This window comes from Meles meles, chromosome 1 (genome assembly GCF_922984935.1).
Source record: "Meles meles chromosome 1, mMelMel3.1 paternal haplotype, whole genome shotgun sequence".
Taxonomy (NCBI): Eukaryota; Metazoa; Chordata; class Mammalia; order Carnivora; family Mustelidae; genus Meles; species Meles meles.
The window spans coordinates 127,704,973-127,849,151 of record NC_060066.1 but is presented as its reverse complement, the minus strand read 5'-3'; the positions used below and the strand labels follow the sequence as shown (position 1 = coordinate 127,849,151).

The 144,179-nt window shown below is 36.2% G+C and overlaps 3 protein-coding genes and 1 pseudogene across 7 annotated transcripts; 3 read left to right on the top strand and 1 right to left on the bottom strand.

Annotated features, from left to right (window-relative positions):
- Positions 1–25,983: 25,983 nt before the first annotated feature.
- Positions 25,984–38,080, bottom strand: LOC123941129 (annotated as a pseudogene).
- Positions 38,081–38,084: 4 nt separating this feature from the next.
- On the top strand, positions 38,085–63,624 carry RNPC3 (RNA binding region (RNP1, RRM) containing 3). 4 transcript variants are annotated; one of them, XM_046004046.1, is made up of 15 exons: positions 38,085–38,419; positions 39,899–39,946; positions 44,223–44,341; positions 44,929–45,012; positions 45,611–45,722; positions 46,771–46,839; positions 48,376–48,518; positions 52,056–52,181; positions 53,192–53,340; positions 56,100–56,261; positions 57,624–57,718; positions 57,810–57,868; positions 59,804–59,936; positions 60,826–60,897; positions 61,926–63,624. In XM_046004046.1, exons 1-14 carry the CDS (start codon positions 38,225–38,227, stop codon positions 60,883–60,885), a joined length of 1,554 nt encoding a protein of 517 aa, XP_045860002.1. In that variant the 5' UTR covers positions 38,085–38,224; the 3' UTR covers positions 60,886–60,897; positions 61,926–63,624. The 4 variants fall into 4 exon arrangements, with proteins under 4 accessions (XP_045860002.1, XP_045860001.1, XP_045860000.1 ...); XM_046004045.1 differs by having other exon boundaries at positions 53,189–53,340; XM_046004044.1 differs by having other exon boundaries at positions 53,156–53,340; positions 63,420–63,624.
- On the top strand, positions 63,365–104,285 carry LOC123941103 (pancreatic alpha-amylase). 2 transcript variants are annotated; one of them, XM_046004047.1, is made up of 11 exons: positions 63,365–63,494; positions 95,449–95,662; positions 95,985–96,131; positions 96,958–97,155; positions 97,569–97,799; positions 99,165–99,298; positions 100,075–100,197; positions 100,293–100,392; positions 102,370–102,488; positions 102,598–102,723; positions 104,065–104,285. In XM_046004047.1, the coding sequence occupies exons 2-11, from the start codon at positions 95,495–95,497 to the stop codon at positions 104,252–104,254; spliced, it is 1,536 nt and encodes a 511-aa protein (XP_045860003.1). In that variant the 5' UTR covers positions 63,365–63,494; positions 95,449–95,494; the 3' UTR covers positions 104,255–104,285. The 2 variants fall into 2 exon arrangements, with proteins under 2 accessions (XP_045860003.1, XP_045860004.1); XM_046004048.1 differs by lacking the exon at positions 63,365–63,494 and adding an exon at positions 87,086–87,168.
- A 21,071-nt stretch (positions 104,286–125,356) lies between these two features.
- AMY2A (amylase alpha 2A) lies at positions 125,357–142,916 on the top strand. Its single transcript, XM_045992172.1, has 11 exons — positions 125,357–125,439; positions 133,693–133,906; positions 134,229–134,375; positions 135,201–135,398; positions 135,812–136,042; positions 137,425–137,558; positions 138,336–138,458; positions 138,558–138,657; positions 141,021–141,139; positions 141,249–141,374; positions 142,696–142,916. The coding sequence occupies exons 2-11, from the start codon at positions 133,739–133,741 to the stop codon at positions 142,883–142,885; spliced, it is 1,536 nt and encodes a 511-aa protein (XP_045848128.1). The 5' UTR covers positions 125,357–125,439; positions 133,693–133,738; the 3' UTR covers positions 142,886–142,916.
- Positions 142,917–144,179: the final 1,263 nt, after the last annotated feature.

Genomic DNA, 144,179 nt, shown 5'->3' with positions numbered 1-144,179 from the left:
GCCCTTTATCTGATATGTCATTTGTGAATATCTTCTTCCATTCTGTCAGTTGTCTTTTGGTTTTGTTGACTGTTTCCTTTGCTGTGCAGAAGCTTTTGATTTTGATGATGTCCCAATAATTCATTTCAGCCCTTGCTTCCCTTGCCTTTGGTGATATTTCTAGGAAGAAGTTGCTGCAGCTGAGATGGAAGAGGTTGCTGCCTGTGTTCTTCTCAAGGATTTTGATAGATTCGTTTCTCACATTGAGGTCTTTCATCCATTTTAAGTCTATTTTTGTATGTGGTGTAAGGAAATGGCCCATTTTCATTTTTCTGCATGTGACTGTCCAATTTTCCCAACACCATTTGTTGAAGAGACTGTCTTTTTTCCATTGAACATTCTTTCCAGCTTTGTTGAAGATTAGTTGACCATAGAAATGAGGGTCTATTTCTGGGCTCTTTATTCTGTTCCACAGATCTATGTGTCTGTTTTTGTGCCAGTACCATACTGTCTTGAGGATGACAGCTTTGTAATAGAGCTTGAAGTCTGGAATTGTGATGCCACCAACTTTGGCTTTCTTTTTCAACACTCCTCTGGATATTTGGGCTCTTTTCTGGTTCCATATAAATTTTAGGATTATTTGTTCCATTTCTTTGAAAAAAATGGATGGGATTTTGATAGGGATTGCATTAAACATGTAGATTGCTTCAGGTAGCATAGACATTTTCACAATATTTGTTCTTCCAATCCAGGAGCATGGAACATTTTTCCATATCTTTGAGTCTTCCTCAATTTCTTTCATGAGTACTTTATAGTTTTCTGAATACAGATTCTTTGCCTCTTTGGTTAGGTTTATTTCTAGGTATCTTATGGTTTTGGGTGCAATGGTATATGGGATCGACTCCTTAATTTCTCTTTTTCTGTCTTATTATTGGTGTATTGATTTTATATCCTGTCACTTTAAGAATTCCTGTATGAGCTCTAGCAGTTTTGGAGTGGAGACTTTTGGTTTTCCACATAAAGTATCATATCATCTGCAAAGAGTCAGAGTTTGACTTCTTCTTTGCCAATTCGGATGCCTTTAATTTCTTTTTGTTGTCTGATTGCTGAGGCTAGGACTTCTAGTACTATGTTGAATAGCAGTGGTGATAATGGACATCCCTGCCATGTTCCTGACCTTAGCAGAAAAGCTCTCAGTTTTTCTCCATTGAGAATGATATTTGCGGTGGGTTTTTCATAGATGGCTTTGATGATATTGAGGTATGTACCCTTTATCTCTATACTTTGAAGAGTTTTGATCAAAAAAGGATGTTGTACTTTGTCAAATGCTTTTCAGCATCTATCGAGAGTATCATATGATTCTTGTTCTTTCTTTTATTAATGTATTGTATCACATTGATTAATTTGTGGATGTTGAACCAACCTTGCAGCCCTGGAACCCACTTGGTCATAGTGAATAATCCTTTTAATGTACTGTTGGATCCTATTGGCTAGGATTTTGGTGACAATTTTCTCATCTGTGTTCATCAAGGATATTGGTCTGTAATATTCTCTCTCTCTCTTTTTTAAAGATTGTATTTATTTATTTGTCAGAGAGAGATCACAAGGAGGCAGAGAGGTAGGCAGAGAGAGAGGGGGAAGCAGGCTCCCCACTGAGCAGAGACCCTGATGTGGGGCTCAGTCCCAGGACCCTGAGATCATGACAAGAGCCAAAGGCAGAGGCTTAACCCACTGAGCCACCCAGGTGCCCCTGTAATTCTCTTTTTTGATGGAATATTTGTCTGGTTTTGGGGTCAAGGTAATGCTGGTCTCCAAAAATGAGTTTGGAAGTTTTCCTTCCATTTCTATCTTTTGGAACAGTTTCAGGAGAATAGGAATTAATTCTTTAAATGCTTGGTAGATTTCCCCTGGGAAGCCATCTGGCCCTGGGCTCTTGTTTATTGGGAGATTTTTGATAACTTTTCAATCTCCTTAACTGCTTTGGGTCGGTTCATGTTTTCTATTCCTTCCTGGTTCAGTTGTGGTAGTTTATACACCTCTAGGAATGCATCCATTTCTTCCAGATTGTCAAATTTGCTGGCATATATTTGCTCATAATAAGTTCTTATAATTGTTTGTATTACTTTGGTCTTGGTTGTGATTCATGATTATCCATTCATGATTTTTTTTTAATTTGTTTGTATTTGTTACAACCTTTTAAAGTAGAATGTGACTTGAGCACTACATTTCCACTCACAGAACCTGTGGAGTTACTCCTCTGACAGCTCTACAACGCGCCGAAGTAGGCCAAGACTGCCATTACTCTAAACAATGCTCCTCTGTGGACAACAAGCCCTATCCACGGTCACTCCCATCCAGTTGGTTTAACTACTAGTTTCTAGAGGCCTGGTACATGCAGCTGGTAACTATAGGGGACAGAAGATTTAAAAAGTAGATCCTAGAGGGTGTCCATTCGTGATTTTATCCATGATTTCATTTATTTGGGTCCTTTCTCTTTTCTTTTTGACAAGTCTGGCCAGGGGTTTATCAATCTTATTAATTCTTTCAAAGAACCAGTTTTTAGTTTCATTGATTTGTTCTATTGTTTTTTGGTTTCTATTTCATTGATTTCTGCTCTGATCTTTATGATCTCTCTTCTCCTGCTGGGTTTAGGCTTTCTTTGTTGTTCTTTCTCCAAATCCTTTAGGTGTAGGGTTAGATTGTGTATTTGAGACCTTTCTTGTTTCTTGAGAAAGGCTTGTATCGCTATATATTTTCTTCTCACAATCGCCTTTGCTGTGTCCCACAGATTTTGAACCGTTGTGTTTTCATTATTCTTCTTTAATTTCTTGGTTGATTCATTCATTCCTTAGTAGGATGCTCTTTAGCCTCCATGTATTTGGGTTCTTTCCAAATTTCCTCTTGTGATTGAGTTCTTCAGAGCATTGTGGTCTGAAAATATGCAGGGAATGATCTTAATCTTCTGGTACCAGTTGAGACTGATTTGTCACCCAGGATGTGATCTATGCTGGAGAATGTTCCATGTGCACTAGAGAAGAATGTGTATTCTGTTACTTTGTGATGGAATGTTCTGAATATATCTGTGATGTCCATCTGGTCCAGTGTGTCATTTAAGGCCTTTATTTCCTTGTTGATCTTTTGCTTGGATGATCTGTCCATTTCAGTGAGGGGAGTGTTAAAGTCCTCTATATTATTGTGTTATTGTCGAAATGTTTCTTTGATTTTGTTATTAATTAGTTTATATAGTTGGCTGCTCCCATATTAGGGGCATAGATATTTAAAATTGTTAGATCTTCTTGTTGGACAGAGCCTTTGAGTATGATATAGTGTCCTACCTCATCTCTTATTATAGTCTTTTGCTTAAAATCTAATTGATCTGGTATAAGGATTGCCACCCCAGCTTTCTTTTGATGTCCATTAGCATGGTAAATTGTTTTCCACCCCTCACTTTTAACCTGGAGGTTTCTTTGGGCCTAAAATGAGTTTCTTGAAGAAAGCATATTGATGGGTTTTGTTTTTTTATCCATTCTGATACCCTGTGCCTTTTGATTGGGGCATTTTGCCCATTTACGTTAAGGTTAACTTTTGAGAGATATTAATTTAGTGCCATTGTATTGCCTGTAAGGTGACTGTTACTGTATATTGTCTCTGTTCCTTTCTGGTCTACTACTTTTAGGCTCTCTCTTTGCTTAGAGAATCCCTTTCAATATTTGCTGTAGGGCTGGTTTGGTGTTTGCAAATTCTTTTAGTTTTTGTTTGTCCTGGAAGTTTTTTTAATCTCTCATTCTATTTTCAATGACAGCCTAGCTGGATATTGTATTCTTGACTGAGTATTTTTCTCATGTAGTGCTTTGAATAGATCATGCCAGTTTTTCTGTCCTGCCAGGTCTCTGTGGATAAGTCTGCTGCCAATCTAACATTTTTACCATTGTATGTTACAGACTTCTTGTCCCAGGCTGCTTTTGGGATTCTCTTTGTCACTAAGACTTGGAAGTTTTACTATTAGATGACAGGGTGGACCTATTCTTATTGATTTTTGAGGGGGGTTCTTCATGCCTCCTGGATTTTGATTCTTGTTCCCTTTGCCATATTAGGGAAATTCTCTACAATAATTTGCTCCAATATACCTTCTGCCCCCCTCTTTCTTCTTCTTCTGGAATCCCAATTATTCTAATATTGTTTCATTTTATGGTATCACTCATCTCTCGAATTCTCACCTCGTGGTTCAGTGGTTGTCTCTCTTTTGCTCAGCTTTATTCTCCACCATTTGGTCTGCTATATCACTAATTCTCTCTTCTGTCTCATTTATCCTAGCAGTAGGAGACTCCATTTTTTATTGCACCTCATTAATAAGCTTTTTATATTTCAATTTGGTTAGATTTTAGTTCTTTCATTTCTCCAGAAAAGGATTTTATTTCTCCAGACAGGGTTTCTCTAATGGCTTCCATGCCTCTTTCAAGCCCAGCTAGCACCTTGAGAATTGTCATTCTGAATTCTAGATCTGACATATTACCAACTCTGTATTCATTAGGTCCCTAACCTTCAGTACGGCCTCTTGCTCTTTTTTGTGATGAGTTTTTCTGCCTTGTCATTTTACCCAGATAAGAATTTATGAATGAGAGAATAAAATACTAAAACGGTGGCAAAGACCCCCAAAAAATGTGTGTTAACCAATTCAGAAAAGACCCCCAATTGTGGGGTGAAGAAAGGGGGTAAAGAGAAGTTAAAAAAAAAAAAAAAACTAAAAAGAAAAAAGAATATATATATATATATATATATATTAGATTGGTGAATAGAACAGAGCCACCCACTTGATTTGGGGAGTATTTTCATCTCTTAGAAGAAACTACTCCTGGGGTGCCTGGGTGGCTCAGTGGGTTAAAGCCTCTGCCTTCGGCTCAGGTCATGATCCCAGGGTTCTGGGATCGAGCCCCACATCAGGCTGTCTGCTCCGCAGGGAGCCTGCTTCCTCCTCTCTCTCTGCCTGCCTCTCTGCCTAGTTGTGATTGCTCTCTGTCAAATAAATAAAATATTAAAAAAAAAAGAAGAGACTACTCCTAAAATTGTAAAGAAAGAAAAACTTATACATATATACATACAAAAATAAGGGTAAACATGATGAAGGGATGGAATATGAATGTAAAGATGAAAATTTTAAAAAATCTAAAAAAGGAGTTGATAAGATAAGTTGGTTGGGAAAAGAAAGAAAAAGAAAGTGGAGAGAATTTGCTCGGGCTAGAGACTAGAACAAACCTGTGCTAGATTTAGGGTATACTTTAATTTATTAGAAGAAGTTGTATTCCAAAAATTTTTAAACAAAAAAACCCTATGTGTACATAAAAAATAAAGTTAGATACAATGAAGGATAAAATATGACTATTATAATGAAGGTTCAAAAAGATTTTTTTTAAAGAAAGGTATTGTTAAGATAAACTAGTTAAAAATTGTTAAAAGAGGAAAGAGTAAAAGTTTAAAAATTAGTACAGGAAAAAAATAAAATTTTAAAAATTAATTAACTTTGCAAGACTAAAGAATCATGGGGAGAAAGACATGAATTCCATGCTTTGCTTTCCCCTCCTCTAGAATTCCATTGTTCTCCATTAGTGAGCTTGGTCTTGGCTGGATGTTCTTGCTGATCTTCTGGGGGACGGGCCTGTTGTAGTGATTCTCAAGTGTCTTTGCCCAAGGCGGAATTACACCACCCTTGCCAGGGGCTGGGCTAAGTAATCAGCTCAGGTTTGCTCTCAGGAGCTTTTTTTCCCTGAACGCTTTCTGTAGAACTCTGGAGGATGGGAATGAAAATGGCAGCCTCCCAATCTCTGGCCCAGAGGTGCCGAGTGCTCCGGGCCCCACTCCTCAGTGTGCCCTCGGAGAAAAGCACTCAATCACTTCCTCTTCCTGGTCCCTGGCCATGCTCTGAGGTCACATGGCCTGTAACCAAGCATTCCTGTCTGTGGCACACAGCCCTATTTGGAGTCTCCAAACCCAGCAGATGCCTGCCACTTTTCCAGGGAGATCTCCCCAGATCTGCCACTTGTGGGGTCCCTGCTCAAAGAGCAGTGGTCTAACTGTACCATGGATCATAGTTTAAGGTAACCCCGACCTGAGAGCTCACTCCTCTGCTCTGTCTCTGGAGCTGGCTTCCCTGCTCTAATACCTACAAGCTCTGCAACACTCAGATACCCCTGATCCTTCTGTGACTCTGCAGGACCGGAGACCACACTGTCCCCACGAGGGCTCCACCCCTGCTTAGCCTGTGGAGCAGTGTCCCTCAGTGAAGCAGACTTTTAAAAGTTCTGATTTTGTGCTCTGTTGCTCCGCTGTTTGCTGGGAGCCAGCCCCTCCCCCCATGGTCTATCTTCCCATGGCTTTGGATTCACTTCTCCGCAGGTTCTACCTTTCAGAAAGTGGTAGATTTTGTTTTAGAATTGCTGCTCTTCTCCTCTTCAATCTCCTGTTGGATTTGTAGGTGTTCGGAATGGTTTGATAACTATCTAGCTGATCTCTTGCTACCTGATGTCATCTCAGCCTGCTACTCCTCTGCCATCTTGACTCCTCCCCTATATTTCAATCCTTGTCATTATCATCATTTTATTTCCATTTGAAATAGAATTTGTGCTATAAAATGAATATGAATGTATTTCATATTTGGTAACCATTTTGCTTCTGCCCTATTAGGATTCTCCAGAAAAACAGGACCAATAGGATGTGTATATATAAAGAGATTTATTTTAAGACATTGACTTACCTCATTATGGAGATTGGCAAGTTCAAAATCTGTGAGGCAGATTGGCAGGTTGAAGACCCGTTGCTGCAGTTCAAGTCTGAAAGCCTTGCCCTGCTAAATTCCCTCTTACTCAGAGGAAGTCAACCTTGTGTTCTACTAAGGACTTCAACTGCTTGGATGAGTCCCAATCACCTCACAGAGAGCAATCCACTTTACTCCAAGTTTACCAGTTTAAATATTAATCTCATCCCCCCCCCCAAAAAAAAAAACCAAAAACAAAAAACAAACAAACAAAAAAAAAAACACCTCAGAAACATGGAATAATGTTTGACCATATACCTGGGCACCATAGCCCTGCCAAACTGACACACAAAATTCATCATCATACCCTTCCTTAATTATAATCAAGTTTAATGAGACTTTCAAAATTAGGCTAGAAGGATACACACCAGTGAGAAATAGAATTGGTATAATAAGTCAATACCAGAGAGAAAACTGTCAATGCCCTTCCCTCACCCCAATCACTTCTGCTATGTTGATAGATACCATTCTGCCTGTCTTTGATCTCCACTCCCACCTCCTGACCTCTATCCCTATTTGGAGGAGGAACCAATATTAGTCTGCCTTCGGCGTTACTAAAAAATGCAGGCAGGCAGTATCCTGTACTGTATTTCTCTTCTCTCACTCTACTTCTCTCCTCTGCTTCCCTTCATTCCCCTCTTCTCTTTGGAGGTCTCCAAGCCCAGGGACTCCCCTCATTTTACCTATGCCTAAGTGGCTAATTAACCTTCATATTACTTGTAATCACTGGCTCTGGTATGGACTGTTTGTCATCTAATATTTTACACAGGAAGGAATGCAGACATGACAACTGGTCCAGTTATGCAAAAGCAATAACAACTCCAAACTTTTAAGATGACCATTCTTAGAATGGAATGCAGAGGGTAAAATTTCTGGTTTCTTACTCAGTACACAAAGTGTATTAACACACAAATATTTTGTAATTTAAAAATTTATGTTTCATTTTTAAAGTAGGCCATTTAGAATACCTCAAGTAAACAGTATATAGACCACTATAGACCAGTACATAGACCATTTTTATGATACATTTCAAATACAGTATTCAGTATTACCAACTACATAAACAAGAATGAAGTCTGTCGTCACACAAGTTAAAGGCCCAAGCTGTTATGGCAATTGTGCTATACAAAGTAATCAGAGGGTCAGCTTCCTTTTGTCTTGTGATTTGTCTACCTCTGGATTCCCAGATAGCTCATTAACACCTACACAAATTCTAGCTAGCAGTAAAAAGGAAAGAAGGAAGGAAAGGTATTTTCCTCTAAGGGTATTGCTTTCAGGGGGCAGAGATTTTATCTGCTCATATGCCATTGTCCAGTACACAAGCACATCTAGCTTGAAGGAAGCCTGGGAATCTTTAGTCTAGATGACCTAGTGCCTGGTATTATAGGAAGAGGGAAAATGGATGTTGGGAATCAATAACCAGCAGTGTTGACCACATATGTAAGCTTTAGTTTAATAAGTCGGTAAGTAAATAGTGTGATTCATATCTTGAAATTACTAAAATTGTAACCATCCATCTGCTATAATGGTGATTCATTCACTTGCATCAATAAGGATTTGCTTTATGTCATAGGCATACTAGATTCATTTTGATTGATTATGAAAAATATGTAAGCACTAGAAAATGTTTCTGTGGATATAAAATAAACTGTGCAGTTTATTCATTAACTAGACACGTGGGGAAAAAAAATCTCTTCATACATAAGTACCAACTAGTGCCACAATTTTGCTTGTAAATAAACTACCCCATGACCTTAAGGCATGAAACAAAAATCATTTATTTTTGCTCACGTATTTGTGTCCTGTAAAGTTTGGCTAATTTAGGCTGAGCTTGGCCTCAAGCTATAGGTTAGGTTCAAGTCTGGTCTATACATCTTTCTTAGGTCAGTGGGCCTAGTAGACTACCTGCCACATGTTCTTCACATGACAATAACAGAAGCACAACAGGCAGACTCAACTGCTGCATTATTTTATGTCATTTCTGTCATGTCTGCTAATAGTCCATAACCCATTGCTAGCCACATGTTCAAGACTCAAACAGTCCATAGTCCATTGCTAGCCAAATGTTCAAGTCTTTAATACCTCCTGCTTACCTGGAGACAAGGGTAGGAATATATATTATCAAGAAAGTGGATATATATTACTATTATAAGGAAGCAAAAGCTATCATAAGATTGCATTGTACCATTCCAAAGTGAATGTAATTTCACATTGTATATCAGACTTATTCCTATAAATTAATTCATTTACTTGATAGTTATTTGGCTCCTATTATATGTGTGAAACAGATTTTTTTTTTTAAATATACCTCCAGCTCTAAAGAAAATTAGTCTGGTGGGTGCCTGGGTGGCTCAGTTGGTTAAAGCACTGCCTTCGGCTCAGGTCATGATTCCAGGGTCCTGGGATGGAGTCCCACATGGAGCTCTCTGCTCAGCAGGGAGCCTGCTTCTCCCCCTCCCCTCTCTGCCTGCCTCTGCCTACTTCTGATCTGTCTATCAAATAAATAAATAAAATCTTAAAAAAAAAAAGAAAGAAAATTAGTCTGGTGGAAGATTACAACAAGGTAAGAAGCAATTATAGTATAATATGGTAAGTTCAGTGATAGAGATATGGAAAAGGAAATTCACGGATACAATGAGAAGTATCTATCTAGCCTAAGACAAAGGAAGAGTATTGGAAAGATTTCCTAGAAGGAACATCTTGAAAAGTTATATAAAAGAAAGAGAATTAAATTCTATCAGTTATCTTTTGATGCATTGAAACTGCCCAAGAACCTCTCAGAGGAATTTTACTCACATGTCTGGGTTGGCTGGGGTGGATCTGCTTCATTCAGTGACATGGTCTTCATTCCCCCACTGGAGCTACCAGCTAGTTAGGGTATTCTCATGGTAATGCTAAAGAGCTAGAGGAAAAACCTGAATATACAAACACATCTGTGTTCTATCTTCTAAAATCCCACTGGCCGAAATAATTTTTATGACTGGGCAAAACATTAAAAGGTAGGGAAGAAAGTATACTCTTTTGTGTTTGTTGGGGGGGAGAATTGAAAAGTTACAGTGCAAATGATTACAGGAAGCAGGGAAAATAATTGAACCAAATAACTCAGTCTATCATATGAGTAAAAAAACCCCAAAAAACAAAAAAAAAAAAAACACAAAAAAACCTCAAACTCTAAAAATCCAATTTCCTACAAGTATTACTTGTAGGAAATAACCCAGGGGCACCTGGGTTATTCAGTCAGTTAAGCATCTACCTTTGGCTCAGGTCATGAACTCAGGGTCCTGGAATAGAGCCCTGAGCCCTGTGTTGGGCTCCTTCCTCAATGGGGAGCCTTCTTTTCCCTATCACTCTGCCACTGCCCACTGCTTATGCTCTCTTTCTCTCTCTCAAATAAATTAAAATCTAAAAAAATAAATACTGATCTGTCTGCATTAATATATAATCATATATGTCTAATCCTATAATAAAAGTAAATACATAAAATACATAAATGCTTTTTAAAATATGTATTTAGTTCATATCATGATTTAGTCTACATCATGTGATAGTTACTGTATGGTCTGTGTTAGGATATATTAATAATATATTAATAAATATGTATTATTAGTATACACTATACTAATTGCTACAGCATTGGGAATGCTCACTGATTCCATGGTCCATGATAATAACATTTGCTTCATTATTCAGTTATACTTTTTTATGCAATTTCTATACTTTCACAGAATTAATTCATGATATAACTATATGGATACATAAAGCCCTTTATTAAATTCTCAGTACGAATTTTGGTAGTTTTCATTGTTGTTATTAAATATAGTTATATAGGACTCAGTTTTGGAGACTGACCTTATTAAAGTTAAATAGTGTCCATTAGTAGGACATTAATAGCAACTAATAGGTTTAGGTATGTGTGTTTTAAGTTCCACAGAGAATAAGACTTTGTCTTTGCATCAGGAGGGGAGTTTGTTAACAAAGTAGATTCTCAGATCTCACTCTGTTAGGTTCTGTTATGGACTCAAAAACACTGAATAAAAATTGGTTAAATCATTGAATACATATAATAAAAAGGCAGTTAGGTGATACAGGTAGTCCTGGAATGCACTCTGAGAAACACAGGTTTTGGTTTTAGGAATTCCAAAGAAAAGATACAAAAATAGCAGGTTAACAGTGGACAAATAGTTCTCAATTTTTATCTATTTATTTTTCTGGTATGTACTTTGAACATAAAATCAAAAATACACTAATTGTGTTTAAAGCACATTTGAACTGGGTAAATGAAGATGCAGGCTATTTTATATTTCATTAGCATTTGCAATGGTTCTGTGGATATTTAGCAAAATTTTCTAGTTGGAAAAGTTATAATGAGATGCTTTTCAGACTCTCCTTAGTTTTTACTTACAAGACTTTCAATAATTTGTTTCTTGCTCTATTATTAAGATTTTCTTGAGTCTCATGATTGTAGATCTAATTCTAATTCTTTTCTAATTTATCTAATCTGCTATAAAGAATTAGTATAGCTGGATAAGCCAGGCAGGGTTTCAAGCTTCCTTGCTGTCAGCATTCTATAAAAGTGAATGCCAGCAAATTGAGACATTTGATGTGAAAATCTGATAAGTGATTACTTAATGAAATATGTAAATCCAACCTTGACTGGATATACTTAGTGTCAAATTTAACTACAAGAGTTAGCTTTCAACAAAAATTGAAAGTTATAACAATGCAGTAATAACCAAATATTATTAAATTATGGTAAGGTTGATCATCCATTCATTACAATAAGAGTAGCTAACAGTTATTGAGCTCTTATAGGCACTTTACATACATTATTTCATTAAATCCTCAAAGAAATTCTTCAGCTTGATACTGTAATTATTTTACAGATGAGGTTTAGAAAAGTGATGTAATTTCTCATGATTACAGAACTAATAATATGAGTTTTTCCCTACCCATTTATACCTATCTGTATAAACATATATTTACCTATCATAAACATAAATCTGCTTTTCTTCAGTTATCAAATATTTTAGGCAACAATAATCCAGATTTTTTCCTACTAAATTATGCTTTTAATTATTTTATTCATTTATTCATTAGATAACAGTTGAGCAATTACAATGTATGAGAAATTAACCTAAGAAATTGTGGACACAGACATAAAAAAGAACATATGGTCCACTACCTTCATGAGTTTCCTAGTTTGACAGTTTAATAAATATACACTGACTGATAGAATGGCTGACTAATGGCAGTGGGCCTACCCATTTTTTCCCTTTAAATTTTTGTCAAATGCTTGCTTGAAAACCACAAAATGGAGGTTTTTAGAATCATTCATAAAATAAAGATATCTGAATAAAGAACTAAAAAAAAAAACCAAAGTACATCAATAAGTTAGAATCCTTTTGGCTGCAAGTGACAGAAAATGCAACAAAGCTGGATGTTACAAAAAATGAGGGATACTGGCTAACATAGGGGAACACTGTAGGGGTCATTCTATTCCAGGTCAGAAAGAAAACTGCACCATGATGAATTTTCAGTTTCTACTCCTTGTGGTGGCCATAATCTTAGGCCATACTCTTTCAATTAACAAAATGCCTTACTATTTCCAAGCCACTCATTGCCATATCTAGCCCAGTGTTGAAGGGAGGATATGCCCTGTATTCACAGCAAAAGAGCTGAAGTCTTCTTTAATTGGACTGGCTCTTCTGCTTACCCCTGAGATAAACTCAGTGGCCATATTGTGACTGCTTCAAGCCAGTAAGTCTAGACCTGAAGTACATAGAGGTAACTCAATTCAAACCTCAATGGTGGGAAATGGCAGAGTGGAGAGCAAATTCCCCATACAAGTATCAAGAGACTTTCATAATTTTTTAAAAATACATAATTTCGGGGCGCCTGGGTGGCTCAGTGGATTAAGCCACTGCCTTCGGCTCAGGTCATGATCTCAGGGTCCTGGGATCGAGCCCCGCATCGTGCTCTCTGCTTCGCAGGGAGCCTGCTTCCTCCTCTCTCTCTGCCTGCCTCTCTGCCTACTTGTGATCTCTCTCTCTGCCAAATAAATAAAATCTTAAAAAAAATACATAATTTCGTATTTTTTTTGGTAAGGGCTATGCTTTATTTTACATAGAATAAGTTGCCAGTTTGCTTAATTCTAGACAACTGAAGTATTACTGAGTAATTCTACTCACCAAAATCATTCATTTAGCAAATATTGACAGTCAGACTTCTACTGGTTAAATAGACCATAAAAATTACCCAGAAGGATAAGATACTGTCTTTAATCTTAAGAAATACCTATTTCCTCTGACTTCACAAGCCGTAATAAACAAACTAGCTGAAACTCTCTAAAATTACCTAGAAATACTTAAAGCTGTTTAAAACTTGATAGAAGCAGAACCCTTTAAGCTAACTTTTCTTTTTTCTAGAAGTAAAGAGAATTTACTTTAAAAGGTAAAGCTATTTACTATATAAAGGTAAAGTAGGGGCTCCTGGGTGGCTCAGTGGGTTAAGCTGCTGCCTTCGGCTCAGGTCATGATCTCAGGGTCCTGGGATCGAGCCCAGCATTGGGAATCTCTGCTCGGCAGGGAGCCTGCTTCCCTCTCTCTCTGCCTGCCTCTTTGCCTGCTTGTGATCTCTCTCTGTCAAATAAATAAATAAATAATCTTAAAAAAAAAAAAGGTAAAGCAAAATCCTATTCTGAAATAAAAAGTTTACAAAGACGGTAAGTTAGTTGTTTTGTGTAACACTGTAAGTGCTTTCTTTACTGTGAAAGGAGCTGTATTAATATGGGTAGTTTCCTTTATGAAAATGGATCTTGTCTAAATTGGATTAAGACAGTATCTCTGAAAACTATTTATTTGGGGTGGATGTGGTATCTATGTGTTTTCCTATACTTATTGAAACTTTTTCTCATAAGTGATAGATCAAAACAAGACACTAGATAAAGGTAAGGAAGAAAAAGCTGAGTTCAAGCAGATAGAAAAATTGTGTAGGGTCAGGACTGTGCACGTTGGAGCCCAACATAGATTATTTAGTTGCAGTTTCCTTACACAGTATTACTCTACATTGGGAATTTGCCAATGTAAAATGGTCATTGTTAGGCAATAATTTAGTTTAGAAGTGAGGTGGTAGATTCATGGATGCCCTTTTTATATTACCGGGCTCTATAACATATATGTTAGAGATATTCTTTTAGATCTATCTAATACTATATATTAATATATAATCAAGGAAAATAATAAAGGGATTGGTTAAATCCATGCATTGGGATCCTATAAAACATGATTTGAAGAACAGTGTATAATTATACAAGAAGATGTTTATAATACATTACTAAGAGTTACAAAGTAATAGGAAGGATGATCTTTGATTTTTACAAACATGTATATAAAATGGGTAAAGGAGTAGAAGGAATATAACAGAGTTCATCAATGTTTGATGAGGTTATGTTTTTTCTTTCATTTGCTAATTAGCATAGAGGTTCAATATAAATATGTATTATTTTTGTAAGATTTTATTTATTTGTCAGAGATAGAGAGAGAGACCATGCACAAGCAGGGGGAGTGGCAGGTAGAAGGAGAAGCATGTTCCCTGCTGAGTAAGGAGCCCAGTGCAGGAATCTATCCCAGGACCCTGGGATCAGGGCCTGAGCTGAAGGCAAACACTTAACCAGCTGAGCCACCCAGGCTCAGTAATCCCTAAATATGTAATCCCTAAATATGCATTACTTTTAGAAAATAGTAGTACATTCACTTCAAGTAAGGTATAGTTGTTTTCAAAAATATGATTTCTTGGGACACCTGTGGAGGTGTGCACTCTCTCTCTTTCTCTCAAACAAATAAATACATCTTTTTAAAAAATGTGTGTTCTCAGGGTGACTGAATCTGGAATATTTGTGGGACAGTCACATATTTGAAAATTTTACATGGGGGATGCCTTCTATAATATAACTATAACTTACTATAACTATAATAGTTCAACTCAAATTTGCTCAAGTTGAATATAAAATAATTTATGAGTCAGATATGAAAGAGAAGAGAGAGATTAAAGAGTACATAGGAGTCAGTGCAAGACTCAGAATTCATGATACAAATCTTCCCATGATATAAGAAATCACTGTACTGAATTTTTTTTTTCAGCTTTCAAACACTTAAACTGAGAAATATTATCAATAGGCCTACTTTCCCGCCAGCCTTGCAAATGGTAGCAATAGTCTGCGTTGACTTTTAAAAAAATTAATTTTAATAATTAAATAATTTCTATTCCTTTCAGTTTAAGCTATTCTAATGAAGAGAATTAAGTAATAATCACCCTTCTTACTAGGCATAAAAAAAGAAGAAAAAAAATCTTTTCTTTAGCAGTTGAAATAAAGTTAACAAAGTTTCTTTCTTTTAGCCAATAATATGTCACATCATATTACAAAGAGAAAAATACTAAGACCACTGTCCTAATGTATTATTACTCATTTTTATACGTTCACATTCTGAATATATTTTAGTAAATTTAATTTACCATAGCATATGCATACATTTTATTTTAATTAATGGATATTTATAAAATTAATTTCCATAATCCAAAAAAATTGATCATTTAGAAGCTACCTAATTTGTATGCTCTTTAATACTTCCTTTTCTTTCTTTTATACCAGGTGCCTGTTAATAATTTTGCTAAACAAAAGTGAAGTTAAACAAACACAACAGCATTGAACACAACATTTTCTTTTTGCAAGATGGTACACTGATAGCTAGAAAAGAACAAAAATTATGTGTGGTTTACATTAGTGTGCATGACCAATAATCAGAATAAAAATTCAAAGTTCTTGCTCAAGAATGAGGAATAGAGGGTTTAAGATGTAGAGTAACTCATGTCCCAATCAAAACCATAATGGATTTTTAGAACCAGCAGGAAAAGGGTTGAAACAATTAGGAAACTTTTGTTAATAATCCGTACTGTAAGAGAACTTTCTAAACACTGTTTTTCAAAAGAAAATTACAAATGATGTAAGAAGGGGCTAGTAGAATGACAGAAATGCCAAAAAGCATCACTATGCGAGAGATGTCAGAGGGTTAGAACATACAATAGAATGAAGCAGAATAAAATACAGGTGATTCTTCTTATTTTATGATTTAAACTCTCATCTTCCTACCACCCTGCCAGCCTAAAAAACACATATGACATTTATCCCTACCTTGCACTTCCACTCCATTTATAAGCTTAATGCCAGAAACATTTCCCTTGCTTAGAACAAGCTTGCCATCTAGTGTCAATCACTGGTAACTACAGAATATGGGAAAGCATTCAGTCCATACAAACATGCAAGCATTACCTCAAAATTTAAATCATTCTTTTTTCAACATAATTTGTAGAGTTCCTATTATGAGCTGGTGTCTGGAGATACAGTGGTGAGAAAAAAAAACAAACTAATATGGCTCCTAAAAGTCTCCTGGGGAAGACAGACAATTAAATGTAAAAATGACAAATAAAACTTAAATAGCACTGACTCTATGTCAGATTAATTCATATAATACTCATAAAAAAACTATAAGGAAGACATTTTCGCCATCTTACAGGTTAGAAAACTGAGACAGAAAGGTCACGCAACCTTTCCTAGGTCACAAAGCAGAAAAGGAATATAAACCCAGGCTGTTTCACTCTCAAATCTGTGCATTTAACCACCTCTGAAAACAAACTGAAACTTTGTATATGCAAGCAAGATAAATATATGATTAGAAAACACTTATTAATTCAAAATATATTTGCTGACCTCCTATAATGTGCCAGGTACTATTTTTGGCCTGTGGATGAAGAAGTGAACAAGAAAAAGACAAGACAAATATACTTAACCTTATAAAGCTTGTACCATAAACATGCAAATGGATGCACACACTCACATATAAAAGCATTAATATAATGTCTAGGCTGTTAGATGCCCAAAACTTAATACACCAGAATAACTGATTAGTGATGGGAAGGATGGGGAGATAAACTATTTCCAGAGCAGTAACGGAAATCCTCTCTGAGGAAAGGGCATCTGAATAGATGTTGTATAAATGTGAGGGATATGAGCTTCTAGAAGAATGCTAGAAAGAAAAATAGCAAACACAAAGACCATTAGGAAGGATTCTGTTTTTTGTTCTGTGCCTGTATCCCACCAACCCTACCACCACCCACATCAGCAAGAATGATTAAAGCAGGGGAGTACATACGAAACAAAGAAATAGGATTACATGAGAACATGACAGGGGATTTCATATTCCAAGATGGGAAACCAATTGAAAGGTTCAAACAGGGAAGTAACATGATCAAATTTGTATCTTTTAAAGACCACACTAGTTACTATGAGGAGAGGAGACTGTAGGGTGTATAAAGTGAAACAAAGAAATTGATCAGGAGGCTATTGCAACTTTGCAGATAAGACGTAATGATGAAATCAGGGGCGCCTGGGTGGCTCAGTGGATTAAAGCCTCTGCCTTCCCCTCAGGTCATGATCCCAGGGTCCTGCATGATCCGCAGGGAGCCTGCTTCCTCCTCTTCTCTCTGCCTGCCTCTCTGCCTAGTTGTGATTTCTCTCTGTCAAATAAATAACGTATTTAAAAAAAAAAAGACATAATGATGAAATCTAATAATCAGGGATGCCTGGCTGGCTCAGTTGGTGGAGAATGAGACTCTTGAATTGGGGTTATCAGTTTGAGCCCCACATTGAGTGTAGAGATTACTTAAAAATAAAATCTTTAAAAATTTTAAATCTAATAATCAAATCAAATTTATGAATGACTAGAATACAAAGGAAACTATAAATGTCATAATAGAAGGTACAAAATATATAGGTCATCAAAGTTTGTATTTGTATGAAGACCAAGAAAGTCATTACTAGGGGGCTGGGATATGCAGCATATCTAAATTTACAGAGAAGAATATGTGAATGTGTTCAGAAAAGTACTTCAACTTCACTCTGCCACAAGGTGACTATAAGGGTAAAACATGAATTAGAGTCAAATAATGGAGCACCTCAAAGGATTAAGGAGATAAATTTAGCATCTCCTTTATTTTTTCTTCTCTGCTTTCTAACATAGCTTCCTCTAACAACTCAGTTACATGCTGATTTCCATTTGTCATTGTAGTTGGTCTGTCTTTTTAAATGTCCCTGAGGGTGTTGGGCACAGAAAATGATGTTCAAGAATTATTTAAAAACCTGCTCAGAGACCACCAAAGCATACCACATCTACAGTCTGACAAACTTCCATAAGAAATTTCACATTAGCAAAACTGTGGGGCATTTCACCAAAACAAAGGTAGAGCCAGTGGTCTTATTAGTTTGGGGGCAAGGTAAAGTTAACTAGATTTTTTAAAATGGTTTTATTTATTTTAATTCCAGTATAATTAATATACGGTGTTATAGTAGTTGCAGGTATATGATGTAGTGATTCAACAATTCTACACATTACTCAGTGCTCATCACCATAAGTATACTTTTTAATCCTTTTCATCTATTTCACCCATCTCCCCCATCCCCTCCAGTAACCATCAGTATGTTCTCTGTATTTAAGAGCCTGGGGATTTTTTGTTGTTGTTTTCCTTTTGTTCTTTGTTTTGTTTCTTAAATTCCACAGAAAAGAGAAATCATATGGTTATTTGCCTTTCTGTGACTGACTGATTTTACAGCATTATACCCTATAGATCCATCCATGTTGTTGCAAATGGAAGATATTTTTTTTTGTAGTTAAGTAATATTCCACTGTGTGTATGTACACACACACACACACACACACACACACACACACACACACAGAACACCTCTTTATTTCATTCATCTATTGATGGAAACTTGGGTTGCTTCACATTTTGGCTATTGTAAATAATGCTGCAATAAACATAGGGGTGTTTATAGCTAGTCACCTTACTATAATACTGTAATACTATAGCTATTCACCTTAGTGAAAATTTACTGGGTAAATGCCCAGTAGTGCAATTACTGGATCATAGGGCAGTTCTATTTTTAATATTTTGAGGAACCTCCATGCTATATTCCAGAGTGGCTACACCAAGTTGCATTCCTATCAATAGCATATGAGGGTCCTTTTTTTCCTACATCCTTGCCAATACTTGTTTCTTGTGTTTTTGATGTTAGCCATTCTGACAGGTGCGAGATGATACTTCACTGTGGTTTTGATTTGCATTCCCTGATGATTATTAATGTTGACCACCTTTTCATGTGTCTGTTGGCCAAGTAGATGTCTTCTTAGAAGAAATGTCTCTTCATGTCTTCTGCCCATTTTTTGATTGAGTTATTTATTCCTTTGGTGTTGAATTGTATAGGTTCTTTATATATTTTGGATTAACCCTTTATTGGCTATGTCTTTGCGAATATCTTCTCCCAGCCAGTAGATTTTAGTTTTGTTGATTGTTTACTTCACTGTATAGAAGCTTATTTCAATGTGGTCACAGTAATTTATTTTTGCTTTTGTTTCCCTTGCCTCAGGAGACATATTGAAAAAAATGTTTCTATGGCTGAGGTCAGAGAAATTACTGTCCGTACTCTCTCCCAGGATTTTTATGGTTTTAGGCCACATATTTAGGTCTTCCATCCATTTTAAACTTATTTTTGCTTATGGTATAAGAAAGTGGTCCAATTCCATTCTTTTGCATGCACTTGTCCAGTTTTCCCAATATCATTTGTTGAAGAGACTGTCTTTTTCCCACTACATATTCTTGCCTACTTTTTTGGAGATTAATTGATCATATGTTCATGGGCTGATTTATGGGCTCTCTATTCTGTTTCATTGATCTATGTGTCTTTTGTGTGTGTGTGTGCCAGTACCCTAATATTTTGATCACTACAGCTTTATAATATGACTAGAAGTCTGGAATTGTGATGCCTCCAGCTTTGCTTGTCTTTTCTAAGTTTTCTTCGGCTATTTGGAGTCTTTTGTGGTTCCATACAAATTTTAAGATTGTTTGTTCTAGTTCTGTGAAAGATGCTGCTGGTATTTTGATGGGATTGCATTTAAATGTGTAGATAGCTTTGGGTAGTATAGACATTTTAACAATATTTGTTCTTCCAATCCATGAACATGGAATGTCTTTCCATTTCTATATGTCATCTTCAGTTTATCAGTGTTTTGTAGTTTTCAGAATACAGATCTTTCACCTCTTTGGTTAGATTTATTCCTAGGTATTTTATGGGTTTTGGTGCAACTGTAAGTGGGGCTGATTCCTTAATTTCTCTTTAAACTGCTTCATAATTGGTGTATAGAAATACCACAGATTTTGTAGATTGATTTTGTATCCTATGACTTTACTGAATTCCTCTATCAGTTCTAGCAGTTTTTTCATGGGGTCTTTCAGGTTTTTAATATATTGTAATCATGTCATCTGCAAATACTGAAACTTTGACTTCTTCCTTAACTATTTGGATATCTTCTATTTCCTTTATACCTTTTTTTGTTGTCTTATTGCTGTGGCTGGGACTTCCAGTACTATGTTGAAACAAGTGGTGATAGTGGACATCCTTGTCTTGTTCCTGAACTTAGAGGAAAGGCTCTCAGTTTTTTGCCTAGTTAGGATGATGTTATCTGGGTTTTTTTCAAATATGCCCTTTATTATGTTGAGGTATAGTCCCTCTAAATCTACATCATTGAGGGCTTTTGTCACAAATGGATGTTGTACTTTGTCAAATGCTTTTATGCCTCTTTTGAAATGATCATAAGGTTCTTACCCTTTCTCTTACTGATGTTATATATCACGTTGATTCATTTGCAACTATCGAAACACTGTGCAACCCAGGAATAAATTCTACTTGATCGTGATGAATGATGTTTTTAATGTATTGTTAGATTTGGGTTGCTATTACTTTGCTGAGGGTTTTTGCATGTATGTTCATCAGAGATATTGGCCTGTAGTTCTCTTTTTTTCTGGTGTCATTATCTGCTTTTAGTATTGGGATAATGCTGGCCTCACAGAATGAATTTGGAAGTTTTTCTTCCTTTCCTATTTTTTGGAATAATTTGAGAAGAGGTATTGACTCTTCAAATATTTGGTAGAATTGGCTTGTGAAGTGATCCTGGACTTTTGTTTGTTCAAAGGTTTTTGATTACTGATTCAGGTTCTTTGCTGGTAATCAATCTGTTTGAACTTTCTATTTCTTCCTGTTTCTGTTTCCATACTTACATGTTTCTAGAAATTTATCCATTTTTTAAGATTGTTCAACTTGCTGGCATAATCATTCGTACTATTCTCTTTATATTAGTGGTACTCATTGTTATTTCTCTTCTCTCATTTGTGGTTTTATTGATTTGGGTCCTTCCTCTTCTTTTCCTTGATGAGTCTGGATAGATGTTACCAATTTTCTTGATTTTTTCAAAGACCCAGCTCCTGGTTTCATTGATCTGTCCTATTTTTTTAGTTTCTATATCATTTATTTCTGTTCTGATCTTTATTATTTCCTTCCTTCTGCTGGTTTTAGATTTTGTTTGTTGTTCTTCTTTTTCTGGCTCCTTTAGATGTAAGGTTAGGTTATTTGAGGTTTTTCCTACTTCTTGAGCTAGACTTGTATTGCTATAAACTTCCCTCTTAGAGTCACTTTTGCTGCATCCCAAATATTTTGGGCCATTGTGTTTTCATTTTCATTTTTTTTTCCATGTACTTTTTTATTTCTTCTTTTACTTCCTGGTTGACCCAGTCATTGTTTAGTAGCATGTTGTTTAACTTCCATATATTTGTGGTCCTTTCAGTTGTTGTTTTTTTTTTTGTTTGTTTGTTTGTTTTTTTTTTTGTATTTGACTTTTAGTTTCATAATGTTGTGATCCAGAAAAGATGCATGGTATGACTCTGAACTTTTTAAATTTGTTGGGGAATATTTTGTGGCTCAATAAATGATCTATTCTGGAGAATGTTTCATGTGCACTTGAAAACAATGTGTATTCCACTGTTTCAGGATAGAATGTCGTGAATATATCTGTTAAATCCATCTGGTCTAGTGTGTTTTTTAAAGCCATTGTTTCCTTGTTATTTGTCTGTTTAGAGGATCTGTCAATTGATGTAAGAAAGTGGGGGTATTAAAGTCCCCTACTAGTGTTGTATTATTATTGATTAGTTTAATTATGTTTTTTATTAAGTGTTCTATGTCATTGGGTGCTCCCCCACTGGGTGCATAAATATTTCAATTGTTTCCTTCCTGTTAGATTGTTCCCTTTATTATTATGTAGTGTCCTTCTGTGCCTCTAATTGCAGTCTTTGTTTTATTCATTTTTTTTAAAGATTTTATTTATTTGATAGAGAGAGACACAGCGAGAGAGGGAACACAAGCAGGGAGTGGGAGAGGGAGAAGCTGGCTTCCTGCTAAGCAGGCAGCCTGATGTGGGGCTCGATCCCAGGACCCTAGGATCATGACCTGAGCTGAAGGCAGACACCCAACAATTAAGCCACCCAGGCACCCCCACAGTCTTTGTTTTAAAGTCTACTTTGTCCAATAAAAGTATCACTACTCCAGCTTTCTTTTGACAGCCATTTGCATGATAAATGATTTTCCATATCGTCACTTTCAATCTGCATGTGTCTTTAGTTATGAGTCTCCTGTACAGCATATCTTGATTTTTTTATCCGTTCTGTCACTCTGTGTCTTTTGATTTGAGCATTCAGTCCATATACATTCAAAGTACTTACTGATAGATATGCATTTATTGCCATTTTATTACTAGTTAGTGACTGTTTCTGAAGATTTTCTCTGATCCTTTCTTGTCTTTTTCTCTTTTATGGTTTGCTGGTTCTCTTTAGTGACATATTTGGATTTTTTTTCTCTTTATTCTTTGCATATTTATTAGCGGTTTTTGATTTGTGGTTATCATTAGGTTTGTATATAACATCTTCTACATATAGCAATCTATGTCACGTTGATAGTTATTTGAGCTTGAACCCATTGTTACTCCTTTCCTCACCATATTTTAGGTATACGGTGTCATATTTTACATCCTTTTATTTTGTGAGTCCTTGATGGATTTTTTTAGTGTAATATTCATTTTTACTCCCTTTGTGTTCCCTATCTTCATTCTGTCATTTTTGGTTTTTCCTTCCCACTCTAATAGTCCCATTTAAATATTTCTTGCAGGGCTGGGTTAGTGGTCAAGAATTCTTTTAACTTTTGTTTCCTGGTAAACTATATCTCTCCTTCTATTCTGAATGATGGCCTTGCTGGATAGAATATTCTTGGCTGCAGGTTTTTCCCATTCAATGCTTTGGATATATCATGTCGCTCCTTTTGTCTTGCAAAGTTTCTGTTGAAAAATCTGCTGATAGCCTTATGGGTTTCCTTTGCATGAAACTGTCTTCTTTTGTCTTGCTTCTTTTAATATTTATTATTTATCACTATACTTGGTCATTTTAATTACAGTATGTCTTGGTGTGGATCTTCTTTTAATGATTTTGTGGGGCTTCTCTGTGTCTCCTAGATCTGAACATCTGTTTTCTTCCTTCCTCAGATTAAGGAAGTTTTATTTCTTCAAATAAATTCTCTGGTCCCCTTTTCTCTTTCTTCTTCTTCTGGGACTCCTACAATATGAATGTTATTATGTTTGATGGAGTCACTGAATTCCCTAAATCTATTCTTGTTCTGCATAATTGTTTTTTCTCTTTTTTGTTCAACTTCATTACCTTCCATTACTCTGTGTTTTAGGTCATTAATTTATTCCCCTACTTCTTCCAGCCTGCTGTGCATTCCATCAAGCATGTTTCTCATTTATTGAGTCCTTTTATCCCTGCTATGTTATTCTTTATGTCTATGTTAATGGTCTCACTGATGTTCTCACTTTTTTCAAGTCCAGTGAGTACCCTTATGACCATTGCTTTAGATTCTCCACCAGGTGTCTTACTTATATCTGAGGTTTTGTTTAGCTCTCTGGCCATAGCTTTGTCCTATTCTCTCACTGGGACAAATTCCTCTGCCTTTTCATTTTGTCTAAGTCTCTATGCCTATTTCTCTGTGTTAGGGAAATCAGCTACACCCGCTGTTTTTGAACATAATGGATTTAAGAAGATGAGGTCTTCTACATGGCATAGTGCCCTGCCATGTAGTGTTCCTCATTCCCCAGGCATTGGTACTTTCAGAGGTATAATTAACCAAGTGTACTGTACACACTCTGCTGTTCTGTTATGGCTGCTTTATCCTTTAAGCCAGTCATCTGCAGAGGCTCTCTGTCTGTTGTGGGCAATGTTTAGTCCCTGGCCTGAATGTGGCATGTTTTAACTAGGTGTGTTCTGGTCTGCTTTTGAGATGAGGCCTGCTGCTGCAACTGAGGCCCAATAAAACTCCTGGGCTGAGAGACATGGTGTTGGCAGGGGTTTCGGCTGGTCTTCTGGGGGAGGGGTTCACAGCACTGGGACTGAAGCATCTGTGACTTGGAAAGGTGGTTCTTTCAGAGCATGGGGTGGGGGTGCTTAGCATAAGCAAATTAGGTAGGGAGAGCCAGTACTGCACTGGTTCCTGCAGGTGGCTCTGTGTTTATGCTGAGGGGCAGGAGGAGGGAAATGATACTTGCCAGTTCCTTTGCTCCCGGAGGGTTCTCTTTGTGAATGCTGCCTTTTTGGGAAATGTTCCAAGATAAGCAACTAACCTCCTCACTCTGTACCCCAGGCACTCTTCAGATGGCTATTTCTATGCTGTATGTCAGTGGGCTGTTTGCCTGCTTCTATATAAGAGAAGCCCCAATGTCCTCCATGTTCTCCCAGAGCCAAGCATCCTGACCTTTAAAACTCCAGACTTTAAGCCCCACTGGTTACAGAAGCTACAAAATTCAGTCTCTTTCACTTTCCAAGCCAACTGCTACAGGGATTCATTTCCCATGTGCTCCTGAGTGTTAGTCTACCTCTCGACATTCTCTACAACCATGGCTCCCTCCCACCACAGTGGCCACAATCCATTTCCCTCCCAAGCCATACCTCTGAACTTTCTATCTTCTTCAACGTGGCCTCTTTTCTACCTTTAGTTGAGGAATTTGTTCTACCAATCTTCAGATCAATTTCCGAGATATTTAGGATAATTTGATAGTTATCGAGTTGTATTTGGAAACAAGGCCATCCTAGGGTCCTCCTACTCAGCTGTCATCTTTCCCTCCCAAAATGTATTCTCATTATAAGACAAATATAAAATGTAATATATATTCTTTAATATGCATACAAGGTAAACCTTAAAATATTATATAATAAATAAAAATTATGTATTCACAGAGAAAATAGATATTAATTTTGGGGAATTGACTCCTGTGATTATGGAGGCTGAAAATTCCAGTGATTTTCCTTCTGTCAACTGGAGATCCAGGAAACCTCATGGTATAAATTAGTCCAAATCTAAAAATCTGAGAATCAGGGAAGCTGATGGTGTAAGTTCCAGTAAAGGCTTGAGGTGAAATATTCCAGTTCAACAGTGAGGTCAGAAGAAAGGGGTGGACTCTTCCATAATCCACCCTTTTATTCTATTCAGGATGGTATGGTGTGATATGGTATGTTGTCTACCTCTATTGGACTAGGCAAGCTACATTACTGAGTCTTCCAAATCAAATGCTAATCTCATCTGAAGCCACCCTCAGAGACAAACCAAGAAATAATGTTTCATCTGGGCACCCTGTGGCCAGTCAAGTTGATACATAAAATGAACCATCAGTGTATTTTTTTAATCATGATAGGATTAGCTTTGATATGGTTTTAAAAAATTAACCCTAAACTATCATTTTAATATAATAAAATTATTTCTTAATTATGCGAGGTTTGGTGGCAGTCCAGCGGTTTCATAAGGCAGTTGTTATTGATATGGTGACTAAGTATTTCATGTTATGTTTACCTGTCTGCCTATGTTTGCCTTATTTCTATAATCTCAGTGTGTGGCCTCCATGATCACTGCTTTCACATCTACTCTTCCATGCTGTAGTCTGGAATTGACACATGTTGCTTTCAGTAACAGCCCATTGATCAGAATGAATTATATAGTCCCACCTCAAAACAAGAGATTTGGTAAATGCAGAAGATACTGAAAATCATTGAGCCTTCTTATGTCTGCCCAGTTTGCAAGGGCAAAAGTAGAATGGCCATGAGGCTACCACCATTTCAGAAAGTTCATGGTGGCTTTTACAAGATGATATCAGTGGAGATGGAGAAAAATGGTTCAATTTTTTTTTTGAAAGATCTAATTAATAAATTTAACAAGCCAAAATAATTTTGTTACATAAATTAACCCATTTATTATAGGCTAGCAATGTTTCAAATGGCAGCACTTCTACTGGTTTTTCAACTCCTTCAGTCTTCTGATGGCAGACTTTACTGTGACAGCAGAAGTGGTGTTGTAGGTCCAGGCGCCACCAGTGATGGTTTTCATGCAGGAGCCACAATGCCAGATCCCCACAGCTCGTCTTTTCATCTTGGTTTTGCCAAGAAGGAGCAAGTGTACTTGGCGTGCTGGCTTATCTCAATCTTTTTCACCATCTTCCTGAGGGAGGCACCATAACGGGTCCTGTATTTGCCCACGATTCCGACCTTCTTGGTGTGTTTAGCCATGTCACCGCAAACTAGGTCTGAGCCCAGAGAGAAAATGGTTCAATTTTTAATATATTTTTATTAAGGGACCATTAAGGTCCCTTCCGACTGAGCTCAAGAACTGTCTTCCTCTGATGATGTTTCCAGAATACCTAGTCACCAGGCTTTAGACTATGATCAACAGGATCCTTGGAATTGGGATCTAGAAAGGCTTCTATAACTTGCTGACAGGCTTGAGCACAAGATATGAGAGACTTACAGTAGTTAGTCATACTAGTATGAGACAAGTAGGGATCAGCTGAAAGTTGTACACTAACAGACACTGGTCTGCTTATGATTATCTCACACAGTGTGAGGTTATACTTCCCAAAGGGGGAACTTCTAGCCGTCAGTAAGACCAAGGGCATTAATACCTTAGAACAGGTTAGTCCAATAGTTTTGGCAAGTTTAGAAATGCTCAGTTTGAGGATCCCATTAGTGTTCTTAAACTTGTCTGATGATTGAAGTGATAGGGAGAGTGATAATGCCAAAAAGTTTTCAAGGTTTTCATTAAGGCTTATAAGATTTTCCCAGTGAAGCAGAGATGTCTTGATCACAGGAGAACATGGATGGTATACCAAGTAGAAAACACATTTTCTAACAGCTTTTTGCCACTATGAGGACATTAGTCTTATAATAAGGGAAAGCTTGCATCCATCCGAAAAACACAAGAATAAGAATATAGTGATAACCCATACTAAGTAACAGCTGAATGACGTCCAACTGCAGGGGTTCAAAGGGTCCAGAGGGAGGTGTGAAGCCTCTTGAAAAACAAAACAAAACAGTTTCTCTAGGATTATGAAGATGATGAGTCAGACATTATTGGTAGACTATTTTTGAATTTTATAAAAGTTTAACCCACTGAGCCACCCAGCGCCCCAGGATAATGGTTGTTTACCAGAATTATATTCAATGTTGATAACTCTAAATATGTGCCTGTTTTAATTAAACGAATGAACTCATTAACTAACTTTAATTTACTAAAGATTATCCCAGATCATAAGAACTTGAAAACGTTTGGGTTAATTTCTATTATATTTCTGAGAATTTTCATGAATACTATTTTATGTAAAGTGCTTGTTTGTTTAAGCCAATTAAACAGAACTTTTACAAATTAATTTTGGAAATACTGTCTGGAGGTAAAAATACCACACATCTACAACATAGATATAGATACACATGAACTGTATGTTCATATCCAACAGAGATATTATAGCTTCTGTTTTAAAATTATTGTCATGAAATTGGTACAAAATTCACTAGTTATAAAAATTAATCTAGGTTTGTTTTTCTGGTAAATGGAATAAGCTAAACTTACCTATCTAGATTGCTATAGCTTTTTGTAATATTTGTGAAGACACAAGATTTGTTTTCAATCCTTAGCAAATCAAGTTCTAAATAATCTTTCTGCTTTTGTTTTTTTCTTGATAAGAATTATTTCCTACAAATTTTCTTTTTAAAAAGATGGTCTAGGGGCACCTGGGTAGCTCAGTCAGTTAAGCATCTGCCTTTGACTCAGGTCATGATCATAGGGTCCTGGGATCAAGCCCCACATTGGGCTCCTTGCTCAGTGGTGAGCCTGCTTCTCTGCCTCCCACTGCTTGCTGCTCCCCCTGCTTGGGATCTCTCTCTGACAAATACATAAATAAAATCTTTAAACAAATAAAAAATAAAATAAAATACAGTTTAGATAAAAGTTCTGGAGAAGACCCTGGGTACACCATTTATACTTGAAAGAAAAAAAAATAAAGCAAGATGATCCTAGGATGTTTGTTCCCTTGAGGCCAGAGTTTTTACAAGTTTTACTTACAAACCTTTTGAGATAAATAAGGGAGGTTTGGGAATAGATAAAAAAGATCAGTGGACTCTGAATTCTTTCTGTAATCACCTCTTTGGTCTTGTAAAGACTAGGTTCCTTAAACAAGGACAACTATTTCAAATTCTTCAATTTTGTTACTTGCTGCCAATGATATCAAAGGCCTGTTGTACCCATCTACCTACATTAGAATTTCTTCTTTCCTTTTGGTTACATATAACCTATGGGAGAATGCCTAAAAAACTTCCTATCAGGCTCTGAATATCAGCTTCCACTTTGGCCAAATTTCTGATCATAGACTTATTAAGTACTTTCAAATATTTTGTCAGGTTTCGGCCTATACAAAAAATAAATATTTCTGGCAGTTTTAAACAACCTCATAAACCTATGACGTGTTCTCAAAGAGGGTGTAAAAGATTCTATCTTCACAAGATCTATAGTTACTCCCAAAGATAGCTAAAGAAAGAACCAATAACCTGCACTTCCTAGGCTGGTAAAACGTCAAGCCAAATTCTTAGGATGCAAAAGGTAGATAAATAAAAAGGAAATAGCTATCCTGGGAGAGAAAGAATCAATAATCCATTGGTCTGGATTTGGAAAGAGAGGGACAATGTGAAATTTTATTTTCCTCTTTTGAATGGGCTCAGGAGGCAATCTACTTACAAAAACTTCTGAGGATCATCATTGGATTTAAAAACTTCTTAATTGTAGCCCTTAGTTTGGTCTTTGACTGAAGTGTGAAGAATACCTCAACAGGACTACCTGTAGCCTTGAGTGGTCTTAATTTAAAAGGCAACTGTTTAATAGTTTTTTCAGAATATAATCTTCTAAGCACCTTTTCTCTCTTTAATTTTTTATTAGCCTTTTACAGTGACTCTTCTGCTGAAATGACTTTGGAAGTTTGAAAATTTCTGGAGACTTCTGCATGTAAATTAAAATAAGTATCCTGGTCTATTTAATTTGGGAACCGTTAATTACAAGTGTTCTTCTTAAATGATCTTATCTAATTGTAACATTCTCCATAATGGCCATTGTAATTCCAGGATGTTTTTAGTAAAATTGTTCCATCTTGCTAGACATCTCCAACTAAAAAGACTATGTTATGTAGTCTATGTAACTATAGTTCTTAGACACAAAATTAGTAGGTGTGCTGGAAGCAGCATACTCAATTCTAGATATCCTATCTGAATCCTATTTCTTTTAGCTAGGCCTTTTAGCTAGGTTTCTTAGAATCCTATTTCTTTTAGCTAGGCCTTTTAGCTAGGTTTCTTAGAGGCAAACTAATACCTACGAGGGATGTGTCATAGGTTTGCTATTTGTGAGGTGTTATATAGTGTACTTCATTGCACAGAAATTTTCTTGAAGTTGGCAAGGGACCTAGTGTCAGTTTAACCCATTCCATAACAAATATCTTATCATGGGAGTCTTCTTGAGGGGGCAAAGCCTTTAAATACTCAGTCCATGCCCACTGATGTTTGTAGCTTTATTCCCGGCTTTCAAGATTCCCCATTTAGCAACTAGTTTTTATTTAAAATACCAAGGCCTCACACTAAATGCAGGCCAGCTCAAATCAGACCCAGTCCAATCCCAGACCTATTCTGGTTCTTAAATTGGATCCAGTCTAATCCTGAGCTCATTCTGGTTCTCAGGTCTGGTTCTTAGCCAGTCCAGCTCTGGCTAATCCAACATGGACTAAACCAGCAAACGCCAGTAAATGGGGACTACAGACTGGAAATAAGAAAGGGATTCTGATATGGAATTGTGGCCTGAACTGAGGGCTGACTGATGATCTTTTTAGTGCTTCCTCTTAGTCTAGAGTGATCTGTTAACCCTAGACAAAGAAGTCAATTAGATCATGAACACAAATGCAGAGCACAGAGCCCAAACAGAAAAACTCACCAACGGCTTGGAAAACAGCGAGAAAGACAGTGAATTCAGAAGGGTTCACAGGGAGCCATGCTTGTGTTTTTCATTATCCCTGAATATCAATGGAGATTTGCTTTGGATCCTACTGCTACCACCAATTCTGTTAAAGAACTAAAATTGAATTGTGTAAACTTGAAGATCTAATTGGTTTTATTAAGTGATTCAGGAAGTATCCCATATAGTAGGTAGAGGGGAGCTCCAAGGAGCCATACAAAATAAAAGATTTTCATAGGAAGGAATAATAACAAGAAGTTATTAGCAAAAAAAAAAAAAAAAAAAAAAAAGAGAGAGAGAGAGAGAGAGAGAAAAGAAGAAAAGATCGTCTCAGGCAAGGTCACCTTCCCTTATTGGGAATGGTATCATTCCCAAGTATCAGGTAGATTGCCTCATCTTCATCTTCGTTTGGGGCTAGAAAGGGCCTGTCTAACAGATTACCTCATTGATACTTCACAGAAAATTCCTCACTGACCAGTTAAGGTTCTATGTCTGGGGGAGGTTGAAACTATAATTAGGTTATGTATTAAGACTTGTTTTGGTGACTTGGTCCTATGATGCCATTTTAAGGCTGCAATTGTTTTTTTTGTTTGTTTGTTTTGTTTTGTTTTAACAAAACTAAAGAAAATATGGGAGGAAAAAAGAGTGGAGAAAACAAATATAAACCATTATTTCTAGGAGTTTTGCAATAAACAGAAAGAGATGAAGTAGCAGCAGGAGAGGGAAGTGGGAAAGTTTTTTTTGTTTTTTTTTGTTTTGTTTTTTAATTTGTATTTTTGCTGATGTGCAATGTTGGGGTTTGGGAGCAAATGGTCAAGAAAGAATTTTTGAGATATCTTTGGTTCAAAAAACATGGTTTTATTAAAACATGGGGACAGAACCCATGAGCAGAAAAAGCTGCCCTGCAATTGTGAGGAACGACTGATAATATACTTTCAGATTGAGAGGGGGTTAGGGATAGCATAAGTCCCTAAGGAATTGGAAGCAAAAGTTTTTTTTTGTTTTGTTTTGTTTTGTTTTTTAATTTGTATATTTGCTGATGTGCAATGTTGGGGTTTGGGAGCAAATGGTCAAGAAAGAATTTTTGAGATATCTTTGGTTCAAAAAACATGGTTTTATTAAAACATGGGGACAGAACCCATGAGCAGAAAAAGCTGCCCTGCAATTGTGAGGAACGACTGATAATATACTTTCAGATTGAGAGGGGGTTAGGGAATAGCATAAGTCCCTAAGGAATTGGAAGCAAGGTTTCCAGGACCTTGAGGGAGCATTTATTACTGTCTAGTAAAACCTTAGTCATGAGACCCTTCTCATATACTATATATCTATATATACACACCATATATATGGTATAGATATATACCAGTGGGCCATATGTTTGGAGGATGATTGCTAACATATACCTTGGGAGTGATGTGGTTTGGGGTGGTGAGGTTTATTGCCGAAGGCCAAGAAAGAATTCTTAAGATATCTTTGGTACAAAAAGGTGTTTTTATTATAGCAGGGGGACAGGACTGTGGGCCGAAAGAGGGGCAGTGGGAATGTAAGGAGTGACTGATTATATAAGACTTTTTATCCTGTAGAGAGGAGGGTGATGTTAGGGCTCCAGGAAATTGAGTCTATAGATTTTAGACACTGTTTTTTTCTTGTATCATTTAGACAGTTGCAAATTAATGAAGATCCATGTCCTGCATACTGTGAAGCTGACATTCATCAGCCTTTTCTTTTTTCATTTTCTTTGTTCTAGGGCAGCCAGGAATGCCTGAGGAATGTCACACATGTTGGAGGAGGGGGGGGGTGCTGGGTGTTAGCTTGTGCTATCTATGCTCACATTTTGCCTTTTGCTCCCTTATTATTGGCATAGAGATAAAGGAAGTTTCCAAAGGAATTTTTACATGTTAAAGAAGACTTTTAGGACCCGGGAGGTTGGGCTATTCTCAAGCTAAGGCTGCCTTTTGTCTCTAGCAAAGTATTAACACTGAGGCAATTGATTTTCTGGAGGAAGGTCACTCTGCTTGTCCCAAGTACTTGGCTTATTATATAAGTTGTAAGGAAGTTTATTTCTATATTTTCTTTGCTTTTGTTTCCCACATCATTTGCTTTGCTTTTTTAAAAATCGAAATAGTAGCATATATGCTGAATACGAATGATTCAGGAGAGCACACCAGAAGGGAGGGAATCTACTTCTGAAGTAAGAGGTTTCATTAACTAAAGAAGTAAAGGTAAAATGAAGATGAAAATTTATTACAGTCAGGCCAGATAGAAAGTGGACTAGAATAATAAGAGAAATGGTATATCTTGTAAACCAAAGGAAAATGATGTTTCAAAAAGAATGTGGCCAACTGTCTCAAGTGCTGCTAAAAGTTAAAATGAGAACTAAAAAAGTCTACTAGATTTAGAAATTTGGAGATAACTGTTGACTGTAGCAAAAAATTACTTTATGGACTGAAGGAATCAGGAGTCAGATAGAAGTGCATTTTGGAGTGAGTATAAGGTAAACAAATAAGGATAACTTATGTCTCTTGATGCAGGAAAGATGTTGAGGTTTGGAGCCAACACCCAAGAAATAATTCTTGAGATGTCTTTTTAGTGCAGTAAGGTGGTTTTATTAAAGCACAGAGACAGGACCTGTGGGCACAAAGAACTGCACTGTGGTCAGGAGGAGTGGCTGATTATATACTTTCAAATTGGGGGGGGTGATTAGAAATAGCAAAAGTCTCTAAGGAATTTTTGAAGCAAGACCTTGAGGTGAGTCCTAGAGGACTGTTAACCTGTTCCAAGGACTTGTTAATGGGCTGGCTGTGAATAGTAAAGAAATTTAATGTTTCTTTACTTCCCACGTTATCTCTCTAGAAGTTTGGCTGTGAAGGAAGAGAAGAATGCTTTTAGCAAAAAAAAAAAAATTAGGAAAGGAATTCAGAGAACTGAATATCAAAAAATATACAATTATAATAAGCAGAAAATCTAAGTAGACATTTTTCCAAAGACAACATACTAATGGCTAACAGATACACAAAAATGCTCAACTTTAGTAATCTTCAGGGAAATGCAAATCAAAACCACAATGAAATATCAACTAATGCATTTTAGAATGGGTATTATCATAAAAAAGAAAGAAGGAAGGAAGGAAGGGTGTTGGCAAGGACCTGGAGAAGAGGGAACCCTTATGCACTGTTGGCAAAAATGTACACTGATACAGCCACTATGGAAAACAGTATGGGGGCTCCTCAAAATATTAAAGATACAGCTATCATATTGATGAAGTTCTAGAACCTAGGTGAGGTTTGGTGGGCTGAGGTCCGGAGCCAATGACCAAGAAAGAATTCTTGAGACATCTTTGGTGCAAAATGGTGGTTTATTAAAGCACGGGGACAGGACCCATGGGCAGAAAGAGCTGCTGCCCTGGGGATGTGAGGAGTGGTTGGTTATATACACAGGAGTTGGGTAGGTGAGGACAAAGGGGGTATCAGAAGGGCTAGAAGACTGTCAGGATATTGAAGTCCTGGTTACTATCAAGCCAAGGCCGTTTTCCCTCTAATGAGGCACTAACATAAAGACAATTGGGAGTCTCCTGGTGGAATGTCACATTCCTACTATCACAAGCCCTTGTTAGTGAGATTTAGGTTTAGAAGAAATTTAACTTTATTTACTTATCCTTCCACCTCAGCCTCCTTCAGTTTTGTTTATGGAGGGGAGAGTGATGTTAGGGCTTGAGGAACTGAGTTATGTGCCTCTGGAAATTGGGCTATTGATAAGGTAACTTCTTTGTTGTAAATCTCAAGGACATTTGTAAACCAAGGGAGACTCCTGCCTTGCAGGATTGTGATCTCTGCAAGTTAACTGTTTTTCTTTTAGGGCAGTTAGGAGTGCCTGAGGAATGTCACACATATTACCGAGGGGAGCGGGTGGAGAGGGGGAGCAAGGTGCCAGCTTTTGCTTTGTCTTCAGCCAGCCTCCTGCTCCCTCATCAATATGATCCAGCAATTCCACTTCTGGGTACTTAGCTGAAGAAAACTAACTCAAAAAGATACATGTATCCCCATATCCATTGCAGCATTACTTACAATAGACAAGATACATGCTAAACAACCTAGTATCACTGAATGAATGGATGGATAAAGAACATGTGATAGATAATGAAATATTTTGAAATTTTTTTTTTTTTTTTCCAGAAAGGAAATCTTGCCGTTTGTGGCAAAATGGATGGATCTCAAGGGCATTTTGCTCAGTGAAATAGGTCAGACACAGAAAGACAAATGTCATCTGATCTCATATGGAGACTCAAAAACAAAACAAGCCAAGCTCACAGATACAAGGAATAGATTGGTGATTGCTAGAGACAGGAATAAGTGATGGAGAAACTGGTGAAGGGTGTCAAGATATAACTTCTAGTAATAAATAAATCCTGGGGATGTCATGTACAGCATGGTGACTTGAGTTAATAATACTGTATTACATACTTGACAGTTGCTAAGAGAGTTGATCTCAAAAGTTCTCATCATAAGAAAAAAAAATTGAAACTATGTATGATGGATATAAACTAGACTTATTGTGGTGAACATTTTGCACTGTATACAAACATGTCATTATGTTGCATACCTGAAAATAATATAATGGTCTATATCAATTGTATATTAAGTAAAACCAAACCAAACTAAAAAACAGAAAAAAAAAAGAGTAAATTCTTTTCTTAGGTTAATTCTCCAAACCCTTCCAGAAATAGTAGCAATAGGCCCCAGGAGTTCTCCTGGCTTCATGAGAAAAATTAAAGAGCTTGGAAATTGAAAGGAATGCCCAAATAGACACATGGCTAAGTAAGGTAAACTGGAGATATAACCTAAACCAAAGGAAGGCTGAAGGGGAGAGGGAAGCTACTCTTAACTGAAAAGGTACCCAGTGACTAATGGAGGGGGAGTTGATGAATATGAACCTCTAAAAAACCACATTAGCAGAGGCTTCCATCAACAGACAGATAGAACCAGAGATAACCAGAGTGAGATAAAGAACCAACTTTTGGTCACTGAAGTAAGATACTCCCAAACTCTAACTTTCCCTCCTCTTACCTTGCAATGAAGAAAATCAAAACCAGGAAGTAGTATAGAGCCATAGTTCTCAACTATGTGTTGAGGTGTCCCAGATGCCCCAGCTACCTCACAGAGGTGCTATGGAATATATATATTTAGTAATCTCCACACTCAATGTGGGGGTTGAACTCATGATCCCAAGATCAAAACTGAGCCAGCCAGATGCACCTACTATGGAATATTTTAAAAATTTGAGGGAAACAGCAATACTCATTATCTGCCAAATACTACATGATCACCAGCTTGAAATATTTTTGAATTTAAGAATCTTTGCAAAGCTGTTTTTATCCCCCCTGTTGCTTTGATAAAGCATAGGCGTCCCTTGAAAATCAGGGTGGAACAGGAAGCCAGGAGGCACCAAGGGATGCTGTTAAAAAAACTATTGAGACAATAAAAGCACTATGAGCTGAGAAAGTTTGGGAACCTCTGTGGTATCCCAACAAAAGAAAATTGAGAAATGTGCAACACAGAGCAGACCACACCCACTTCTACTCAAACCTGGGAGAGCTGAAAGCAAATTATATCTTCTTATCTCTTAGACGAAGGCTGATATGAGAAGAGATCAAAAAGCGAGGGCTGAATGTAATTCAGAGTTGACATTTTGAGCCCACTGGGACTATTAACTGAAAGTGACTAGGAAATTATGAAATTTGCCTGAGCTATTGACAAGAAAAGGGTAAAACAGATTTATGTCAGTACAACTAAAAGTAATTAGGTGGAGAGAAAATAAAATTTTGTCCCTTTACTATCCAAATGAGTTGTGGTATCTCAATTATAATAAATAAAACCATTAAGTTTATCTTGATGGCCTATGAAGCAATTCTTGACAAAAAGAGGCAGTTGTAAATATTAAAGGTAATCCATTCCCCCATTCATTCACGGAACATGTATTTTTATGTCTATTATATGCTGATCATTTTACTAATAGTAAAAGATACAGACAAAAGCCTACAAAGGATAGTGTTTAAAGTAGCATGTCTCCAATTACAGTTTATCCCTCTACTCTGTCTCTGTTTTTCCCCTACAGCACGTACTACTCTCCAAAGGAACTTAATCACTCATCTACATGTTATGGTCTGTCTTTCCTACTAGAATGTAAGTGCCAAGAGAGAAAGGATTACTATCTTGTTCTTCCTCTTTCCTCCAATTCACAACATTGGCATGCCCCATCAATCAATACTGGGCCCCTCTCTCCCTGCCTGCACTCTCTCTCATCCCTTGGATATAAATATTATGGGTTGATGCTGTATGTGCATCCTGTTTTGATATCTCTCTAAAATACCAAATTTACATATCCAACTGCCTACTTGAAACAAGGATGTTGACGAGATACCTTAAATTTAATATGTTTTCCTCCCTTTCCCACCCTTCCCAGCAGTCCCTAATCTAGTTAAACTTTACTCCCTCTTCTCATGCTCAATAAATGGCATCATCATCCACCTAGATGGTGAACAGTTTGGGGCTCAACCCAAAAATCCGAACTATCCTTCACTACTCCTTTTCAAGTCTATCAATTCTACTTCCCAAATATATCTCAATTCCAGATTATTCTCTTTGTATCCACTGTTACCAAACTATTTCAAGCGACATTTTTTTGGTGTTTTTTTGTTTTGTTTTGTTTTGTTTTTGCGGACTATCTTCTGGCTTCTACTCCATTTTTCACACTGCAACCAAAGAGAAATTTTCATACCCAAAATTTAATTATTACACCCACATACATAACCCTACTAGGAAAATCTGTCAATTTCCAATTACTCTTGAACATAATCAAGACTCCAAAGAAACATACGGGGTCATCAAGGTCTGGCTCTACATACCTGACATTTTGGTTTTTTTTCCCATGTTTTTTCCAATTTTTATTAAAGTCTGTACCTCCTCTGCTTTTCAAACAATGCTCTACGAAAGCAGAAGTTTGATATATTGTTTACTGTTATATTTTAAACACCTAATAAAGTAGCAAATAAAAAATGTAGGCAGAAGTTCCTTAGGTCTCTAGATTGTAGCAGGCCCTGTGGAGAACGCAGCGGACTGCAGAGAATACCTTTCTCTAGAATCCTCAAGGCCCTCACTGTATGGAGTGAGGGAGAAATTTCTGATTCTCTTCTTGGGCTGATCTCTGCCTCACTCCATTCAGAAACTAGACAGTACAGTGGATTCACTATATGCAGGGTCGAATCTCACTTTTGCCATTTATTAGCTATGCGACTTAAACTTTTTACATCAAAGTCCTCAGGTAAAATGGGAAGGAGTACCTACCCCTTAAAGTTATTATTAGAATTAAATATGTGAATATCTATCTATCGACTGATTTATCTATGTAACTATTTATATTCATTAGGGTATATCTCCCTAGAGACCGCCAGTTCCCTGAAATGTACACTGGCCAGAGCCTATTAGACTGCTATATGCACGATGATTCAAGGAAAAAAAAAACATTTCTTAGCTTTTTGGTTCGTAAACCGAGTTCTGCCTACGCGCACCTTACTGAGTTGAAGAAAGAACTTGCTATCTTTAGGTTTTACCATCCCAAGATTGCAAACACACACCGCTTAATCCCACATCAAGTCGTCCTTCCCAGGAAGCCACTCAAATACGCTTTCGCAATTGGCTGTAATAGGAACCCAGCGAGCTCAGCTCTGACCCGGAGGGCGCCACGCCCAGACTCGCTCCCTGCTGCACAAGCGCAGACGTAGCTCTTTCCTGTCCTCGGGCTTCCATCCTTTTCCGTCACGCGGCTGAGGCCCCTTATCAAATTTTTAAATCCTCGCGCTTCTCCATGGCAAATTTTTGTTTTTAATACCTTCAGCAACTGCCTGGGATTCAAAACCACTTTGCTCTCCAACGGGTGTAGAACTTAATCCTGCAGTTTGAGGAACCGGCCTCCGAAGACCAGTCAGCCACGGGGACGCAAGTCTCGCGAGAAAGGGGCTGTCTCTCGCGGTACTTCCTTGTTTCCAGAATCCTTAGCGCGAGGCGGAAAAATACTCTTATCTTGAGCTTCTGTGGATTAGCGCATTTTCACTGCGTGCTCGTTCCTCGCCTTCTGTGTTGCGGTTTCTGGAAATGGCGGCCCCCGAGCAGTCCCTGCCGCCGATGTCAAGGGGATGCCAGAGCTCTGCCTCACTCTCCCCACCGCGGGGCGACCGAACCCTTTTAGTGAGGCACCTGCCAGCCGAACTGACCGCCGAAGAGAAAGAAGACTTGCTGAAGTATTTCGGGGCGCAGTCGGTGCGCGTCCTGTCAGATAAGGGACGACTGGTAAGGGCGCACCCGTCCCAAGCTGCCGGGGAAGGCCCTGGGCTAGTGACTGAGGGGGTGCGGGGAAGCTTTGACAGAAGAAAGTAGACTGAATATTGTGGGAAAATGAGCTTGTGTAGTGGGGTCTTCCCTGCCTTCTCTCTTTTACGTGAAAATACCTTGCGTACCAAGTGAAGTTTTAAATGTCTTGAGCCTGCGTTAGTCACTGCGCTGTAGAAGAAAGCAGTGAAAAAGTCAAGGGAGAAGAATGGAAAATAGCTTCTGTCCCCTTTTCTGACCCATCTTGGGAATCTCAAAACTCCTTTGAATTTGAGAGCATTTCTTTTAGACGCAGAGTACTCTCAGATATGAGGTACAAAGGACTTTTTAAAAATATTGGATCATTTATAAGCCACTGTTAAGACATTCATTAAAACAGAGGAGAAAGTACAGCAGTAACTTAAGTAAAGCAGTTACAGAATTTCTACGAGAATTTTTAGGAAAAAATTATAAAATTTTTCTGACGGAATCCGTTGGAATAATATTTTAAGACTGTTAAAGGTTTCTACACAGGAAAAAAGTTTCTGCACAGTAATTTACTGTTATTTCATTTGGTTTTATACCTGAAGATGTTTTAGATCGATTTCTCTCCGTTAAAATAGTGATGGTGATGTGAAGTTTCTGCAAGATGGTCTGTGATTCCGCCAAATGTCAGTGGTTTTAGTCTCCTCACGTGATTCTAATATGCAAACAGGGTTGAGAAGTATTGAGAAGACTGACCAATTTTGATCAATGTGTCAGGTACACCAGAAAGTACAAATAGTCTATGTGTTCAGTTTAAGTACTCTTACTTAAGTCATCTTGGATCAGATTAGACAAAATTAGAATGTATGATATAAATACTCAAGCAACTTGTAAATGTTTTAATAAGCGCTGTTAAGAATGATAACATTACCCGTTGTAATTTTTTATTTACTTTTGAGTTACCTTTTTTTTTTCCCCTGATGGTCTTTAAACTGTTTACAGTTTATATTTTAAAATAGACTTCCCCCACTGAACCCTTATTGCAGGGGTAAAAGACAAAGGCACCATGCACTTGAGGAATGGTTTTCCGTGGTAAACATTTTCAAACTTTGTATTTGGCTGTATAGAGGAAAAATATGTATTATGAATTTATCATATTTTGTTTAAGGGTTGTCCTTTGGTAGAGTAGGGTTTTTAAACTTCTGGTCTCTTGAACTATTTGAAAGTGTATATAAAGCATCCTGTGTGTGTGTATACACCTTTATATAAAAGGCTGCATAGCTATCATCTCAAGGAACTCTGATCCAAAAAAGATTTAGAACCACAGTACTGAAATTAATAAAGTTATTATGGTCTTGATTTTCCATCCTTTTCCATGACTTTATTTATTTGTGAAATAACTGTCAGCTGGTAAAGTCAGACTTAAGAAAACCTGATATTTCATCAGAAGTAATTTGTACCTTAATTCTTTTTCAGAAACATACAGCTTTTGCTACTTTCCCTAATGAAAAAGCAGCTATAAAGGTATGACTTTTTTTTTTTTAACTATTAAAGTTATCAGCAATTTCCTGTTAATTAATTTTTGTTCAAAAGATTTTGGACTGAGGTATTGGGTTATTACATTACCTGACATTAAGGGCAGGACTCAAAGGATTTTGAGAAAGGTAGATGATGAATTCAAATGTTACATATTAACTTTGAAGAGTTGAGCTGTTTCTGTGGAAATTTTTTTTTTTTTAAAGATTGTATTTATTTATTTGACAGACAGAGATCACAGGTAGGCAGAGAGGCAGGCAGAGAGTTGTGGGGGAGGGGGGGTGGCTCGATCCCAGGACTCTGGGATCATGACCTGAGCCGAAGATAGGGGATTTAACCCACTGAGCCACCCAGGTGCCCCTGGAAATTTTTTTTTTTTAAGATTTTTTATTTATTTGAGAGAGAGACAGAGCATCAGGACGGAGAAGCAGACTCCCTGCTGCATGGGAACCCTTTATGAGACTCAGTTCTAGTATCCTGAGATTATGACCTCAGCTGAAGTCACATGCCTAACCAACTGAGCCACTCAGGCGCCCCGGAAATATTTTTAATACAGTTAAAAATATGACTCTAAAGACAGGGTCAAAAATGGAGTTTCTTGAATCAGGCGAATGAATATGGTTGCCCAAAGGAAGACAAGCCAGGAAAGGAGAATGGTCGGGAGAAGTTAAAAAGAAAGTCGAACTAGAAAAGAAATTTTCATGGTTGCAAAGAGAAGAGAGTTTTAAGAAGACGAGATACTGTAATGACACAAAATGAGGAATGAATGAATTAATCAGTAAAGGGTTTTTTATTGTGAAACAATAGAAATCACCCAAATTCTCATCAATAAAGGGAAGGGACAGCTTATATTATAGTATATCGGTAGCCTGTACTACTGTCAAAGAATGGCGGTCAAACCAATATATATTAGTAAGAAATGTACCCTTGATAGAGTACATGAATAAAGTTGGCAGACATTATGTATGAGATGTAAGGGATTTTTGGAAATCCAATAATACCTGTGTTTATGCATAGGAAAAAAATGTGGCAAAACTGTACACCAAATTGTTAGTAAATGTCTTTCTGTCAAGGTGGGATTATAGAAGACTTTCACGTTGTATGTATTTTTTAACATTATAGGATTTTTTTTTTTCCAGAAGAAATTCTTGTAAATATGGCGTAAGATATTATAAATAAAATATGGTAACGAAACCCACGTTGTTTTATGGTCGACATTAACTTAGAGAAGAGGATGTGGTGCCAGTCAATCAATGTTTTGGGAAATGTTTGTAGTAGAGAAGGAATGAGAAGATAATAGCATTAGTATGGCTTTTAGGTTACGGTGCACGTGACTGATAGATTTTTAAAAAACAAGGGTAGAGAAATTTTTAAGAATAAAGTAAGTAGCTGGGCAAGATGGGTAAATTAGTTAATATTAAAAGTGAAAAACTGTATATCCTTGAAGAGAATAGGTTTGGTATGCATTTTGCCAACAGAAAGTTGAAGCAGTTCAGATCAGATGCCCTGTATTTCAGACAATCAAAGGTTCACTGGTTGTGAAGAAGTCTAGAATTGATTTAGGGACTTGAAAATTATTGAAACATTTTAAAATGAAACAATCAAATAAGGATGCAAATAAAGATGGTAAAATAAAATCGTAGTCCTAACTAAGGCTTATAGGTCTATTTATTAAATATTAAATGCTTACAATGTGGTAGATGGTGATTTAGGTCTTGGGATAAATCGGTGAATAAAATATTTACCAAAAAGGAAATAAAAATTTATGTCCTCATTGGGGCTCATACTCTCAACAGGGGAGGCAGATTATAAATAATAAACTTAATTGTTTAATATTTTAGAAAATGATAAATGCTATGGAATAAAACAGAAAAAGCAGTACAATCAAGAGTGCGAGATGGGGATGGTTAAGTTGCAGTTAAGGTGATTAGGGTCATATTTAAGTAAAAATTTGAAGGAGGTGAAATTAGCTAAGGAAATACGTGGAGAAAGTACATTCTTGTCTGATTAATGGCTGGAATAAGGGCACTAGTATTGGAGAATGCCTTTATGTTCAAGTAAGCTAGAATGACTGAAGCAGACAGAATGAGGAGGATGTAATTAGAATTTGAGGTCAGAGAAGTAATAGATGCCATATCATGTAGGTACTCTAAAGATCCTGGATTTTACATTTTAAATTTGAGTAAAATGGGAAGGTACTAGAATATTTTGAATAAAGCAGTAACATAATCTTATTTATATCTTTAAAAGGATGTGTTGAGAAGAGATGGGAGGCAGGAAGAGTAGAAACAGGGAAATCTCTAAAGAGGTTATGGTGGTAATTTAGGTCAGAGACGATAGGTGTTTGGACCCAGTTAGTAAGAAGTGGTTAGATTCTGGATATATTTTGAAAGTAGAAGCAAACAATTTTTGATGGCTTGGATAGGCAGTGTGGAAAAGAAATCTTACGTATGTTTCCAATATTTTTGATATGAATAAGTGGAATAATGGGATTATCATCAACTGAATGTGAAAGCCTCCACATAAACATTTGGGGGGATGAGGATAGAATATCAGTGATCCAATTTCTGAAATGTCAATTTTGAAATGTTTGTTAGACACTTAGGAGAGCTGTCTGGTAGTTTGGATATGCTTTCTTGAACTTTGGAGCAGGTTTGGGCTGAGGTTAAGTGGGGAATTAGCACAGCGTTGCGATTTAAATTTAGGATGGTGATTAGATCACTAAGATAGTAGCTAGAAAGAGGACCAGTAATAGAACCCTGGAGTATGCCAACATTTAGAGTTTGAAAAGGCAAAAGCCAAGAGATGAAGGAGTAGAAACCAGTCAGCTAGGAAGAAAACTGCGGGAAAGTGTGATGTTTTAACATCAAATGAACATGCATCAAGGAGGGAGTGATCAACTGTGTTAAATGCAATAAAAATGAAGACTGAAAATAGACCATTGGCTTGGCAGTACAGAATTTGTTGTCTTTGAACTGGAGACTGGATGGGAGGAGAGGAATTTTAGGTAGAGGGCTTAGAAAAAAAAAATTTTTTTAAGATTTTATTTATTTGAGATCGAGAGAGTGTGTGTGAGAGAGGGCAAACAGTGGAGAGGCAGAAGCAGGCTACGCATCTAGCAGGGAGACCAATGTGGGGCTTGAGCCCAGGACCCTGGAAACATGACCTGAGTCAAAGACAGCTGCTTGACAGACTTAGCCACCCAGGCACCCTGGTTTAGATAAATAATTCTTTTTTTTTTATTTTTATTTTTTTAATATTTTATTTATTTGACAGAGAGAAATCACAACTAGGCAGAGAGGCAGGCAGAGAGAGAGGAGGAAGCAGGCTCCCCGCGGAGCAGAGAGCCCGATGCGGGGCTCGATCCCAGGACCCTGGGATCACGACCTGAGCCGAAGGCAGAGGCTTTAACCCACTGAGCCACCCAGGCACCCCCTAGATAAATAATTCTTAAGGAGTTTTACTGCAACTGTAATTAAAGAGGGGAAAGGGAGCAAAATGGGATCAATAGATGAATAAGAACAAAGTAGGTTGGGAGAAGTAGAAGCATATTTGTGTGCTAATACGGATGAATCAGTACAGGTCAGAAAATGAGTAATGTAGTTAAGAACATTCCCAAACAGAGAAGAGAGATGATCGGTAGATGAGAGAGTGGTATTGAGTATACAAGTCAAGTAACTGGATTTAAATAAAAATGTGGATAATTAATACTTTATAACAGAAGGTTGAATATGTGGTTTCATTAGCTGGTACATAGGCATTAGGGTGGGAATCTGAAGTTCTCATCTGGTTGTTTCAGTTTTCCCAAAGTAGGAAGCAAAGTCTTAGGCTAGAAGAATGGGAAAGGAATGTTGTGAGGTTGAGGAACAAGGAGAAAATACAAAATAATATCTTAGAGATTAGTAGAAAGAAATTAACTAAAAATGTGGTAAGTGTGACATCATTTGGGTTTCATCTCCAAATTTGCGGTTGTGGTCATGAGTTTAAAGTGAGTCCAGACTGATTTTGTTTGTTTTTCTAACCATTTTCAGCTGCCTAGTTATAGGGAGATTTGGATTTAACCAGATGTTGCTTTTACTAAATGGTAGGAAGCAGTCCTTTAGTAAATGACAAAGACTAAGCACCCTGAGATTGGAAATGGGTAAAAATTAGGGAAATATTAACAGCATTCACAAAGATCATGTAAAATTATTTGGAAATGTTCTCTAACAAACAACTTTTGATGCAGTTATCAAATATTTTACTCTTATTTGTCCAACTGAAGGCATTGACAAGACTACATCAGCTGAAACTTTTAGGTCATACTTTAGTTGTTGAATTTGCAAAGGAGCAAGATCGAGTTCATTCTCCATGTCCCCCTTCAGACACTGAAAAAAAGAAAAGGTATGTAGTTAGGTTTTCCTAACATTTTAAAGTGTTTTTTTAATCAATTTTATTGCTGTTGGGTTGTTTTCAGAGTAGCGGGTAAATAATTTGACATAATAAATGATATATGTCTCTATTGAATCTAGTATACTATTTATTTTTGTTCCTAATTATGCATTAGGAATCTGAGTATTGATTTAATATTAAGATGTAATCAGTGTGAAGTGGGAAGAGGGTGGGGTGAAAAGTATTCAGCTTTAAGTGGAGGAATATAACTAGTATAAAATCCTTGTTGTATTACAGATAGCAGGGTGTCATGGATAGGCATGCCCTTTGAAATCAAAGACTGGTATTTGGTTCCCAGCAGTAACAAAAACTTTACAAATTTGCCTTACACTGGTGATTCTCAGAGTGTCCCTGGGCCAATGGCATCATGTAGAATCTTGATTGGAATACAGATTCTTAGGCTTTATCTAGTCCTATTGAAACTGAAATTTGGGGATGGAAAAGGGAATATAAGGCCTAGCAGTCTGAGTTTTAACAAACCCTCAATTTTTTTACTCTATTTCTAAAGATAAGATCAACTTGTATTCTGTATTTTATAGATGTGATGACCCTGTGGAAGATGATAAAGAAAAGAAAGAACTTGGTTGTTTAACCATAGAAAATGGAATTGCACCAAACCATGGGTTAGTGTTTTTTGTTTGTGTTTGTTGCTTTTTGATTTGTTGTTCTGAGTGTGTTTGTGTGTGTGTGTGTGTGTGTGTGTGTGTGTGTATTGCAATAAGACATTTTAAAGGATATTTTATTATGTCAGTCAATATGTTGGTTAAAGATGTTGAGCTATTAGAGTCTGTCACTGAATTTGGGTCCATTAAAATGTTAAGAGCTTAAAATAAGCTCTGGTAAGAAATACCTTATTTTTCCTTAGTGCAATCAGAAAGCAAGTTTTTTTTTCTTTTTTAAAGATTTTACATATTTGAGAGTGTGTGTCCTCACAAGCATGGGGGGATATAGGGGACAGGGAGAGGGAGAAGCAGAATCCCTGCTAAGCAGGGAGCCCAGTGGCCCAATGGTGGGGGTAGGGGCAGACACTCAACCAACCGAGCTACTCAGGGACTTCAAAGCAATTTTTTTCTTAAATGTACTTATTTGGGATTATAAGGAACAAGGGAGATCTAAAAGTGCTGAATTATTTGAACAATTATGTACTTCATCAGGTTATGTACAAATGTTATTGATATGAAACTTACTAAAACATGATAAGCATTTTAAATACTTTTTTAGGCTGACTTTCCCTCTGAATTCATGCCTCAAGTATATGTACCCACCACCTTCAAGCACAATCCTAGCAAACATAGTAAATGCTTTGGCAAGTGTGCCTAAGTTCTATGTACAGGTAAGTAGAATGAAACTTACTTTCCCAAAATAAATGCTTGAATAACTTGATAAGTTATTTTTCATGCTAATTTCTTTACTTTTCATAATAGCATTAATCAGACTAATTCTAACAGGTAACGGTCTTACAATTATTTAAAGGTATCTTCTCAGTTTGGGCTGGCATAACTAAGTACCATAGGCCAGGTGGCTTATAAGCAACAGAAAATTATTTCTCACTGTGCTGGAGATTGAAACTGTGAGATTAGGGTGACAGCAAGGTTGAGTTCTGGTAAGGGCCCTCTCCAGGGTTGCAAATGGCTGTTTTCTCTTTGTATCTTTACCTAGCTGAAAAAAGGAGAGAGCTCTTTGGAGTCTCTTTTATAAGGAAGACTAATCTCATTCATGGGTGTCTACCCTTGTGACCTAATTACTTCCCAAAGATCCTGCCTCCTGGTTGGTTAGGGTTTAGTATATGTATCTGGTTGGAAGTTAAGTCCATTGCAAAAGGTAATGAAATATTACTACATTCGAGTAAAGGTTTTTATAAACGATGGCTTAAACTTGTTAACATGTTTAGTATTAATACTAATAAATATAAGATAATTTGGGAAGTGTAACTTCTGGTAATTTTTGTTGCTTAATCATACTTAATGTGAAGATTCTTTCTTAAAGGAAAAAACATAGTGGACCCCTCAGCAAGTGCTTGAAAGTATTGACAGTACTAAAATACTTTAAAGTACAAACTATAGATGATATTTCTTTTCTTTAATATACTTCTTATTTAATTTCATAGTAATTGGATGAAAGACATAACATTTTGGTAGCATTTACATTGCAAGAACATGGTATTTTTAATAATGAGAATAACTATTTATACAATTGACAAGCATTTTAGAAAGGGTAATCTTCTGAGATATATCAGTGACAGGTAACAGCCCCGTTCTGGGATAAAGCAAGAAGTAGCCAGCTTTTGCACCAAATCAGGAGTATAGTTATAGCAGAATTTTAAAATATGTGAGTTGAATTACCATTTTACTATGTGATTTTCAATGTTTTGTTGCTTTCAGGTGCTTCATCTTATGAATAAAATGAATTTACCCACACCTTTTGGACCAATTACTGCACGCCCTCCCATGGTAAGAAATATCTTAAAATTGTAAAGATTTATGGGGCACCTGAGTGGTGCAGTTGGTTGAGCTGGGATCATGATCTCAGCGTCATGGGATCGAGTCCTTCATTGGACTCTGTGCTCAGTGCAGAGTCTTGTTTAAGACTCCCTCTCCCTCTGCCCCCCACCCATAAATAAATAATTTTTTTTTTTTTAAGATTTTGTTTATTTGTCAGAGAGAAAGAGCGCTAGATAGGGAGAGCACAAGTACGGGGCGTGGAGGGACAGAGCAGGCTTCCTGCTGAGCAAGGAGCCTGATGCAAGACTTGATCCCAGGACCCTGGGATCATATGCTGAGTCAAAAGCAGACGCTTAACCAACTGAGCCACCCAGATGTCTCAATAACAAGTCTTTGAAAAAAAAAAAAAAAATTTTTTTTTTTTTTTTGAAGATTCACAACTTTTCTTCCTGAGGTGGGATTGTTGAGGCTAACCTTCCCAAATACTGAGCCACTAACCTCTAATGTGCATTGAAAGTAAGGGACAAGTATAAAGTTAACATACTAACAATAGTTAAGTGGAGAATGCTAGAATGTGAAAAAGATGCTTTTGGTAATAGAGGCTCTCATTTCTACCAGTGTTTAGTCCTTTGACCCACAGTGCTCTTCCATTTTATAAAATAATTGCATTTAACAAACTTAATTATGTAAAATTTCCATTGTTCCGGTTTTATTGCATATAGAGAGCATCATTAAGAGAAGAAAGGTTGCTAATAACTTCTATTCAATATATCTGTAGTTTAGATAGTAGTCTATCTGCTACTACTACTACTGCTGCTACTCAACTATTCTAGTTACTATTTTGTTAGAGTACTTGGTAATTGTCTAGATAATAGCAGAAATTATTTTGAGTCCTAACATTTAAACAGAAAATTTGCTTTTCTGTTATGTATTGCATATTGACTGCTTTTTCTGATGTATATACTACTAGCATCACTATTTTTCTTTGCAGTCCCAACACTTCAATATCTGGCACATTACAGGAATATCTGTTAAGTTTAGGCTGCTATTAACATAAAACTCGAATCTTAGTCACTTAACCCAGCATAAGTTATTTCTTGTGCATGTTAACTCCGTTCCAAAAGTAGGGCAGATGACTTTCCATTCTACTTAGTCATTCAAAAGACCTAACTTGTTTTCACTATGTGCATATCCCAGAATAATGAAGGCTTTACCATACATCCTGCAGATCAAGAAGGAAGAGAGGATCATGGATGGATTTTTTTTTTTTTTTTTTTTTTATGCTAGCATTCTGTTGGTTAAAACTCATTTACATGGTTAAATCCAGCTATAAAGGAGGTTTGGAAATTTACTCCAGCTAGGTGCCAAGGAAGAGGAAACAAGTTTTGTAATCAAATAGCAGTCTTCTGTAGCAGGTGTTCTCTCAGTATGTGTTGAATGTGTCATGAGGGAGAGAGATGAGAATAGAGTATCTGAATGGAGATGGTTTTTCTGTTCTATAAATATCATAGATTACCATATGATTACTGTTTTTCTCTTAATTAGTATGAAGATTATATGCCATTACATGCACCTCTTCCACCTGCATCTCCTCAGCCACCAGAGGAACCTCCTTTGCCAGATGAGGATGAGGAATTATCAAGTATAGAATCAGAATACGAGAGTAGTGATGATGAAGACCGACAGAGGTTTGCAATATCAAATAATATTTGTTTCGATTTCAGGAACAGAATATGAGAGAGATTCTTTTGCTCTTCTTAAATTTTACCTTAGATGAATTATAAGAACTTATAATTCTTCCATAATTTGGAGTCATTAAAATTTCTCCCAACGCCCCCCAACCCCTCAAGCATATTGTAATAGGTATAGATTAAGATCTGAGACTGTATATCCAGACCTAAGGAAAAATTCTTGGATCATAAGTAATTTTTTAGATTGATTATTATGGTATTATAAAGTGCATTTGATCCTCATTATTTGTGGATTACGTATTTGAGAATTGTCCACATACTAAAATTTATTTGTAACACCCAAATCAATACTTAAAGTGTTTTTATGGTCTTTTGCCAATGTGGGTATGCACAGAATGGTGAAAAATTTGAGTTGCTTGATGTGCACATTCCTAGATGAGGTAGAACAGAGTGACATGCAGTCTTATGTCAGCTCCAATACCGTAAGCAAGTATCCTTTTTGTGGTCTATTTAATACCAAGCCTTTTACATTTTTTATGCTTTTTGTTGGTGATTTTGCTGGTTTGTTTGTTTGTTTAGATTTTATTTATTTATTTGACAGAGATCACAAGTAGGCAGAGAGGCAGGCAGAGGGGGAGGGGGAAGCAGGCTCCCCGCTGAGCAGAGAGCCTGGTGCAGGGCTCAGTCAATCCCAGGACCCTGATATCATGACCTGAGCCGAAGACAGAGGCTTAACCCACTGAGCCATCCAGGTACCGTGGTGATTTTGCTGTTTAAAGGGGCCCCCAAGTGTAGCTTTGAGGTACCGTCTGATGTTTCCAAAATCAAGAAAGCTGTGATGTGCCTAATGGAGAAAACATGTTAGATAAGTCTTGTTTAGGCTTGAGTTGTAGTTCTTTGACTGTGAATTCACTGTTACTGAATCAGCAGTATATAAAATAAGATGTCCTTAAACAAAAACAAACAGGAAACAAGGTGTATGTTGATCAGTTGGTGAAATGCTAGAGTATAGGCTTTATAGGAACCCTATCCCGACTTTCTAGTAGGGGCATTGATTCATTATTCACTAATTCTTTGTGAAGACTTTATAAAACTTACCTCAAATAACAGGAATAAGAATAGATTGTATTCATATTTTTTTCAGCTATTCCCCTGAATTTTTTCACCTCAGAATAAATTTCCAGAGCATTTCTGTGGGATTTTATACAAAATAGTTCATAGTAACTAATGCAGACGAATTTTTTTTTTTTTTTTTGGTTGGTTGTTCTTGACACCCTACATGTATTTTATTTAAAGATTCTGGTGAGAAATAGTAAGTTGTTAATATTCTTTAGGTGTATTATCCACAGCATACCTAGAACAGGAATATGTAAATATTTTCTGTATAGGGCTAGAGTTCTGTTGTAGTAGGAAAGCAGTCACAGACAATGCCTACATGAGTGGATATGACTGTGTTCCAGCAAAACTTTCTGTTTACAGAAAGAGGCAACTGGCTGACTTTGGTCCTAGGGCTATAATTTGCCAACCCCTAGCCTGGAAGACCACTATCGGCATATGATAAGAATCTTTTTTTTTTTAAGGTTTTTTCCTAATTTTTAAGTAACCGTTAGATCCAGTGTGGGGCTCAAATTCACAACCCCAAGGTCAGGAGTCACATCCTCCACCAGTTGAGCCAGCTGGGCAACCCAAATGTTAAGAATCTTAGGTAACTATGTAGAAAAGTCAGATACAGGAGTGGTTGACATGAATCAAAACCCAAGCAGAGAATCCAAGCAATATTTACAAATAATCAGCAACAATATAACTATTATTGAGTCAATGTTAACTTAAGTAGTTGCTCAGTATGCATTCTTTCTAGAGCCAGAGTTAAAATAAAAATGTAGATGGAGCCAAAATTACAAAAATGGGGTGAATAGAGTGTCTTGAAGAGAGACATTTAGGAAGTCTGGCAGTTCTTGATAGACTATAACTTTAACTCGTTGATAAATAAAGAACAGTATAAAGTGTTGCCTTGGGTTCATTACATAACTTCTGTAAATTTTACTTTCTTTATAAAAATAGTGATAGCAGTTTCAGGAATGCTTTATGCAGACTGGCCGAAACCTTTTTTTTGTTGTTTTGTTTATTTAGGTTTCCATTTAGGGATAATAGTGAAGAATTCAGCAAGTAATTCATCTTGAGTAATGAGAATAAAGTTTTTCCAAGAAACAATCTCTGGTTTCATGCTTTTCTACTATCTTATGGAAACATAAAACAAAAAAAAAACCATACTATTTATTCAGCAAATATTTATTGGTTACCTAATTTATGCCTGGCACTCTTGAGAGGCTTAGTATATTTTGGGTGAGCAATTTATGAATAGAAACATGTTTTGTATAACTGGATTTGTTCATGAAATTTTTGGCAAACATTGGTTGTTAAGAAGCTTTACAAATGTATAGCATGTATTTACATTTTTCGTAACTTGACTTAAAGCTCGTTTTAACCACATTCGTATGTTTACATTTTTCCTCACTTGGTTTAAAGCTTATTTTAACCACATTCTCCCTTTTTATTTTGCCTTTAAATTTCACAAATGTAACTGTAGAAAGAGTTGTGACTAGTGGTTTTGAGCTTGTGCTCTGTAGGAACACTGTTTGATTCTATGGAAGATAACAAAAATACCTAGACAGGACCTATTTGAAATTTTACACTCGTAATGAAGATAAACTGGGTACAGTGTATCAATTATCACACCTTGATAGTTAACTTATAAAAAGCTGCTTCAAAGTATAGTATTGAAGCTTTGTTCTAAGTTATCCTGTCTCTGTAACGATTCGTGTGCAACAGTTGTGAAAATGCTTTAAAATAAAAATAACTTCAGTTTAGACTCTAATTAGAATAAGAATCAAATTAATTACACTGTATTTGTAAGGTCTTGACTATCAGTCAAGAAAAGCAGTAAAGTTACATAGGTTGTATTACTGTATCCTGTTCAACTTTCTGGCATCAAATACAACTATTTTATTTAGACAACTAATAATTTTCATAATAAAACATATCTTTAAAAGATAAACTGAGGGGCACCTGGGTGGCTCAGTAGCATCTGACTCTTGATTTATGCTCCTGTCATGCATGATGCTCCTGTCATGCATGTGAGATAGCCCTGAATCGGGCTCCACAATCAGCAGGGAGGCTGCTTAAGATTCTCTCTCTCCCTCTCCTGTTGCCCCTCCCTCTGCTTATGCATGTACGCACACACACACACACACACACACACACACACTCTCTGTATCAAATAAATCTTTAAATAAATAAATAAATAAATAAATAAATTGAAATTAAATAAATTCCCAGTTCCTTTAAAGATGAAAGTTGGCCTAGGAAATTCAGAACTTGATCTTATTGTAAATTATTTTAATTGATGGTTTAGAAACTATACTTCCACGATGTAAATCATAATTTATAATATAACATATAATTTATATTATAGTCTGTATTATATGCTTCTACATGAAGAATTTCTTGTTTTTACTTCCCCTTTTCATAATGTAGAATGACTAAACTAATGGAACTAGCAAATCTTCAGCCCAAAAGGCCAAAAACAGTGAAGCAGCACCATGTGAGAAAAAAACGAAAAATAAAGGATATGTTGAAAACACCTTCATCTGCTCCACACAGGTAATTTTGTTTTATGAAATAAGAGTTTTCTATGTACTTTGTCTACTTGTTTAACTCATGTCATTTATAAACAATTAAGATAGACATTTTACCTACCTGTTTGCCATGGAACTCTATATATTATAATATATTAATCATATAAATTAATGTTATTTGCAGTTTCCTTTAGCTATTCTACAGTGTAAATCTCCCTTGAACTTGTAATTAATTTCATAAATTGAGAAAGGAGTTTGTTAGAAATCTTTTTTTCCATTTTGAAGGAATAAATCCTTAATCTGTGTTTTTTTAAATTTCACATTAAGTATGTGTCTCTTACCTATGTATGTCTTGATACCACAGTCCCATGCTTTTAATATCTGTTGCAGCCCTGAACAATTAAATAACATGAATCAAATTCAGTTTTTCAGTAGCCACAGTAAAGGATTAAAAAGCTGATGAAATTAATTTTGATAATATATTTTATTTAACCCATTATATCCAAAATATTATTCCAGCATATAATTAATACAAAGAATTATTGATGTGTCGCTTTTTTTGTACAAAGTTGTCATAGCGGTGTGTGTTTTATATATTTTAATTTAGACAGCAGTATTTTCAAGTGCTCTTTAGGACAAATGTGGCTAGTGTCAATTCTTTTGGACAGCATAGCTATATTATATAGTAATGTAGAAAATAGTACATAAAAATACTTGTATTAAACATAGAAGAATGTCTTTGTATATTGGTAAATTTCCTTAAGTTTGGAATCAATAGCCCTCAAGTATTGTTTCTGTCATTTAGTGAGTGATACTCCTTAATCTCAGTCTCCTTGTTTAGCTAGTAATTTAATAGTATCTGTATTAGAAAATTTATTAGGGTTTATTGAAGTATTAAATATAAGTTATTTTGTGCAATGCCTGTAGTATAATGAGTGCTTTGTCATTGTTAATTTAAGGTGAATAGGAATAATGTTTTACTTAGGATTTTATTTGCAGTTGGAAAGTAATGCTGTTACTATTTATAAACAGCAGTTTACATCCAGTTCTGTTACCTTCGGATGTATTTGACCAACCGCAACCTGTAGGTAGTAAGAAAATTGAATTTCATATATCTACTGACATGCCATCTGCATTTAAGAAAGATCTAGAAAAAGAACAAAATTGTGAAGAACAAAATTATGGTAAGCATATTCTAGTTCTCTATTATGCTGTGTAAAAATTCTTCTCATTCTGCTTTTTGTGTTAGAATTAAATTTTTAAAATTTGCAGTTAATCTTCCTTAATGTGGGATATTATCCATATTGAACTTTTTATATAACTAAAATTAATGCTTAATGGTGAAACCATCACTGTTGCCTTTTGCTAGTAATGAATTTTAGGGTGAAAATTGAGTCTGGTTTTTGCTGATGTTTACACTAAAAATACAATGAAGCAGTTCTGCTAGTGATTTATTTTTTCATTGTTAGATGTGATGTTCTGTGATTTTATTAGTACCTTTGTATTACAGATGAGGAAACGGTGACTTTTGTGTGTATTGTAGATTTCATGTAAATTTTTTTTAATCCAAAAGACATTGGAGATTAATTACTAAGGTACTGTTCTTAGCTTTAAAGACAACTTATTAAAATTACAGATATTTGTTCTGTTAATTTTAGGCATTAATTTGATACTATAGTGAATTCCTTTGTTAATTTCATAAATAATAAAAACTTACAGAAAAGGTAACAAAAAGCATATAAAGTAAAAAATTTAAAAAGTTTTACCACCTCAAACCCTACTGTCCTCTGTCTCACCACCATTGTTAATAATTTAGAATATAGCTGTTCTTCTGGACCTTATTCTATACATGTGTAAACACATTTTCTCCTCTTGTTTTAAGTGGGCATAATGTTTTATGTAGTGTTATTGACTTAATATTGACTTATTGAAAGCATACAGTATAGCAGACTCTATGCTAGGCACTAAAGAACAAGTTAAATGTGGTCTCTGATTTTTAGGAGTTTAAAGTCCAGAGGGAGTAGCTTAATGTATCAGCATAAAAATACGTACCTTTTTTTATGGTTGCATAATACTACATAGTACAGTTAAATCAATCTGTAATCATGCTCTGTTGGTAGAAGTTAAGATTGTCTGTTTTTTTACTATCTGAGAAACTACTGGAACATATATTTTTGCATATATATCTTTGAGCATTTGTGTGACTATGCAGTTAGAATTCCAGTAAGTGTTGGAAATGTAGTGAGTGGAAAAACTGATTTTAATTCCTCTTTTTCAAGGCTAATGAGAAGGTATTGCCTTTTCAGATAGCTTCCCTATTATTATTAAGGAGAATAGAATATATTTTACTTAACAGTTAAACTTGATTTGTAACTTTACAATATTTCAACGTATGGTATGAGGCCTCCATCTGTACTCTTGTCTTGGCCTGCCGTCATTAGGGGTGGGCTTGGGTTAGCCATTGGATCATAATCTCTACCAGAGGGGTAGCATGTGCAGAACCCCTGCTCCAGAGCACAGTGCCTATCACAGAAGAGCAGCTGATAAACACTGGCTGTGAGAAACAAGCAAGATGATCCAAGTAAAATGCTTGGCATGGTGCATATGTCTAAATATTAGCTATTATTGTTTGTTGAATAAATGAATATTGGTAGGGCACGGATAGCTCCTTTTTTGTTTGTTTCAATATTTATATTTTTCTTTTTGTATATTTTGGCTTCTTATTTCATGTTAGTCACCTACACACTAATTTTTACTTTTTTAAACTTAATTTACTCAAGGGTGTAGACCACTATGAGACAGTGACAGCCCACCATGACATCCCTGTCTGGTAGTAATATTGAAATAACAGTAGAAGTAGTCTTAAGTTTTTCTCTTATTGGTACTCCCAGGCCACAGGAGATCTATTTGTACAACAGTTTTTCAGCATGATGAAGGGACTTTATAATCCTAACTTTAGCATGTTCTTTGCATCATTTTCATAGCTTTTTAGTTTTTTGTTTTTTGGTAGTATGACTAGAATTTTTCTAGTGAATATTTAACCTTACCCTTACTGTGCCAGTTTAATTTTTGCTGAAGCTAAAATTCATATTTTATAAATGAAATCCATTATATTGCTAAAATTAAAAATTTGCAGTGTTTTTGAATTTTCCTAGTTGAGTAATTTTTAAAGTGTGAATACTTGTTTTTCTCTATTTCTTATAGGACCCAGGAGTAAAATTGGTTTCTTTTTGGTGGGAGGGAGGGAAAAGGATTGATGAAGGTTCTTTGGTATCCTCAAATTTCCGTTTGTCTTACGATTTCAGGATTTGTGCTGATCTTAATCTTTTAATCATCTTTGATAAGACTGAAGATTGAAGGCTGTTTAATTATATTCTGGTGTAGCACTATGAAGTCTTCAAATCCATTGTATAAATAATGTTGAGTGACCACATTCCATTACAGAATGAATGCCTTTGCTACAAATTTCTTTCATATAATTATTAATAATTCAAAGTGGACAGGTTAAACATAATACTTGTTATTGACCCCCCCCACACACGCACATTCTGCCTATCTTGCCCAATACATTTTATGTTTCTGAGGTGTCCCTCTTGTACCCCAGACTAAATACATTGAAAATGAATTCATTTTCTTTCCACCTTGCAGGCCCTATGAATAGCACCACAAAGCAACCATTTGACTGTTTAGCTATTGTCTGGCTGTCTTCATATTACAGTGGCAGAGTTTAATAGCCATAACAGAAATCATATGGCCTGCAAAAGCTTAAAATATTTGCTATTTAAACCTTTACAGAAAAAGTTTGTCTACTCGGTTCTAAAGCATTGAGAAAAACACTGAAGAATTTTAGTACCAAAAGATATTTTAAAGACTAAAAATGGAAAACAAAACCTGTTTTGAAGGGAGGGAATTTTTAATGGCTGATGTTAATGTTAACTTTTAGATTTACCTGCTGCCGAAGGTGATGCACCCAATGTAGGATTTGGAAAAATTTTCCCTAAACCTAATTTGAACATCACAGAAGAGATTAAAGAGGACTGTGATGAAATGCCATCAGAATGTATTTCTAGAAGGGATTTGGAAAAAGGCAGAATTTCTAGAGAAGGTAATTTCATGAAATAAACCGGTGCTTATTCCATTTCTCTGATGCATCAGAAACAACAAATCTCTTCATGTTCTTTACCGTATTAAGGTATACATTTCAAAACCTCTTTCCAATTAATGTTTTTAATCACTGCCTTTTTTTTTTTTTTTTTTTTTTTTTGGTGAAGATTTTATTTATTTGATAGCGAGAGAGGGAACACAAGCCGGGGGGAAAGGTTGGGGGAGAAGCAGCCTCCCCACAGAGCAGATGTGAGGCTTGATCCCAAGACCCTAGGATCATGACCTGAGCCGAAGGCAGCTGCTTAATGGCTGAGCCACCCAGGCACCCTGCTTTTGGTTTTAATACCCAAATTTTATAGGGAGGAAAATGTGTCTTCGTTAAAGTGTTTTCATTTTCAGTCTATCTATGATTGGAAAAAATATTTTTGTTTTCATTCCTAAAACTTTTTGTATATAATATTTTAAAAAATCAAGGGGCCTATGGTCTGGAATTTTGTATTCCAAATACAGTGGATATATCATTACAATTCTATGTTTGAGATACATGCAAAGCAGTTGTTTAAAAAAAAAAGTTTCAGTTATTTGGTAATTAAATGTCTGTGTTTGAGATACATGCAAAGCAGTTGTTTAAAAAAAAAGTTTCAATTATTTGGTAATTAAATGTCTGAGATACATGCAAAGCAGCTGTTTAAAAAAAAAAGTTTCAATTATTTGGTAATTAAATGTCATGAGGTAATTTATATCTCAACATGATAGTTTTTTTTTACTTCTAAAAGAATTTTTTCTATTTTAGTACATTTTAGGAAATTAGGGGTTTTAGATTGACTCGTAACATTTTATAATATTTCCCATGATAATGGGAAATAAACTTCCAACTAGCATTTTTACATAGAACATCTGTTGTCAGGAACTGATTATTGATACTACAAGTAGTGGTATAGGGATTCAGAAGCCACAGTTTGTATGAAATTAGGTTTCTTACATTTGACTGTGTTGGTACCTGGCGGTTTGGGAAATAGACTTAAAGCAAGACAGTGACACAAATGATTGATAACATTTATTTGCTTTATTTTTTTAATAAAGTTATTTTATCCTAAAGGAGTGTCAATAGTAGATATTTTATTGAACAAATTTTAATTATTCTAGGTGACCTCAAATTTTTAAGTTTATTTTCATATTATCAATACAGATTTTTAATGAGTATATTTATTAATAACGTTGCTATTAATGGTTATGGTTTTGAAATTTTCATAATGCTTGTTCCATTTAACACTTGTATTTGAATGTTCTTACAGTTTTTCTTTGAGAAAATTAGTGAAAATATCCTAATGTGTCTCCTCCTTTTGTTTTGCTTTTAAATAAGAAATGGAATCACTCTCAGTTTTCAGAAGTTACGAACCAGGTGAACCAAACTGTAGAATTTATGTAAAGAATTTAGCTAAACATGTTCAAGAAAAGGTAAATTGAAATTTGTCAATTGACTGTATTATTTTACTTTTTTTTTTCCCCCTGAACCTTCTTACTTGTCTTTTTCTTATTAAAATTCTAGGACCTTAAATTTATTTTTGGGAGATATGTTGACTTTTCATCAGAAACGCAACGGATAATGTGAGTCATACTCTCAAATTATGTTTTGTTTTTATTTGTTACAAATTAGCCCTTTATTTAATCCCAGCACTTTCCCTTTAGAGATTAAAATTACAGGAAAAAATTGCTCTTATCTGTTGCATAACTTTTAGATATCTAAAGCATTAGTCAGCAGAATTCTTCATAAATGGACAGATAGTAAACATTTTATATTTTTTTTTATTATAGGCCATACAGTGTCTGTCGGAGCTACTCAGTTCTATCTTTGTAACATGAAGGCAGGCATAAATAATAGACTAATACTTATGTCTGAGTTCCAATAAAACTTTATTTATACAAAGAGCATAAATTCCAGCCTTAATGCCCAGTTCTGAAGCAGTGGTTCTCAGACTTTAACCTGCATAAGAATCACCTGAAGAGCTTAGTAAAACCATTTCTTGGATCCATGTAGGTGGATGTAGGGCCTATGAATTTGTATTTCTAAGCAGCTCATGGATGATGCCAAAGCTGCTGGTCCAAAGACTATACTTTGAAAATTACTGCGTTAATGACCTATTCAAGAATATATATGTTAGTCTGGCAAAATTTTTCATATTCTTAACCTTGGCAGTAACTTCCCTTCTTTTAGTTAGTTTGTATTAACCAAGGCTCCCAGTTTTGTGAGAGCAAAAGAGAGGGATATGATTTGTAAACGATATAAAAGCTAATGTTTAGAGTTAGAATTTCATTCTTTAAATTGCCATAATTAGTTAGCTGCGAAGTGTATAAGACCTTCAGCCATGTAAGTTAGAAGTAGGGAAAAGTAGAAAAGGTAAAGAGATAGACTTTGAGTTGGAGGTAAAATGGAGGACTAACTGAAACTAAGTTTTATTTTAGTATTTTTAAGTCTTACCTGGCCTGTTTCTACTCAGTAGTAGCAGATCTCTTTTCTTAGCAGTATACCAAAAGTTTCTTTTGCTACTCATGCAAAATACTGGTCCTTTTTCTTGTTGCTACCTTTGAATCATGATTATAATAAACAGAAAAAAAATATGTATGAAATGTTTCATTTACATAAATATTTGTATACATCCGTTTCTTCTATTTTTACTATTGCTGCAATTAGAATTTGAGGGGGGAAAATAATTCTATATGTGGAGAAAGCTGTATGTACATCAAAATCATAAATAAATTGTTTTTCTTGGGACTAGTGTGAATTTAAAAAATTGCTGCATTTTTTAATGCTCTGTATAGACTTGTGATTGTAGGAAGTACTTTAGTTGTAAATTATGGTCTGTTTTTTCTGATTTTTGAATATCATTTTCGCAAAAGTGTTGAAAAATGAGTATGTTATGGAATAATAGAACATTACATTTGGAATAAAAAATCTAGTTTGTGTTTTTGCTCTTAGCTATCTTTATGACTGAAGAAGTCACTCTCTGTAGACTTCTGTACAATGATGATTTTGACTAGATGATAAATAAGGTCATTTCCTACACTGAAGTTCTGTGTTACTTTTCTTTGGTTCCTCTCAGCCTTTCTATTCTCATTATGTAGTTTTTTTTTGTCTCTTGAGTGGATAATACTGAGTTGGCTGTATGAAATATTTTAAACATTGAAATATGAAGTAAAAATTTAAGTTTGCCTTTATGGTTTTTAGTATTATAATTTTTAAATTATATAAATATACTTATATTTATATAATTTATAAATAAGTATATATCATATACTTATATGAGTTTATAAAACTCATAGTTTTGAAGGATAGGCATAAGCTCATTATCAGATTTACTTAGAATCAATTTTAGAACAGTATACAAAACATAACTCTAGAAAGTCTGAGTAATGTTCTAATCAGACAATATGGTCATTTTTACTCCGAAATAGCAAACATTTTAAATGTTCAACACATTTTCCTGTGATCAGAATTGTTGGATACTCTTCAAATCAAAATCTCTTTTTCTTCTTCACTTCTAGGTTTGATATTCGTTTGATGAAAGAAGGTCGCATGAAAGGACAAGCTTTCATTGGACTTCCAAATGAAAAAGCAGCAGCCAAAGCCTTAAAGGAAGCTAATGGATATGTTCTTTTTGGAAAACCTATGGTGGTTGTATCCTTTAAATAATCCGTTCCAAAGACAGTGTGTTTTTTAGTAGAAGGGTATGTGACACTAACTTTTTTTTTAAGATGTTACTTATTTATTTGGGATAGAGAGAAGGCACAAACAGAACTAGGGTGGCAGCAGAGGGAGAGGGAGAAGCAGGCTCTCTGCTGAGCAGGTAGCCCAATGCGGGGCTTGATTCTAGGACTCTGGGATCATGACCTGAGCCTAAGGCAGACACTTAACTTAGCCACCCAGGCGCTCCTTGGAACTAATTTTTAAGTTAATCTTTAGAAAACTGAACAGCTCGTATTCTGGCTTGAGATTAGTTATAAACATACTTAACTGGGTCACATGGTGTAAATAAAGGAATCTCAGTAGCATGAAGGTATTAAAATTTAGCCATGTCTAAACATTTCATTTATATACCTCAGAAGCACATTTTTAGGCTAAGCCTGAAACACTACAGTATCTACAAATACACTTGGAGTCATTAAAAAAGATATGATTCATTGTAGTTTTTGTTTTATGTTTTATTATAGTATAATTCATATTTCTGTTTGAAAATTTTAATGACCAAAATATATCATTGGTTAAACATTCTGCTTTTATTAGTTAATACAATTTGCAAAATAGAAATCAGTGGGGTAGATGGAGTCAAGGTCCAGCTGTAAAAAATTACGAAGGAAAGGTACATTTTTTGCTTTTTAGCAAATCGTGGGCAGCAGGTAGGAATCACTCAAGAAAAATTTTTTTTGACAAATGGCTGAGAGTAGGAAGACAAGTGTAAGAGACAGATTTTAAAAACTACTCCTATCGCACATTAGGTAGTTCTTAATAATTATTTAGAGAAAATTACTGTCCTGTTCGTGAAAGAACCTTAATTTTTGAATATTAGCAGTTTGCTCGATCTGCTAGACCAAAACAAGATTCTAAAGAAGGAAAAAGGAAGTGTTAAAAATTAATGAAGGTAAGTGTAGATATAACATAATGAAAGAACAAGACTTTCTTGAGACAAAATAAAGGAAGTATAAAAGCCTGCTAGAGTGATAATTCAGGTATCTCCTAAGGTTTTTAAAGGATAATTAATCATTTGATCCATCTATGCATCCAAGTCTCTATCACTCTCTTTGTGTCACTATGCAGCTAATTCCCAATAAATTTCAAAATTATAACTACAGACAAAGGCCCATCTGTACATAAAATTAAGTTTGGAAAATGGATTTATGAGGGGAATATGTCTTTGTCTTAGAACTTTTTCAACCTACAGGAAAGCAGTGGTTCTTAAACTTTAACATATATTACAGTGACCTTAAGGGCTGATAAAACAGCTAGGCTTCTTTTCACCCTCACCCAGAGTACCTGATTCAGTAGGTCTGGAGTAGGAACCTTGTGTAGTCAGTCATGCCAGTTTTCCTGTGCTGATGCTGGGAGAGTGTCCACCAAGCCAAGCCAAGTTGGTCACTCTTAACAGGGCCTAAAAATTTGCATTACTAATTACACATGTCACAGAAATATTTACATTTTTTTTTTGTGGAATGAAATCTTTTGCCTTTCAAACAAGTAATTTTTAATGCATTCTTAAGTAATTTAATGGTTAAAAAGATAGAATTAACCATTTTAAACTTCAACGTTTGTGTTATATTTGATTTAAGACACTTGAGTGGAAACATTTTTTGTTTTATTTTAAATCTTTTTGCCTTTATATTTGGAAGAACATGAAGTAACTCAGTCAACTTCAATGGTGTTAAGATAAAGAAAATCACATAACTAAGGAAAAATTTTGCTTAATGTTTATTTCTTTTGTGAAATGCCTTAAATATTTGAATTTTGTGAGGTATCTATACTGGTGTAGTCAGAATTCTTACAAATACCTTAGTGGAACGATTAAAAAATTAACAGTTTTCAGTGTGTGTTTAAAAAAATCATTTATTTATAAATCTAGTGTGTGAAAACAGAGAAAAAAAAATTAAACTGCCTTCTGCTGTTCTTCTTTAGAAGCATTCCTGCGTAAATACTGCTGTATTACTGTCATACAAAGTGTATCCTTTCTTGTTGTATCCTTTTTGGGGCAGTGTTTTCTGTTTTTCCTAGAAATGTTTTGTCCTTCGCCTACACATTGATTCAGATTAAGCAATAATTTTTTATAATTTATCCAATGAGATATTTCTGAAATTAGCAATGTTGACTGGACAAATCGCTTACATGTTTTTTAGATCTGTTGCTGAATTTTCTATGCTGTTCTTGAGGTTATACGATTTTTCCAGGAAAGTTAGTGAATCAGGTCAACTTATTTACTTGGAGAATGTATGCATCTGCTTCAACATAGAATTTAGTCTTGTGTCTTATATTTATGTATTTCCTAAACCTGTATCAATAACATATGCTTTCTGTTTTATGATATATCTGGTTTAGGTGTTCTATATAATGTATTGTAAAATTGGTTTGGGGAAAGGATTTTTTCTTCTAAAAAAGTATATATATTGGAAATTAAAATAAGTGAATTTCTTTGTAAATTCCAAGTAAGAGTAGCAGACCTCACATCTGAGGTTTTATCATTGATATTTCCTTTGAGACAGATAGCAAGTAGAAGTTTTTGTTTTTTTTTCCCCCCTCTTTTTCTAAACAAAACAAAAGGAATGAGAAAAGAGGAACAGAGGGAAGAAGATATAATATTGACTCAGGGTAGCACATTAAGTGAAAAAAAGAAAAAATCTGGCAGGTATATGTAGTAACAGTGGTTTCCAGACTGACTGATGACCATAATTACCCGAAACAGTGGTTCTTAAACTTGGCCACCTTTTGGAATCACCTGGGAAACTTAAAAAAATCTGATGAAGGGAAGATAAGGCTAAAATTTCCATGGGTTTCTCCCCATTTTGATTTAATTGGTCTGGCATACAACATAGATATTGGAATATTTCAAACCTCCTAATGTGTGACCCAGGTTGAGAACTATTGAGGAAGGATTTTTACATTCAGAGATTCCTGGACTCTCCTGAAACTAATAAAGGAGAATTTCTAGGAATGGGACCAAGAATCTAATTTGAAAAGGTGTCTTTAGTAGTTCCAAGGGCTGACCAGTTTGGATACTAGTTTGTTAGATTAAAATGGTTAGATGCTTACTACAGCCTAGCCATCCAACCATCTCTATGTAGGAAAATCAAGAATTGGAGCCTCTGCATTTCTTGCAAATCCCGCTATTGCTAGTACTAGGAAAACAATAAAATTTCTGTTAATAATTGTTATCACTCAACAGTATAAAAATTTATAGATATTGAAATTGCTATTTTTTGTAGACAGTTAAAATGTTTTATTTTTTAATGTTAATCAGTTTCTGTATAAGCTGTTTATTTAGACAATTAAAAATTTTTAGTACTGACATGATTCACTAATTTTCTAAATATAAACATGTTAGCTTTTAGTTATTTTAAAACTAATAAACTGCTTCATAATCATAATTATTTTTAATGAACTCTTATGGTGTTTTAGGTTCCTTTTGATTCCATGTCTTCCGACTGCTTTCCAACTTTAAGGATAAGAAAGTGATACCTGGATTATGGAACTGTGCGTAACAGCTTTTGAAGTATATTTAAAAATTAAATCTATATGCATTTAAATCAGTTTATTGGAGATATATTACATGTATTTTAGTCCTCTTCCTCATATATAATAAATTATTTTCTTTCCAATAAAATATTGTTCTTTTTTTTTTTATGTTTACCACATTTGGAAAGTGTAGTTTGATAATTGCATAAAATTTTGAAGGTAATTTTACAATACTAAACAGAAATTTTCTTTTATGATTACAGATACTGCCCTTTTTTCACTCTTACCTGCATACCAATGCACTTAAACATTTTTTTTATAGTAATATTATTTCTTACTTCTTGTAATTATTTTAGGAGTGGTTATATTTGTCTGGCTATGGATTTTGTTGTTTTTTTTATTGTTGATTTTTTGTTTTTGTTGTTGTTTTTAAGTGGGAGATTTCCCCCACTTGAGGGAATTTGTATCTTGCCCTAATTTAGTCTTTTATATTGGTGCCCCAAATCAATCAGATTATCACCTAAGGTTGTAAATGTTTCCCATACAAAATCTGTAATCTTAGTGAAATGACCTTCATCTATGTGTTAAGAAGGGAACTGATATATTTAATTCTTATTAATACTGTCCTGTGAGTATATAATAATAACTTTACCAGAATCAATGCCCAAAGACTTGGTCTTTGTTGGAATGCTGTTGTGAATCACAGCTTTGTCCTCAAAGCGTTGTGAAAGTAAGGAAAATGGGAATCTTAAAGATAGAATTTAGAAGTATGGAGAAGTGAACCCTAGGACATGCTCAGTTTTAGATGTCAGGTATATGAAGAAGAGGTAGAAGCCAAATGAAGGTATTTCAGGTAGGAAGGGGTGGTGAAATATATCAGATCTGTTCTTAACAGATTTCTTCTTGACAAACTGATTCGATGAATGGAAGAAATGAGAAGAGGTATTAAAGAGAATGGTTGAGAGGAAGTTAATATAGTGAGAATTTTGAAGACAACTGTGTTGGAGAGTCTTGCTCGCAGAGGGATAGAGAAATGGGCTGTTAATTCAGGGGGATGTAGTATCAAGGTTTTTTATTTTGTTTTGTTTTATAAAGATTGAAGATATAGCAGGTTTGTGTGGATTAATCCAGTAGGACTAACCCAGTAGAGGAAAAGACAAATATGATGCAGGAGGGAGAAGGAGGAGCTATAAATACAGTATACAAATGAAGTTAGTTTTAAACATGGACATGTAAACGTAATAGCAGTGGGAGAAAGGATAGATTATGAAGGTCCAGATATTTGTAGTTTGCTAGATATATAGGAGGAGCATGTAAAAATTGTATTATATTTTTTCGGTGGAATAGGAAGCAAGGTCACAGAGGGAAAGAGTATTAGAGTGAGGAAAGAAAAGAAGCTATAAAATAGACACTTAGGGAAGTGGCAGAGTGAATAGATTATTAGAAAGATGGCTAGACAGTACCTAAAGAGGTCAGTTGAAGTCTGTAATTTACGTGAGACTGGTCAAATGATTCTGTATTTTCAATTATGTTTAGCCTTGGTGCTATCACTAAGTAGACGAGAGTTGAATTTAATGAAAGTTGGGATTTTCCTAGATGAATACAACAAAGTGGGAGAAAGGAAGAGATGTTGGTATATTCAAGGGAATGATTATAAAGAAAAGACACAGAGATCTGGGTAAAGAGCAAAGTGAGAAAATGAAGATTGAGAAACAATGGGAAAGTGGTATGATCAATTATAGATTATAGTATGATTGAAGATACGTTGAGTTATTTACTAGAGGTGGGAAGTAGAAGTTTGGGAGGTTGAAATAAGAGAATAAAATAACAAATTGACAAAGGCATAGAGAATACAGTATTAGTGACTATAGGTTCTAGGATCTAAACATGGTAATTGAGTGAAAACAGGGTCATGGGAAGAGATGAATTAAGAAATGAAGAACCTTGAGTATTAAAATGATCATCTAAGTGGATTTCAAAATTATTATGACAAGAATAGTGAGCCAAGATCTAAATAAAATTATTCCTTAGAACATGTGATTCTGTTAGATATGCAAAAAGTAATATTTTAAAAAATAAATTTATAAAACTCTTGAGTCCCCATCTTTCTATAGTGACAGGAAATTCAGCCTAATTTACTGAAAACTAGTATATTACTAGTTTATTATACTAGTGTATATACTAGTATATATAACTAGTATACTAGTATAGTATATACTATATATACATAGTATATATATCAGTATAGTATATATAGTATATATTACTAGTATACTAGTTATATATACTAGTATAACACTAGTATATTACAGTGGTTTTATAGGTGTAGATTCTGACATCACATCTTGTTTCTAAGGTTTAATTGTTTTATGGCCTTGGATAGGTTCTGTCAGTTTCCGTGGAGGTAATCAATACTTGTCATAGGGTTGTTGTAAAGTTGATTTGATGAATATGAAATACTTATAAAACAAGTCTGGTGTGTGTGTGTGTGTGTGTGTGTGTGTGCGCACACGTGTGTGTGTTTATACTCAACTTTTCAATAAATACTAAGTATTGTAGTAATGGTTGCGGTGGTTCTCAACTCACACCAATTACAGGTGATACAAAGATTTTGATGTCTTAGAAAAGACTTAGACAAGACTTCAATCATCTACCCTCTGTGATGACCAGCATTTCTGTTTCTTCTGAGAGAGGAAAAATTGCCTCGATTATTCAAGGTTCTTCTAGCTGTTCTAAGAATTAAATTTAAGTGAGACCATATTCCTAATTTCTTAACCTTAAGTTAGCTTTAATACTGAATATTTTCCCAGTTCACATGAACTTGAAATTCATTTGGATTTTCTTTATTTATTTTGAGACTTTTTATGAATACAAAACTTAAATAAGTGTTTAATTTTCTTTAAGCCAATCAAATAGAGCTATTTTACAAATTAATTTTAGCAGTTGTAACTGGTGGTAGAAAATGCCATATAGCCATGATAGACACATACTGACAGATGCAGAAACCTTACTTTTATTAATATTTGAGGAGAAAAGGGGCAAAAGAACCCTTTTGCAGTTTTATTTTTTAGAAAGACCTACTTCCTGCTTTTTTTCCTTTACTTAGACAGTTGCGGGCTATGTTCACACTTCAGAGATAAAAGATTTACAACTTTAAGAGACAGAAAGAATGTAAGCTCCCCCCACCCCCCAAGAATTATAGGGTAATTGCTATTTAGAATTTTCTTTCCTTTTCTTAAGTACAGGACAATTCTGTTTCAGTATCCTAGTTTTTTTTATAATACCTATAAGCATTTTGAGAGGGATAGGTGAGGTTTTGGGATTGGTAGAGATGGCAAGCAGGGTGGGGGGTTGCTTCTAGATTTGTATTTCTGGTTTTGTAGAGATTAGCAGGCAAAGTTGTTGCTAATTCCCAGAAAGAACTGAATTACAGCCTGAATATCAAGAGACTGATTAGCCTTTTTAACTAAACTTGCCTCTTTAGATGAGGGAGATTTCCAAATAAAGTAAGAATCAGAAGATTTATATCTTTGTAAAAAAAAAAAAGAAAAGAAAAAGTCTGTATAAATCATTTTAACAAAAGCCTTCTTTCTTTCTTCACAATTCAATCTTGGCTTCTTTAGCCTTTGAATATCAGCGTTCTGCTGCTGAATTGTAGGAGGGCCAGGCAAAATTATGGTCATCTGTTTTCTTTGGTAGTGGGGAGGATGTGAATGGCTACTAGTCTTTCCAATTTCTCTTTAAATTTGGTGGGATCTTCTAAAAGTGGAGGTAAAATTGGGCTTTATATTATAAGAATTGCTGCTATCCAAGGGACATGAAAGTTTTCTCCTCCTGGGTTTGGAGTGGGAGGAGTGGATCCAGGGTACATCTGCAAAGGACATGACATAAGAATGCCTAAAGCTGGCAGAGCCTGATTGCAGAGCTTTAGAAAGTAGGAGTTTTAAGAAATAGCAAAGTGAGCTTCATCACATGTCTTCAGTGGTTCTGTTATATTCACTTCATGAGTTTTTGCATTTATGTGAGTAACCTACATACTTTGATGCTAGCATTTAGGCTAGAGTGCTCTCTGTAAATCTTATAAGGAAGGGTAAGTTAAAACAGGCAGATGGAGCTGGTTTTTAAGAAGAATTTCCCTTGGATGTGGACATCAGTGTTTGTCTTAGTCTACCTTCTGTTCTTTCACTTTATTAAGAGAGTCCCTAAGTCCCTAACCCTAGTAAGTATACTGATAATTGAGAGCTCTGTATAAGGATTTTTTTTCCTTTGAAATGTAGCCAGTAAGGATAGAGGGAGAGGGAGAAGCATGCTTCCCGCTGAGCAGGGAGCCCAATGTAGGGCTCGATCCCAGAACCTTGGGATCGAGACCTGAGCTGAAAGCAGATGCTTAACCAACTGAGCCACCCAGGTGTCCAGGATCTTACTAATTTTAAAGCAACTCAAACAAATAAGCCTTTTTATGGAAAGACCCAGAGACACGTTCTAGGCTTAGGCCATGGAGGCAAGTGGCATCCCTGGGGAGGGTATAGATGATGCAGTCCCCATGATGTAAAAGTTTATTCCCAGAAGTAGTGAAGAAAGCAAATGCTTTTGTTACACAGGCAGTAAGGATGCTTCAGTGAAAACAGTCATTGGTCGCCCACAAAAACCTGAAATGTCTCCAGTCATAGACCTATTAATCTGTGACACCAGGCAGGTGCTACTGAAATGGGACACTTCAGCACTAACAAAGCACAAAGGTTAAGAGCACAAAAGTCCCTTATGGACTAGAACTTGTTACGACTTACTGTTCTGAGGGCTGTCATGGCTAGATAGAGAGTACCACTAGCAACTTTGTCATACAAACCCACTCTTAACTTGGCTACCAAGGTATACCCCAGTAAGTGCTTTGTCTGCATGGTAGAGACCAGAGAGAATAAAGCAAGTTCTCAAGACAAAAGGACAACCCTTATCCAGATTTTATGTGCGGGACCCACAGCAAAGTTTGTCGAAATATATGCCAGTCTGTTGAGAACTGTGAACTCAACAGTCTATAAATGTTAGTTTGAATTGCAGGCTTATAAGGGCCTATGTTGGTATTTCCCTATAATAATTCCCTTTTATAACAACACAAAAGATAAAATTAGTGACCATCTCTGGGAGGAAAGAGAGTACTCTACCGAATTTATCAGAGATGCTGAGCCCATGGAACTATTTCCAAAAATATTTTCTCCTGCTAATCCAGATTTAGAAAGAAAAAGGACCATCACCACTTTTTTTTTTTTAATTTTATTTATTTATTTGACAGAGGTCACAAGTAGGCAGAGAGGCAGGCAGAGAGAGAGGGAGAAACAGGCTCCCCACTGAGCAGAGAGCCCGATGTGGGGCTCGATCCCAGGACCCTGAGATCATGACCTGAGCTAAAGGCAGAGGCTTAAACCACTGAGCCACCCAGGCGCCCCGATCATCCCCACTCTTGCTTCACTAGATCTTGCAGACAGATACCAGGAGGCTGACATGGTAAGAAATCTTACCTTTGCTAGCTGTTTGTCAGATGTCCCAGAATTTCTCAGCTACAGCAATCCCAGGGTGAATAATATTTAGCCAGTTAAAGTTTATCCTACCAACTAGCTATTGGGGAAGAAAAATTCCCTTTAAGATTCTTCTAATTGGTCTAAGAACTAAATTGACATGAAACAGATTAGTAGTAGGAAAAACAAATTATAATGTACATGGAGGCCTAATAATAGCACTGAGTCTCAAATGTCCGGGTCCTATGCTTTTATGCATTTTAGGCAGATGTTGCCAGGTTAACTGCAGAGACCCTGGACCCTGGGTCCTCAACCTGGCCCATCCTGAAGGAGTCACCACAAGTTCTCCATCTTAAAAGATTCAAGGACACACTCAACACAGTAGATAAGTGTCATAACTGGGGTTTATTAAAGTGAAAATAGGATAGGAGAGCAAGTGAGCTCGAGAGAGAGAGAGAGCGAGCGCGCGAGGGTGTGCATGAGCGCTGTGTGCTCTGAAGATTGGGTTTCTGCCTTTATTGACAGTTGTTAACTAGAGGGTAGAATATTTATTACTTGGGGCAGGAAGCAGGGTTTTGTACTTTTTCTTCCTAATTTGGTCAGGGGTTTACTGTCATGGTATCCATCATCTTGGACCTGTCTGGTTGTGGAATGCTGCCAGGATAGGCCTCTGACTTTCCCAGCCACTTTGTTAGAACCTAACTTCCTGCTTCGAACAGGAAGAGACATTTATCAAGAAGGAATTGACAAGATAAAGAAAACTTAAGTTTTGAAGTTTTAAATAGTAAAGGATTCTAAACAGAATTTGGGCTGTAATTGTAAATTACTAAAAGTAGTAAGACGTATTTATACAACTTTTTTACTTCTGAATTCCCAATCTCATGATAAGGATATCTCAGGGAGAGTACCTTTCACATGGGAGATTTATTTCCTGCTTTCTGGAGACAAGGTGGGAAGGGGAAGAGCATTCTTTTTTTTTTTAGATTTTTTTTTTATTTATTCATTTGACAGAGAGAGAGATCACAAGTAGGCAGAGAGGCAGGCAGAGAGAGAGGAGGAAGCAGGCTCCCCGCGGAGCAGAGAGCCCGATGCGGGGCTCGATCCCAGGACCCTGAGACCATGACCCGAGCCGAAGGCAGCGGCTTAATCCACTGAGCCACCCAGGCACCCCAAGGGGAAGAGCATTCTTAATAATTAGTATGTCAGAGTGGCACATTTGGGACTACCTGTCCTTGGCTCCCACACTTCCTTGCCACAATTAGACCATGAGAGTTTGACAAGTGTAAGAGCGTTGGTGTCTAGGAATTAACTTTGTGCATAATGCCATTCCACACTGTTTCATAAATTGAGGATATGACCCAAATAGGTCCAATCAGAAGGATTTCCAGTTCTTGTACAGATTTCTTTCTTTCTTTTTCTTTTTTTTTACAACAAGATAGGACTGTGCCTGGAGCTAATAACTATTATCCTGGTAATTGTGATGATAGTTCATTTTCAGTTAGTTTTTTTTTTTTTTTTAAATTCATCATGGAGAAGTACTAATAATTTAAACCTATAGCAAAAGCCTGAACAGCTAGTGTGTCATGGAATTTTTTAGTTACTTTAAATGAAATAAGCTTGAAATAAGTACATTTTCCTTTTGCTGGAGGGATTTGGCACTCTACAGACTAACTGTGGGTCATAGATGTCATCCTTAAGGACTGAAGTTTCATATAAACCGCATGAAGTGAGAGTTTAAAGGCCTTCTCCATGGAGAAGGAAAAGCATAGAGCTATGAAATCAAGAGAGAAAGTGGGTACTACATAGCCAAAAAGAAATGTTTTACGACAGTGTGTAATATATAAAACTCATATTTCCACATGGTGGTTTTCCTCTTAAACCTTCTACAAAGGCTGGGAATGGTATGAGGCAAGTGAGACAAATACGGTATAAAATTAAAGGAGTCACTCAGACTAATGTAAGTGCTCTTCATCCCCATTTAGTAGCATGACTCTGCCTCCTGTTACTAGCATGAATAGAATCAGCATAAACCTGATTAGGTAAACCAAACAAAAGGCTGTAGTTCAGTTTACTGTTTTAGATGATATGGAAAGTATTTGCTATGCAAATGAGACTCCTTTAAAATCAGTATCAAGAGATACTCAAGGCTTTTAAAAGAAGTAAGGGAACATATTAAGAACCGGAAATTCAAAAGGCACTGTACTGAGTGCTTGGAGCAATTTGATCTTAACCACTTTATAAGAAGAGAGCACTTCCCATTATGAGTAATGGAGAAGGTTGTTTTGTTTTTTTATAATAAACTTCGACTGTAAATTAATAATATACTTTTTTATATCTATAACTTATTAATGCATATAAAACAAAAAAGTATTGACCTTAGTATGATTGTTTAGGAGAGATGAGAGCCACCCACATATGTTAGGCACATAAGAGAACTGATGATCTCAGGAGGAATAGTGTACTCCAAAAACTTAAGCTACTATATATATATGCTACTCTGACATTTCCTGAAAGGAAACTGTTGTTAACGGTAGGGCATTCATGTAAAGGCAAGTAGGGAATCTAAAATAAACAGCTTATACTCACCAAATTTTGGGGGGGGAAAAAATCTGGGAAAGGGAGATTCTGTATCAACAAGCATAAGCTTTAATACCTTGGTGTAAAGCAAGGGGATGAAACAAAAACAACACTTTAGAATATCTGTGATTGAAAGGGGTTATATCCAAAAACTGCAACAATGAGAAAAGGGGCATTTAACTACACAAGAAATTTTAATTTTTCCAAATAATAATATAGCACTGATACCTGGATATTTGAAAACCTTAAGAATTCAACAAAGTCTGAGCAAGAAATTTATTGTATGAAATTTATCAGAGCTTAGAAAAAAGATACACAAAATATCATTAAAATTACTTATAGAGACATTTGATATGCTGCTATGTAAGAAAAGGGTGGAAGGGAAAGATTGAGGTTTGAATTGCACAGTTTTGTGTATATTGTACATTTCTTTTAAAAATATTTCAAGAATATTTTGATAAAATGTTAACAGTCTGTTAAATCTGGGTCTTGGGACATGGGGCCTGTAATTTTTTTTTTTCTTTTACATTTTTCTGTATGACCTATATCAAAACTTGAGTGAAAATAAAATAGTGGAACACCTCTAATCCAGTGTTTTGCCGCTGTTTTCATATTGTCCTCTCCAAAGGAACATTTTTAGAATTTTTTTTCACAATTGCTGTACATGAAATTTTAATATTGTAATATACTTTTTGATTTTAAACTATATACATACCTGTCTTTATGGATAAAAACTGGAAGATTTTCTACCCTTTCCAAGAACTAAAAAATAATGAACACATGATACCATAAAACATTAACAAGTTCAAAACCTGAAGAGATCATACAATTTTTCCTGACCTTAGTTGATAAATTAGGTATCAGTAAAGAAAGATTTGAAAAATGTTTACATTTCTGAATATTAAATAATATTTCTAAATAATGTGGATCAAGATAGAATTCTTAAGAGAAATTAGATAGTATTTGAACTGAATGAAAGTGAAAATCAATCAGGTATTTGTGGAATACACCAAAGGAGTGTTTAAAGGGAATTTGCTTATATTAGAAAAGAAGAAAAATCCAGATTGATGATTCAGCTTTCTACGTTAAGGAAATAGAGAAAGAAGAGCAGAGTAAACAAAGAGCAAGCAGATAAAGGAAGCAAAAAAAGCATTAATCAGTGAATTTGTAAGCAGAACAATAGAAAATACTATAAACAAGGCTAGTTCCTAAAAAGACCAATAACATTGAAAAGGTTCTAGACAAATTGCAAAGAAAAAACACCCCAAGAGCTGTAAGAAAATATTTGGAATATTTTGAACAAATTTATTTCTGCAAATTTCCAACTTTGATTGAAATGGGTCAGTATCATAAAAGAGACAAACTACTAAAGCTGTTTGAGAAGGAAGTAACGGGAATGATCCTACATCCACTTAATACATTTACTTTGTAGTTAAAAATGTTCCTTTCTTTCTTTCAAAGAAAATATAAGTCATAGATAGTGTCACTGGGTTAATTTTGCTAAATGTTAAATGAAACCAACAATTCTATATGACACCTACAAATTCATTTTATGAGTTCTGTACTACCCTGATGCTAAAACAAGATATAAGAAAACTATGTTACCACTCTTTCCCATGAGAGTAAATGTAAGAATCCTCATCAAAATATTAAAGAAGCTGAATCAAGCACTATGTGGAAACTATTTTAAATCATGAAATGCAGTTTATCTTGGAAAATGCAGGCTAGTCCAACCTTTGAAAATCAACTATAATCCATATCAATAGACCAAAGAAGAAAAAGCATATGCTCCTCTTAATGAATGAAAGCATTTGATAAAATTAAACATTCCTAATAAAAAACAATAGAGAAGAGCTTTCCTTAATCTGGCAGATAGTGTTTACAAAACTTACTACTACCCTAATGGTTAAAAAACAACATTTTCTTCCAAGATTGAGAACAAGGTAAGAAAGTAGGTACCAATTCCTTCTTTTCAACATCTACTAACAGCCAGTGCATAAAACAAAAAAGAAAAGCCATACAAATTGGAAATGAAGAAGTAAAATTGATTCATTCAGAGATGACATGATTGTTTACATAGGAAATCCCAAAGAATTAAGTCTCCTATACTAATAAGTAAGATAAGCAAGGATGCAAGATTAAAAGTCAGTGGGTATCAAATTTTTTTTCTAAAAAATACTATTTGCAGTAGTACCAAAACAAATAATAGAAGTCTACCAAAATGTGTACTGACCCTGACAACCCTTTACCGATTTTGATAATGACAGGTGAAGATCTAAATGAGAGAGAGACCATGTACATGAGTCAAAAGACTCATGATTTTTAAGAACATGAACTCTGTCAAATTGATTCAATTGATTCAAATCCTAGCAGTATATTGTGTTGATATTGCCAAGCTGATTTAAATTTCTTTGGAAAATCAACAACTAGAATAACCAGGAAAAAAAAAAATGGGTGACTTAGACTACCTAATTCTAAGACTTACTAGCAAGCTTGGATAATCAAGTTGTGGTATTGGCAAACACGGACACATAGATCATTGGGACAGAAAAATCCAGGAATAGACCCACACATGTACCATAATTTTTGACAAAGGTGAGAAGGCAATTCAGTGGAGAAAAGATGGTCATTTCAACATATGCTACAATAAATTGGACATCCATGTGCTAAAAATTGAGAATAAAATCTCAGTATATTTTCTCATGCAAAAGATTTCTTCAAAAGTGTGTCCTAGTTCTAGGTATAAAGTGTAAAAGTATAGAATTCCTGGAGGAGGGGGGAACAAATAGGGTAAGTCTGCATGGCCTTACACAAGTTCTTATATGCAACACTATAAAAAATTAAGATATATATGCCTTCATCAAATAAACACTGTATTTTTCAGAAGACATAACTAAGAAGATGAAAAGGAAAGTCACACACTGGGAAATATTTTTGCAAAGTATATATTTGAATTTTATCTGGAATATATAAAGAACTTTGAAAACTCAGAGAAAACAAATCCCCTGCCCAAAAAAAGGACAAAAAATTGGAAGATACTTTACCAAAGACTTAGAGATGGCAAATAAGCACATGAAGAGATGCACATCATTAGACCTTAGAGAAATGTAAGACAGCCACAATAATGTATAGCACTATACACCTATTAGAATGGCTTAAAATGAATTTTGACAGCACCAACACTTGTCAAGAATGGAGCACTACAGCTTTCAAACATTGCTAATTGAAGGACGAAATGGTCCAGCTGCTTAGAAAAACAGTTTCAAGAAGTTTGTTATTAAGTGAAATATACAATTACATGTGGCCTATCACACTTCCTATTTAAGAGGAACAAAAAAGTACGATCACAGGAAAAACAACAACAAAAAAACCTTGTATGTGAAAGGATACTGGGAACATGACAGAGTAGAAAGCATCAGGAATTCATCTCCCCATCCGGATGACAATTGGAGTGGTAGAATTTTTTTGATGTAACTATTTTGGAACTCTATTAAGGCCTTTCAGTTTAACAGGAAAAAGCTTGGACAGTAAATTGAAGTTAATTTCATTCAAATTTAGCTCTTAACATAGTAGCAGCGACCCATTTCCCAACCTCAGCCATATAACATGCAACTGTACATGTGTTCCTGGGACAGCGTGCACACAGGTAGTGGGCGTCAAGGTAGGCAAAAAGAACCTCCACCTCCAACATCCTGTGAAGTGACTTACAAGGGTATAAAAGGACTGACATCCCCTTTATTCCCCATTTCTTTTTTTTTTTCCTTTATCTTTCCTTTTGTCTTTCCTTTTCTTTTTTTTCTTTTTTTTTTTTTTTTTTTTTTTTTTGTGCCTCTTGGGATCCAAGCATAAAAGACCAGGACATTCATAAACAACTGCATGTATGGGAAAAATGAGAAATTGACCACAAATGCCCAGAGAAAGATTCAAACAGAATCTGAGAAGACCTTAGGTTTCAAACTTCAGACTGATCCTTAGCAAAGAGAGCGAAAAACAATCAAAAGCAAACAGTAGGGTTGCCTGGGTGACTCAGTTGAGCATCTGACTTTTGATTTTTGGCTCAGGTCATGATCTCAGGGTTTTGAGATTGAGCCCTGTGTTGGGCTCCACGCTGGGAGTGGAGTTTGCTTAGGATTCTTCCTCTTCCTCTGCCCCTCCCCTTCTCATGTGCAGGCACACATGGGCACATACACTTTCTCTGTCTCAAAAAAACACAAAACAAACAACAAAAAACCCCAGCAAACCCAGGGAAGAATGTATTTCTAGAATTAAGATACTGTAAAATGTCATTTCAAAACGCACAAACAAAACAGGAATGTATGACCCATTCAAAAGAGATACAAACTACCTGAAGTAGATGATGGCATTTCCTGTAAGACAAAGTCTTTAAAACAACTAAGAAAGATGATCAAAAGATTAAAGATGATGTCCAGAAAGCTAAAAAGCAAAAGAATTCTAGAGATGAAAAATACAGTAAGTGAAATGAAAAAAATCACTGTAGAGTTCCAAGGAGGATTTGGATAGGCAGAAGAATCAACGAACTTGAAGATAAGACAATGAATAATATTGAGTCTGAGAACAGAAGCAAAAAAGATTGAAGAAAAATGAACAGAGCCTGAGGGACCTGTCGGACACCAACAAGCAGATGTATATACACTGTGGGAGTCCCAAAAGGAGAGAGAAAGGGACAGAGAATATTTGAAAAAATTATGACTGAAAACTTCCTAAATCTGATGAAGATTATGAATATAGAGATCCAAGAAGTTAAACAAACTGCCAGTAAGATGAACACAGAGACCCTCATCAAGACACACTCTAATCAGACTTTCAAAAGACAAAAACAGAATCTCCCAAACTGTAAGAAGTGAATTGTCACAGGGGATACTAACTGAGATTATCAGCAGATTTTTTTTTCCATCAAAAACATTGGAAAACAAGAAGGCACTGAGTACAACGTGCTAAATGAGAAAAAAAAAAAAAAAAAACTGCTAACCAGGAATCATGTATCTAGCAAATCCTTTCTTCAGAAGTGAGGGAAAAATTAAGAATCACAAATGAAGTTTGAGAAAATTTGTGACCATCAGATCTGCTTTGGAAGAAATACTCAAAGGAGTCTTGCATAGTGAACTTAAAGGTCACTAGATAGTAATTCAAAGTTGTTTGAAGAAAAACGGCACTCAATAAAGGGAAATATATGGGCAATTATAAAAGTTAATATTGTAATAGTGGTTTATAAGCATACCTCTTTTCTACATGATTTAGGAGACTAATACATTTTTAAAACAATTATAAGCCAGTATTGTGACTGTGGCTAGTGACTCCACATGTTGCTTTCTACATAATTTGCGATTAATGACATTTAAAATAATTACTTACGTTTTGGGTTTTGGAGTACACAATGTATGAAGATGTCCTTTGGGGGACTTCAACAATGAAGTTAAGACAACTGTAAAGGCAGAGCGTTTGTCTGATACTGAAGTTAAGAAGTGTTAATTTAGGATTGGAAAGCCCATGATAACCACAAATGAAAGAGCTACAGAATAAACACAGACGAAAATGAGAAAGTAAACATGTCACTACAAAAAATCAACTCAACATAAGACTGTAAGGCAGGAATGAGAAACAAACGAACAAACAAACGAACAAAAAAGCTATAGGACATAGAGAAAACAGGCAAATTGATAGGAGATTCTCATTTTAAGTAATTAAGTATCAGTGAACTTAACTCTTTAGTCAAAACACAATTGGGAGAGTGTATAAAGACACCTGATTCAACTATATGGTGTCTACGAGAAACACACTTTAGATTCAAAGACGCAAAGAGATTTAAAGTGAAAGGATGGAAAAAAAACTTAAAGGGTGGGAAAGGATAATGCATGCAAGTAGTAATCAAAAGAGAGCAGGAGTGGCTTTACTGATACTGACAAAAGAGACCTTAAATTGAAAAGATTGCAAGAGACAAGAAGGATTTTAATAAAAGTTTAATAGAGCAAAATAATATATTTATAGATTATGAACTATAAACATTTATGTGCCTAAAGAATATGAAATGAATGAACTATGAAGCAAAACTGACAGAATTGAAGGGTGAAATAGTTTTACAATAATACTTCAAAACTTTAGTACTCCTTTTATGGTGATAGAATGAGACAGAAGTTAAGGAAATAGAGGACGCACACAATAAACTAACTAATCTAACATATACAGAACACTCTACCTAAGAACAGCGGGATACACATTCCTCCGAGTGCACATGAGATATTTTCTAGGGTAGACTTCATTATCAAACCACAAGTTATGTTTCAGTAAATTTGTAGAAAGGGTCATACAAAGTATGTTTGACCACAGCAGGATTCAATCAGAAATCAATAACAGAAGGAAAGTTGGAAAATTCATTTTACCATTGAAATTAGACAACATTCTTGAACAACCAGTAGGTCAAAAAATAAATCACATGGGAAATTCGAAAACCCTTAGAGACAACTGAAAACCAAGACAATGTACTAGAACTATGGGATGCAGCAAAAGTGGTGCTAAGGGAAGAATTTATTGTAAATCACACTAAAAAACAAAGCTCTCACACCCACAAGCTAACTTTAAAACTTAAGGGGCTAGAAAAAGAAAAATAATTAAATCCAAAGGTAGTAGAAGGAGGAAGTGATAAAGATTACAGGTAAATGAAATAGAGAATAGAAAATTAATAGAGAAAATCAGCGAAACCAAAAGTTGATTAGTTGAAAACATCAGCAAATTTGACATATTTCTAACTGGATGGACTAATTTAAAAAGACTCAAATTATTAAAATCGTAAGTTAAAGGGGGTACATTACTACAGATTCTACAAAAATAAAAAGGATTATAAGAGTATGATGAACAGTTCTACTGAAATTGAATAACTAGGTGAAATGGACAAATTCCTAGAAATACAAAGCCTACTAAGAATAAATGACACACAAAAATAGAAATTCTGAATAGACCTATTACTAATAGGGAGATTGAATCAGCAATCAAAACTCTGACAATGAAAAGCCCTGGGGCTGACAGCTTTACTAGTGAATTCTACAAAACTTTTAAGGATGAAATAATACCAGTCCTTCCCAGACTCGGCCTAAAATTCGAAGAGCAGGCAACACTTCTTGGCTCATGCTGTGAACCTAACATTACCCTGATATCAAAGCCAGAAATAAGCACTACAAGAGAAAAAATACAGACCAATATCCCTTGTGAACATTGATGCAAACAAGCGTTTCAACCAAATTCTAGCAAACTGAATTCAGCAGCATATTCTAAGGATTACACATCATGACCAAGTGGAACCTATTTTTGGAATGCAAGGGTGGTTCAACATACGGAAATTTATCAATGTAATATAAACCATGAAAAGAATGAAGAACGGAGACTACACGGTCATTTCAATTGATACATAAAAAGCATTTCACACAATTTAATACATTTTCATGATAAAAACATTGAGTAAACCAGGAATAGAAGGAAAACTACCTCAACATAATAAAAACGATATATGGATAACCCACTGTGAGCATCATACACCATGCTGAAAAGTAAGGAAAAGGTTTCCTGTACAATCAGGAACAAGTAAAAAATTCCCACTTTAACCATTTCTGTTCAACCTCGTGCTGGAAATTGTAGCCAGAGGAGTTAGGAAAAGAAACAAACAAACCAAAAAGCATTCAAATTGAAAAGGAAGACATAAAATGATCTCTATTCACAGATGATATGATTTTCAGCTTTACTGAGGTATAATTGAGAAATAAAATCTTCGGATAAAGTGTACAACATGACCTAATATATACATATATTGTGGAAAGAATCTGCACTCCCCCCCCCCATCTAGTTAATTAACACAGCTCTCATTTGACATATTTACCTTTAAGTTTTCTCCACAAAGTTCAATTGCAGAGTAGTGGTATTACTTAGAGTCGCCATGTTATACATTAGATCATCAAACCTTATTCATTTTATAGCTGAAAATTTACACCCTTTATCAACCTTTTCTGTATTTATTAAACACTTTTCTACTCTCTGACTATAGGTTTGACTTTTTCCTCTTTCTTTTTAAAATTCCGCTTACAAGTGAAACAATGCAGCATTTTCCTTACTCTCTCTGGCTTATTTCACTTAGCATAATGCCCTTTCAAATCCACCCATGTTGTCACAGATTACTGGGATGGGTGGATCAAATGGTCATTCTGTTTTTACTTTTTTAAGGAACCTCTGTACTGTTTTCCATAGTGGTTGTATTACTTTACATTCCCATCTACAGTGTACAGGGTTCTCTTTTCACATCCTTTCTAGCATTTATTATCTCATCTTCTTGATGATAACCATTCTAACAGGTGGGAGATATTAGCTGTGGGTTTTATTTTTAATATTTTATTTATTTGACAGAGAGAGATCACAAGTAGACAGATAGGCAGGCAGAGAGAGAGGAGGAAGCAGGCTCCCTGCTGAGCAGAGACCCCCGATGCGGGGCTTGATCCCAGGACCCTGGGATCATGACCTGAGCCGAAGGCAGAGACTTCAACCCACTGAGCCACCCAGGCGCCCCCCACTGAGCAACCCAGGCACCCCTAGCTGTGTTTTTATTTTTTTTAAGATATTATTTATTTATTTATTTGACACAGAGAGAGAGATCACAAGTAGACAGATAGGCAGGCAGAGAGAGAGGGAGAAGCAGGCTTCCTGCTGAGCAGAGAGCCTGATGTGGGGCTCGATCCCAGGACCTGAGATCATGACCTGAGCCGAAGGCAGAGGCTCAACCCACTGAGCCACCCAAGTGCCCTAATTCTCTGTGGTTTTGATTTGCATTTCCTGATGATTGGTGATACTGAACACCTTTCATGTACCAGCTTCCTATTTGTATATCTTTGAAAAATGTCTGCTTAGGCCTTTGTCCACTTTTTAATTAAGTTATTTATTTTATTGAGTTGTAAATATAATCTTATATGTAGAAAACGTTAAAGATTCCACCAAAAACCATGTCAAAAAAAAAACTTGTCAGAATAAATGAGTTCAGCAAAGTAGCTAGGATGCAAAGGCAACATGTATTTCTGTACACTAATGAGCGATCTGAACAGGAAATTATGGAAAAATCATTTATAACTGCATGAAAAAGAATAACATACTTCAATGTTTTCCACCTCAAACAATGTAGAAACAATGTACAAAAATGTACAGTAAAACCTATAAAACATTGCTGAAAGATGTTAAAGTCATAATAAATTGAAACACTCTGTTTTCATGGGTTGGAATACCTAGTGGAATCAAAATGTCAGTACATCCAAAGTAATCTACAGCTCCAGTACAATCTCTATCAAAATCCCATTGACCTTAAAAAAAAAAGAAAGAAAATTCTGTCCTAAAATTCATATATCAAGGGACTCCGAATAGCCAAAATAATCTTGAGAAAGAACAAAACTAGAGGACTCACTTCTGGTTTCAAAACCTATTACAAGTCTATAATAATCAAAACATTGTGGTTCTGGCATAAAGACAGACATATATATCCATGGAATAGAATAAAATCCAGGAATATAGCCTCTCATATATGGTCAAATGATTTTTTTTATAAGATTTATCTTATTTGAGTGAGAGAGGGAGAGCAAGTGTGAGTGGGAGGGCAGAATGAAAAAAGGTGAGTCCCAAGTAGCCTCCTGGCTGAGCACGGAGCCTGATATAGGGCTTGACCCTAGGGCGCCAAGATCACGACCTGAGCCAAAACCAAGAGTCAGATGCTTAACTGGCTGTGCCACCCAGGCACTCCTGGTCAAATGATGACAAGAATGATGCCAAAACCATTCAATGGGAAAGACAGTATTTTCAACAAATTGTGGTAGGAAAATTGGATAACCACACATGAAAGATTTCATTTACACCATTACCTGAGACTGTATACAAAAATTAATTCCAAAAGGATCAAAAGATCTAAATTTAAGAACGAAAATACCTTTCAAAACAGAGCTAAAGCTTCACAACATTGGATTTGACAGTGATTCATTACATAAGGCATTATGTGCTACACACATTACACATTACCAAAGGCATAGGTAACAAGAAAAAATGGACAAATTGGACTTCACAAAAATTTTTAGAATTTTTCATCAAAAGATGTATACAGAATAAGAGAATATATTCCAAATCCTAAAATCTGATAAGTGATTCATATTCAGAATATACAAAGAACACCTAAAATTCAACAACAAAAAATCAACCTAAGTCAAAAATGGGCAAAGAATTTGAGTAGACTTATCTCTAAAGATGTATAAATTATCAATATGCACAGAGATATGACTTCAATCTCAGGATGTCTATTATCAAAACAAACAATCAAAAAAAAAAAAAAAACCACCAGGAAACAAGTGTTTTTGAGGATGTGGCAAATTGAATCCTGTGCATTTTTGGTGGGAAGGAAAATGGTATAGCTGCTGTGGGAAGCAGTGTGGCAGTTTTCAATCAAATGAACATAGAATTACCATGTGATTCAGCAATTCCACTTCTGGGTATATACCCAAACGAATTGAAAGCAAATTCTCAAAGTAACTATTCACGCACCCATGTTCTTAATAGCCAAAAATGTGGAAGCAACACAAGTGTACTTCAACAGACGAATGGATAAGTCACATGTGGTAATATCCATATGAAGGAATAATAGTCAGCCTTTAAAAAGGAAAACTTGCCATATGTTACAATAAAGAGAAACCTTGATGATATTATTGTTTGTCTGGGAAGTCTTTATATCTCCTTAATATCTGAAGGACAACTTTGCCAGACACCACATTCTTAGCTCTCAATTTTTATCTTTTAATGCTTTAAATACTTCATTTCATTCTCACCTGTCCTATTGTTTCTGCTGAAAAGTCCACTGATAGTTGAATGGCAGTTTTCTTGTAAATTACTTTCTTTTTTCCCCAGCTGCCTCTAGCATTCTTCATAAGTAATTTTTGACAATTTTGTTATAAAGTGTCTTGGAAATGGTCTTTTTGCATTGAAATAATAGGGTGTTCTAGCTTTGCAGACTCGTATGTTCAGTTTCTTCCCAGGTTTGGAAAGTTCGCAGCTATTATATCTTTAACTCTCTGCCCCCTTCCCTCTCTCTTTTTCTAAGTACACTAATTATTCTATTTTCTTCTCTGATAGAATCTGATAGTACTCATAGGGTTTCTTCACTTTTTAAAAATCGTAGTTCTCTCTCCTTTTCTGACTGAATCATTTCTAAAATCCTATCTGCCAACTCACTTATACTTTCTTCCTTCTTATCTGCTCTGTTACCTATGCTCTTCAATGCATTCTTTATGTCATTCTGTGACCTTTTCAGCTCCAGAATTTGTTTTTGTTTGTGTGTTTGTTTTCAATTTCAGTTGTTTTGGTAGAAAACTCATTCTGTTCATTAATTTATATGGAGCTCATTGAGTTTTCTTTCTTGGTTTTCTTGTAGCCCATTAAATTTCTTCATAAAATTTATTTTGAATTCTCTATCAGTTTCATTTCAATATTTTGTGTCTTTGAGTTCAGTATATAGATAATTCTTTTCTTTTCATGATGTCATATTACCTTGATTTCTCATCGTGTCTGACAATATGTGTCTCTGATTTTACATTTGAAATAGCAAACACTTTTCTTACTTAAAAATTTGTGTTATTTGGTTATTACAGCTCCACAGGCTAGCAATTAGAAAACTTTCCTTTTGTAATCCAGGAGGTGGCACTATAAACTCAAGCTTTGGTTTCTCCCATGGGTGTTCCTTCTTGGGATGAAGTATGCAAAAAGAGCTGGCACTGAGTTGGGCTAGATGTGGATTTAGCATCTGGAACTTCGGGGACGCCTGAGAGTCCATTAGGTGGATCCTAGTGTAGGGAACTTCAAGAGATCTATGAACAGACCTACTGCTGAAATTCTGAAGCATACAGAAGGAAATTAAGTTCCTTCAGTGCCATTTAGTATTCCTTGTCTGCCTCCTTCCCTTCCCTCTCTCTCCCCCAAGTCACGGAGGTCCCTCCTTAAAACTCTTGTGTAGCAGGTGAGAAACAAACCCCTCCAGCTGCAACCCACATGCAGCTAGCTAGTGCATCATCTTCTTTCATTTAACACTTCCTCTGCCAGGGAAGTAGCTCCTTCTGTTGCCCAAAGGCCAGAGTGCTGCACTGTTGCCCTGAAGAGGGAGCTGCCTCAGTGGGTTACCCCCTGTCCTCTGCCTCCTCTGCCATCTATCCCACTCTGATGTTGTGCCAGATGGAGCAGGTTCACCAATTCCCTTGAATCCACAGTCCGTTCTGAGATCGTATCCACTTACTTTTGGATGCACAAGTAGATAGAAATTGGTGTAATACAGAGAAGCACTTAAATACGGTTATAGGTGACTAATTAATTGTGAAAGAGGAGAGGAGAAAGGAATCACTCACAGTACCATGATGCTGACATCACAGTCAGTTTTTTTAAGGTTGTTATTTGTTCAATATAAATACTGCTTGTCTCATTCCTAGGTCTTGTTTTTTAAATATCAATAAAATAAGAGAATTAGATTTAGATAAGAACAATATATTCTTATCTAAATGTAAAAATATAAGAATAATATATCAATGTGATATATATATATGTATATATATATACACACACACACACACACACACCATGGAATACTATGCAGCCATCAAAAGAAATGAAATCCTGCCATTTGCGACAACGTGGATGGAACTAGAGGGTATTATGCTTAGCGAAATAAGTCAATTGGAGAAAGACAACTATCATATGATCTCCCGAATTGGAGGAAGTGGAGATGCAACGTGGGGGGTTTGGGGTAGGAAAAGAATAAATGAAACAAGATGGGATTGGGAGGGAGACAAAGCATAAGAGACTCTTAATCTCACAAAACAAACTGAGGGTTGCTGGGGGGAGGGGGGTCGGGAAAGGGGGGTTATGGACATTGGGGAGGGTACGTGCTATGGTGAGTGCTGTGAAGTGTGTAAACCTGGTGATTCACAGACCTGTACCCCTGGGGCTAATAATACATTATATGTTTATAAAAACTAAAAAACTAAAAAAAAAAGAATAACATATGAGTGGCAGTTTTCTTATGAAACTGAATTTCATAACTTTTATATGAAAATATGTTTTTATATAATTTTTTAAAGATTCTACTGAGTACTTAAGAGCTCAAAATCTGGAAACCATTGGACTAGCTTATTCCAGTAGTCTCTTTCAACATTAATATTTTCTGATCTTATGATTTATCTTCCTACATCCCAAGAGAAAAGAAATGTCAAGTAGAATGTCTAAGAATCAAACAGCTGTATTAAGGGAACTTAATGGTTGCATCAATCAGGATAGAGTAGGTGATGGCACAACAGCAAAAACCCTGAGTTCTCAGTGGCTTACAATAGCCAAGTTTATTTCTCACGTTTGCCTTAAATCAACAAGGAGACTCTTCATATTGGTCACTTTACAATCTGTCACTGAAACTTCATTTCGATACATGCTTTAACAATCTCAGAGGCCCCGGAGTAAAACATATTACTTTTGCTTTTATTTCATTGCCAAAGGAAATTACATAGATACTCCCAAATTCGACAGGACAAGGTGTGTAATTCACCTGCAGGGAGGAGCACTGAATATTTATGAATAAGATCTGGAATAAGAACTGTAATAGAGAGGGGTGCCTCTCTGTGGCTCAGTTGGTTAAGCAGCTGAGGACTCGTGATTTATGCTCACGTTATGATCTGAGGGTATTGAGATTCAAGCCCTATGTCGGACTCCGCTCTAAGTGTGATGCCTGCTTAAGATTCTCTTTTACCCTCTGCTTCTCATGCTCATGCTCTCTCTCTGTAAAACAAACACACAAACAAAAATCTCACATGTAATCGAGAAATATTAATTTTGTTTAGTGTAAAAATTTGAAAAGCAGGGAATAGGAGATGAACTACTTTTGCAATTTTCTAAACATATTAATATTAGCTAAACAGAAATTACCAGATTCCAAGATATCTTCAGATAAAGTATTTGATTTTTTTTACAACTGAGTGACGGAGACCGATTAAGCCTAAGTATTGGCTACAAACACACTATAGAGTTAAACTGCTCGGTTTTGAATTTCAGTTTCAGCATTTACTGAAATTTGACCATGGACAAATTACCTTACTTAGTGTACTTCAGTTCCCTTCATTTAAAACTGGGTATAATCATAATTCTATATTGCATTTATGTTTGTGTGAGGAATCAAAGTGATAATACGCTGAAATGACACATAGTTGTACTCAATACATAGTTTTTAGTTATTTTTATGTTTCTATCATGTTTATCAATAATACTATTACCCCCATTTTCCAACTGAGACCTAAATGCAGTAGTCTTTGATTTCTTTAAGGTTCACACAGAAGATGACAAAGCTCGGATTCAAAATTAGATGTTTGGCTTAGAGACTTTGTTTACATCCTAGTCACACTTGTTTAATTTGACACAATCATTTTAATCTTTGTCTTTAAGGTTATTTTATCAAAAAAATGTTTTCTAACAGATTGCTATAGATGGTTCAGGAAGGAAAAAGACTAATTGAGATTGGGAGAGAATATTGAAAGAAAGAAAAAGGGAGAAAAAAAAGAGAAAAAGAAAAAGAAAGCAAGCAACTGAAAATGTTCGGTGTAATTAGAAGTGGTGGCAGGGGCACCTGGGTGGCTCAGTGGGTTAAGCCTCTGCCTTCGGCCCAGGTCGTGATCTCAGGGTCCTGGGATGGAGCCCCACATCAGGCTCTCTGCTCAGTAGGGAGTCTGCTTCCCTCTCTCTCTGCCTACTTGTGATCTCTCTCTCTCTAATAAATAAATAAAATCTTTAAAAAAAAGGGGGGGGGGGCGCCTGGGTGGCTCAGTGGGTTAAAGCCTCTGCCTTCAGCTCAGGTCATGATCTCAGGGTCCTGGGATCGAGCCCCGCATCCGGCTCTCTGCTCCGCAGGGAGCCTGCTTCCTCCTCTCTCTCTGCCTGCCTCTCTGCCTAGTTGTGATTTCTCTCTGTCAAATAAATAAAATATTAAAAAAAAAAAAGAAGTGGTGGCAGGATAGCAACTTGAGCAGAGGAGAGAAGACTGTGGTTTGTTCAGCAACCGGGAGTGATGGTTGGCAATCAAGTATCATCGTGGAGCTCACATTAGAGTTTTTTTGTTTTTGTTTTTTTTTTACATATTAGGTTTGAAGAATTGGAAAGGGTTGTAGAGCACCTATTGGAAGGAAAAAAATTCTAGAAAATCTATAAAGTCCTAAATTCAGCGTTTTTTTCCCTTGCTGAAGAGAAAGCAAAACAAATGTCTGCTTTTTGTTTTTCTAGAGTTGAAAAGACTGACCTGTGGATTTGAGAGTTGCTGATTTAAAGAAATGATGTGTTAAGTTATTTTAATGTTTTATGGGTATCATGTAGTTTCTAGCCCTCACTTTTTTCTTGAAAGAAATGGTTTCTATCACATGATTTGATATTGCTCAAAGCTTCATGACCTATTTTAGGTTTGTTGACAACTCAAGTTTCAGTTTCCAGGGGCACAAAATGTACTGTTTGTGTTTGAAGTGTGTCTGAGCCTTGGCTCAAAATGTTTCTTTCATTTAAGAAATCTGGTAAGCAAACTTGATTATATTTGCCTCCTTTCTCTACCTTTCCCATGTGATTTATTATCTTGAGCTCAGTTTCAATTTCTTGTTTTTTATTTTCCTTTTTCTTTTTCTTTGTTTTGTGAGAACAGTGAGCTTGTAGGAGAAAGTTTTGAAAAAAACTGTACATGATTCAATGCAAAGTTTAGAAGAATTATCACTTTTTGCGGCAAGAGAAACCAGTAACTGGACCAAATACTGTAGTAATGATACTACTTAAAGCTCTAAAATATTCAAAACAATGAAAAACGAAAAAAATACTTAGAGATAAATAAAAGTGAAAGATAAGCATAGATGTGACGCATAAGGTATTTCCATTAAAGTGTTTTGTGATACTTTAATTAAACAACCTAAAGAAATTTAACTATGAGGTATCTAGGCTAATAACTACAAATGATAAGAGTAGATAACTTGTCTCTTCTTGGTTAATGTTAATTTATTTACATGTTAAAAAATATATGACTATCTGCCTGAGATGCGAGGTTGCTTTGGATAGGGGGAAAGAACATTGTCATAGCTAATACTTATATAGGTAACTGACTGACATTTATATAAGTAGAAAGAAAGCCATAGAAAGAGATACTAGTTTTTTTACTACTACTTTTTACCTAACATTTTAATAGAGCTCCTTTATTCTATTTATGACATGGTATGGTTTAAGTAGACTTTAAGGTGAATCACTAAGTTTATGGTATTTCATGTGTCAACAGAAATCCTGGATTTATTCTAGAGCTTTTCCCCTGGGATGCCATTTATATTGTGGACATTAAATAAAATAACAAATATCTTAATACTCATTGAGCAAATCATACGTGAGATCATCAGAAACTGGCAAACTTACGGAGAAATCTAAGTTAATAGTATTTTCTTCTTTTTCTTTTTTTTTTAAGATTTTATTTATTTATTTGAGAGAGACACAGAGAGAGAGAGAGAGAGCATGAGAGGGGAGAAGGTCTGAGGGAGAAGCAGACTCCCCGCGGAGCTGGAACCTGGGACTCCATGCTGGGACTCTGGATCATTTTCCGAGCCGAAGGCAGTGGCTTAACCAACTGAGCCCCTATTTTTTTCTTCTTAGCATTGTATATGTTTTATTGGCACTTCAAATATCAATACCTCTTAAGGAGTATGGCTTTTTACCAAATGTCCTAGTTCAAGTTTTTAAGGAACTCCCAATACAGCTCATTTGACATATTATAGTAGCCCTTAAAGGTTTAAAATAGAAGGGAATTTCCTCTTTGTAAGGCAATCCAAGCAATATGAGATATGGACAACGGAGCATTGACATTAGCATTAATAACTGTGAATATCTTCTCTGAGGAAACTAATTTTAGGAAATCCATAATGGGAAGTAGACATAACAATGATTTCAAGTTTCTTATTTTTTTGGTTTGTTTTTTACAATATTTTCTTTGTTTATTTGAGAGAAAGAGAGGATGAGCCAGGGGAGGGCCTGGGGGAGAGGGAGAAGCAGGCTCCCACTGAGCAGGCCTGACTCGGGCCTTGAGCCTGGGACACTATGATCATGACCTGAGCCAAAGGCAGAGGCTTAACTGACTTAGCCACCCAGATCCCCTTTTCTTTTTGTTTTGTTATTGATATCAAAGACGTCAAGGATTTGTTTGCAGATTTTACTTCACATGATATAAAGATGCTTTAGTTGTCTTAATGTCTCTCCTCTGGAGTTTATAACTCTTTAGGTTGATTGAGATAAAAATTAAGATTAAATGAGACAATCTTTGACAATGACTGACCCTTGATAGAGATTATTGTATAATTGTATACATCCGCCTATGCTGTGATGCTAGTAGAATTTCTCAGCTTATGTCTGCAAGTTATCTATTATTTTAATAAGAACGTCATAAAATACATGTGAAACTGTATGAAAAACAGTTCAGAGGCAATGGATGGGGCAGTGATGAGAAGTTATTTCAAAATCAACATGTGATCTCCTGTAAGCTCTAAAGAGGTTAAAACAAAAAGAGAGAAAAAGAAAAGAAAGGTGAAAAAAGAGCAGGTGGAAAACCTTGCTGGTTCCTTCTTATCACTATTCCCATGGTAGGGGGTGTATGCAAATACTTCTGAGAGTAGAAGGTATTATTAGAATTTGGAAAGAATGGAATGGAAAGAGAGATTGTCCAAGTGACTACACGTGAAAGTAGAAAGAGAGCATGAGTGTAGAGCAGTTTGAATAGTACCAGCCATAAAAATAATAAAAGAGTAATAGCAACATCCCAGAAAACAAATATATTGGGTTTTTAATATATCATACACTGGGGTAACAGTATTATTGATGTTAATTCACTCAATCATGATGACAACTTTATGAGGTACATGTTACGTTTTCTAGTTCATAGATAAAGAGCTTATTTCCCCCCCCTCCCGCCCCCCAAAAGATTATTTTGCAGGGCCACATAGATAATAAATGACAAGGTCAGGATTTAAACTATAGTTTATCTAACTCCTAAGGTCATTTCCTTAACATTTGGAAGCTTAAGTATGAAGTTCAAACCATGCTCTTATCTAATTCTCAACTCATTATCACCATCAGCCCTATATCATCCACTGTCTAGTCCGTCTTTGCTCTTTGTCCTTATTCTGATATTCATCTTCATCCAGTTGGTCTCTTGTCCTCCCTGAAAATTTTTCTTCCTATTTGTTTTTGAAAACCTTTCTCTGGTGCCTGGGTGGGTCAGTCGGTTAAGCGTCTGCCTTCCGCTCAGGTCACTATCCCAAAGTCCTGGGATTGAGACCTGCTCAGGCTCCCTGCTCGGTAGGGAGTCTGCGTCCCCCCTCTGCCCCTCGCCACTGCTTGCGATCTCTCCCTCTCTCTGTCTGAAATAAATAAATAAAATCTTTAAAAAAAGAGAGAGAGATGTCAAAAGATACTGGAGAAATTCGTGTTAATAATAAATTCTATTTAGCCTACTGAATCACAAAACATTATTTCAACATAAATGACATAAAATTATTTTTACACTAATTTTTAAGACTAATTCTTCAAAATTTGGAGTATATTTTATACTTATAGCACATCTCCATTCAGACTAGCATTTCAGGATCTCAGTAGCCAAATAATGCCTGTGGCTATGATATTGGACATTACATCTCTAGAATTCTATGAGAACTGTTGGTGTTATACAGAGAATGCTGATTTGTGGTAGAATCTATGGTCCAATCACTGGCTCTGTTTATGATCTGAGCCCAGACAATTTATTCAGTTTATCTGGCATTAGTTCCTTCATGTGGACAAAAGTTTTAAGGAGATTAGAATGTATCACATAATTTCTGACACTGTTTGCTTACTTTGGAAAATCATTGAGGGCATCACCCATGTTATGCCAGAATTTTATACAATGCCTGGAATTTAGTCTTTTTTTTTTTTTTAAGACTTTACTTACTTACTTTGACAGAGAGAGAGAGAGAGAGAGAGAGAGAGAACAGAAGCATAAGCAGGGGAAGGGACAAAGGTAGAGGGAGAGCAAGGAGCCAGAAGTGGGACTCAATCCCAGGACCCTGGGATCATGACAAAGGCAGATGCTTAACCGACTGAGCCACCCAGGAGTCTCTGGACTTTAGAGTCTTATGTTACAAGAAATGTATTGATCAAATGAGCCATTATGCTATGTGTTTTGCTAGTTTCTTAGAATATTAGGTAGAAGGTCTACCTTTAAGAAGTTTGGTATAGAATGATGAGCATGTAAATACTTAGCTATTTATAGTCTATTTATAATATAAATCGAATAGAGCTTAATAATGTCATATAAGTTAAAAACGATCATACAGAGGAGTTATTAACTATGCCTGGAAATATCAGGATAAGCTTCAAAAGATGCTACTTCAGCTGCATCTGGAAGGAAGAGTAGTTGCTAAGTACACAAGGATGTTGGCTAAGTATATAAGGAGGCTGGAAGGTGATAATTGGAAAATCATGGAGCAATGAAATTGTTTGTGAAATGTGAGGGAATTTTAGTTTTGCAATGGGTAAGTGCTCGGGTCTGCACACTTGTGTCTCCTTTCCCCCAAAATTTGCATGTTGAAACCCTAACCCCCAGTGCAATGGTATAAGGCTGTGGGGCCTTTGAGAAGTAATTAGGTTTAGATGAAGTCATGAGAGTGGACCCCCACTTACAAGGATCAGTGTCCTTGTAAGAAGAGAAAGAGACTGGAGCACTCTCTGTTCTCCACCATGTAAAGATACAGGAGAAAATGGCTATCTGGGTCTCACCAGACACTGGAACTGCCGACATTTTGATTTCAGGCTTCCCAGCCTCCAGATCTATGAGAACTAAATATTTGTTCTTTAAGCCACCCAGTCTGTAATAATCCAGATCTATGAGAACTAAATATTTGTTCTTTAAGCCACCCAGTCTGTAATAATCTTGAACTGACTAAGAAAGTAGGAAAAATTGTGTTTACATGGTGGGTTAGAAGGACCAAAGGAAAGCATTAGGGTTGACAGAGGAGTAATTATGGACCATAGTGTTCTGCATAACCCTTCCCTAAAACTGGTACTTCCTTGTTTTTCCTCATCTGAATGAATGATACCATCAAACACCTTTCTATACTTTTTCTCTTTCCTTCATTCTTCAGCTCTAATCTATCCATAAACCTATGGCCCTTCTTTCTCTGAATTATATCCTGTCAGTGCCCTTAGTCCAAGCCACTCACCTCTTTCCTAGATCACAAAAAAAACAAGTGCAACTGATCTCCTTATCTCTACTCTTGTCTTCACATAATCCAATTTCTTCATGACAGCAAGCGTGATTTTCTTTTCAAGTATACCACACTTTCTTCACTCTGCTTCTTAGAGACTCAAAGACTTTCTCATTGTGTTCTACAAGGTCCTAGATGATCTGGCCTAATGGACCTCATATCAGTTTACCCTTCACTTTATTACACATTGTTTAGCTACTTTTTTTTTTTTAAATGTCACTTTGGTTTTTTCTTTCCTTGGGTTTTTTCCTGTTGTATTTTCCTCTAGATTGTTCTTTCTCTCATGTTCAAATGACTGGCTCCTTCTTATCTGTCAAATCCTAGCTGAAAATCATTTCCATAGAGAAATCTTCCTGACTTCCTGACTATTAAAATACCTTGATGACAAAGTCACTTTCTATTTTATTACTGTTAATTCATACTAGTTCTTATTGAACTTATTGGACTTATCTTCAGTTGTTTATTATTATTATTATTAATTCATATATTTTCTTTTTTTATTCCTTTTTCTTTTTTCAGCTTTTCATATAAATTCTAGTTAGATCACATATAGTGCAAAATTGGTTTCAGGAGTAGAATTAAGCGGTTTATCACTTACATACAACACCCAGTGCTCATTATAACAAGTGCTCTCCTTCAGGACACTCCTTAAGGGCACTCCTTAGGGCCCTCCTAACAAGTGCCTATCATCCATCTAGCCCACCCCACACCCACCTCCCTCCCTCAACCCTTACTTTGTTCTCTATTATTAAGAGTTTCTTATGGTTTGTTTCCCACATCCCTATTTTTTCCCCCTCCCATATGTTCATAGCTTTTCTTTCTTTCTTTTTTTTTTTTAAGATTTTATTTATTTATTTGACAGAGAGCTCACAAGTAGGCAGCCAGGTGGGCAGAGAGAGAGAGACAGAGAGAGAGGAGGAAGCAGGCTCCCTGCCAAACAGAGAGCCCAATGGGGGACTCAGTCCCAGGACCCTGAGATCATGACCGGAGCCAAAGGCAGAGGCTTAACCCACTGAGACACCCAGGTGCCCTCTTTTTAAAATTTTATTTTATTCTTTTATTTTTAAGGATTTTACTTATTTATTTATTTATATGAGAAAGAGTGCAGAGCAAGAGAGAGAGCAGTAGTGGAGGTGAGGGGCAGAGGGAGAGGGAGAAGCAGACTCCCCACTGAATAGGTAGCCCAATGTGAGAGTTGATTCCAGAACTCTGGGATCGTGATCTGAACCGAAGGCAGACGTTTAACTGACTGAACCACCCAGATGCACCTTCTGTTTTATTTCTTAAAATCCACATATGAGTGAAATAATGTGATATTTGTCTTTCTCTGAGTGACTTATTTGGCTTAGCATCATAAACTCTAGGTCCATTCATGTTATTGCAAGTGGCAAGATTTCATTTTTTAAATTTTATTTAAATTCCAAGTTAGTAAACATATAGTGTAGTATTGGTTCCAAGAGCAGAATTTAGTGATTCATCCCTTACATATAACACCCAGTGCTCATCCTAACAAGTTTTCTCTTTCAAACCCATCACCCATTTAGCCCATTCCCCACAAACTTCCCCTCCAGCAACCCTCAGTTTGTTCTCTTAACTATACTGTCCCTTATGGTTTGCCTTCCTTTTTGTTTTTGTCTTATTTAATTCCCCCCCCCCCCCATTATGTCCAGTTAGCCAATGATTCATTAGTTGTATAACACCGAGTGCTCATCACTGCATGTGCTTTCCTTAATACCCATCACCGGGGTACCCCATTCCCCAACCCCTCCCTCCTTTGTAACCCTCTCTCCTTTGCTTCCCAGAGTCCAGAGTCTCTCACGGTTTGTCTCTGTCTCTGATTTCTTCCCATTCCATTTTCCCTCCATTCCCCTGTGGTCCTCTGTGCTATTCCTTATGGTCCACATATGAGTGAAACCATATGATAATTGTCTTTCTCTGCTTGACTTATTTCACTTAGCATAATACATTCTAGTTCCATCCGCATTGTTGCAAATGGCAGGATTTCATTCTTTTTTATGGCTGATAATCCATTACAGACCCACACACGCGCGCGTGCGCATTCACACGTCACTTTCCATTCATCAGTCAATGGACATTTGACATTTTCCATAGTTTGGCTGTTGTTGATAATGCTGCTATCAACAAAGGGGTTCATGGACTCTTTGAATCTCTATTTTTGTATCCTTTGGGTAAATACCTACTAGTGCAACTGCTGGATAATAGGGTAGTTCTATTTTTAACTTTTTGAGGAACCTCCAGACTGTTTCCCACAGTAGCCACACCTGTTCTTATTCCCACCAACAGTGTAAGAGGGTTCCCCTTTATTCATCTCTTCGCCAACACCTGTTGTTTCTTGTATTGTTAGTTTTAGCCATTCTGACAGGTGTGAGGTGATACCTTGTTATAGTTTTGATTTGTATTTCCCTGATTGTGAGTAATGTTGAGCATTCATATATTTTCTTTCCTCAATGGAATGTAAGCTTCTTGCGAATTAGAATCCTCTCTCATTCATCACTGTATCCTGAAAATCATCCACATGCTTACGCAAAACGCAGCATTCAGTTTAAGCAAAGGGCTTATTGGATAAATAGATTAAGTTTTCCCCATCTGTACTATTATTCTCTTCTATAGGTTTTTACTTATATTAAGGGAAAAAAAGGGATTGAATTCATCAATTTAATGTCCTATCAGGTATAAGAGATATTTAGCTTGGGGCACCTGGGTGGCTCGGTCGTTGGGTGTCTGCCTTCGGCTCAGGTCATGATCCCGGGGTCCTGGGATTGAGCCCCACATCGGGCTCCCTGCTCGGCGGGAAGCCTGCTTTCTCTCTCCCACTCCCCCTGCTTGTGTTCCTGCTCTAGCTGTCTCTGTCTCTCTGTCAAAGAAATAAATAAAATCTTCTAAAAAAAGAGACTGAGAGAGAGAGAGAGAGAGAGAGAGAGAGAGATTTAGCCAAAAGGAGAAAAAACAAAGCACTCTACTGCTTATAGGCATTGCATTGAGCACATGATTTGATGGAGGTGGGGAAAGGGTCTGTTTCCTCAATTCATGGGCATTCAACTTCCAAATAGTTTCTTAAATCTTAATGCAGACACTTAAATAGCTAAAAATTAGGGTTGGTGATGTAAAAAATAGAATGGGATTGAATATCCTTTTTCTTTTTGAAATTGAAACATTATAATGTTTGCAAATAAATAGTTAAGGCAATGTTTTGACTATAAGTTCAGTTGGCTTTGATTGTGATTGTCCTATTAGTGAAGGACCTCAGAAATAAAACCTAATCCTAATTAAACAATACACGATTAAGGATTCTTTACATATAAGCTGCCAGATGTTTAAAAAGGTTAATATTCCCTCAGTAAGGAAAACATTAAGTTCTAAAACGTCACTTAGATTGTTTTTCTCGTAGGTTATTTATAGATATTCTCCACCTGTTAATATTGTTATTGATAATCCTTTTCTGATTTTGAATGAACACTTCCTCTATGTGTTTATTCATGTTAACATTTACTTAGTAAAACATGTTTCTTACAGGAATATAAATACTTGCTGGAAAGAATGCTGACAACTGCAAAGCAAAATGAAGTGCCTTCTATTGCTTTCAGTCATTGGGTTCTGCTGGGCTCAGTATGCCCCAAATACCAAACCTGGACGGACAACTATTGTCCATCTGTTTGAGTGGCGCTGGAATGACATCGCTCTTGAATGTGAGCGATACTTAGCCCCAAAAGGATTTGGAGGGGTTCAGGTGGGTATTCACAGTATCCGTTGTGGTTCGCTATGCTTCTAGTAAATGGCTATCATGATCTGTATCTGTGAAGCGGAAACGTTTTACTGAGGGAGAAAAAAGTTTAGTATTGTTGGCGACGTTATGTTTTGTTTCTGATATAAGCCTTCTGCAGCAGGACGTTTCCAATATGTTGTTAATATTTTCAGGTGGTTGTTAAAAATGTAGCTGTATATGCAAAGATTAAGAACTTATTTTAGTTTGCTGATTAGTCTCTCGAGTATCCAGTGATATAAAGTAACCCATCCTTTGATCCTTATTTACTATGATTTTTTACTTGTAGATCTCTCCACCCAATGAAAATCTTGTGGTTAATAACCCTTCAAGACCTTGGTGGGAAAGATACCAACCAATTAGCTACAAGTTATGCACAAGATCAGGAAATGAAGATGAATTCAAAGACATGGTGACTAGATGCAACAACGTTGGTGTAAGCGAATTAAAGTTTCCTTTAAAAACTATCTAGGAAAATAATTTCTCGTCTCTCCTGCTTGTTTTGAAGAAAATGTTTTCCATATCTATTTTTTGCTTTATTTTACACTTAAGCTATAACTAAAATTTAATGATTACCCTATGTTCATCTTTCGTAAATTTTTGTATATGTGCTATCTGTCTACTAAAGAAATTTAAGTCAAAGTTTAAAGTGAACTTACTTATAAAGCAAGTATCAACTTTTAGTCCTAAAACTATACAAATTTCTGGGGAATACTTTTCTAGTTAGGAATTGGAAATTCGAGTTGCAATGGTTGCTGTAATTTTTGTGTGACTTGTATCTCCACCTGTAATTTCTGGGTCTTCTTTCACATAGGGTTTTTGATGGTAATTAATTATATTCTTTTTGGCAAGGAGCATGAGAGACAATATTTACCTTCAGATGCTTAATAAATAATAAAGGCTCTCTGCTTCTTTCTTAGGATGATGCATGGAAATTTCAAAGACCACTACTGTTTGCATCTCAGCTGATTCTTACCCCCGCCCCCCCCGCCAAAGGCTGCATTTTTTTTCATATTATGGTAGTTTCAGCTCTATAATTTTATCACATATATAAGTATTTTACCAAGATGATAGAAAGCAGATAGGGATTCAGTTCCCATTAATTTCCTTTCACTCTTGACTTTTGATTTACTAAGAAGAGAAGTTAAAAAATAACAAAGATCTATTTTGGAGTGTGGTTAACATACCATAAACTTCAATCAATAATACCGTAGATTATTACCTCTGTATAAGTCAAACTGAAATAAAACTCTGTTTTTCAGGTCTATATTTATGTGGATGCTGTAATTAATCATATGTGTGGGAACGGTATGGGTGCAGGAACGAGCAGTACTTGTGGAAGTTACTTCAACCCTGGAAGTAGAGATTTTCCAGCAGTCCCATTCTCTGCTTGGGATTTTAATGATGGTAAATGTAAAACTGGAAGTGGAGATATTGAGAACTATAACGATCCTTATCAGGTAATTAAAGAAGAAAACCACAGTGATCTAAATAAAGAGCTATCTGTGCCTTTAATTATCTACATGTAGTTTATCGATCTTCATTTTAAATACTGGTCTGGATTCCTTAGGAAAATAGGATTCCAAGTATGACTCTTTCAAAATAAGAAACTTGAACTGATATGTAAAACATTTTTCCCAATTTAATTTGTCCCAGTCAAAAAGCTCATCTACTTTATTTCCTGCATACTCCATTTTTGTACTAGAAAATATGTCAAAGGTATGTCCATACTAGAGTGTCAGTATCTCCAGTTCCCAATGCAAGGAAGACACTACAGAAATATCTGTTAATGAATAAATGAATGAATAATCAAATGAATTCTCAGGTAAAGGTGATGTTTTGTCTATCGCTCACAAAAGGTTTACTTTAATAGGTCAGAGATTGTCGTCTGGTTGGTCTTCTCGATCTTGCACTGGAGAAAGATTACGTGCGTTCCACAATCGCTGAATATCTGAACCGCCTCATTGACATTGGTGTAGCAGGGTTCAGAATTGATGCTTCTAAGCACATGTGGCCTGGAGACATGAAGGCAATTTTGGATAAACTGCATAATCTAAATACAAGGTGGTTCTCTGCAGGAAGTAAACCTTTCATTTACCAGGAGGTACGTTAATTCATCTATGTGTCTATATTTCATGTGTATATGAAATAATATCTTTTAATTCAGTAGAAAATAAGTGATAGGAGTGCCTGGGTGGCTCAGTCGGCTAAGTGGCTGCCCTTGGCTCAGATCATGATCTCAAGCTCCTGGGATCCAGCCCGGCGGGCTCACTGCTCTCTGGAGAGCCTGCTTCTCCCTCTCCCTCTGCCTGCTGCTCTACTTACTTGTGCTCTCTATCTCTCTGACAAATAAATAAAAAAAATATAAAGTAAATTTTAAAAAAGAAAATAAGTGATAGATTTAATTAATAAATTTCAGTTGTTTATGGGCTGAATCATTTATATAGAAGAGTGTTCTTGAACCTCTTGTAGTGAGACAGTATCGAACACCTAACTCTTTATCACAAGAAGTTTTATGAAGTGCAGAGAATTTATTTAGGCTGCAGACATCTGTGTCTTTTACCATCTCCTCAGAGACCATTAGAAAAGACAGATAAGATTACAGTGGTTTTCTTGAGCCAGTCTCTCTGAGTTTACATCTTGGCTTTAGCACTCTTAGCTGTGTTCACTTGGGCCACTTGATTAATTTCTCTATGCAACATTTTTTTTTTCATATGAAAAAAAGGGATGGTGATAATAGTTATGTTTTTGTCTAAATATTAACGAGTTAACATAGTCAAGCACTTAGAAATGTTGTGAACCAGATGTTAAGTGCTATAGAAATGCAAGCCTTTTTATTATCATTATGTGCAAGACTAAAATTACGTCAACATTCTCACAGGCCAACAATTCACCTTGTTATATTAATTTTTTAATATTGTAGCATATAATTTAGCACCAAAAAAGAATCTTTCCTTAGAGAAAGCCATTTACGCTTTTTCAAATAATAAAAATAGTTTCAAGCCATTTTCTATATAATAGTACCTTGTTGGTGAAAAGTCTTTCAAGTTCTGATTTAAAATGATATTTCAAAAAAAACCCCAAAAAACAGTAGACCTAAAGAAAATATTTTTCTTTCTTTCTTTCTTTTTGTTTTTTAAAGTTACCAGTGGTTTTTCTTTTTCAAGATTTTATGTATTTATTTATTGGAGGGAGAGAGAACGAGTGGAGGAGGAGGGGCAGGGGAGAAGGAGAAGCAGCCTCCCCACTGAGCAAGGAGCCCGATGTGGGAATCGATCCCAGGACCCTGGGATCATGACCCGAGCTGAAGGCAGACGCTTAACTGAGTGAGCCACCCAGGTGCCCAAGAAAATAATTTTCTAAAAGAGGATGAACTTGAATTTAGTGTTTCAATTTAGGACAATACATATTTTTAGCGGTTAAAAAAAAGTTAAAAAAATAAAATGATATTTCCCTGTATTTCTACTAGGTAATTGATCTGGGTGGTGAGCCAATTAAAAGTGAGGAGTACTTTGGAAATGGCCGTGTGACGGAATTCAAGTATGGTGCAAAACTAGGCACAGTTCTGCGCAAGTGGAATGGAGAGAAGATGGCTTACTTAAAGTAAATGAAGTATAATTTGTCTTTTAAATTATTTCAAAGATGTAGTAGTCTTATTATCCCAATCTGAGTTATCTTCAGAACTTATTTAGAACTTTTAAGGATTCGGTTACTAGTAATGAGGGTTAGAGTTCCCCACACTCCAATTTATCATCTTTATTCTTAAGAATGTCAATCATGAGGGTATCTAGAAACCCCAAGCATACCCTAGAGACTTTTATATTATATAACTATACCATATTTGACTCATGTTTGCATATAGTATGTGAAGGCCACGTTATTGTTAAAATGATTGTATCATTTATGAAGTACTTACAAGGTGACTATTTTAAATTTACATGTACTTATTTACATATTTTATATGAAACGATTTACACATATTATCAATGATTTTCAAATATTAGAATATTTACATTATAACAATATGATCTCGAAACCTACTTTTAATCCAGTTTTCCTTGCTGTCTGCTATCATATGGATATTGATCATTCTGAAGTTTCATCTAAATTATAATGTACTAAGATCTCTAAAATGACTTTTTTTATACCAAAAATCTTATAACTGTAATGTGACTGTAATACAAGTAATTCATACATATACACATACATGGAATGTATAATGTATCTGTATATTGTTTATATATTTTTTAAAAACTCCTATAGAATAATCCTTTTAATTAGAAAATTTCATTTGGGCCTGCTCTACCAAAAGAAATACACACTTAGGTTACCCTAAAGCTATTGGAAAAGAATACATATCTGTGTGTGTGTTTTAATAGGAACTGGGGAGAAGGATGGGGTTTTATGCCTTCTGATAGAGCACTTGTCTTTGTTGATAACCATGACAATCAGCGAGGACATGGAGCTGGAGGAGCATCTATTCTTACATTCTGGGACTCTAGGTAGGTAATAAAGCACCCCCCCCTTTTTTTTAACCTACCTTTTAATGATGCTACAAATATTTTCTTCTATGATGATATCATTTTGTAACCTTCAGACTGTACAAAATGGGAGTTGGATTTATGCTTGCTCATCCATATGGATTTACACGAGTAATGTCAAGTTTCCGTTGGACAAGGCACTTTGAAAATGGAAAAGTAAGTTTTAGTGTTCTCCAAAAATATTTTCCTCAAGGAAGGGAATGCAGTTTTGTTGTGATTGTACATGATGCTATTATATTTACTATTTATCAAATATTGAAGTGTAAACCTGATATAGGACACTTTAAGTAATGCAGTAGATAGTAAAGAATTCAAATTCATGGTCTCTACTGTCAGAGTATTCAGGCAATATCACAATTATGACAAACATACACTCACCCAAAGAAGCACTTAAAAGTAAGGATATAGTGAAAAAAAAAAGAACGAAAAAAATAAGGATATAGTAAGTAAAATATGCACTTTTCCTAAGTACCTACTTCATAGGGTTGATATAAGGATAAGTTAACACTTGTAAAGAACTTAAATCAGTACCTGCCAATAATACAATCAGTATATTTTTTTACATACTTTGAAAAAAAAGTTGTATGGAATCCAAAGAAATTATTCAGTTGAACTGGGATTAAATAGGGAAAGTATCTTTTAAGAGAAAAGAAAATATTTGGGAAATGTAAAGATGAGAAAAATATTTGGGGTAATCCAGGATATTAAATAGCCATTTTATTTATTTATTTTTAAAGATTTTATTTATTTATTTGACAGACAGAGATCACATGTAGGCAGAGAGGCAGGCAGAGAGAGAAAGGGGGAAGCAGGCTCCCTGCGGAGCCGAGAGCCGGACATGGGGCTCCATCCCAGGAACCTGAGATCATGACCTGAGCTGAGGCAGAGGCTTAACCCACTGAGCCCCTCTGGTGCCCTGAATAGCAATTTTAAAAAGGGAACTGAGAAATAAAATTATGAATGTATTTAGAATGTTAGTGGAAAGGGTTTTGTTTTTTTTTTAAAGTGAAGATTTCAGGGTGCCTAGGTGGCTCAGTTGGGTAAACAACTGCCTTTAGCTCAGGTCATGATTCCAGAGTCCTGGGATCGAGTCCGGCATCAGGTTCCCTGCTCCACTGGGAGTCTGCTTCTCCCTCTGATCTTCTCCCTTCTCATGCTCTCTCTCAAATAAATAAATACATACAATTTTTAAACTGAAGATTTCAGATGCATCATTGTACAGCAACTTCATACCTAAAGTAAAAAACACTTTTCACAACAAACCAGACTGATATTTACCTGGTTTCTTCCATTTTTTTTCTATGATTCTCATTAAAAGTGCCAATCAGAAAAGCACAGTATTAAAACTTTGGTCAATTTAATAAAGAATATTGTGAAGTATTGATTAACACATTTATCCAGAAGAAAGAATGAAGGAAATGAATGCTTATTTAGCAATTTATCATATTCAAGGCATTTTCACATGTATTATTTAATTTTTATAGCAACTACACAATATCCCCATTTTACAGAAGAAGAAAAATAGACACAGAGAAGATATGTATATTAACTAAGTTTTCTTAGCTAATAGTGATCGAATCTTTGTTTCCATTCTGCTGTTTCTGAACCTGAAGACTTTGCCACTTCAATATCATTGCACTGTTGACAGTGATATTTACTAAAAATTCCATGGCAGGGTCGCCTGGGTGGCTCAGTCCGTTAAGCCACTGCCTTCAGCTTGGGTCATGATCCCAGAGTCCTGGATTCAAGTTCCGCATCGGACTCCTTGCTTGGCAGGGAGCCTGCTTTTCTCTCTTCCTCTGGCTGTCTGTGCACTAGTGCTCGCTCTCTCTCTCTCTGACAAATAAATAAATAAAAATCTTAAAAAAAATCCATGGCAATTCCTTGGAAAAAAAATAAAAGGGCAAGAAAACCTTACCTTTAAAATATGGCACTAGAGAATGAAAAATTGGGGAGAAAATGGTGAGGACTTGGTAAAAGGCTGTAAAATTACTGAGGGACTTAGATTCTGAATGAAGACAATGCAGACACAAGACAGATTAGGTTTGGTGTTCTGGAGAGAAAAGAGACAAATACCTGAAATGTTAAAAGTCGGGCTTTTAAAATTTTTTCTTTTTTTTCTCTTTACTTAAGGATGTTAATGATTGGATTGGGCCGCCAAATAATAATGGGGTAATTAAAGAAGTTACTATTAATCCAGACAGTACTTGTGGTAATGATTGGGTCTGTGAACATCGATGGCGTCAAATAAGGTGGGCATTCTTATTTAGAGATGTCTCCTCATAATAAACATTCTTAACATTTTATTTTATTAAACAGTTAATGTATTCATCAGCATTTTATGTGGTATTATATTTTTAGGAACATGGTTATGTTCCGTAATACAGTTGATGGCCAACCTTTTACCAACTGGTGGGATAATGGTAGCAACCAAGTAGCTTTTGGAAGAGGAAACAGAGGATTCATTGTCTTTAACAATGACGACTGGTAAGCGGATCTCAATTAGAAATAACATTTCATACTAATATGTTCCTGATTTACTACTTTCTCTTCTTGCACATTTACTCTTTTCATATCTGAAAAATTCCTTAGTGGATTCAGAAACCACAGAAATCAGAAGAAAAATGATGATGGCTTTTATTCTGATCTCTTCTTTATAAGGGCTTTCTGTTCTAAGTAGAGTGATTTTATGTGCACCCTTGCATGTTACTTGCAGATATATGAGGCACACATATAGGGCCACACACACACCCCCCACAAAATACGCAGAATAGTTAATCTAAAGGTTGCGAAATCACTAGAACTGTCTAATAACCCCCCTCCCTTTTTAAATAATGGAAAGCTATTGCCTCAATACTGAAGTACCTTTTTTTAGTTCTCTCTTTCAAGTATTCTTGTATCTGTTTTTTCTTCTTCTTTTTTTCACTTCCCTTTCTGACAAATAATATATTTTTTAAAGCATATGTATAAAGAACCTGTATCTTATGGTTGGTCAGTGATTCACTTCAGGAGATTTTCAAGTTTTAGTGCTGAGATTCTTCTTACTTTCATTGGTTATACTTACATCCTTTGCCTCTAGTATATTGATTTCCTAATATATAGAACTATGACTTAGAAGATGTCTTTGCAAGAAGTTGAAATGTCTCCATTCCAAGGCCAACTGTCACTCATGCTTAATTCATTTTAGCCTGCATCATATTTTACTGACAAAAAGATAAATCAAATATATCTCTTTCTTGCCAAAAGAGGCTATGGCTATTTATATATACAGCTATCCATCTATCTATCTATGGCTATGGCTAATTCTTTAATTTCTGTCTTTTGGATGGGAAAAGAAAAATAAATTTATGAGGGAGCTTTATATTTAAAACCATATACTTCTTCATAAAATGCTAGATTATTTTTATTTCCAGCCCAAATTCATTTTCTCCTCTTATGAAAGATTTTTGCAGAAATAACCAAATTTACATTATTGAAAGTAATTGGTGTTTTCTTAAGTTTAGATGAGGACAAATTTAAAATATTTGTGTTTACACAGGAAGTACTTTTATCTAAGAGTGACAATTTACTCAAATTTTCACTGATATTCCTCAACCATAATTTTGTGATAATATTTACTGCTGACTAAGAAATTGCTAAGCCTTCTGTAAGATTACCTTTAGTCTTGGAAAACTGCTCACATCTACGAGAGAGGTCTTTATATTTTCTTCTCACTGAGTCTTTGACTGCTTAGAGTTCTACAGCACACAGTTAAGCTTTTAGAGAGAGTCTGAAATCTTGCTTTTAATTGTGCTGAATACAAGTTAAATCTTAAATTTTACCTTTCAGGTCATTATCTTTAACTTTGCAAACTGGTCTTCCTGCTGGCACATATTGTGATGTTATTTCTGGAGATAAAATTGATGGCAATTGTACGGGAATTAAAATCTATGTTTCTGGGGATGGAAATGCTCATTTTTCTATTAGTAACTCTGCTGAAGATCCATTTATTGCAATTCATGCCGAATCTAAATTGTAAAACTTGAAATAAATAAGTACACATACTCAGAGAAATAACCAAGTGTATTTCTTTTCGTGTCTGTGTCTGTGTGTGTGTGTGTGTATTCTTAGAATTCATGAATTTTTGGTAAAAGCTGTAAGTAATCAACTTGAGAAGCTCAGAAAAGCATAAAAATCACATATAATTATATAATTATAGCTACAATTGATACCATGTTATATTTTAGAAGACTCATGATGACTTATTTGTCAAAAGAATTTCTAAGAATTCAGGGAGTCATCTTAACAAATATGCTTGTTGCCATTAACACTATTTCCCAGTAGGTATTAATGTAGTACTTCCATCAAGGGTGTTTCTAATTGTTAGGGATATCTGATTTAATTATTCCCATACAAAGTTATAACATTTGAGTGACTTCAACTTTATGAAAGCCCTCTTACAGTGCTATCGTGAGTGCTGTGAAGTGTGTAAACCTGGCGATTCACAGACCTGTACCCCTGGGGATAAAAATACATTATATGTTTATTAAAAAAAAAAATTGGAAGGGGAGGCGAACCATAAGAGACTATGGACTCTGAAAAACAACCTGAGGGTTTTGAAGGGTCAGGGGTGGGAGGTTGGGGGAACAGGTGGTGGGTAATGGGGAGGGCACGTTTTGCATGGAGCACTGGGTGTTGTGCAAAAAGAATGAATACTGTTACACTGAAAAAATAAATAAAATGGAAAAAAAAATAAATTATGCAAGATATAAGTCTCAGTTATATTTAACTCATAGGAATTTTCTACTTTCTCTCTATTTTTCTCTTTCTCTTTGTAATGTCTTTAACTTGATGTAGATGTATGTTTTTTTTGTTCCATTTCTTAACCCCCGTATGGATGGATGTAATTATTTAGGACTCTCATTATACCATAGGTTCTTGATTTTCTTCCTGATCCTCCAGTTATTCATTTTCTTTCACCTTCACTTTTAATGTGGAATTTGGTAAGGATCTCATGTGTGTCTTATAACTTTCAGTTGTTTTTCTTATGCTTGAGTGATAAAATAAAAGCCATAATTTGGAAACTCCCTCTGCTTTACACCTGCAAATTTATCTATAATTATTCTTAATATTATTATCATTATTATTTTGAGAGAGAGAGAGCAAATGGGGAGGGGCAGAGGAAGAGAGAGAATCTTATTGTATCTCTGGTTTCTACCTCATTGATCTCTGCTCCAATCTTGATTATTTCCCTTCTTGTGTGTGGAGTTGGTTTGATTTGTTGTTGATTCTCCAGTTCTTTAAGGTGTAGAGACAGCTGGTGTATTCTGGATTTTTCAGTTTTTTTGAAGGAGGCTTGGATGGCTATGTATTTCCCCCTTAGAACCGCCTTTGCTGTATCCCATAGGTTTTGGACCAAAGTGTCTTCATTCTCATTGGTTTCCATGAATTGTTTAAGTTCATCTTTGATCTCCTGGTTGATCCAAGCATTCTTAAGCAAGGTGGTCTTTAGCTTCCAGGTGTTTGAGTTCCTTTTGAACTTTTCCTTGTGATTGAGTTCCAGTTTCAAAGCATTGTGATCTGAGAATATGCAGGGAATAATGTCAGTCTCTTGGTATCGGTTGAGTCCTGCTTTTTGACCCAGTATGTGGTCTATTCTGGAGAAGGTTCCATGTGCACTTGAGAAGAATGAGTATTCTGTTGTTTTAGGGTGGAATGTTCTGTATATGTCTATGAGGTCCATCTGGTCCAATGTTTCATTCAATGCTCTTATTTCTTTATTAATTTTCTGCTTCGATGATCTGTCTATTTCTGAGAGAGGCGTATTAAAATCTCGTACTATTATTGTATTCATATCAATATGACTCTTTATCTTGATTAATAGTTTTCTTATGTAATTGGGTGCTCCCATATTGGGGGCATAGATATTCACAATTGTTAGATCATCTTGGCGGATAGTCCCTTTAAGAATTATGTAGTGTCCTTCTGTATCTCTGACTACAGTCTTTAGTTTAAAATCTAATTTATCTGATATGAGAATCGCTACCCCTGCCTTCTTTTTTTTTTTTTTTTTAAAGATTTTATTTATTTATTTGACAGAGAGAGATCACAAGTAGATAGAGAGGCAGGCAGAGAGAGAGAGAGGGAAGCAGGCTCCCCGCTGAGCAGAGAGCCCAATGCGGGACTCGATCCCAGGACCCTGAGATCATGACCTGAGCCGAAGGCAGCGGCTTAACCCACTGAGCCACCCAGGTGCCCCTACCCCTGCCTTCTTTTGAGAAGATGCTTCTCCATCCCTTCACTTTCAGTCTGGGTGTATCCTTAGGTTCAAAATGGGTCTCTTGTAGACAACATATGGATGGGTCCTGTCGTTTTATCTGATCTGCAACCCTGTGTCGTTTTATGGGCGCATTTAGGCCATTCACATTGAGAGTGATTATTGAGAGATGGGTTTTTATTGACATCGTGTTGCCTTTGAAGTCTTTCTGTCTGTAGATTGTTTCTATATTTCTGTTCAATGATATTCTTAGGATTTTTTCTCTTTTAGAGGACCCCCCCCCCCTTAATATCCTGCAGTGTCGGCTTGGTGGTTGCATAGTCTTTTAAGCCTTGCCGGTCTTGGAAACTCTTTATCTCTCCATCCATTTTATTTTATTTTTTTTCCCTTTTTATTTATTTTTTCAGCGTAACAGTATTCATTCTTTTTGCACAACACCCAGTGCTCCATGCAAAACGTGCCCTCCCCATCACCCACCACCTGTTCCCCCAACCTCCCACCCCTGACCCTTCAAAACCCTCAGGTTGTTTTTCAGAGTCCATAGTCTCTTATGGTTCGCCACCCCTCCCCAATGTCCATAGCCCGCTCCCCCTCTCCCAATCCCATCTCCCCCCAGCAACCCCCAGTTTGTTTTGTGAGATTAAGAGTCATTTATGGTTTGTCTCCCTCCCAATCCCATTTTGTTTCATTTATTCTTCTCCTATCCCCCTACCCCCCCATGTTGCTTCTCCATGTCCTCATATCAGGGAGATCATATGATAGTTGTCTTTCTCCGATTGACTTATTTCACTAAGCATGATACGCTCTAGTTCCATCCACATCGTCGCAAATGGCAAGATTTCATTTCTTTTGATGGCTGCACAAGAACCATATGATACTCTCAATAGATGCTGAAAAAGCATTTGACAAAGTACAGCATCCCTTCCTGATCAAAACTCTTCAAAGTGTAGGGATAGAGGCACATACCTCAATATTATCAAAGCCATCTATGAAAAACCCACCGCAAATATCATTCTCAATGGAGAAAAACTGAAAGCTTTTCCATTAAGGTCAGGAACACGGCAGGGATGTCCATTATCACCACTGCTATTCAACATAGTATTAGAAGTCCTAGCCTCAGCAATCAGACAACAAAAAGAAATTAAAGGCATCCAAATTGGTAAAGAAGAAGTCAAACTATCACGCTTCGCAGATGATATGATACTATATGTGGAAAACCCAAAAGACTCCACTCCAAAACTGCTAGAACTTGTACAGGAATTCAGTAAAGTGTCAGGATAGAAAATCAATGCACAGAAATCAGTTGCATTTCTGTACACCAACAACAAGACTGAAGAAAGAGAAATTAAGGAGTCAATCCCATTCACAATTGTACCCAAAACTATAAGATACCTAGGAATAAACCTAACAAAAGAGACTAAGAATCTATACACAGAAAATTATGAAGTACTCATGAAAGAAATTGAGGAAGACACAAAAAAATGGAAAAATGTTCCATGCTCCTGGATTGGAAGAATAAATATTGTGAAAATGTCTATGCTACCTAAAGCAATCTACACATTTAATGCAATCCCTATCAAAATACCATCCATTTTTTTCAAAGAAATGGAACAAATAATCCTAAAATTTATATGGAACCAGAAAAGCCCTCGAATAGCCAAAGGAATATTGAAGAACAAAGCCAAAGTTGGTGGCATCACAATTCTGGACTTCAAACTCTATTACAAAGCTGTCATCATCAAGACAGCATGGTACTGGCACAAAAACAGACACATAGACCAGTGGAACAGAATAGAGAGCCCAGAAATCGACCCTCAACTCTATGGTCAACTAATCTTCGACAAAGCAGGAAAGAATGTCCAATGGAAAAAAGACAGCCTCTTCAATAAATGGTGCTGGGAAAATTGGACAGCCACATGCAGAAAAATGAAATTGGACCACTTCCTTACACCACACACGAAAATAGACTCCAAATGGATGAAGGACTTCAATGTGAGAAAGGAATCCATCAAAATCCTTGAGGAGAACGCAGGCAGCAACCTCTTCGACCTCAGCCGCAGCAACATCTTCCTAGGAACAACGGCAAAGGCAAGGGAAGCAAGGGCGAAAATGAACTATTGGGATTTCATCAAGATCAAAAGCTTTTGCACAGCAATGGAAACAGTTAACAAAACCAAAAGACAGCTGACAGAATGGGAGAAGATATTTGCAAACGACATATCAGATAAAGGGCTAGTATCCAAAATCTATAAGGAACTTAGCAAACTCAACACCCAAAGAACAAACAATCCAACCAAGAAATGGGCAGAGGACATGAACAGACATTTCTGCAAAGAAGACATCCAGATGGCCAACAGACACATGAAAAAGTGCTCCACGTCACTCCGCATCAGGGAAATACAAATCAAAACCACAATGAGATATCACCTCACACCAGTCAGAATGGCTAAAATTAACAAGTCAGGAAATGACAGATGCTGGCAAGGATGCGGAGAAAGGGGAACCCTCCTCCACTGTTGGTGGGAATGCAAGCTGGTGCAACCACTCTGGAAAACAGCATGGAGGTTCCTCAAAATGTTGAAAATAGAACTACCCTATGACCCAGCAATTGCACTACTGGGTATTTACCCTAAAGATACAAACATAGTGATCCGAAGGGGCACGTGTACCCGAATGTTTATAGCAGCAATGTCTACAATAGCCAGACTATGGAAAGAACCTAGATGTCCATCAACAGATGAATGGATCAAGAAGATGTGGTATATATACACAATGGAATACTATGCAGCCATCTCCATCCATTTTAAAGGTCAGTCTTGCTGGATAGAGTATTCTTGGTTGCATGTTCTTCTCATTTAGTACTCTGAATATATTTTGCCAGCCCTTCCTGGCTTGCCAGGTCTCTGTGGAAAGGTCTGACGTTATTCTAATGGGCTTTCCTCTGTATATAAGGAGCTTCTTTGTCCTAGCTGCTTTTAAGAGGGTCTGTCGTGAAACATAATTCCTCATTCTAACTATAAGGTGTCATGAGGACTTTCGAGAATCTAAAATCTTGGGAGGAAATCTCTCTGCCTCTAGTACATGAACGTTGTTTCCATTTGTGAGATTGGGAAAATTTTCATAGACAACTTCTTCCACTATATCTTCTAGACTTCTTTCTTTTTCCTCCCCTTCAGGGATTCCAATAATTCTGATGTTGGAACGTTTCCTGGCATCATTTATTTCCCTGATTCTGTTTTCGTGGCTTCTGAGCTGTTTGTTCCAGCTTCCTCCTGATCCTTTCTCTCTATCTGTTTGTCCTCCAGATCACTAATTCTATCTTCTGTCTCAGTTACCCTAGCTTTTAGAGAATTTAGATTAGATTGGAACTCATTGAGAGCATTTTGAACATCATCCCTGGTGGCTTTCAGTTCTGCCCTAACATTGTGAACATCATCCCTGGTGGCTTTCAGTTCTGCCCTAATCAATTCTGTTTGGTCATCCATGGCTTTCTCCAACCTAGCTATTGCCTGGATCATTGTTAGTCTGAATTCCTTTTCTGACATATTGTCTATGTCGATAGCCATTAGCTCTGTTGCAGAAGGCCCATCCTCTGTATTTTTCTTCTGTTGGGTATTCCTCCTCCTAGTCATTTTGGTAAGAGATGACTGAACAGATACAGCTGGACTTATCGATTGTGGTGCAGTCAATGTGCACCCTGGAATGCTTCTGTGCAATCAGGGATCCCCACCCAAATGAGAGAAAAAAGAAAAAAAGAAATAGAGAAGAAGAAAGAAAAAAAAAAAAGGGAAAAGAAAAAAAGAAAAAAAAAAGAGAGAGAGAGAGAGAGATAGGAAAAAAAGGGAAGATAAAAGAGAAGGCTCAGCCTAAATGGGCCATAAGGTAAGATTTGTGGAGTATACAAACAAAAACAGACAAACAAAAAGACTGATAAAAGTATATGACAAGAGAAAAAAAAATATATATATAAGCAAAAAAAAAAAAAAAAAAGGGAAGAACCTCATCAGAAAGAACCCCAAGTATAAGATTTATATATTATCAGGACAAACACAAATTCACAGAAACACTGACAGAAGGAAAAATTGGGAGAGTGGTTATAAATTCTCAGTGTGGGTGAGGAAGGTTATTTTGATTCTTCCTGAATGTATCTTGATGTTTTTGTTAAGGGACTCAACTTTCCTAAGTTACAGGGGGATTAGAAACTGGTTTGCCTATAGGGGTAGCATTGATTGGGGAAAGGGGATTACCTTGAAGTTTAACTCTATATGTATAGTAGAAAATAAAAATGAAAAAAGAATAAACTAGACTAAACTAAGTTAAAATTAAAAAAGAATTAAAAAAATAGAAAAGCAAAAGAAAAACACGGGTGTATGTATCAAAAGGTTCAGGTTAGAAAGTTATTAAAGAATTTGATGTACTGGACATCTCAGTGTGGTGGCAAATAGGTTAAAAATTATCTGTATGTATATATAAAAAAAAGAACCAGTATATTCTAAAGAGTTGAAAATAAAAGTTGTATTTATGAAGTAGTGGTGGTTGTTCTCTTGTAGTCTTTTTTTTTTTTTCTTTTCTTCCTTCCTGGTTGGTTTTCTTGGGGGAGGGGCCTGCCATGTGGGTTTTCAGACAATGATGTTCCCTGAGTTAGGTCCTCCCGCTCCCCTCAAGGGGGTGGGCTCTGAGGAAACTTTTTTTCAGGCTTTTGTTCTCTGGGGGTTTTTATGTTCTTTCATCTGCTTTCTCTCACCTTGACAGCTTTTGATGGTTTTGGGAGGTTTAGAGGAGAGCAAACTGCACCCCGACCTCCCTCTCAGAGAGAAGCCTCAGAATGTTTTGCAAGAGCTGCTGGCAGAGTCGGTTCTGAGTCACCATCCCTGGGGATGCAGGAGCTCCTCGTTGTACCCAAAACCAGGGTAGCGGTGGCTGTCTGGGCAGCTCCAGACCGCCAGAGACGTTCCGAGCAGAGATGGCACACTGAGATTTTCCCGCTGTCCCGGGCTGGGAATGTCTGGTTTTTCTGGCTGCCAGAGCTCCAGGCTAGCGCCTATGAGCACCTCTCCCAAGGGAGGGTGTGGGACGCGCACGTTTCAGGATTGCCGTCTGGCCAGGCTCCCAGCCCCTCACGGGAGCCAGACCCCACTCGTTCTCGGGCAGGCTGGTGTTCAGGTGCACTGGAGGCTCAGGACGGAGACCTGATTTCTCTGCCGCACTCTCTCTGGCTCAGCACCAGGGGAGGCTGTCCTAGGTCCAGGGACTTAGGTCAATGACCCTAACAGCCCAGGTTCCCACTATTTCCCCCCGCAATCCTTTGCTCTTTGTTTTTTGAGTGCTTTCAACCAGACTCCAAGTTAATGATGGTCCCCAGACGCAGGGCACTCTTGTATTGGGGTATTACTTTCCAATCGGTCACCTCTGGTGGCTCCCTCCCCTTTTTGCTTATCTTCCGATATCAGTCCGCCACTCCCAGTCTGCTTTATCTGCCACTGGTGTCTTCTGCTCCTGTAGAGATCCAGATGTGTATAATTCTGATCTCAGGCTGATTTCATGGGTGGCTGGAGTTCTTTGGTAGGTAATCAGCTCACTTTAGGGTACAGGTTGAAACGGTGCCTCCTCCTACTTCCCCGCCATCTTGACCTCTATAATTATTCTTAATATTATTATCATTATTATTTTGAGAGAGAGAGAGCAAATGGGGAGGGCAGAGGTAGAGAGAGAATCTTAAGCAGACTCCATGCCCAGCATGGAGCCCCAGCGGGGGCCTTGATCTCACAACCCTGAGATCATGACCTGAGCCAAAATCAAGTGCTGGGTACTTAACCAACTGAGCCACGCAGACACCTGGTCCCTATTATTTTTTTTCTTTCCTCCTGTCATAATGAAGAAAGTGTACTTCATTTTATCAAAGGCCATTCTTCTCACTTGTGTTAATACCGTTCCATTTTTATCTGGTGGGTGACTTTATTTCTTAAATTACTCTTTTTCCAGAGCACCTGAGTGCTCTGGAAAAATGCCTGAGTTGCTTAGGCATTGGACTCTTGATTTCCACTCAGGTCATGATCTCAGGGTTGTGAGATCAAGACCCATGTGGGGCTCTGCCCTGGGGATGGAATCTACTTAAGATTCTCTCTCTCTCCCTCTTCTTCTGCCCCTCCTACCCACCTCCCTCTCCCTTTCTTTAAAAAAAAAAAGGTAATTTTTTTCTCTTCTGATTTAATAGTCTTTCCATTTTTGCTAAATTAGTCCCCTGAAATTACATTTATTACTCTTCCGACTAAAAAATCCATGACTTCCAGATTTTTTCAAGGTATAACCCACTTCTTTTCTTCCCTTCCTAGCTGAGCTTCTGTTTTTACCACATAATCTCTACATTGTCAACATTAGTCATTTTCATCTCCTCATCATCCAGTTTCTAATCATGACTTCATTGAATTGAGGTTCGAATTGCACAGTTTTGTGTATATCGTACGTTTCTTTTAAAAGTATTTGAAGAATATTTTGAAGAATATTTTGATAAAATGTTAACAATCTGTTAAATCTGGATCTTGGGTCATGGGGCCTGTAATTTTTTTTTCTTTTACATTTTTCTGTATGACCTATATCACAACTTGAGTGAAAATAAAATAGTGGAATGAGTCCTAGTGCTAGGTATAAGGTGTAATAGTATAGAATTCCTGGAGGAGGGGGGAACAAATAGGGTAAGTCTGCATGGCCTTACACAAACAAGTTCTTATAGGCAACACTATAAGGAAATAAATATGCCTTCATCAAATAAAAACTGTGTATTTATCAGAAGACATAACTAAGAAGATGAAAAGGAAAGTCACAGACTGGGAAATATTTTTGCAAAGTATATATTTGAATTTTATCTGAAATATATAAAGAAATTTGAAAACTCAGAGAAAACAAATCCCCTGCCCAAAAAAAAAGACAAAAAATTTGAAGATACTTTACCAAAGACTTAGAGATGGGCAATAAGCACATGAAAAGATGCACTAAGGTCATTGGACCTTAGACAAATGTAAGACAGCCACAATAATGTATAGCACTATACACCTATTAGAATGGCTTAAAATGAATTTTGACAGCACCAACACCTGTCAAGAATGGAGCACTACAGCTTTCAAACATTGCTAATTGAAGGAGGAAATGGCCCAGCTGCTTAGAAAAAAAAGTTTCAAGAAGTTTGTTACTAAGTGAAATATACAATTAGATGTGGCCTAACTATCACACTTCCTATTTAAGAGGAACAAAAAAGTATGGTCACAGAAAAAAAAAAAAAAAAACAACCAACAATAAAACCTTGTATGTGAAAGGATACTGGGAACATGACAGAGTAGAAAGCACCAAGAATTCCTCTCCCCACCCAGATGACAATTGGAGTGGTGGAATTTTTTTGATGTAACTATTTTGGAACTCTATTAAGGCCTTTCAGTTTAACAGGAAAAAGCTTGGACAGTAAATTGAAGTTGATATCATTCAAATTTAGCTCTTAACATAGTAGCAGCGACCCATTTCCCAACCTCAGCCATATAACATGCAACTGTACATGTGTTCCTGGGACAGTGTGCACACAGGTAGTGGGCATCAAGGTAGGCAAAAAGAACCTCCTCCTCCAAATATTGGGAATCAGGTTGATGGCTGACTTCTGCCTTTGATCACAGGAGTGCAGAGAAGTGGGAAGCCATGGTTCTACTTCTTTCCATTATAAGCATACACACCCACATCCTGTGAAGTGACTTAAAAGGGTTTAAAAGGAAATACATCCCCTTTATTCCCCATTTCTATTTTTTCTTTTTTCTTTTTCTTTCCTTTTGTCTTTCCTCTTTTCTTTTCTTTTTAATTGCCTCTTGGGATCCAGGCATAAAAGACCAGGGCATTCATAAACAACTGCATGTATGGGGAAAATGAGAAATTGACCACAAATGCCCAGAGAAAGATTCAAACAAAATCTGAGAAGTCCTTAGGTTTCATACTTCAGACTGATCTTTAGCACAGAGCGAAAAACAATCAAAAGCAAACAATAGGGTTGCCTGGGTGACTCAGTTAAGCATCTGACTTTTGATTTTTGGCTCAGGTCATGATCTCAGGGTTTTGAGATTGAGCCCTGTGTCAGGCTCCATGCTGGGAGTGGAGTTGCTTAGGATTCTTCCTCTTCCTCTGCCCCTCCCCTTCTCATGTGCAGGCACACATGGGCACATACACTTTCTCTGTCTCAAAAAAACACAAAACAACAAAAAACCCCAGCAAACACCAGGGAGGAGTTTATTTCTAGAATTAAGATACTGTAAAAATGTCATTTCAAAACGCACAAACAAAACAGGAATGTATGACCCATTCAAAAGAGATACAAACTACCTGAAGTAGATGATGGCACTTACTATAAAAGAAAGTCTTTAAAACAACTTAGAAAGATGATCAAAAGATTAAAGATGATGTCCAGAAAGCCAAAAAGCAAAAGAATTCTAGAGATGAATAATACAGTAAGTGAAATGAAAAAATCACTGTAGAAGGAAGGGTTCCAAGGAAGATTTGAATAGGCAGAAGAATCAACGAACTTGAAGATAAGACAATGAATAATATTGAGTCTGAAGAACAGAAGCAAAAAAGATTGAAGAACAGTGAACAGAGCCTGAGGACTTGTCGGACACCAACAAGCAGATGTATGCACACGTTGGGAGTCCCAAAAGGAGAGAGAAAGGGACAGAGAATATTTGAAAAAATCATGACTGAAAACTTCCTAAATCTGATGAAAATTACGAATATAGAGATCCAGGAAGTTAAACAAACTGCCAGTAAGATGAACGCAGAGACCCTCATCAAGACACACTCTAATCAGGCTTTCAAAAGACAAAAACAGAATCTTGCAAACTGTAAGAAGTGAATAGTCATCTTGGATCATAACAGATTATCAGCAGATTATTATTACTATTTTGATCAAAAACTTTGGGAAACCAGAAGGCACTGGGTACAACGTGCTAAATGGAAAAAAAAATAACTGTTAACTCAAAACCTTTCTTCAAAAGTGAGGGGAAAATTAGGAATCACAAATGAAGTTTGTGAAAATTTGTGACCATCAGATCTGCTTTGGAAGAAATACTCAAAGGAGTCTTGCATAGTGAACTTAAAGGTTACTAGATAGTAATTCAAAGTTGATTGAAGAAAAACGGCACTCAATAAAGGGAAATATATGGGCAATTATAAAAGTTAATATTGTAATAGTGGTTTATAAGCATACCTCTTTTCTACATGATTTAGGAGACTAATACATTTTTAAAACAATTATAAGCCAGTATTGTGACTGTGGCTAGTGACTCCACATGTTGCTTTCTACATAATTTGCGATTAATGACATTTAAAATAATTACTTACGTTTTGGGTTTTGGAGTACACAATGTATGAAGATGTCCTTTGGGGGACTTCAACAATGAAGTTAAGACAACTGTAAAGGCAGAGTGTTTGTCTGATACTGAAGTTAAGAAGTGTTAATTTAGGGTTGGAAAGCCCATGATAACCACAAATGAAAGATCTACAGAATAAACACAGACGAAAATGAGAAAGTAAACATGTCACTACAAAAAATCAACTCAACATAAGACTGTAAGGCAGGAATGAGAAACAAACGAACAAACAAACGAACAAAAAAGCTATAGGACATAGAGAAAACAGGCAAATTGATAGGAGATTCTCATTTTAAGTAATTAAGTATCAGTGAACTTAACTCTTTAGTCAAAATACAATTGGGAGAGTGTATAAAGACACCTGATTCAACTATATGGTGTCTACGAGAAACACACTTTAGATTCAAAGACACAAAGAGATTTAAAGTGAAAGGATGGAAAAAAAACTTAAAGGGTGGGAAAGGATAATGCATGCAAGTAGTAATCAAAAGAGAGCAGGAGTGGCTTTACTGATACTGACAAAAGAGACCTTAAATTGAAAAGATTGCAAGAGACAAGAAGGATTTTAATAAAAGTTTAATAGAGCAAAATAATATATTTATAGATTATGAACTATAAACATTTATGTGCCTAAAGAATATGAAATGAATGAACTATGAAGCAAAACTGACAGAATTGAAGGGTGAAATAGTTTTACAATAATACAATAATACAATAATACTTCAAATAATACTTCAAAACTTTAGTACTCCTTTTATGATGATAGAATGAGACAGAAGTTAAGGAAATAGAGGACTCACACAATAAACCAACTAATCTAACATATACAGAACTCTCTACCTAAGAACAGCAGGATACACATTCCTCCCAAGTGCACATGAGATATTTTCTAGGGTAGACTTCACTATCAAACCACAAGTTAAGTTTCAGTAAATTTATAGAAAGGGTCATACAAAGTATGTTTGACCACAGCAGGATTCAATCAGAAATCAGTAACAGAAGGAAAGTTGGAACCTAAATCACATGGGGATTTTATTTATTTATTTGACAGATAGAGATCACAAGTAGGGAGAGAGGCAGGCAGAGAGAGAGAGAGGAGGAAACAGGCTCCCCGCCAAGCAGAGAGCCCGATGCGGGGCTCGATCCCAGGACCCTGGGATCTTGACCTGAGCGAAAGGTAGAGGCTTTAACCCACTGAGCCACCAGCTGAGGTGCCCCTCAGCAGCATATTCTAAGGATTACTCATCATGACCAAGTGGAACCTATTTTTGGAATGCAAGGGTGGTTCAACATACGGAAATTTATCAATGTAATATAAACCATGAAAAGAATGAAGAACGGAGACTACACGGTCATTTCAATTGATACATAAAAAGCATTTCACACAATTTAATACATTTTCATGATAAAAACATTGAGTAAACCAGGAATAGAAGGAAAACTACCTCAACATAATAAAAACGATATATGGATAACCCACTGTGAGCATCATACACCATGCTGAAAAGTAAGGAAAAGGTTTCCTGTACAATCAGGAACAAGTAAAAAATTCCCACTTTAACCATTTCTGTTCAACCTCGTGCTGGAAATTGTAGCCAGAGGAGTTAGGAAAAGAAACAAACAAACCAAAAAGCATTCAAATTGAAAAGGAAGACATAAAATGATCTCTATTCACAGATGATATGATTTTCAGCTTTACTGAGGTATAATTGAGAAATAAAATCTTCGGATAAAGTGTACAACATGACCTAATATATACATATATTGTGGAAAGAATCTGCACTCCCCCCCCCATCTAGTTAATTAACACAGCTCTCATTTGACATATTTACCTTTAAGTTTTCTCCACAAAGTTCAATTGCAGAGTAGTGGTATTACTTAGAGTCGCCATGTTATACATTAGATCATCAAACCTTATTCATTTTATAGCTGAAAATTTACACCCTTTATCAACCTTTTCTGTATTTATTAAACACTTTTCTACTCTCTGACTATAGGTTTGACTTTTTCCTCTTTCTTTTTAAAATTCCGCTTACAAGTGAAACAATGCAGCATTTTCCTTACTCTCTCTGGCTTATTTCACTTAGCATAATGCCCTTTCAAATCCACCCATGTTGTCACAGATTACTGGGATGGGTGGATCAAATGGTCATTCTGTTTTTACTTTTTTAAGGAACCTCTGTACTGTTTTCCATAGTGGTTGTATTACTTTACATTCCCATCTACAGTGTACAGGGTTCTCTTTTCACATCCTTTCTAGCATTTATTATCTCATCTTCTTGATGATAACCATTCTAACAGGTGGGAGATATTAGCTGTGGGTTTTATTTTTAATATTTTATTTATTTGACAGAGAGAGATCACAAGTAGACAGATAGGCAGGCAGAGAGAGAGGAGGAAGCAGGCTCCCTGCTGAGCAGAGACCCCCGATGCGGGGCTTGATCCCAGGACCCTGGGATCATGACCTGAGCCGAAGGCAGAGACTTCAACCCACTGAGCCACCCAGGCGCCCCCCACTGAGCAACCCAGGCACCCCTAGCTGTGTTTTTATTTTTTTTAAGATATTATTTATTTATTTATTTGACACAGAGAGAGAGATCACAAGTAGACAGATAGGCAGGCAGAGAGAGAGGGAGAAGCAGGCTTCCTGCTGAGCAGAGAGCCTGATGTGGGGCTCGATCCCAGGACCTGAGATCATGACCTGAGCCGAAGGCAGAGGCTCAACCCACTGAGCCACCCAAGTGCCCTAATTCTCTGTGGTTTTGATTTGCATTTCCTGATGATTGGTGATACTGAACACCTTTCATGTACCAGCTTCCTATTTGTATATCTTTGAAAAATGTCTGCTTAGGCCTTTGTCCACTTTTTAATTAAGTTATTTATTTTATTGAGTTGTAAATATAATCTTATATGTAGAAAACGTTAAAGATTCCACCAAAAACCATGTCAAAAAAAAAACTTGTCAGAATAAATGAGTTCAGCAAAGTAGCTAGGATGCAAAGGCAACATGTATTTCTGTACACTAATGAGCGATCTGAACAGGAAATTATGGAAAAATCATTTATAACTGCATGAAAAAGAATAACATACTTCAATGTTTTCCACCTCAAACAATGTAGAAACAATGTACAAAAATGTACAGTAAAACCTATAAAACATTGCTGAAAGATGTTAAAGTCATAATAAATTGAAACACTCTGTTTTCATGGGTTGGAATACCTAGTGGAATCAAAATGTCAGTACATCCAAAGTAATCTACAGCTCCAGTACAATCTCTATCAAAATCCCATTGACCTTAAAAAAAAAAGAAAGAAAATTCTGTCCTAAAATTCATATATCAAGGGACTCCGAATAGCCAAAATAATCTTGAGAAAGAACAAAACTAGAGGACTCACTTCTGGTTTCAAAACCTATTACAAGTCTATAATAATCAAAACATTGTGGTTCTGGCATAAAGACAGACATATATATCCATGGAATAGAATAAAATCCAGGAATATAGCCTCTCATATATGGTCAAATGATTTTTTTTATAAGATTTATCTTATTTGAGTGAGAGAGGGAGAGCAAGTGTGAGTGGGAGGGCAGAATGAAAAAAGGTGAGTCCCAAGTAGCCTCCTGGCTGAGCACGGAGCCTGATATAGGGCTTGACCCTAGGGCGCCAAGATCACGACCTGAGCCAAAACCAAGAGTCAGATGCTTAACTGGCTGTGCCACCCAGGCACTCCTGGTCAAATGATGACAAGAATGATGCCAAAACCATTCAATGGGAAAGACAGTATTTTCAACAAATTGTGGTAGGAAAATTGGATAACCACACATGAAAGATTTCATTTACACCATTACCTGAGACTGTATACAAAAATTAATTCCAAAAGGATCAAAAGATCTAAATTTAAGAACGAAAATACCTTTCAAAACAGAGCTAAAGCTTCACAACATTGGATTTGACAGTGATTCATTACATAAGGCATTATGTGCTACACACATTACACATTACCAAAGGCATAGGTAACAAGAAAAAATGGACAAATTGGACTTCACAAAAATTTTTAGAATTTTTCATCAAAAGATGTATACAGAATAAGAGAATATATTCCAAATCCTAAAATCTGATAAGTGATTCATATTCAGAATATACAAAGAACACCTAAAATTCAACAACAAAAAATCAACCTAAGTCAAAAATGGGCAAAGAATTTGAGTAGACTTATCTCTAAAGATGTATAAATTATCAATATGCACAGAGATATGACTTCAATCTCAGGATGTCTATTATCAAAACAAACAATCAAAAAAAAAAAAAAAAACCACCAGGAAACAAGTGTTTTTGAGGATGTGGCAAATTGAATCCTGTGCATTTTTGGTGGGAAGGAAAATGGTATAGCTGCTGTGGGAAGCAGTGTGGCAGTTTTCAATCAAATGAACATAGAATTACCATGTGATTCAGCAATTCCACTTCTGGGTATATACCCAAACGAATTGAAAGCAAATTCTCAAAGTAACTATTCACGCACCCATGTTCTTAATAGCCAAAAATGTGGAAGCAACACAAGTGTACTTCAACAGACGAATGGATAAGTCACATGTGGTAATATCCATATGAAGGAATAATAGTCAGCCTTTAAAAAGGAAAACTTGCCATATGTTACAATAAAGAGAAACCTTGATGATATTATTGTTTGTCTGGGAAGTCTTTATATCTCCTTAATATCTGAAGGACAACTTTGCCAGACACCACATTCTTAGCTCTCAATTTTTATCTTTTAATGCTTTAAATACTTCATTTCATTCTCACCTGTCCTATTGTTTCTGCTGAAAAGTCCACTGATAGTTGAATGGCAGTTTTCTTGTAAATTACTTTCTTTTTTCCCCAGCTGCCTCTAGCATTCTTCATAAGTAATTTTTGACAATTTTGTTATAAAGTGTCTTGGAAATGGTCTTTTTGCATTGAAATAATAGGGTGTTCTAGCTTTGCAGACTCGTATGTTCAGTTTCTTCCCAGGTTTGGAAAGTTCGCAGCTATTATATCTTTAACTCTCTGCCCCCTTCCCTCTCTCTTTTTCTAAGTACACTAATTATTCTATTTTCTTCTCTGATAGAATCTGATAGTACTCATAGGGTTTCTTCACTTTTTAAAAATCGTAGTTCTCTCTCCTTTTCTGACTGAATCATTTCTAAAATCCTATCTGCCAACTCACTTATACTTTCTTCCTTCTTATCTGCTCTGTTACCTATGCTCTTCAATGCATTCTTTATGTCATTCTGTGACCTTTTCAGCTCCAGAATTTGTTTTTGTTTGTGTGTTTGTTTTCAATTTCAGTTGTTTTGGTAGAAAACTCATTCTGTTCATTAATTTATATGGAGCTCATTGAGTTTTCTTTCTTGGTTTTCTTGTAGCCCATTAAATTTCTTCATAAAATTTATTTTGAATTCTCTATCAGTTTCATTTCAATATTTTGTGTCTTTGAGTTCAGTATATAGATAATTCTTTTCTTTTCATGATGTCATATTACCTTGATTTCTCATCGTGTCTGACAATATGTGTCTCTGATTTTACATTTGAAATAGCAAACACTTTTCTTACTTAAAAATTTGTGTTATTTGGTTATTACAGCTCCACAGGCTAGCAATTAGAAAACTTTCCTTTTGTAATCCAGGAGGTGGCACTATAAACTCAAGCTTTGGTTTCTCCCATGGGTGTTCCTTCTTGGGATGAAGTATGCAAAAAGAGCTGGCACTGAGTTGGGCTAGATGTGGATTTAGCATCTGGAACTTCGGGGACGCCTGAGAGTCCATTAGGTGGATCCTAGTGTAGGGAACTTCAAGAGATCTATGAACAGACCTACTGCTGAAATTCTGAAGCATACAGAAGGAAATTAAGTTCCTTCAGTGCCATTTAGTATTCCTTGTCTGCCTCCTTCCCTTCCCTCTCTCTCCCCCAAGTCACGGAGGTCCCTCCTTAAAACTCTTGTGTAGCAGGTGAGAAACAAACCCCTCCAGCTGCAACCCACATGCAGCTAGCTAGTGCATCATCTTCTTTCATTTAACACTTCCTCTGCCAGGGAAGTAGCTCCTTCTGTTGCCCAAAGGCCAGAGTGCTGCACTGTTGCCCTGAAGAGGGAGCTGCCTCAGTGGGTTACCCCCTGTCCTCTGCCTCCTCTGCCATCTATCCCACTCTGATGTTGTGCCAGATGGAGCAGGTTCACCAATTCCCTTGAATCCACAGTCCGTTCTGAGATCGTATCCACTTACTTTTGGATGCACAAGTAGATAGAAATTGGTGTAATACAGAGAAGCACTTAAATACGGTTATAGGTGACTAATTAATTGTGAAAGAGGAGAGGAGAAAGGAATCACTCACAGTACCATGATGCTGACATCACAGTCAGTTTTTTTAAGGTTGTTATTTGTTCAATATAAATACTGCTTGTCTCATTCCTAGGTCTTGTTTTTTAAATATCAATAAAATAAGAGAATTAGATTTAGATAAGAACAATATATTCTTATCTAAATGTAAAAATATAAGAATAATATATCAATGTGATATATATATATGTATATATATATACACACACACACACACACACACCATGGAATACTATGCAGCCATCAAAAGAAATGAAATCCTGCCATTTGCGACAACGTGGATGGAACTAGAGGGTATTATGCTTAGCGAAATAAGTCAATTGGAGAAAGACAACTATCATATGATCTCCCGAATTGGAGGAAGTGGAGATGCAACGTGGGGGGTTTGGGGTAGGAAAAGAATAAATGAAACAAGATGGGATTGGGAGGGAGACAAAGCATAAGAGACTCTTAATCTCACAAAACAAACTGAGGGTTGCTGGGGGGAGGGGGGTCGGAAAAGGGGGGTTATGGACATTGGGGAGGGTACGTGCTATGGTGAGTGCTGTGAAGTGTGTAAACCTGGTGATTCACAGACCTGTACCCCTGGGGCTAATAATACATTATATGTTTATAAAAACTAAAAAACTAAAAAAAAAAGAATAACATATGAGTGGCAGTTTTCTTATGAAACTGAATTTCATAACTTTTATATGAAAATATGTTTTTATATAATTTTTTAAAGATTCTACTGAGTACTTAAGAGCTCAAAATCTGGAAACCATTGGACTAGCTTATTCCAGTAGTCTCTTTCAACATTAATATTTTCTGATCTTATGATTTATCTTCCTACATCCCAAGAGAAAAGAAATGTCAAGTAGAATGTCTAAGAATCAAACAGCTGTATTAAGGGAACTTAATGGTTGCATCAATCAGGATAGAGTAGGTGATGGCACAACAGCAAAAACCCTGAGTTCTCAGTGGCTTACAATAGCCAAGTTTATTTCTCACGTTTGCCTTAAATCAACAAGGAGACTCTTCATATTGGTCACTTTACAATCTGTCACTGAAACTTCATTTCGATACATGCTTTAACAATCTCAGAGGCCCCGGAGTAAAACATATTACTTTTGCTTTTATTTCATTGCCAAAGGAAATTACATAGATACTCCCAAATTCGACAGGACAAGGTGTGTAATTCACCTGCAGGGAGGAGCACTGAATATTTATGAATAAGATCTGGAATAAGAACTGTAATAGAGAGGGGTGCCTCTCTGTGGCTCAGTTGGTTAAGCAGCTGAGGACTCGTGATTTATGCTCACGTTATGATCTGAGGGTATTGAGATTCAAGCCCTATGTCGGACTCCGCTCTAAGTGTGATGCCTGCTTAAGATTCTCTTTTACCCTCTGCTTCTCATGCTCATGCTCTCTCTCTGTAAAACAAACACACAAACAAAAATCTCACATGTAATCGAGAAATATTAATTTTGTTTAGTGTAAAAATTTGAAAAGCAGGGAATAGGAGATGAACTACTTTTGCAATTTTCTAAACATATTAATATTAGCTAAACAGAAATTACCAGATTCCAAGATATCTTCAGATAAAGTATTTGATTTTTTTTACAACTGAGTGACGGAGACCGATTAAGCCTAAGTATTGGCTACAAACACACTATAGAGTTAAACTGCTCGGTTTTGAATTTCAGTTTCAGCATTTACTGAAATTTGACCATGGACAAATTACCTTACTTAGTGTACTTCAGTTCCCTTCATTTAAAACTGGGTATAATCATAATTCTATATTGCATTTATGTTTGTGTGAGGAATCAAAGTGATAATACGCTGAAATGACACATAGTTGTACTCAATACATAGTTTTTAGTTATTTTTATGTTTCTATCATGTTTATCAATAATACTATTACCCCCATTTTCCAACTGAGACCTAAATGCAGTAGTCTTTGATTTCTTTAAGGTTCACACAGAAGATGACAAAGCTCGGATTCAAAATTAGATGTTTGGCTTAGAGACTTTGTTTACATCCTAGTCACACTTGTTTAATTTGACACAATCATTTTAATCTTTGTCTTTAAGGTTATTTTATCAAAAAAATGTTTTCTAACAGATTGCTATAGATGGTTCAGGAAGGAAAAAGACTAATTGAGATTGGGAGAGAATATTGAAAGAAAGAAAAAGGGAGAAAAAAAAGAGAAAAAGAAAAAGAAAGCAAGCAACTGAAAATGTTCGGTGTAATTAGAAGTGGTGGCAGGGGCACCTGGGTGGCTCAGTGGGTTAAGCCTCTGCCTTCGGCCCAGGTCGTGATCTCAGGGTCCTGGGATGGAGCCCCACATCAGGCTCTCTGCTCAGTAGGGAGTCTGCTTCCCTCTCTCTCTGCCTACTTGTGATCTCTCTCTCTCTAATAAATAAATAAAATCTTTAAAAAAAAGGGGGGGGGGCGCCTGGGTGGCTCAGTGGGTTAAAGCCTCTGCCTTCAGCTCAGGTCATGATCTCAGGGTCCTGGGATCGAGCCCCGCATCCGGCTCTCTGCTCCGCAGGGAGCCTGCTTCCTCCTCTCTCTCTGCCTGCCTCTCTGCCTAGTTGTGATTTCTCTCTGTCAAATAAATAAAATATTAAAAAAAAAAAAGAAGTGGTGGCAGGATAGCAACTTGAGCAGAGGAGAGAAGACTGTGGTTTGTTCAGCAACCGGGAGTGATGGTTGGCAATCAAGTATCATCGTGGAGCTCACATTAGAGTTTTTTTGTTTTTGTTTTTTTTTTACATATTAGGTTTGAAGAATTGGAAAGGGTTGTAGAGCACCTATTGGAAGGAAAAAAATTCTAGAAAATCTATAAAGTCCTAAATTCAGCGTTTTTTTCCCTTGCTGAAGAGAAAGCAAAACAAATGTCTGCTTTTTGTTTTTCTAGAGTTGAAAAGACTGACCTGTGGATTTGAGAGTTGCTGATTTAAAGAAATGATGTGTTAAGTTATTTTAATGTTTTATGGGTATCATGTAGTTTCTAGCCCTCACTTTTTTCTTGAAAGAAATGGTTTCTATCACATGATTTGATATTGCTCAAAGCTTCATGACCTATTTTAGGTTTGTTGACAACTCAAGTTTCAGTTTCCAGGGGCACAAAATGTACTGTTTGTGTTTGAAGTGTGTCTGAGCCTTGGCTCAAAATGTTTCTTTCATTTAAGAAATCTGGTAAGCAAACTTGATTATATTTGCCTCCTTTCTCTACCTTTCCCATGTGATTTATTATCTTGAGCTCAGTTTCAATTTCTTGTTTTTTATTTTCCTTTTTCTTTTTCTTTGTTTTGTGAGAACAGTGAGCTTGTAGGAGAAAGTTTTGAAAAAAACTGTACATGATTCAATGCAAAGTTTAGAAGAATTATCACTTTTTGCGGCAAGAGAAACCAGTAACTGGACCAAATACTGTAGTAATGATACTACTTAAAGCTCTAAAATATTCAAAACAATGAAAAACGAAAAAAATACTTAGAGATAAATAAAAGTGAAAGATAAGCATAGATGTGACGCATAAGGTATTTCCATTAAAGTGTTTTGTGATACTTTAATTAAACAACCTAAAGAAATTTAACTATGAGGTATCTAGGCTAATAACTACAAATGATAAGAGTAGATAACTTGTCTCTTCTTGGTTAATGTTAATTTATTTACATGTTAAAAAATATATGACTATCTGCCTGAGATGCGAGGTTGCTTTGGATAGGGGGAAAGAACATTGTCATAGCTAATACTTATATAGGTAACTGACTGACATTTATGTAAGTAGAAAGAAAGCCATAGAAAGAGATACTAGTTTTTTTACTACTACTTTTTACCTAACATTTTAATAGAGCTCCTTTATTCTATTTATGACATGGTATGGTTTAAGTAGACTTTAAGGTGAATCACTAAGTTTATGGTATTTCATGTGTCAACAGAAATCCTGGATTTATTCTAGAGCTTTTCCCCTGGGATGTCATTTATATTGTGGACATTAAATAAAATAACAAATATCTTAATACTGATTGAGCAAATCATATGTGAGATCATCAGAAACTGGCAAACTTACGGAGAAATCTAAGTTAATAGTATTTTCTTCTTTTTCTTTTTTTTTTAAGATTTTATTTATTTATTTGAGAGAGACACAGAGAGAGAGAGAGAGAGCATGAGAGGGGAGAAGGTCTGAGGGAGAAGCAGACTCCCCGCGGAGCTGGAACTGGGACTCCATGCTGGGACTCTGGATCATTTTCCGAGCCAAAGGCAGTGGCTTAACCAACTGAGCCCCTATTTTTTTCTTCTTAGCATTGTATATGTTTTATTGGTACTTCAAATATCAATACCTCTTAAGGAGTATGGCTTTTTACCAAATGTCCTAGTTCAAGTTTTTAAGGAACTCCCAATACAGCTCATTTGACATATTATAGTAGCCCTTAAAGGTTTAAAATAGAAGGGAATTTCCTCTTTGTAAGGCAATCCAAGCAATATGAGATATGGACAACGGAGCATTGACATTAGCATTAATAACTGTGAATATCTTCTCTGAGGAAACTAATTTTAGGAAATCCATAATGGGAAGTAGACATAACAATGATTTCAACTTTCTTATTTTTTGGTTTGTTTTTTACAATATTTTCTTTGTTTATTTGAGAGAAAGAGAGGATGAGCCAGGGGAGGGCCTGGGGGAGAGGGAGAAGCAGGCTCCCACTGAGCAGGCCTGACTCGGGCCTTGAGCCTGGGACACTATGATCATGACCTGAGCCAAAGGCAGAGGCTTAACTGACTTAGCCACCCAGATCCCCTTTTCTTTTTGTTTTGTTATTGATATCAAAGACGTCAAGGATTTGTTTGCAGATTTTACTTCACATGATATAAAGATGCTTTAGTTGTTTTAATGTCTCTCCTCTGGAGTTTATAACTCTTTAGGTTGATTGAGATAAAAATTAAGATTAAATGAGACAATCTTTGACAATGACTGACCCTTGATAGAGATTATTGTATAATTGTATACATCCGCCTATGCTGTGATGCTAGTAGAATTTCTCAGCTTATGTCTGCAAGTTATCTATTATTTTAATAAGAACGTCATAAAATACATGTGAAACTGTATGAAAAACAGTTCAGAGGCAATGGATGGGGCAGTGATGAGAAGTTATTTCAAAATCAACATGTGATCTCCTGTAAGCTCTAAAGAGGTTAAAACAAAAAGAGAGAAAAAGAAAAGAAAGGTGAAAAAAGAGCAGGTGGAAAACCTTGCTGGTTCCTTCTTATCACTATTCCCATGGTGGGGGGGTGTATGCAAATACTTCTGAGAGTAGAAGGTATTATTAGAATTTGGAAAGAATGGAATGGAAAGAGAGATTGTCCAAGTGACTACACGTGAAAGTAGAAAGAGAGCATGAGTGTAGAGCAGTTTGAATAGTACCAGCCATAAAAATAATAAAAGAGTAATAGCAACATCCCAGAAAACAAATATATTGGGTTTTTAATATATCATACACTGGGGTAACAGTATTATTGATGTTAATTCACTCAATCATGATGACAACTTTATGAGGTACATGTTACGTTTTCTAGTTCATAGATAAAGAGCTTATTTCCCCCCCCTCCCGCCCCCCAAAAGATTATTTTGCAGGGCCACATAGATAATAAATGACAAGGTCAGGATTTAAACTATAGTTTATCTAACTCCTAAGGTCATTTTCTTAACATTTGGAAGCTTAAGTATGAAGTTCAAACCATGCTCTTATCTAATTCTCAACTCATTATCACCATCAGCCCTATATCATCCACTGTCTAGCCCGTCTTTGCTCTTTGTCCTTATTCTGATATTCATCTTCATCCAGTTGGTCTCTTGTCCTCCCTGAAAATTCTTCTTCCTATTTGTTTTTGAAAACCTTTCTCTGGTGCCTGGGTGGGTCAGTCGGTTAAGCTTCTGCCTTCCGCTCAGGTCACTATCCCAAAGTCCTGGGATTGAGACCTGCTCAGGCTCCCTGCTCGGTAGGGAGTCTGCGTCCCCCCTCTGCCCCTCGCCACTGCTTGCGATCTCTCCCTCTCTCTGTCTGAAATAAATAAATAAAATCTTTAAAAAAAGAGAGAGAGATGTCAAAAGATACTGGAGAAATTCGTGTTAATAATAAATTCTATTTAGCCTACTGAATCACAAAACATTATTTCAACATAAATGACATAAAATTATTTTTACACTAATTTTTAAGACTAATTCTTCAAAATTTGGAGTATATTTTATACTTATAGCACATCTCCATTCAGACTAGCATTTCAGGATCTCAGTAGCCAAATAATGCCTGTGGCTATGATATTGGACATTACATCTCTAGAATTCTATGAGAACTGTTGGTGTTATACAGAGAATGCTGATTTGTGGTAGAATCTATGGTCCAATCACTGGCTCTGTTTATGATCTGAGCCCAGACAATTTATTCAGTTTATCTGGCATTAGTTCCTTCATGTGGACAAAAGTTTTAAGGAGATTAGAATGTATCACATAATTTCTGACACTGTTTGCTTACTTTGGAAAATCATTGAGGGCATCACCCATGTTATGCCAGAATTTTATACAATGCCTGGAATTTAGTCTTTTTTTTTTTTTTAAGACTTTACTTACTTACTTTGACAGAGAGAGAGAGAGAGAGAGAGAGAGAGAACAGAAGCATAAGCAGGGGAAGGGACAAAGGTAGAGGGAGAGCAAGGAGCCAGAAGTGGGACTCAATCCCAGGACCCTGGGATCATGACAAAGGCAGATGCTTAACCGACTGAGCCACCCAGGAGTCTCTGGACTTTAGAGTCTTATGTTACAAGAAATGTATTGATCAAATGAGCCATTATGCTATGTGTTTTGCTAGTTTCTTAGAATATTAGGTAGAAGGTCTACCTTTAAGAAGTTTGGTATAGAATGATGAGCATGTAAATACTTAGCTATTTATAGTCTATTTATAATATAAATCGAATAGAGCTTAATAATGTCATATAAGTTAAAAACGATCATACAGAGGAGTTATTAACTATGCCTGGAAATATCAGGATAAGCTTCAAAAGATGCTACTTCAGCTGCATCTGGAAGGAAGAGTAGTTGCTAAGTACACAAGGATGTTGGCTAAGTATATAAGGAGGCTGGAAGGTGATAATTGGAAAATCATGGAGCAATGAAATTGTTTGTGAAATGTGAGGGAATTTTAGTTTTGCAATGGGTAAGTGCTCGGGTCTGCACACTTGTGTCTCCTTTCCCCCAAAATTTGCATGTTGAAACCCTAACCCCCAGTGCAATGGTATAAGGCTGTGGGGCCTTTGAGAAGTAATTAGGTTTAGATGAAGTCATGAGAGTGGACCCCCACTTACAAGGATCAGTGTCCTTGTAAGAAGAGAAAGAGACTGGAGCACTCTCTGTTCTCCACCATGTAAAGATACAGGAGAAAATGGCTATCTGGGTCTCACCAGACACTGGAACTGCCGACATTTTGATTTCAGGCTTCCCAGCCTCCAGATCTATGAGAACTAAATATTTGTTCTTTAAGCCACCCAGTCTGTAATAATCCAGATCTATGAGAACTAAATATTTGTTCTTTAAGCCACCCAGTCTGTAATAATCTTGAACTGACTAAGAAAGTAGGAAAAATTGTGTTTACATGGTGGGTTAGAAGGACCAAAGGAAAGCATTAGGGTTGACAGAGGAGTAATTATGGACCATAGTGTTCTGCATAACCCTTCCCTAAAACTGGTACTTCCTTGTTTTTCCTCATCTGAATGAATGATACCATCAAACACCTTTCTATACTTTTTCTCTTTCCTTCATTCTTCAGCTCTAATCTATCCATAAACCTATGGCCCTTCTTTCTCTGAATTATATCCTGTCAGTGCCCTTAGTCCAAGCCACTCACCTCTTTCCTAGATCACAAAAAAAACAAGTGCAACTGATCTCCTTATCTCTACTCTTGTCTTCACATAATCCAATTTCTTCATGACAGCAAGCGTGATTTTCTTTTCAAGTATACCACACTTTCTTCACTCTGCTTCTTAGAGACTCAAAGACTTTCTCATTGTGTTCTACAAGGTCCTAGATGATCTGGCCTAATGGACCTCATATCAGTTTACCCTTCACTTTATTACACATTGTTTAGCTACTTTTTTTTTTTAAATGTCACTTTGGTTTTTTCTTTCCTTGGGTTTTTTCCTGTTGTATTTTCCTCTAGATTGTTCTTTCTCTCATGTTCAAATGACTGGCTCCTTCTTATCTGTCAAATCCTAGCTGAAAATCATTTCCATAGAGAAATCTTCCTGACTTCCTGACTATTAAAATACCTTGATGGCAAAGTCACTTTCTATTTTATTACTGTTAATTCATACTAGTTCTTATTGAACTTATTGAACTTATCTTCAGTTGTTTATTATTATTATTATTAATTCATATATTTTCTTTTTTTATTCCTTTTTCTTTTTTCAGCTTTTCATATAAATTCTAGTTAGATCACATATAGTGCAAAATTGGTTTCAGGAGTAGAATTAAGCGGTTTATCACTTACATACAACACCCAGTGCTCATTATAACAAGTGCTCTCCTTCAAGACACTCCTTAAGGGCACTCCTTAGGGCCCTCCTAACAAGTGCCTATCATCCATCTAGCCCACCCCACACCCACCTCCCTCCCTCAACCCTTACTTTGTTCTCTATTATTAAGAGTTTCTTATGGTTTGTTTCCCACATCCCTATTTTTTCCCCCTCCCATATGTTCATAGCTTTTCTTTCTTTTTTTTTTTTAAGATTTTATTTATTTATTTGACAGAGAGATCACAAGTAGGCAGCCAGGCGGGCAGAGAGAGAGAGAGACAGAGAGGAGGAAGCAGGCTCCCTGCCAAGCAGAGAGCCCAATGGGGGACTCAGTCCCAGGACCCTGAGATCATGACCGGAGCCAAAGGCAGAGGCTTAACCCACTGAGACACCCAGGTGCCCTCTTTTTAAAATTTTATTTTATTCTTTTATTTTTAAGGATTTTATTATTTATTTATATGAGAAAGAGTGCAGAGCAAGAGAGAGAGCAGTAGTGGAGGTGAGGGGCAGAGGGAGAGGGAGAAGCAGACTCCCCACTGAATAGGTAGCCCAATGTGAGAGTTGATTCCAGAACTCTGGGATCGTGATCTGAACCGAAGGCAGACGTTTAACTGACTGAACCACCCAGATGCACCATCTGTTTTATTTCTTAAAATCCACATATGAGTGAAATAATGTGATATTTGTCTTTCTCTGAGTGACTTATTTGGCTTAGCATCATAAACTCTAGGTCCATTCATGTTATTGCAAGTGGCAAGATTTCATTTTTTAAATTTTATTTAAATTCCAAGTTAGTAAACATATAGTGTAGTATTGGTTTCAAGAGCAGAATTTAGTGATTCATCCCTTACATATAACACCCAGTGCTCATCCTAACAAGTTTTCTCTTTCAAACCCATCACCCATTTAGCCCATTCCCCACAAACTTCCCCTCCAGCAACCCTCAGTTTGTTCTCTTAACTATACTGTCCCTTATGGTTTGCCTTCCTTTTTGTTTTTGTCTTATTTAATTCCCCCCCCCCATTATGTCCAGTTAGCCAATGATTCATTAGTTGTATAACACCGAGTGCTCATCACTGCATGTGCTTTCCTTAATACCCATCACCGGGGTACCCCATTCCCCAACCCCTCCCTCCTTTGTAACCCTCTCTCCTTTGCTTCCCTGAGTCCAGAGTCTCTCACGGTTTGTCTCTGTCTCTGATTTCTTCCCATTCCATTTTCCCTCCATTCCCCTGTGGTCCTCTGTGCTATTCCTTATGGTCCACATATGAGTGAAACCATATGATAATTGTCTTTCTCTGCTTGACTTATTTCACTTAGCATAATACATTCTAGTTCCATCCGCATTGTTGCAAATGGCAGGATTTCATTCTTTTTTATGGCTGATAATCCATTACAGACCCGCACACGCGCGCGTGCGCATTCACACGTCACTTTCCATTCATCAGTCAATGGACATTTGACATTTTCCATAGTTTGGCTGTTGTTGATAATGCTGCTATCAACAAAGGGGTTCATGGACTCTTTGAATCTCTATTTTTGTATCCTTTGGGTAAATACCTACTAGTGCAACTGCTGGATAATAGGGTAGTTCTATTTTTAACTTTTTGAGGAACCTCCAGACTGTTTCCCACAGTAGCCACACCTGTTCTTATTCCCACCAACAGTGTAAGAGGGTTCCCCTTTATTCATCTCTTCGCCAACACCTGTTGTTTCTTGTATTGTTAGTTTTAGCCATTCTGACAGGTGTGAGGTGATACCTTGTTATAGTTTTGATTTGTATTTCCCTGATTGTGAGTAATGTTGAGCATTCATATATTTTCTTTCCTCAATGGAATGTAAGCTTCTTGCGAATTAGAATCCTCTCTCATTCATCACTGTATCCTGAAAATCATCCACATGCTTACGCAAAACGCAGCATTCAGTTTAAGCAAAGGGCTTATTGGATAAATGGATTAAGTTTTCCCCATCTGTACTATTATTCTCTTCTATAGGTTTTTACTTATATTAAGGGAAAAAAAGGGATTGAATTCATCAATTTAATGTCCTATCAGGTATAAGAGATATTTAGCTTGGGGCACCTGGGTGGCTCGGTCGTTGGGTGTCTGCCTTCGGCTCAGGTCATGATCCCGGGGTCCTGGGATTGAGCCCCACATCGGGCTCCCTGCTCGGCGGGAAGCCTGCTTTCTCTCTCCCACTCCCCCTGCTTGTGTTCCTGCTCTAGCTGTCTCTGTCTCTCTGTCAAAGAAATAAATAAAATCTTCTAAAAAAAGAGACTGAGAGAGAGAGAGAGAGAGATTTAGCCAAAAGGAGAAAAAAACAAAGCACTCTACTGCTTATAGGCATTGCATTGAGCACATGATTTGATGGAGGTGGGGAAAGGGTCTGTTTCCTCAATTCATGGGCATTCAACTTCCAAATAGTTTCTTAAATCTTAATGCAGACACTTAAATAGCTAAAAATTAGGGTTGGTGATGTAAAAAATAGAATGGGATTGAATATCCTTTTTCTTTTTGAAATTGAAACATTATAATGTTTGCAAATAAATAGTTAAGGCAATGTTTTGACTATAAGTTCAGTTGGCTTTGATTGTGATTGTCCTATTAGTGAAGGACTTCAGAAATAAAACCTAATCCTAATTAAACAATACACGATTAAGGATTCTTTACATATAAGCTGCCAGATGTTTAAAAAGGTTAATATTCCCTCAGTAAGGAAAACATTAAGTTCTAAAACGTCACTTAGATTGTTTTTCTCGTAGGTTATTTATAGATATTCTCCACCTGTTAATATTGTTATTGATAATCCTTTTCTGATTTTGAATAAACACTTCCTCTATGTGTTTATTCATGTTAACATTTACTTAGTAAAACATGTTTCTTACAGGAATATAAATACTTGCTGGAAAGAATGCTGACAACTGCAAAGCAAAATGAAGTGCCTTCTATTGCTTTCAGTCATTGGGTTCTGCTGGGCTCAGTATGCCCCAAATACCAAACCTGGACGGACAACTATTGTCCATCTGTTTGAGTGGCGCTGGAATGACATCGCTCTTGAATGTGAGCGATACTTAGCCCCAAAAGGATTTGGAGGGGTTCAGGTGGGTATTCACAGTATCCGTTGTGGTTCGCTATGCTTCTAGTAAATGGCTATCATGATCTGTATCTGTGAAGCGGAAACGTTTTACTGAGGGAGAAAAAAGTTTAGTATTGTTGGCGACGTTATGTTTTGTTTCTGATATAAGCCTTCTGCAGCAGGACGTTTCCAATATGTTGTTAATATTTTCAGGTGGTTGTTAAAAATGTAGCTGTATATGCAAAGATTAAGAACTTATTTTAGTTTGCTGATTAGTCTCTCGAGTATCCAGTGATATAAAGTAACCCATCCTTTGATCCTTATTTACTATGATTTTTTACTTGTAGATCTCTCCACCCAATGAAAATCTTGTGGTTAATAACCCTTCAAGACCTTGGTGGGAAAGATACCAACCAATTAGCTACAAGTTATGCACAAGATCAGGAAATGAAGATGAATTCAAAGACATGGTGACTAGATGCAACAACGTTGGTGTAAGCGAATTAAAGTTTCCTTTAAAAACTATCTAGGAAAATAATTTCTCGTCTCTCCTGCTTGTTTTGAAGAAAATGTTTTCCATATCTATTTTTTGCTTTATTTTACACTTAAGCTATAACTAAAATTTAATGATTACCCTATGTTCATCTTTCGTAAATTTTTGTATATGTGCTATCTGTCTACTAAAGAAATTTAAGTCAAAGTTTAAAGTGAACTTACTTATAAAGCAAGTATCAACTTTTAGTCCTAAAACTATACAAATTTCTGGGGAATACTTTTCTAGTTAGGAATTGGAAATTCGAGTTGCAATGGTTGCTGTAATTTTTGTGTGACTTGTATCTCCACCTGTAATTTCTGGGTCTTCTTTCACATAGGGTTTTTGATGGTAATTAATTATATTCTTTTTGGCAAGGAGCATGAGAGACAATATTTACCTTCAGATGCTTAATAAATAATAAAGGCTCTCTGCTTCTTTCTTAGGATGATGCATGGAAATTTCAAAGACCACTACTGTTTGCATCTCAGCTGATTCTTACCCCCGCCCCCCCGCCAAAGGCTGCATTTTTTTTCATATTATGGTAGTTTCAGCTCTATAATTTTATCACATATATAAGTATTTTACCAAGATGATAGAAAGCAGATAGGGATTCAGTTCCCATTAATTTCCTTTCACTCTTGACTTTTGATTTACTAAGAAGAGAAGTTAAAAAATAACAAAGATCTATTTTGGAGTGTGGTTAACATACCATAAACTTCAATCAATAATACCGTAGATTATTACCTCTGTATAAGTCAAACTGAAATAAAACTCTGTTTTTCAGGTCTATATTTATGTGGATGCTGTAATTAATCATATGTGTGGGAACGGTATGGGTGCAGGAACGAGCAGTACTTGTGGAAGTTACTTCAACCCTGGAAGTAGAGATTTTCCAGCAGTCCCATTCTCTGCTTGGGATTTTAATGATGGTAAATGTAAAACTGGAAGTGGAGATATTGAGAACTATAACGATCCTTATCAGGTAATTAAAGAAGAAAACCACAGTGATCTAAATAAAGAGCTATCTGTGCCTTTAATTATCTACATGTAGTTTATCGATCTTCATTTTAAATACTGGTCTGGATTCCTTAGGAAAATAGGATTCCAAGTATGACTCTTTCAAAATAAGAAACTTGAACTGATATGTAAAACATTTTTCCCAATTTAATTTGTCCCAGTCAAAAAGCTCATCTACTTTATTTCCTGCATACTCCATTTTTGTACTAGAAAATATGTCAAAGGTATGTCCATACTAGAGTGTCAGTATCTCCAGTTCCCAATGCAAGGAAGACACTACAGAAATATCTGTTAATGAATAAATGAATGAATAATCAAATGAATTCTCAGGTAAAGGTGATGTTTTGTCTATCGCTCACAAAAGGTTTACTTTAATAGGTCAGAGATTGTCGTCTGGTTGGTCTTCTCGATCTTGCACTGGAGAAAGATTACGTGCGTTCCACAATCGCTGAATATCTGAACCGCCTCATTGACATTGGTGTAGCAGGGTTCAGAATTGATGCTTCTAAGCACATGTGGCCTGGAGACATGAAGGCAATTTTGGATAAACTGCATAATCTAAATACAAGGTGGTTCTCTGCAGGAAGTAAACCTTTCATTTACCAGGAGGTACGTTAATTCATCTATGTGTCTATATTTCATGTGTATATGAAATAATATCTTTTAATTCAGTAGAAAATAAGTGATAGGAGTGCCTGGGTGGCTCAGTCGGCTAAGTGGCTGCCCTTGGCTCAGATCATGATCTCAAGCTCCTGGGATCCAGCCCGGCGGGCTCACTGCTCTCTGGAGAGCCTGCTTCTCCCTCTCCCTCTGCCTGCTGCTCTACTTACTTGTGCTCTCTATCTCTCTGACAAATAAATAAAAAAAAATATAAAGTAAATTTTAAAAAAGAAAATAAGTGATAGATTTAATTAATAAATTTCAGTTGTTTATGGGCTGAATCATTTATATAGAAGAGTGTTCTTGAACCTCTTGTAGTGAGACAGTATCGAACACCTAACTCTTTATCACAAGAAGTTTTATGAAGTGCAGAGAATTTATTTAGGCTGCAGACATCTGTGTCTTTTACCATCTCCTCAGAGACCATTAGAAAAGACAGATAAGATTACAGTGGTTTTCTTGAGCCAGTCTCTCTGAGTTTACATCTTGGCTTTAGCACTCTTAGCTGTGTTCACTTGGGCCACTTGATTAACTTCTCTATGCAACATTTTTTTTTCATATGAAAAAAAGGGATGGTGATAATAGTTATGTTTTTGTCTAAATATTAACGAGTTAACATAGTCAAGCACTTAGAAATGTTGTGAACCAGATGTTAAGTGCTATAGAAATGCAAGCCTTTTTATTATCATTATGTGCAAGACTAAAATTACGTCAACATTCTCACAGGCCAACAATTCACCTTGTTATATTAATTTTTTAATATTGTAGCATATAATTTAGCACCAAAAAAGAATCTTTCCTTAGAGAAAGCCATTTACGCTTTTTCAAATAATAAAAATAGTTTCAAGCCATTTTCTATATAATAGTACCTTGTTGGTGAAAAGTCTTTCAAGTTCTGATTTAAAATGATATTTCAAAAAAAACCCCAAAAAACAGTAGACCTAAAGAAAATATTTTTCTTTCTTTCTTTCTTTTTGTTTTTTAAAGTTACCAGTGGTTTTTCTTTTTCAAGATTTTATGTATTTATTTATTGGAGGGAGAGAGAACGAGTGGAGGAGGAGGGGCAGGGGAGGAGGAGGGGCAGGGGAGAAGGAGAAGCAGGCTCCCCACTGAGCAAGGAGCCCGATGTGGGAATCGATCCCAGGACCCTGGGATCATGACCCGAGCTGAAGGCAGACGCTTAACTGAGTGAGCCACCCAGGTGCCCAAGAAAATAATTTTCTAAAAGAGGATGAACTTGAATTTAGTGTTTCAATTTAGGACAATACATATTTTTAGCGGTTAAAAAAAAGTTAAAAAAATAAAATGATATTTCCCTGTATTTCTACTAGGTAATTGATCTGGGTGGTGAGCCAATTAAAAGTGAGGAGTACTTTGGAAATGGCCGTGTGACGGAATTCAAGTATGGTGCAAAACTAGGCACAGTTCTGCGCAAGTGGAATGGAGAGAAGATGGCTTACTTAAAGTAAATGAAGTATAATTTGTCTTTTAAATTATTTCAAAGATGTAGTAGTCTTATTATCCCAATCTGAGTTATCTTCAGAACTTATTTAGAACTTTTAAGGATTCGGTTACTAGTAATGAGGGTTAGAGTTCCCCACACTCCAATTTATCATCTTTATTCTTAAGAATGTCAATCATGAGGGTATCTAGAAACCCCAAGCATACCCTAGAGACTTTTATATTATATAACTATACTATATTTGACTCATGTTTGCATATAGTATGTGAAGGCCACGTTATTGTTAAAATGATTGTATCATTTATGAAGTACTTACAAGGTGACTATTTTAAATTTACGTGTACTTATTTACATATTTTATATGAAACGATTTACACATATTATCAATGATTTTCAAATATTAGAATATTTACATTATAACAATATGATCTCGAAACCTACTTTTAATCCAGTTTTCCTTGCTGTCTGCTATCATATGGATATTGATCATTCTGAAGTTTCATCTAAATTATAATGTACTAAGATCTCTAAAATGACTTTTTTTATAACAAAAATCTTATAACTGTAATGTGACTGTAATACAAGTAATTCATACATATACACATACATGGAATGCATAATGTATCTGTATATTGTTTATATATTTTTTTAAAAACTCCTATAGAATAATCCTTTTAATTAGAAAATTTCATTTGGGCCTGCTCTACCAAAAGAAATACACATTTAGGTTACCCTAAAGCTATTGGAAAAGAATACATATCTGTGTGTGTGTTTTAATAGGAACTGGGGAGAAGGATGGGGTTTTATGCCTTCTGATAGAGCACTTGTCTTTGTTGATAACCATGACAATCAGCGAGGACATGGAGCTGGAGGAGCATCTATTCTTACATTCTGGGACTCTAGGTAGGTAATAAAGCACCCCCCCCCCCCTTTTTTTTAACCTACCTTTTAATGATGCTACAAATATTTTCTTCTATGATGATATCATTTTGTAACCTTCAGACTGTACAAAATGGGAGTTGGATTTATGCTTGCTCATCCATATGGATTTACACGAGTAATGTCAAGTTTCCGTTGGACAAGGCACTTTGAAAATGGAAAAGTAAGTTTTAGTGTTCTCCAAAAATATTTTCCTCAAGGAAGGGAATGCAGTTTTGTTGTGATTGTACATGATGCTATTATATTTACTATTTATCAAATATTGAAGTGTAAACCTGATATAGGACACTTTAAGTAATGCAGTAGATAGTAAAGAATTCAAATTCATGGTCTCTACTGTCAGAGTATTCAGGCAATATCACAATTATGGCAAACATACACTCACCCAAAGAAGCACTTAAAAGTAAGGATATAGTGAAAAAAAAAGAACGAAAAAAAAAAAAGGATATAGTAAGTAAAATATGCACTTTTCCTAAGTACCTACTTCATAGGGTTGATATAAGGATAAGTTAACACTTGTAAAGAACTTAAAACAGTACCTGCCAATAATACAATCAGTATATTTTTTTACGTACTTTGAAAAAAATGTTGTATGGAATCCAAAGAAATTATTCAGTTGAACTGGGATTAAATAGTGAAAGTATCTTTTAAGAGGAAAGAAAATATATGTATTAAAGAAGAGAAATTTGCAAACTCTTTTGGGAAATATAAAGATGAGAAAAATATTTGGGGTAATCCAGGATATTAAATAGCCATTTTATTTATTTATTTTTAAAGATTTTATTTATTTATTTGACAGACAGAGATCACATGTAAGCAGAGAGGCAGGCAGAGAGAGAAAGGGGGAAGCAGGCTCCCTGCGGAGCGGAGAGCCCGACATGGGGCTCCATCCCAGGAACCTGAGATCATGACCTGAGCTGAAGGCAGAGGCTTAACCCACTTAGCCACCCTGGTGCCCTGAATAGCAATTTTAAAAAGGGAACTGAGAAATAAAATTATGAATGTATTTAGAATGTTAGTGGAAAGGTTTTTTTTTTTTTTTAAAGTGAAGATTTCAGGGTGCCTGGGTGGCTCAGTTGGGTAAACAACTGCCGTTAGCTCAGGTCATGATTCCAGAGTCCTGGGATCGAGTCCTGCCTCAGGCTCCCTGCTCCACTGGGAGTCTGCTTCTCCCTCTGATCTTCTCCCTTCTCAAGCTCTCTCTCACTGTCTCTCTCTCAAATAAATAAATAAAAATTTTAAACTGAAGATTTCAGATGCATCATTGTACAGCAACTTCATACCTAAAGTAAAAAACACTTTTCACAACAAACCAGACTGATATTTACCTGGTTTCTTCCATTTTTTTTCTATGATTCTCATTAAAAGTGCCAATCAGAAAAGCACAGTATTAAAACTTTGGTCAATTTAATAAAGAATATTGTGAAGTATTGATTAACACATTTATCCAGAAGAAAGAATGAAGGAAATGAATGCTTATTTAGCAATTTATCATATTCAAGGCATTTTCACATGTATTATTTAATTTTTTAGCAACTACACAATATCCCCATTTTACAGAAGAAGAAAAATAGACACAGAGAAGATATGTATATTAACTAAGTTTTCTTAGCTAATAGTGATAGAATCTTTGTTTCCATTCTGCTGTTTCTGAACCTGAAGACGTTGCCACTTCAATATCATTGCACTGTTGACAGTGATATTTACTAAAAATTCCATGGCAGGGTCGCCTGGGTGGCTCAGTCCGTTAAGCCACTGCCTTCAGCTTGGGTCATGATCCCAGAGTCCTGGATTCAAGTTCCGCATCGGACTCCTTGCTTGGCAGGGAGCCTGCTTTTCTCTCTTCCTCTGCCTGCCTGTGCACTAGTGCTCGCTCTCTCTCTCTCTCTGACAAATAAATAAATAAAAATCTTAAAAAAAATCCAATGAAACAAGATGGGATTGGGAGGGAGACAAACCATAAATGACTCTTAATCTCACAAAACAAACTGGGGGTTGCTGGGGGGAGGTGGGATTGGGAGAGGGGGAGCGGGCTATGGACATTGGGGAGGGGAGGCGAACCATAAGAGACTATGGACTCTGAAAAACAACCTGAGGGTTTTGAAGGATCAGGGGTGGGAGGTTGGGGGAACAGGTGGTGGGTAATGGGGAGGGCACGTTTTGCATGGAGCACTGGGTGTTGTGCAAAAAGAATGAATACTGTTACGCTGAAAAAATAAATAAAATGGAAAAACAAAACAAAACAAAACAAAAAAAACAAAAATCCATGGCAATTCCTTGGAAAGAAAATAAAAGGGCAAGAAAACCTTACCTTTAAAATATGGCACTAGAGAATGAAAAATTGGGGAGAAAATGGTGAGGACTTGGTAAAAGGCTGTAAAATTACTGAGGGACTTAGATTCTGAGTGAAGACAATGCAGACACAAGACAGATTAGGTTTGGTGTTCTGGAGAGAAAAGAGACAAATACCTGAAATGTTAAAAGTCGGGCTTTTAAAATTTTTTCTTTTTTTTCTCTTTACTTAAGGATGTTAATGATTGGATTGGGCCGCCAAATAATAATGGGGTAATTAAAGAAGTTACTATTAATCCAGACAGTACTTGTGGTAATGATTGGGTCTGTGAACATCGATGGCGTCAAATAAGGTGGGCATTCTTATTTAGAGATGTCTCCTCATAATAAACATTCTTAACATTTTATTTTATTAAACAGTTAATGTATTCATCAGCATTTTATGTGGTATTATATTTTTAGGAACATGGTTATGTTCCGTAATACAGTTGATGGCCAACCTTTTACCAACTGGTGGGATAATGGTAGCAACCAAGTAGCTTTTGGAAGAGGAAACAGAGGATTCATTGTCTTTAACAATGACGACTGGTAAGCGGATCTCAATTAGAAATAACATTTCATACTAATATGTTCCTGATTTACTACTTTCTCTTCTTGCACATTTACTCTTTTCATATCTGAAAAATTCCTTAGTGGATTCAGAAACCACAGAAATCAGAAGAAAAATGATGATGGCTTTTATTCTGATCTCTTCTTTATAAGGGCTTTCTGTTCTAAGTAGAGTGATTTTATGTGCACCCTTGCATGTTACTTGCAGATATATGAGGCACACATATAGGGCCACACATACACCCCCCACAAAATACGCAGAATAGTTAATATAAAGGTTGTGAAATCACTAGAACAGTCTAATAACCCCCCTCCCTTTTTAAATAATGGAAAGCTATTGCCTCAATACTGAAGTACCTTTTTTTAGTTCTCTCTTTTAAGTATTCTTGTATCTGTTTTTTTCTTCTTCTTTTTTTCACTTCCCTTTCTGACAAATAATATATTTTTTAAAGCATATGTATAAAGAACCTGTATCTTATGGTTGGTCAGTGATTCACTTCAGGAGATTTTCAAGTTTTAGTGCTGAGACTTCTTCTTACTTTCATTGGTTATACTTACATCCTTTGCCTCTAGTATATTGATTTCCTAATATATAGAACTATGACTTAGTAGATGTCTTTGCAAGAATTTGAAATGTCTCAGTTCCAAGGCCAGCTTTCACTCATGCTTAATTCATTTTAGCCTACATTATATTTTACTGACAAAATGATAAATCAAATATATCTCTTTCTTGCCAAAAGGAGCTATGACTAATTCTTTAATTTCTGTCTTTTGGATGGGAAAAGAAAAATAAATTTATGATATATATATATATGTATATATATACAGCTTTATATTTAAAACCATATACTTCTTCATAAAATGCTAGATTATTTTTATTTCCAGCCCAAATTCATTTTCTCCTCTTACGAAAGATTTTTGCAGAAATAACCAAATTTAAATTATTGAAAGTAATTAGTGTTTTCTTAAGTTTAGATGAGGACAAATTTAAAATATTTGTGTTTACACAGGAAGTACTTTTATCTAAGAGTGACAATTTACTCAAATTTTCACTGATATTCCTCAACCATAATTTTGTGATAATATTTACTGCTGACTAAGAAATTGCTAAGCCTTCTGTAAGATTACCTTTAGTCTTGGAAAACAGCTCACATCTACGAGAGAAGTCTTTATATTTTCTTCTCACTGAGGCTTTGACTGCTTAGAGTTCTACAGCACACAGTTAAGCTTTTAGAGAGAGTCTGAAATCTTGCTTTTAATTGTGCTGAATACAAGTTAAATCTTAAATTTTACCTTTCAGGTCATTATCTTTAACTTTGCAAACTGGTCTTCCTGCTGGCACATATTGTGATGTTATTTCTGGAGATAAAATTGATGGCAATTGTACGGGAATTAAAATCTATGTTTCTGGGGATGGAAATGCTCATTTTTCTATTAGTAACTCTGCTGAAGATCCATTTATTGCAATTCATGCCGAATCTAAATTGTAAAACTTGAAATAAATAAGTACACATACTCAGAGAAATAACCAAGTGTATTTCTTTTCGTGTCTGTGTCTGTGTGTGTGTGTGTGTGTGTATTCTTAGAATTCATGAATTTTTGGTAAAAGCTGTAAGTAATCAACTTGAAAAGCTCAGAAAAGCATAAAAATCACATATAATTATATAATTATAATATAGCTACAATTGATACCATGTTATATTTTAGAAGACTCATGATGACTTATTTGTCAAAAGAATTTCTAAGAATTCAGGGAGTCATCTTAACAAATATGCTTGTTGCCATTAACACTATTTCCCAGTATGTATTAATGTAGTTCTTCCATCAAGTGTGTTTCTAATAGTTAGGGATATCTGATTTAATTATTCTCATACAAAGTTATAACATTTGAGTGACTTCAACTTATGAAAGCCCTTTTACAGTTAATAAGTTAAAAAATAAACTTAAATTATACAAGATATAAGTCTCAGTTATATGGAACTCATAGGAATTTTCTACTTTCTATTTTTCACTTTCTCTTTGTAATGTATTTAACTTGATTTAGATGTGTGGTTTTTTTGTTCCATTTCTTAACCCCCGTATGGATGGATGTAATTTTTTAGGACTCTCATTATACCATAGGTTCTGGATTTTCTTCCTGATCCTCCAGCTATTCATTTTCCTTCACCTTGACTTTTAATGTGAAATTTGGTAAGGATCTCATCTGTGTCTTATAACCTTCAGTTGTTTTTCTTATGCTTGAGTGATAAAATAAAAACCATAATTTGGAAACTCCCTCTTCGTTTCACCTGTGAATTTATCTATAATTATTCTTAATATTATTATCATTATTATTTTGAGAAAGAGAGCAAATGGAGAAGGCAGAAGTAGAGACAGACTCTTAAACAGACACCATGCCCAGCCTGGAGCCCCATTGGGGGCCTTGATCTCACAACACTGAGATCATGACCTGAGCCAAAATCAAGAGCTGGGTACTTAACCAACTGAGCCACGCAGACACCTGATCCCTATTATTTTTTTTCTTTCCTCCTGTCATAATGAAGAAAGTGTACTTCATTTTATCAAAGGCCATTCTTCTCACTTGTGTTAATACCGTTCCATTTTTATCTGGTGGGTGACTTTATTTCTTTAATTACCATTTTTTCAGAGCACCTGAGTGGCTCAAGTTGGTTAAGCATTGGACTCTTGATTTCCACTCAGGTCATGATCTCAGGGTTGTGATGTCAAGACCCATGTGGGGCTCTTGGAATCTACTTAAGATTCTCTCCCTCTTCCTCTTCTTCT

Excerpts from the sequence above, each read along its gene's own strand:
- AMY2A (XM_045992172.1), top strand. The coding sequence starts at position 133,739 with ATGAAGTGCCTTCTATTGCTTTCAGTCATTGGGTTCTGCTGGGCTCAG. Across the intron at positions 135,399-135,811 it reads ACTATAACGATCCTTATCAG|GTCAGAGATTGTCGTCTGGT; the intron begins GTAATTAAAGAA and ends TTACTTTAATAG. Across the intron at positions 141,375-142,695 it reads GTCTTTAACAATGACGACTG|GTCATTATCTTTAACTTTGC; the intron begins GTAAGCGGATCT and ends TTTACCTTTCAG.
- RNPC3 (XM_046004044.1), top strand. The coding sequence starts at position 38,225 with ATGGCGGCCCCCGAGCAGTCCCTGCCGCCGATGTCAAGGGGATGCCAG. Across the intron at positions 38,420-39,898 it reads TGTCAGATAAGGGACGACTG|AAACATACAGCTTTTGCTAC; the intron begins GTAAGGGCGCAC and ends ATTCTTTTTCAG. Across the intron at positions 46,840-48,375 it reads TTACTGCACGCCCTCCCATG|TATGAAGATTATATGCCATT; the intron begins GTAAGAAATATC and ends TCTCTTAATTAG.
- LOC123941103 (XM_046004047.1), top strand. The coding sequence starts at position 95,495 with ATGAAGTGCCTTCTATTGCTTTCAGTCATTGGGTTCTGCTGGGCTCAG. Across the intron at positions 99,299-100,074 it reads GAGAAGATGGCTTACTTAAA|GAACTGGGGAGAAGGATGGG; the intron begins GTAAATGAAGTA and ends GTGTTTTAATAG. Across the intron at positions 102,724-104,064 it reads GTCTTTAACAATGACGACTG|GTCATTATCTTTAACTTTGC; the intron begins GTAAGCGGATCT and ends TTTACCTTTCAG.